Here is a 141,259-nt window from a genome sequence, read left to right on the forward strand (position 1 = left end):
CTTTGTCCCTGCAGTTCCCCAATCCCTGAGTTTCCTGCAATTCCCCAATCCCCGTGTCCCCTGCAGTTCTCCAATCCCTGTGTCCCCTGAGTTCCCCAATCTCCGAGTTTCCTGCAGTTCCCCAATCCCTGTGTCCCTGAAGTTCCCCAATCCCTTCATTTCCTGAAATTCTCCAATCCCTTTCTCCCTTTGTTCCCCAGTCCCTGTGTCCCTGCAGTTCCTGCTCTCTGCTCACTGCTCTCTTGCCTTCACTCAGCTGCCTGAAGCTTGCAAACCAGTCCAGCCTGTTCCAGTCCCCTCCCTCCCTGGTTCCTGGCCTTCAGTGCATCAGAGCTGGGCTCTTTCCTTGTGGGACTGGAGAATGATTCATCCACCAGCACAGGAATGCAGCCCTGGAGGCATCGTTTGGGGCCTCTCCCAAAATCCTCTTCTGGAGCTGGATTTCTGTGCAGAAGGAATGTGGTCTGGAGAAGTCCTCCCCAGGAAATCTTTGAGCAAAGAGGAGTAGAGTTCCACTCTTGTCTGATCCTCAGCTGTGGCATTCACATTCTCTGAAAAATCCCTTCACCCGGGATTTTTCTCCTGGGAAGCTGAGAAGCCTCAGAGAAAAAGGAAAACAATTCTTATCTCATTTGCTTCTCCTGTGTTGTGCTCATGTGGAATGTGTTTGGAGATTGTTTACCCACAGGTGATTGTTTCATTGGATTCTGCTGTGAGTTGTTTTCACTCTTTGCCCAACCAAGGCCAAGCTGTGTCAGGACTCTAGAAAGAATCACGAGTTTTCATTATTATCTTTCTAGCATTCAGTAAGTGTCCTTTCTGTATTCTTTAGTATAGTTTAGTATAGCATCCTTTAATATAATATAGTATTACAAAGTAATAAATGAGCCTTTTAAGAACATAGTGTCAGATTCATCCTTCCTCCCTGCCATGGGTGTTGTCTGCAAATACAATACTCAGCCTCATGCAGATCCTTGCTGAGGAGAGAAAACATCCCAAAGCCAAGCGTGGGTGCAGCAGATCTGCCTCAAGGGCCAGGACTCCTGCTCAGGTGTGAGTGCCCTGCCCTTCCCTCCTCCCCTGGCTCCTCCCTGTCCCTGTCCCTGTCCCTGTTTGCAAAGGGGGTGATGCCTCTGTCTGCCAGGCACAACCCGAGCAGACACAGGGGAGGGCCCGGGTGCCAGTGCACACTGATGCCACCAGGTGCATGGTGATGTCACTGGTGCCACCTCTGCCTGTCCCCAGGCGGTTTTGGTGAGCAGGGAGATTGCCTGGCATGTTGTGCTGTGTGCTGGTGCCCCTCTGCTCCGCTGGGTGATGTGTTTGATCCAAATCGGCCAAGCCCTGGGCGTAAGGAGAGGCAAGTTCTGCAACTCCTCATGCTTTCCCCAGTGCCAAAAATAGGTGAGATAACACTGCCCTTTGCAGGGTGAGCTCTTTGAGTGAGTGCTGCTGTTCAGAAGAGCCTGGAAAAGTCAGAAGGAGATGCAAGAATCCAGCCAGTTCCTGTTGGGGCGTGGCACAGGGATGCCCCTGGAACAACCTCTCACTTGTGTTAGAAGGAATCCCATCCCACAGGGAAGTAAGGTGAGCTTCTTGTTTGGTGTTCAAACACAGTGACCAGAACTTCCTGGGAAAAGGCTCTGGGCTCAGCTGAGCTCTGAGCTGGCTCTGGGTGATGTCAGTGTGACAATTGCAGTTATTCTCATGGAATAACCCCAAAAGGTTCCTGGGAAGCACTGGGTGTATCAGCCTTGTGGCAAAGAGGGTTTCAGGCATCAGCCTGCTCCTCAGCAGCCTGTCCTGCACAGGTTGGGGGTGGCTGGGGGACACCAATCCTTGCTGGCACCCAAGACTGTTGTGGCCTTTGAACTCCACATGCAGCACAGCAGGAGATGTGGCCCAGAAGGGACAGGGGACACAGGAGCTGGGGTGTCAGCTCTGATCTGGACTCTGTGGAGATCATTTCTGATAAGGCAGCTGAAGTCTATAGACTGTGATGTTGCCTAAAGAATGGCTGCTTGAATTCTTCACCCATTGAAAAGCTGTAACAGTAAAATCAGACTTGCACTTTATCTTGGGGGTATGGTTTGTTGGTAAACATGGCAGTCCTGGTTGGACCCAATGACCTGAGGAGTAATTTCCAGCCTTAGCTATTCTATCTTCCATTTTTGAGAAGTTCTGTGGTCCCAGCCCTCCCAGTCTGAGATCCTTGGGCTGATCTGCAAGAAGGAGGTGCAGAAGTGTGGGGGCCACACGGGGAGGTGTGCACAGCACCTGGTGGGTGCCTGCCGTTCATCCAGCAGCTGAACCAGGCTCTGGTGGGATCATCCCCTCGGTGCTGGCAGCAGGGGTGGCAGAGCTGACTGACCCACACCTGACTGGGGGGCAATGGCCCAATGAAGGACGCCAGGCACAGACACTGACTGCGCCCTTGGGGACTGCACAGAGCAGGGAGGGGTGACAGGAGGGTGGCATTTTCCCAGCCTTTAGGGGTGGTGGATTTTTGTTGCTCCTTCCTGGTTGGCACAGGCAGGGCTGCATTCCTGCAGACAATACTCCACCCGGGCAGCCCCAGCCCTGCCACCCGCTGTCCCCTGGCCATGCAGGCACAGCCCTGGCTCTGCCCGCAGCTTCCAGGCTTGCAGGGTTTGTCCTCGCACTCCTGCACCTCCTCAGAGATGGATTCATGAGCTCTGCTAGCACATGTGAACAAGAGCAGTGATGAACTCAACTCAGCTGCCAGACTGCCTCTCCTGGAGAAATCTTTGCTCTGTTTTGGGGAATGAACTCAAAAGTCCCTAAGAAAAATCAGGATTCTCTTGCAGGGTGCAATTCTCACCTGACACAGGAAAAGGACATCCCCTATGCTCCCCAGCCTGGCAGCTGCTGTGCTGCTAACAATTTCCTGGGAGAGGCTGGTGGGCCCTGGCAAAGGCAGGGGTTCAGGATTTCACCCCCCAGCACACGGCGACTCTCTGTACCCACACGTGCAGCCTGGTCACTGAAATGAGACGGCTTAAAAATTAAGTTTGCAGGGAGGATGGGGTTATTTTGTGGGAACTCGGGTCACCAACAGGAGCAACCAGGCTTCCCACAGTTGTGAAAACTTCTGGTCTGCCTGGGGAAAAAGGAAATAAGGAAAAAAGGAAATAAACAGTGAGGGTGAGAATTCCAGCTGCCTTCACCAGTAAAGCAAACATGTTCCACAGCTACCTCAGCATCCAGTGATCCTGACCCACAGTGAAACCATTGGGATTAAAACCCACTTGGATTACTGAGTGCTAAAGGAGCAGCCTTGCACTATGCAGGAGAGAAACCCAGGCTACCTCTCCTGCAGGATGGGCATGAGCTGTGGGGAAACTGAGCCAACTTTCTGGTTCCTGCATGGACATCCCAGGTAATCTTGTCCAAAGGGCATCAATAACCTCTGTTTGCCTCAGCTCCCATGGTAGAACAAGGTATTGTTCTCTCATCTTGCTTGCTCGTGGTGTGATTCCCATGAAAGGACAATTCCAAGGAACCTGGACCTCAAGGGTTGTCCCTGCCACAGCACAAGTGATTTCCTCCTCCACAGGATGCCATGGAATGACCTTTGCCAGGCTCACACACCCATTAACCAGCGCTGGGGCTGAGCCTCCCCTGCCTGTGAAATGTCTCCTTTCTGCTGGACCCAGCTGACACTGGAAATGGCAGAGGCTCTGCTTGATGACCCTGACCAAAGTGTGCTGGAATTTGGGTTTCATAAGGTTTCCATTAGGGCTGTGAGAGAGCCCCTGAGGTTTTGTGGAACTCCTAAACTATCCACGCAGCGATTTGCAAAACTGTTCTCTTTGCAGGGGCGTTGGTTTTTACTGATCCTCTCTGCTTTTTTTCTTCCTCTCCCACTGTCTCCCTCTTCAAGGTGTACACGTTGCTCTAAGGAAACATCTGATCCACACTAGGGCTGAAAGGGTGCTCAGGCATTGGCATAGGCTGCCCAGGGAAGTGGTGCAGTCACCATCCCTGGAAATGTTCAAAACCATGTAGATGTGGCACCTGGAGACAGGGTTTAGTGGAGGACCTGGCAGTGCTGGACTCAATGATCTGAGAGGTCTTTTCCAGCCTCAGTGATTCTGTGGCTGAGGGACAGGGTGGTGACAGGATGATCAGGAGGAGGTTGGGTACCATTACCAAGTTTCCAGGCTCGTGTTTGGGTGATCTGGATTTGGTTTTGCCTTCATTACCCATATCCTGCCAGTGGTCCTGGCTGGAAAACCTCTGTGTGTATCCTGTGCTCCTCCCCTGCTATCATCCCTGTCAGGGCAAGCAATAATCCCTGCTGCCTTCTTAAGGCAGACATGGGACAGGAAAACATCTCAGTGCCAGGCTCCCACAATGCCTTACCTGGGATTAAGTCCTGAACCAGGATTTAAGCTCTCTAGAAGACTGCAGTTTAATATCAAGAGTCAGCAGGTGATAGTCCAAATGGCTCAGCCAGCTGTGGCTTGAGTACAACTGAGAAAAACCCTCAGGAACAGGAACTGCCCAGCTTTGTTTTCCTGCACATTGTTCCCCCAAGGTTCCTCTGTGAAGCTGCCATCAAACTCACCCTGTCAGACTCCATCTCTTTCCCTAAAGGATCAGCTCCTGCTGAGCCTTCACTGCCACCAAGCACTTCCCTAAAGTTTCTTGGCATTCTGGAAAAGCTTCTGGCTCATTTTCTGCAGTAGCAAAACCAAGTTTTTCCTGGCACAAACCTCATCCATCTTTGCAGACAGTGAGATAACCCAAAGAACGTCTTGTGCCCATCAGCTTTAGGAGCAGGCTTTGACAGCAGCAAGGGGGTGACGGCTCTTGGGGGTTTGGGTGCTTCTGGAAGTTTCCCCAGATAAAACAAGGGTCTGAACACATCCAGATCTGGCCTGGGGCCCATTTCCTGCATTCCTGGAAGGCAGCCAGGGCTGCCACGTCAGGGTCCCACCTGGGCTGTCCTGTTCTCTCTGCACCTGCTGATTCCTGGCCGTGGCGGGCGCGGTTGAACGGGGAGAGGTGCAGAGGAGCCCAACCCACAGTGCACACAGGCTGGGCAGCTGCCCCTCCTCTGCCACCTCCCCTGCACCCAGCCAGCTGCAGATTTACCTCCTGCAACGGCAGCGCAGCTCTTTTGCTCCAAGACAGAAATCTGGAATAAACCTCCTCCCCCAAGACTGGGAGAATGTAATTCACCCAAATGTAATTTTGGAAAACGTGCTGCTGTACATCCCTCTGCAAAAACTCCAGCCAGAGCTCACAGGGACAGACCAAGGGATACGATACAGCCATTCCATCAGTCTTGCTGTGGTTATATTCACTGAGGTATTTCTCCTGGCTAGCAGAGACTTAGAGTGGTGCATCCCACCTCCAAGGATGGGTTATAGACATTTCAGGATGCAGAAAAGGGTTCAAGACTGACCAGAAGCACTGGCAGACCTTGCTGGCAATGCTGCAAGAAGTCACCACCTCTGTCTCTCTCTCAGGGGGTACTTTTGCCCATAAGCCTGAGGACACACAAACCCCATCTCTCCAGTCCCCAGCCCAACACAGATGGCTTGAAATGGATTTTGCACTAATATGGCCAAGTAATAAAGTGGAGCAACAGCTACAGGTTTGCTCCATGTCAGAAACTGTTCCTGTCTTAACCTGCTGCAAGCTGCTGGCTCTGGAAGGGTGAACTGCATCTCCAGAGATCTTGCCAAAGCTACTCCTGCCCCAAACCAGCATGCCAAGGCCGTGCCTTTCTCCAGAACGGGGCCCATCCTGCCCCTGCCTCCACGGAGTCTGCAGAGCACAGCAATGCCCCAGAGCTGTGCTGGGAGGGCTCCTGAGGAGCACTGAGGGTTCTCTGTGTGCAGGGAGCCACTGGCTGACAGGAGGTGACCAGGGGAGGATGCAGCCACTCCCTGTGGCTGGAGAGGTGTGTGACAGCACTGCTGTGCACTGCAGCACAGCCACGCTCCTCGCCTGAGTGCCCAGGCACCTTCTCCTGTCCCCAGATATTTCCATCTGCTGCTGTTAACCATTAACCAGCACCCTGATGGTGCCAGGGGCTGCTCTGTGCTGCCCTGTCAGCTGCTGCCCACAGAGCTCCAGAACAGGACCACAGGACCATTTATGCAGGAAAAGACCCACAAGATCAACTGTAAACCCAGCACTGCCAAGGCCACCACTAAACCCTGTCCCCAAGTGCCACATCTGCGTCTTTTAAATCCCTTCAAGGATGGTGACTCCACCACTTCCCTGGTCAGCCTGTTCCAATGCCTGATAACCCTTGTGGTGAAGTAACTTTTTTCCTAATATCCAAGCTAAACCTCCTTTGGCACAACTCGGAACCACTTCCTCTTTTCTTTTGTTACCTATGAGAAGAGACCAACCCCCAGCTCCTGTCAGGGAGCTGCAGAGAGTGATAAGGTCTCATCTGAGAGATGATCTTGCCGTCAGCACACAAGCATTTGTATTGCCTTCTCAACTTTTCCCCCACACCCAGGGGCACAGGGGGTGAGGGAGCAGTAGGTTATAACCCAATCCTCCTCTATCATCTCAGCAGTTACACCTGTAAGAGGCACAATGCAGATTTTCATTTGGACATTACGATTTTTTAGGGCAGGGAAGTGCCTGAGTGAGGCTTGCAGTGAAATGTCACGTGAGGGACTTGCAGTGAAATGTCACTTGCTTGGGTTGTGGGTCAAGGAAAGCTCTCCTGAAAGCTTCTCAGAAATTCATGCAGTGCTTTTGCTACCTACAGGTCAGGGTCTTTAACCTCAGACTGATGGCTGAAGCACCGGTATTTGAGCACCTTCTGAGGGTTTTTTTAACTCCTTCCTTTGCTTTTCCAAGACAGGAGGCCCCTGCTGTGTTATCTCATCTGCAGGGCTTGGCCCTTCCCTCTTCCTCCCAGAGCTCCAACCCAAAAGAGGGCTGGAAATGCCTTTGCAAGGTGTCACTTTGCAAACACATCCTTGGCAGAACCTGTTTCCCCATGCACAATGTCAACCTTGTCCACAGGAGCGTGGGCTGCTCCAGGCTGAGGCAGATGTTGGGCCATGGTGCTGCCAGACCCTGAGCTTGCAGTTCTGCTCTCTTCCTCCCAGCAGCTTCTGATTTAGCCCAGCGTGGACCTGTGACAATGCTTGCAGTGTCTTGGGCTTGCCTCATCTGCCACCTGCAAGCACAAAATAACCCCAAACCACAAGGTCTGTGAGCTCTGGGAATACCAGGGCCAGGCTTAGGACCAGGACACGAGTGCAGCAAGTCGAGCACATGGGAAGCACAGCTGGACAGGGACATCTCAGATCATGTTTCAGTTCTGAAAGTCAGGCCAGGCTGTTTTCCACCACTACTGAGTTAAACTGCTCAGAAATAATGTTTTCTGCTCTATAACCCCTTGGCACGACCAGAATTAGCAGGAAGCAAAAGTGCCTACAGCTCAGCACTAAATGAGCCCACGTTTTATGATGAAGATCTTTTCCCTTGGCATTGACTGTTCTAAACTGCTTTGCACATATTTCTGCATAGCTGGGCTCCTTAAAAGCTCAGCAGGATGATTTAGTGGTTCTTCACTGTGGCACTAATGGAGAGGAGGAGAGGGCAGGCAGCTCAGGCATCACCTGTGTGGGAGCCTGGAGTGCATTAGCAGAGCTGTGGATATAGGATATCCACTTATATAGGATATAGGATATGTGGATACAGGCTCCATCCCAGAGCTCAAACTTGTGTAGCCACAGCCATGGAAGTGCCTTGACTTACAGCAGCACCAAAACCCACCCAACTATTAATTAAATCCTTGGTTCTGGGGATAACGAGTCCATGTGGCAAAAAGGGAGTGGGAAAACACCCCTTGGTGCTGATCCTCCAAGATTCCAGGTGCTGATCCTCCAAGATTCCAGGTGATTTCACCCCACCTCCCAATGCCTCCCACCAGATCTGCTGGTGTGTGACCCTCACTGCTGGACCATCAGTGGGCTTAGGGTGGGCTCCAAAGATAAAAGCAGACCCTGTTGCAGGTCCCCATCCTCTGTGGACTGGAGGAAACACAAAGCATTGTCCCTCTGTCCCTCCAACAGATGAACACTCTCAGAATGGTGAAAATGAAAAGAATGGCATGAAAATAATGAAAAATGAAAGGTGAAGGCTGTTACAGGTTTATGAGCTATAGCCTGCAGACATAAAGGGAGAAATCACTTGTGAGGAGTTGGTTTTGCATCTTAAACTGTGAAACTCCAGTCTCTGCAGTGATCCTCTCAGAAATGGGCACACCCAGGCTGAATAAGCAGCTCCAGCCCACGCCCTGGTTGCAGCTCTCTGTGGTCAGTGGCACACCGGTCTGCAGGCAGCGTCACTGGTATTTTGGGCACTCCTCCCATCCCTGAGGTCTGACAGTGGTCAGTGGATGAGATCTGTGGGAGCTGTGGTTTAAACCTATTCAGCCACCTGGTTTAGCTGGTGAGCTGATTCATATTTATTTTCAGATTGTGGGGGCTAATCTAGAAAATTAAGGAAGTGACAAGGGAAAAATGTATCTGAAGGGAAGGCCTTGGGTAGTTGCCAGTCCTGAGAGGTTGTGTGTAGTTTCCATCCTCAGAGAGGTTCAGAACACAGCTGGACACAGCCCTGGATCCCCCAAAAATCTCCATCCTCAGAGCTGTGCAGAACACAGCTGGACACAGCCCTGGGTCCCCCAGGAGCAGAGCTGGTGGCTGATGACAAGGTACCACCTGGGGCCTCCTCCAGACAGGGATGTTCCCTCCATCAGCAGCACCATGCACATGGCAGGCAGGAGCACCTGGGAATGCCAGGAGATGGTTTTTCCTCAGGTCATCCCCAGCCAGGGACTCAGCCAGCCTTCAGTGGCTGTGATATTATAGTTTTTAGGTATTAGCCATCCTTCACAGGTGATTTTTTCTCAGCAATGAGCTACAAGTGTCCACACACAGAGCTTTGTGTGGCTCAGCAAACACTGCTGGGGCTGTCTGGTTTATCATTACTGCTCTCCTGGGAGGGCAGCCCGGTTAAACACTCCAATGCTCTGTTACATCCCCATTCCGGGCACTAAACCTGAGGGCAATCCTCACCCAGGGCTCCTTGTGAGCGCAGGGACACCCAGCTCGGCCTTGCAGGGAGAAGAAGAGCAGGGATCTTCCCCGAACACTTTTCCCCTTGGAACAGCTTTGCCAAAATTCGGGACAAGTCAGAGCCAGCGACTGGAGCTGGAATTCTTTGGACCCAAGGGTTAACACGGCGCTGAGCAGCACCGCACCTTGCTTTGTCCCGCAGAGACCGAGAAAAGGGAGGGAAAAAAATCCCTCCTGTGCCCTGCTAACCTGGACAAAACAGGTTTTTAATGAAAGCAGCACTTAATCACTATTCAGCGAATTCAGAGCGGGGGATATTTGATGCAAACAGAGTTGGTTGAAACTCTCCCGTACCGGCTCCCTCTTTGTCCCCCCGTGAGCCTGGGAATGGGTGTGATCTCCGGGTAGGAGTGTCTCTGCGGTTAAGTAGAGGATTGAATTACCGAACAGTGCTGTTCCCCGGCTGACAAGGTAGCAGAACAGTGAACAAAAGTGCCTTGGAACTCGGCGGAGAGGAGAAGAAGGAGCTGAGCTTGGTGGAGAAGGGACACCTGCGAGGACAGCGCGCACTTCCAGCAAGGTAAGCCAGGTCCCTGCACCCTGCCAGCGCCAATGAGGCCAGAACTGTTCGATGAATTTGTTTTGTTACAACAAACAAAAAAATTAATATGCTTCATACTTGAAAAAAAAAAAAATAATAAATTTAAAATCCTGCCCTGTTACAAAGCAGGATGTGTCTGCTGGAAGGAGCCCACCCTGATTTACATCGTTTGGGGCTGGAACAAGCAGCTCTGAGCTTGCCAAGAACCCGTCCCAGCTCCCTGTCAGCTCCGAGGACACAACTTTTCCTTTAGCTCTGCACAGCCTGGCTTTGATTTCATGCAGCAGCCAATTAACAGCGTTTTGTCTGGGCCTGGATTGTTTTATGCTTTGCTGCCGTGGGGATTTCCAAAAGCTCGCCTGCCTTTGGGGCGCAGTTATGGGTCCAGGCAGCCACAGAAAGTCTTTGGAAGTTCTCATCGATGGGTTTTATTGGCATCTGATCGACAGATTGCTAATGGCCGAGCTGCTGAGCTCTGCAGATAGAATGTTTTCTCATCCTGCTCGTTGGAGATGCGAGTTGCACCGAGATAAAATTGAGTTGTAATGGAGTGGAGCTGCTGGCTCACTTGCCAGTATTTTTCTTAGGCGTGCCTATTAGGAACATAAATATTTAACACAAAGGAGAGCTGATATGAATTAGCATCTGTGGGAGGTTCACGCTTATTCAAGGCTGCCCTAACGCAGATGTAAACAAGTGTTGCAGCAGCTGAAGCAAACCGGCCCCGCCAGAGCAGCCCTTAGATGGTGAATCATCCAGGTGCTTTTTACACAGCGCAGCTAAATGGGCTGATTAGAGCCTGCAAAGTAGAGATTAGACAATCAGAGGGCACTGGCTTTCCTCTTCCGCGGGGTTTTACCGTTCCCCCGGGATGCCAGGTGGAAGGTAATGCAAGGACAGGCAGATGAGAAAAAACCCTACAACCGTCTTGCCTCACCTTCCTCCTGGGAAAGCCAGGTGAGCCTCCCCTCCTCCTCCTCCTTCTCCTCCCTGCACAAACAGGATGCCTTTTTCCTCCTCCAGCTCCCTTCTCACCAGCATACACAGAGGTCTCATGATGTTTTTTTTCCCAGGCACGACTTTGAGACAAGGTCTCCCAGCTGGGAGCAAAGGTTTTGTGCCATGGCTGTGAGCAGTGTCACCCTGATCTCCTGCCTCCTCCTGTACCTTGGGGCTTCTGCTTAGGCTGAGTCAATAAATCCCTGCTCTTGCATGGCCAGGGATGCTGAAGATGTTGTTCTTAGGAAAAAATTTTTCACTGAAAGAATAATCAAGCACTGGAATGCTCTTCCCAGGGAGGTGGTGGAATCACCATCTCTGGGTGTGTTTAAAAAAAGGCTGGACTTGGCACTTGGTGCTATAGTCTAGATTCTGAGTTGAGGTTTTAGGACATAGGTTGGACTCAATGATCTTAGAGGTCTCTTCCAACCTCATAATTCTGTGATTCTGTATGTTCACAGCATCTCCTGGTCTTTTCCACAGAGCTGTGAAAGTTTTTCTGCACTTTGAGCATGGAAGTTGTTATCTTGTCTGTTATGGAGCACCCATCCTGTGGTGATCCGTCCCCAGCTGAGGAGGAGGCTGGCTTGGACACCTGCCCCTTGCTTGGAAATGGAAATGTGCTGGGGCCCAGCTCTGTGCTGGGGCTCAGCTCTGTGCTGGGCACATCCTGCTGGACCAAAAGCCTTCCCTCAGTTCCCAGAGTTAAATACGTGGTGACCCACTTGGAAGCAGAGCCCTGAAGTGCTCAGTGCAGTGAAGGGAGCTCAGGGCACAGCCAAAACCGTGGTGTTACCTGCCCCAGATGCGTTTTTGTCACGCCTGGGGAACACTTGTGCCACCACTGACCCTCCTCAAGGTCCCTCCTTCATGACATTTTTGTGTCAGCCCTTTGAGGTTCTCACTGGACTGACACAAGCCACAGGTTGGGCTTTCCATGTGTGAAATGTGCATGTGCCAGAGAAAGGACTCCAGGGTAGCCACACCACACCCAAAATATCTCTTTGTTTATTCACATATATTCTTCAGCCTCTGTTGTCCTCTCAGAGGAGCAGATCTTTCAGTCACAAAGGGAAACACTCTCCCACAACTCATTAAAACCTCTCCTCTCATGAGCTCTCTCTCCATATAATACAACCCTGGAAATGGGCCTAATTATGGTTTATCCTGGATGATTATGCATTTCTACTGTATTTTCACCCATTCTGGATGTGAAAGGGATGCAGAAAGGGGTGAATATTATCATTTAAAGTCTTTGGCATCTTTCACTCTGAAAAGTCCAGGCATCAAGTGACGTGCATCCAATTCAAGTTGCCTTGATTTCCAAGGATCTCTGCTTGTAACAGAAACCCTCATTTTGAAACCTGTCTTTACCTGAGCCTCTTCAAGCTTATCTGAGGCAGAGCTGGGTACAGTAACAGTGGAACTTGTTATTGCCTTATATCCATGTCAGGGATGTGACACGTGGGGGACCTTAAATTGCATGGTTGGGCTCCATCCTGGGCAGTTCCTGTGGAAGGAGCTATTCACAGCAGCTGACCTCTTCTACCTAAAAACGTCCTGTTGCCATGCCCTGGGATGAAAGGAGAGGTTTGTGCCTGGCCCTTTATTTAAAGCTGCTCTTACAAAAACAGCTGCACAGGGTAGGAAACAGGCAGTGCTGGAAATCACGTTCTTTTTTGGGTTAGAGAGACTATCTGGGTACCCATCTTTCCTTTGGGAGTGTGCAGAGCCTGAATTACTGTCCTTTGTTGCTGTCCCACCCATCCCAGTCCTTCAGATGCCTGGTTCCCCTCCTGGTGCTCAGACAAAACTCCCCTTGGCAGCTCCAGGTGAAAAAGGTTGTCCAGGATGAGTGACTCTGTCTAAAGCAGTTTTGTGGTGTTTTCAGGGATGTTTTACTCAACTGCCTTTGTGCAGGTGATGTGCTGCTCTCTCTGCTTTCATTCCTGCCCAGAGGAGCTGAGTGGCCTCTCCAAGGTCCCAGGAGAGCCAAGAGCAGCCTCAGAGCCCCCCAGGGTTGGAAGGGCTGGGTGACACAGTGACAAAAACATCTCAGGTGTGGGGTGAACACGAGCCTGGAGGCCAAAAAGGTGTGTGGTGCTGGTGTTCCACTGAGAGCAGATCCTGGGGAGGGCTGGCTCTGCTCCTGAGACCTTAAAGCTCAGAAAAGGAAACTCACAGCCTGATGGTGCCTCAGCACCCATCCCAGTGGAACCTTGGGCTGGGTTAGTTGGTCCCCTTTTGTTTTGACACAGGTCTGTCTTTCATTAGAGTTGTGTCAGCCAACACTCACTGGGATGAGCTTCCCTTTGCTGCTTGAGAAACGAAACTTCCCCCTGAATTTTTACATTTCACTGGGCCAGAGATGGAAGTGCAGAGTCACCCACAGAGCACCTGCTTAGGTCCAGGGCTTGTCATTTGCAATCCAAAATGGAAACTGTTTGGGGTTTTGGTTTTGTTTTCTTTTTTTAATGGAAGTCCTGGGTTTCTCTTCCCAAGCTTGATGTCATGCTTGCAGGTCTGCACTGGGACAAAACTGCAACCTGCTTTTTGGTAGTTAAGGTTTCCACTTTCCGCTGGGAAGCCAGTGCTCTGGAACCAGTTCTCCAGCTGGTCTGAGGGGAGGCAGGGCATCTCCCCTGCTCCATCACCACCAAAAAAGGTCCTGTGGGCAAGGGCTTGTCCAACTGCATTCATTAAACTGTGCACCAGGGAAAAGCTGCTCTTGGTCTTGCACACATACATGTGTGAATTCTTCCAATAAATATAAAACTGTTACATGCAGCAACAAAAGTCCTAACTCTTAGAGTTGTTTTTTGAGAAGGATGGGCCTGGTGGGCAGTGGCAGATGGGTTTAAAGGAGGTTTATTTATGGTATTTGCATCAGCTCATGCTGGCAGAATCTTGGGGCACAGTGGATGGGACTGAGCCCCAGACTCTGGGAGAGCAGGAGGGAAGTGTGGCAAGCTGGGCTCTCCACCCAGGGCTTTTCTCGTTAGGCCAAGGGAACAGCAAGTCCCTTTTGTCCAAGATTCACTGGATCTGCCCTAGAGCAAGCACCAGGATGAGGGGAACCAGCCAGGGGAAGCCCTCCTCAGACTTGTGCAGCTGAAACTGACACCCAAGGGAAGGTGGATAAATCCCAGTCTCTAACCCCCTCTCCTCCCCTTCCTCCAGGCTCTGCATAGGAAGCTGCTGTGGCATTTTCCTCAGTTTCAGCTGGGAAAATGTAATTTTTTTGAGGCTTTCTCCTTCCTTTCAGCTTTGAGGAGCAGGTGCTCCCCAGGATTCTCTTGCAGAGATGAACAAACCCACTTTCTCTCCTCCCTGATGTCTCAGCTCTGGTTTTATTTAACCTGCAGCCATGGGGTTAAATAATGCTCTGTTAAAATGCTGATGTGGGAGAGCGTGTGGTAACTTTTTTTGTGGAGGTGGTGAGTAATTAGGAGTTAGATCCTTAACCCCTTCCCTGGAAACCAGGAAGAGGAGTTAAAATGGCTTTGCTTTCCTTCTGTGTGCATCTCCTGCCCGTGCCTTTGGATGCAGGGCTGGTCCTGAGCCAGGAATCTCTCCCTTTCACCAGAGGAGAAAGAGCTAAAAGAAAGGAGAGATTTGTTCCCGATGAGTTGGCAAGCTGCCTGCTCACCTTTCCCTTGGGATGGCTCCGTGCTGTTGCTGGCTCACAAACCCCAGGAGAGGGGCTGGAGGTGCAGTGGGTACCTCTGAAGTAGGTGTGCACCCAGCTGAAATTTATTACTTGACAAAAATGCACCTGGCACCACACCAGCACAATGCTGCTGCACTAGGTTTGCATGCAGGTTCTTGTGCCTGGTTTTATTTTTTTTTTCCTCATGGATCTTCAGAGAGGTGGGTTTGCACAGCAAGAGTTTGTTGTCAGTCTCAGGGGGAGCTCCCTGCAGCTCAGCCTCTGTTTGGGAAAGCTTTGAATCTTTTCGGGCTGCCTTCAGCCTGCAGAGATCCTGCCTGCCTGGAAGAGCCTCCTGCTTTCAAAGCCATCCTGGGCAAGGAGGACTGGCTGGGAAAGAATTCAGGCAGGAGCTGCGTGGGTGCTCTGACCTTCTGTGCAGGACACCAAGGCCAGCCCCACCTGCAGCCAAGTGGCTCTGCCTTTCCCAGAGCCAGCCACTGCTGAGCTCTGGGCTCCACATCCAGCGTGATGAATGTGGAAACTCAGACCACATGACTCGGGAGCCGGGCTGAAGTCAAAGTTCTGATTTAATTGTCAGCGCATTGTTCCCACATTGTGAGAAGTTTGCTGGGACAATGCAGCTCCATCGTTCCCAGGACAAGCAGTCAGCTGGTAAAATTTTAGAGGGAAGACTCAGAAATAGCAGCAGTTTGGGGAAAAAAACCAATCTGCTCTTACAAATCAGTTTCTCAAGACCATCTGCTTAAAGATCAGGCTGCTGGAAATCCACCAACAATGAGATAAACAGGGGGGACAGGAGGGATCATGAAGAGAGGTGTGGAGAGATGAGAAATATTCCCTGGATGGAGTGAGGTGTTGAGCTGGAATTTGTGGCAGGTGGAAATGCAGCTGCAGGGACAAAATGAGAAGAGATCAATCATGAGATGCCTTCTCTTCTAAATCAGGAGGAATTTGAAGAGGAAGATGAGATACAGATTGAGGGCTGGTGCAGGTGGGAAGGTGGTTATTTCCCAGCAGCCTGGTATTTCCTTGTGATCTTTGCTTTTATGTTAGGAACAATGGAAGCACTGGAGGATTAGTGCAAAGTCCATCCTCACGAGGAGCTAAAAGGTAAAGCTCACAGCCTCAGTGGTTTTCTGGGAATGACCAAGTATCAGCTGCTAAGTCTGAGATGCCAGAAGTGGCCAGGAGGGGAAGGCACAGGTTGTAAGAAATCACACTAAGCCCGAGGTCTGCTTCTTGTAAGGCCTGGGTTGATGGTTGGAGATGGGGTAAATTTCCAGGGTTCAAGGGACAGAGCAACTCAGTCCCAGAAACACTGGTCAGTTTTTTTTTCAGACAGGGCAAAATGGTTATTGCTCTTTCAGAGCCTGAGGAGTTCCTTGGCTAGGTGAATGCAGGTCCCTGCATCCTGTGAATTCACTGGATAGGGAATTCAAACCTCTCCTGGGCTGTAGAGCACTTACAGTTTGAGAGGCCATCATTAACATCAAACCATCTCTTTATCCCATGCTCATATATCCTCACTCACATCAACCTCAGCATCTCAGCCCAGGACTAGAGAACAGAAGACACCAGTCTTCTGTAGTAGCTCGTGGTGTGGTGATCCCTGGCAGCCATTCATGGAAAAAGGGGAAAACCTGCCCCACTTAAAGCAGTGAAGTCCCCTCTTATCTGCGGAGCCACTGACCCTGAGGAGAGGAGCACAATCCCAGTTCATCCCTCCAATGCCACATCTCGGGTTTTGATCCAGCACTACTTAAGTCTGAAAAACCCTCCAAGCCATTTCAAGATCCATGCTGATGATCCTGTAGGGGATCCCTTGACCAGTGGAGGTGTCTGAAGCACGAGGGCCAATCCAGGTGTTTGCCTTTTTGCCGAAGCCATGGGAAGGAGCAGCTTGCTGCAAGTGCAGCTCCTGAGCAGCAGCTCCTGGCCACAGAGCCCGAGGAGCTGTAGGAGAGCTCGGCCCAGCCATTCACCCATCTCATTTCAAAGACATTAAGTAAAGCCAAGCCTGCCAGCTTCCCTAATAAGCTGTTCCAATGTTTAATTGCCCACCGTGATCAGAAATAGCATCTTATTTCAAGGCCTTCTTTACGTAATTTTAGCTGCCAGGCAACAGCTCTTTCCAAGAAGGCTGAAGTGCTCTCTGTGGTCACCCAGGCATGTCTGGGCAGAGCCCTGTCCTTGGCTTGGGGGCCACACTGAGCTCCTGAACCTGGACCTCACAGGATTTGAGCAGGAGGATGAGCTGAGTTGTGTTTGTTCCTCTTTTCCCATCCCCACAGTGCATGTCCTGTTCCTTGCACTCACCACCGGGCTCCAGCACATCCAGCACAGGTTGGAGGAAGGTCTTACAGCTCTGATTGTGTGACAACATGAGAGAGTAGACAGGCCTCATAGCTGGCCCTCCCTAGCCATGATTTTCCCATGGCATAAAAGCTGCTTTTTCTCCTCTTGCAACAGAGAAATAAAAAACAGCTTATCCAGGCTGAGTGCTGAACTTCTGGACTGTCACTGTTCCTCAGCTGTGGCTGATGAGCCACATGAGGGAACTCCAGTGTTGAATTTCACTCCTGTGGGCAAAACAAGAGTTAAGCACTGTCCTCTCTGCAAACAAAAAATGGCACCTACTTGGGCCCAGATGCCCAACTACAGTGGAGACAATGAAAGCAATTCAACAGCCCCTGCTTTACCTCATCTAATGCCAGTCCAAGTATTCCCAATAATTAGGCCTTTCAGCCTGGAAAGGCTGGAGCCACAGCTGCTTCCTATTTTCCCAAAGCTGTACAGAGCATGAGTCATTTCACTGGGGCTTTTTTATTGCCGTGACTGCAGCCCCGTAAGCGCGCGCCAAGACCCAGGCCAGCCAAACCAGCCTGAATTCAGAGTGAGCTTCAGGAGCTGGAAATGCTCCCCTGTCCCCTTTCTGAGTCCTGCTTTTTCCCTCCCCACCCAAACAGCCCAAGACTGCCTGGAGAAATGTCCTGCTAGGCCTGGGTTCCCAGCGCGGACCGAGCTGACCCAGTGATGGTTGGCGCTTCCACCCCAGCCATTAATCATTAACCAGCCTTGGGAGTGACCTTGACACTTAATTAGTCATGTAGTCCTTCCTGAAGGGGAAGCTTTTCCTCATGCTGTGCTGGTTGGAGAGGGGATGAGGGTTGGATTTAGCAAGCAGGGGTGTTGCTGTGGTTTTGGCAGTGCACAAAGGGCAGTGGGTGTAAGGGAGACCCATCTGCCTTCACCCACCAGCTTTGTTGCCTGGATTGTGACAGGAAAAGCTTTGATTTTAGCTCTGAAGGCTCCAGGTGCCCCTGGCTGTAACACCCAGTCAAGGGCCAGCCACCAATGTTTGGTTTCCAGGTTCTCTACCCTCAGTCAAGAGCAGCATTTGATCTTTGCAATTTAATTTATAGCACCTTAACCAAGTGGTGATGACACAGCAGAGCAGCTCCAAGCCAGAAGCTGCCTTTGCTATGCAGTGGCCACCTCTCAGCCCACATTCAAGGGGTGAACGTTTCTCCTCTTCCCACGCAGAAAGGAAGATTTCCCTGGAAATGGTGGCAGTGGGAGAGGCTGGCCCCGGAGGTGGAAGTTGAGTAGTTGCATGTTATTAATGTGGGGGCAGAGAGATGAGCTACAGCTGCTTCTCTCCTCCCTTCACAGGTAAAGCTGTGTCTGCCCAAGCAAGCAAATCCATGCCCATAACCAGTGATTTTCCCTGGTGAATTCCTGCCCCTGAGGTGGTTGACTCACACTTCTTGCCAATTTGCATTTTGCCTAATGCTGAGCAAAACTGGTTTGACTGAGATAAGGGCTGCCCCAGACACTGCTGTTGAAACCCCACAGTGAATGCCCCAAGACTGTTAACATCCCTGTTTTTCTTCTTTTTAAATTCTAAAAGTTTCTGCCCTTCATGATTTCAGCACAGATGGGAAGATTTCACTCCATAAATACCAGATTTCATGTCTGGACAGGAGTTGAATTATGGGATCATCTGATTAAAGCCCCACATTAAATCATTAATGAAATGAGCTGTTTGATTATATAAGTCATATTCCTATTATTTCTAACTTGGCCACTGAAAGAAGCTGGAAAGTCTAAAGAAACAGCCAACCTTGTCTGTGATTCACACTCCCCCAGCTAAAGCACTGAGGAGAAAGGGAGGGACACCATTTCTCAGAAAAGTGGGGAGTCAGCACTAATTGTGAGGGTTCAGATGGAGAGAGGATCCCCAGGAGTGAAGGAGGTCCAAGATCCTCGTTTTCAGTTAAATAGGTTTGATGTGGGATCTGTGGAGCACTGCTGGCTCTCAGAGGGCTCTGTCCTGCACCACTGCCTGTGCTCAGAGGAATCTCAGCATCCTTTGGGTTAATTTTTCCAAGAGAGGTTGGGATGCTAAGAGAAGCAGGGATCCAGCTGTGTCTCACAGCTGGCCAGCTGCTGGTTTCCTGAGCTGTTAGCAGGAAAGCAAGACGCCTGCTGCCTTCCACAAGGAGAAGTGTCAGCGGTGCTAAAAAGCTTCACTGCCCTCAAATATAAATGTCTTTACTGGCTTTCTTTTCAGGTTCTTCCTGTTTTGATGCTGGAAGGAAAAACCCCTAAATAAATTAAAAAGGTAGCTGAGGGAAGGAGGCTTCACTTGGGTTTTTCTTTGATAGGGAATTTTTGAGTGTGATATTAAAATAAAGGAGAGGTCTTTTGGCTAAAGATCTGAACTAAGACTGTGTTTTTGTATTTAGTTCTTGATAGCCCTGTACCCCAGGGCTGTAGCTGAGTCACGACACCATTTAGAACAGTGTCTGTCTCCTCTGTGGACATTGAAATATCTTCCTGGATCTGGCTTTTAATCTGCATGGGTGTCAATCACCTTTCTGGGAATTGAAGTGAAAAATGTCTTTTTTTTTGTCCTTGCTGTTTGTTTTCCTGCCTGGAAGCTCTCTGGAGGACCTAAGAGGGAGCTGAAGGTTGCTGAATGTGTTCCTGAGGCCACATAGACTCAGTCTCCAGCAGTCCTTCTGTGTTCAGGAAGGAATCAGCACTTTCTGACTCCTGCTGCTAAGCACTGCCAGGCTGTGCCTGCTCAGGTAGCAGAGAGGTGCTGGGGCTGTGCTCAAAACACCCCAGGAAACACCTGCACCTCCCTACTGCCTGAGCACGGAGCCAGGGTCTGGGAGGTATGGATGGACCAATGTTCCTGCCTGTGGCAGCATTTTTTATGCTCTTACTTAGCGTTGAACCTCGTCAGAGTGACCACCACTTGCTGCTCCCAACACGAGCAATAAATGCCTTCTGGCAGGGATCACACCTCTGCTCTTCCCCTCCTTCAGAACAGCACTGAGCTGTGTTTTCTCTGGAGGCTGGGCCTGGATTTGTGAGCAGGACTGGCTCACAAAAAGGCTGGTGTGGGTTGTGCCCCTGCACAAACAGCCTGTCCTGTGGCTGCTGCAGCAGAGCCAGCTCCCATAGGATCTAACTGCACGTTTTTATGGACATTGCTTTGGAATTGCATTTGTTTCTGGAAGTTGCCCTGTAAACAAGCTGGGTTCTGAAGTTGTTTCTTGGGTAAAAACCTCAGCAGTAGGAACAGGGAGCACAGCTAAGGATAGTCCTTTATTTTCCCCACATCTGGTAGGTATGATAGAGGATGGATGGGAGACCTCCACCCATCACAGGGGCAGCTGAAGACACAAAAACCATCCCAAATATTCTCAGACACCTTTGTGTGGGCAACCTGAAACCTGCTTCTTCCCCATGGAGGCAGCAGAGCTTTGGAAGGTGCTGGGATTTGTGTAAAACAAATTTTGCATTCTGGTTATTGGTTGGATCCCTCTGTGTGCTGCTGTGCCTGCATGGAGCTGGCAGCCTGGTGCCCTGCCCTGAGACACCTGTCTGAATTTACAGCTGAATGTTGGCCTGAAGTAGAAGGGCTTCATTCCTTGAGCTCCCAGTGCCCCAAGGTCAGGAGACCTGACCTGACCTGACCTGGCCTGGCTGGCCCAGGGGGGCACAGGGCTCCTGGAGGTCCTCTCGTGTCTCCTCCACCCCTCGTGCCATGGTGGGAACAAACCAGTACTGGTGTCAGGTCCAACAGCCCAGTGGGTCCTTTCCACCTGTTCAAATCCAGGGAAAATAATCCCCCACCCAAACAGCTGTGTCCTATCAGTGTTTGCTGGGCTGGGATCCTACACTTTGCTTGGCCCTTCATGAGCATGGATAGCCTGGGAATGGGGGTTCACCCCACCTAACTGTTTATAGCAAAGAGAGACATTTCAAAATGTGGATTTTTTGTATTAGACCTGCTCTGATGGCAAGAGGAACCCAGCACGCTCACTGTTGCATCTAATTATGTCATTATTTTGGGTTTTCTTCTCCCTTTGCCTTCTAGCTCAGCCTGCAGGATGACAGACGGTGACACAAACCTCCCAAGCATCGAGAGGAAGCTGGGACTGCAGATATGGGGCATAGAGGTAGGACAAGAGGGATGGCACACGTTCTCTGTCACAGTCATGTCACATGTCCTCTGTACATCTGTGTGTTTATGTTTCAAGTATGTTTATGTTGCAGTAATCTGTGTGGGAAAAGAGGGTCCTAAAGATAAGATACAGTGGGAAACAGACTGAGTATTTCCCCATGAAATGTTCAACATGTTATTGTTTTGGTTTCCTGCTCTGTAAAACGGAGATGATAATGTTTACAAAGGAAATAGGAATGTGGTGGGACTGAAATAATTCCTCCAGCACTGGAGGCTTTTCTCACCCCTTTTTGGAATCGATGCAAGGCTGTTTTAACACACCAGAAATTCCCTGTTTCACCTAGGTGGGTTTTCCATAGGCAGCCTTAGTCCACACCAGCAGCTGCCACGGGGAAGACACCAATTTTTGTAGCAAAGGCGTTCCATGGAATCTATTTGTACTTCTTCCTTGCCTTTCCTACTCTGTGTCAGCGCAAGGAGAGATCCTGCAGCTTGTGAGGATGCCTTTTTGCTGGTGGTGGTGTCTGATTTTGGATAGGACCCAAGCTGTGCTCAATTCTGCCTTTTCTGGCCCAATTCACCAAGAAAATTCCCCTGCAATGAGAGTGGGTTTAGACTGAGGTGCAGAATCCACTCAGGGGAGCAGTGGGAAGAGGCTCCAACATCTCCAAGTGATATTCAGCAGGTCACAACCATGTTCCAAATATCACAGGGTCTTCACCTTTCCATTTCTCTGCAAAGCACTGTGCTGAGCTGCTCTCCAGAGGATCTGTAATTGGAGCTGTGTGGGTTCACAGGGGTCAAGCTGGTATGCTGGGAGACAAGTCAGGCCAGCAGAAGAATGCCTGGCTCTAATTTCAGGGAGCCTCAGAGGCAGCTCCAGCCCAGGAGCTGCATGTGGACTGGTGGGTGGCACAGCAGGCACCTGTGCTGGGCAGGCGTGGCTGGTTAATTATGCACTTGTGCCAGAGGAAATCTGCAATTAGGGTCTGGAGGGGTGAGGGACCATCAGTGTCCTCTGCTCTGTCTTTTCTGAGCTGAATCCCTAGCAGAGTGATTATCCTCACAAAATGCTGAAAGTTTTCCTGGAACTCACAGGGACTGAGCAAACTGTGCCCAAAACTAAACCTAGGATGAGATGTGCTCACTCTCCTGGGAAATTCCCTACAAATGCAAGCTCTGGAGAATTTCAGCCTGAGCCCCAGGTGTAAATCTACAGGATTGCACAAGGGCAAGGGCACTAAAATGTACTTGACAGTCTGTCCAAGCAAAATCATAACTTTCCATTCCCACTCCTTAGTACTTTGAATATTTCCTCACAAACTCACACTGATTCTTCATTCTCCAAACCCTGATTGTCACCTCAGTGCTTTTTTTTTTTTTTTTTTTTGTGCAGCCCAGCCTGTCCTGTTTGATACACACCACACATTTCTGGCTCTTCACTTTTAGCAATGACCCCAACTCTGATTTCCTTACAGAACATGAAGATGGTTCCCATACCTGAGAAGGCTTATGGGACCTTTTTTGAAGGAGACTGTTACATCATTTTGCACGTAAGTAAGACAGCAAACACTGCTCTCTGTTGGACAACTGGTTCAACCCTTTTTATTTAGATCTGCCTTGGTTCCTAGGTACCTTTGTCCTGTGGAAAAAGCACTGTTGAAGTGGTTGTGCATGTGTGCTCACCATCTAATCATGGATCTGAATTTCACATGGCTGTTGTGACAACATTGCCTGTTTAGTAAATCAGAAGTTCAGAGAAGCCATTAACTTAGTAATTCATTAAAAGTGTTTATCTTCCAATCAGCTGAGTCATGCCCAGGCATGGCAGAATGACCAGTACATTCCTGAAAAACTCAATCAAGGCCCACATTTAAATGATTTATGGGAGTCCTTGGGGGATGTGGGATGTGACCAGCTGGAGGGTCTCATTTTTAGCAGGTGATGTGGGCCATGACAATGCTCCATGTCGTGTGTCACGTAAGCAGCAGAGGCCTTGCAGCTCATCCCATGTCCCCATAAAGACACTTCAGCCCCACCCAAATTTGGTCCAGACCTACCTTCAACCAGCTGAACCTGAGCTGGCTGTGAAGGACTGCTGAGAACCAGCTCTGCTCTGTGCAAACTGCCTCCTAAAATCCCTTCCAAATCTCTTCATCTGCCTAGAGCAGCCCAGGTCCCATTGAGCCCAAACCCATTATGATGGAGGCCAGAAGCATTTCCCACTTTTTGGATCTGAGTGTGCCTCCTGCAAACATCTCTGTCGGTGGAGAGGCAGCAACACCTCCAGTGCCCCACAGTAACCAGCTGCACATCCCCCCTGTGCCAGGATGGGAAAGCAGGCTGGGTTAGCAGCACAGGGTGTGTTTCCTGCTCAAATGCCCCACACACATGCCTCTAGGGTACCTCCTGAGTGCTGAAAGCCTGACTTACAGGCCCACAAACACATGCTTAGAGCAGAGTACTGGAGTCCTTGCAGGGAGCTGGCAGTGTAAATATGGATTTTGATGCTCACAGGCTCAGCTTCTGTTGCAACAACTTCCCCAGGCAGAAGAGCCCTTCATCAGCCCACTATTCTCCTTTTCCCTGGAAGACAGGAGGGTAAAAACACTCATCTGTGCATTCTGCATCTTTACTGGAGCCTTTCCAAATAACAATTGTCCATGGGACAATGGGACTTTGATCATCTTCAGTAGCAATGTATTAAATTGAGTGATTTTTTCCACAAATTAATTGTCTGTGCCTGAGGAACAGAGCCGTATTTTATTCAACTCCTTCTGCTGTGTTTCGCTGTGGTATCACTGCACAAAGCAAATAAACAGAGTTTAGTGTCAAATCCAGCTTATAAAATGAGCTTTTATTACCTTTCCCAGGTGTCCACAATGGGATCTAACACAGTGGGTGCTGAAAAATAACTGGCACAACTCAAATAACACTGAGCACACCTTCTTCTCAGCCTACTTGCTTCCTTTTTCTAGGCTGCTGGGGTTTTCTGTAATAAGATGAATCCCAGCATGCACACACTGGCTCAGCTTCGTTTGGAGTTATGTCTGTTTTGCAAGTCAGCAGGAATTCCGAGGCAGTTTGTGCTGCTCTGTCATGTGCTGTGAGAGCAACAACAGGAAAGAAGGGGTAGCATCTCCAGGCAAATAAATAGCAGCGTGCATTGCATTTCAAAAGGTGATCTATGAGAAGAATCTGCTTTAAGTCTTAATATCAAAATGTACAAGAGTAGGACAAGCTGAACACATTAATTGCTGGGCACTCAGTTTTACTTGATAATGGGAGTTATAAAAGAATATCAAACAGAAACATCCTTCAGTTCCGCTTATAAAACCCATAAATTGCTCTGCTGAATAAGGAGAGCTCCAGGCTGAGCTCCCAGGGAGTACCTGAGGCTCTGTCCTCTCTCCCCTTGCCCAGCAGAAAGGCAGAACTGGGAAAGGGCTCTGTGGTCACTTGGTTCTCCAACACAAAAATGAGCTGTGCCTTCACCTGGACTTGTCCTTCCCACCTCTTCCAGACCAAAAGGACCTCCCGTGGCTCGGCCGTGGATCTGCACTACTGGATAGGCAAGGACTCCTCCCAGGACGAGCAAGGTGCCGCGGCCGTGTACGTGACGCAGCTGGACGCGGCGCTCGGGGGCAGCCCGGTGCAGCACCGCGAGGCGCAGGGACACGAGTCCGAGACCTTCCAGAGCTACTTCCGCAACGGCATCATGTGAGTGGCTCCAAATGACCCACAGCGAGGGGGGTCGTGGCCCCTGGGGGGGCTCTGCTTCTTTCTGTGTCTCAGAGACATCTCAAAGATGTGATAAATGCAGAATTCCCAGAATGCCCAGATTGGAAGAAACTTTTCAAGATCATCGAGTCCAACCCAGCCCCAACAGCTCAACTGAACCCTGGCCCCCAGTGCCACATCCAGGCTTTGTTAAACACACCCAGGGATGGGGACTGTACCACCTCTCCGGGCAGCCATTCCACAACTTTATCACCCTTTCTGGGAAAAACTTTTTCCTGCTATCCAACCTGTATTTCCCTTGGTGCAGCTGGAGGCTGTGTGCTCTGGTTGTGTCAGTGCTGCTGGAGAAAGAGCCCAGCCCCAGCTGAGCACAGGCACCTTTCAGGAGCTGTGCACAGTGAGGAGGGCACCCCTGAGTCTCCTTTTCTCCAGGTGAGCACCCCCAGCTCCCTCAGGGGTTCCTCTCAGGGTTTGTGTTCCAGCCCCTCTCCAGCCTCGCTGTCCCCTCTGGCCGTGCTCAGTGTCCCAAGGTCCTTCCCAAACTGAGGGGCCAGAGCTGGGCACAGCACTCCAGGTGTGACCCCAGAGCTGAGCACAAGGGCAGAGTGACCTCCCTGGGTCAGCACGGATGCTGGTTAAAATTCAGAGCAAAGAATTCCCATTTTGAAGGAATTACTTATTCAGTCTGGAGCTGTGGCATTCTGTTCCATTGGTCATTTTCCCAGATATTTGCAGTAATTGAATCTTAACCTCCCTTTTGTTCACCTCAGAGTCTTCATTCCTCTCCTCCACAGAATTTCAAGTGCTCATTCAGAGCACTTCAGACTAATATCCACCTTACAGTGAAGTGCTGATTTGGCTCATACTGGGTGTAATATTCCTGTAGTAGAAGGAAGAAGTGACTGAACTTCTGTCATCTAAAAGATACTGTTATTATATGATATGTTGATATATTGAATCCAATCCCAGGGTCTTTGCTCACTCTGAGGTTTTTGGAAGGACTCCAGTTGCTGTCCTCCAAGGAAGATCTTCACTGGCAATAAACAGCCTGAGTGCTTTGGTTTCAAACAGCTGAAGGAAATTCAGATGATCCTGGGTCAATATCTTCCATCCCAGTCTGGAATGGTATATCTGTCTTGTTCATCTCAACAACCTCTCATTAATCTCCTCAGAATTCTTCTGAGGAGAAAAGTGCTTTTAGACTCATCTTGAAGTTGAGTAGGGGACAATGAAGGACTGAAAATCAGACCCTCAATGAAGGACTGAAAACCAGTCTGTTTGGAAACCTCTTTGCCTCTGAAATCAGCATGAATTAGAACTCATCTGGGTCTAAACCACATCCCCATGGTCAGTGAGTAAGTCTGAGGCAGAATGAGAAATTAAAGGAGGCTCTTTCCACATCTCGGCAGGTGGACCAATCACCACAACATCCTTCTGTGGGTATCTAAACAAGTCTAGAGTGCTGTGAGTCACATTTCTGACCACATTAGCCAGTACCTTTCCACCTATAATAAAATACATCCGTTACCCACAGGGCAAAAAACGCAATCAACAATTGTCCCTTTTTCCCCCCTAAATGGCATTGTGTCAGTTATTACTGTAGTGTGAACAATGGATCTGTTTTCTAAAATGGTCTAGGATATGTGAGAGTGGATCAGACTTACCCAGAAAACATTAAAAGGGACTTCTGTGGGGGGTTGTGCCCTCTCATGATTGTGCAAAGTTGCCCACAAGAGAGGCATGAGGTGATAACAGTGCTGAGAGTGGCTACTGCAAAGTGTGTGTTCAAGGATGGAAGAAAAAAATTGGGAGGTAAAATCTGAGAGAAAGACAGTGTCCTGTATGTGTTTACAGTTTTGTTCTGCTTCTGGCCACAGTTTCCTGTCTAAGCTGCTTTTAATAAAATAACTATTTTGAAGAAAACAAAATTTTAGCAAGAAGTTTGTTTTCTGCCAAGTCAGATTCATATTTTAATTGAATGCTTATGGAATATTTCAATTTTGGGATGCCACTGCCATGGTCAATAGGATTTTCAGTTTGGTTGTGTTACAGTCCCATTGCCATCCCTGACCTGCCTGTTCATCTTCTCCCAGGATGTTTAATGCTTGAATCGATGATCTTGAAAGTCCAGCCTAAATGATTTTATGATTCTATAATTGTGTGCACAGCAGGAACACAACACCCATAAGAGGCAGACAGACACCTTGATAAGGACCGTGAGCAGCAGTGAGGCAACACAGCATTTGCCACTGCAATTTTAGGACTTTGAGATTATTTTGCCTCCAGATTTTTTAGTTGCCACCAAAATCTTGGGTTGTTCTCAGAGGATAGAGGGGAAGGTATTTTCTAATCAGCTCTAACTCTTTATTCTCTGCTACACACCAGCTACAAGAAGGGAGGAGTGGCTTCAGGATTTAAGCACGTGGAGACCAACATGTACAACATCAAGCGTCTCCTTCATGTCAAGGGCAAGAAGCACGTGTCAGCCACAGAGGTAAGAAGAAGACCCTGGTCTGGGAAGGAGAACTCTTCTTGTGGATCATTTCTCCTTCCCTCTCCTCTTACACTCATTTTTGAGGCAATTTGCCTGGTGGGTATCTCATTTCTGCTCAAGAACTTCTATTTCAGGACAGTTTTCAAGTCCTCACTTGAGGGTTTGGTGTTACCACTGTGCTCAGCTGAGTGCCAGCAGAATGAGCAGTCACTGCAAACCTGTTCTTACATTCCAGGGACGGGTTTGCCATGGCTGTGAATTGTCACCTGCAGCTCTCCTCATCCTCCCCACTTTGCCAAACTCTCTCATTTCCCTGTGACAGGTAGCGCTCTCCTGGGACAGTTTCAATAAGGGAGATGTTTTCTTGCTGGACCTTGGTAAAGTGCTGATCCAGTGGAATGGACCCAGCTGCAGCATTGCTGAGAAATCCAGGGTGAGTACAGGTGGAAGCCACTTGCCTTAAGGTGGCATTTTTTGATGCCTAGTGAAAAAAAAAAAGAAAAAATTTACAGTGTTTTCACAATGAAAATCTTATGACCAACAACATAGATATGACCAAATAATCATAAATTTTCTACTTGCCCATTTGCTGTTTTTAGAGGCCCATGGAATTGCTTTGCCCTAGCTCAGACCTGGCCTCAGGTTGCATTTCACAGGCAGCCAAGGGCTAGTTCCATCCCCAGAAAGTCATCCAGCTCCCTCTGGAGCTCATCTCCATCCCTCTGTGCCCTGTTGTTTGCATGGCATAAGATTAGAAAGTCAGCAGCTCCAGTAGGTTTATCTGCAGTAGCCACCCCAGGGTAGATTCATTTTAATTTTAATTTTAATTTTAATTTTAATTTTAATTTTAATTTTTTGTTGCCAGCATCAACAGGGAATTCTGGCTTGGTCAGTGTGAGACAAGCAGGAATACATAACCCAGGTGCTGATAGGTCAGATCTATAGCTCTTAAGGCACTTTGCAAAGGCATCATTACCCTTATTTTACTGATACAGGAAGCAAGATACAGAGCTCTAATAAAGCAAGATACAGCAACAGGTCATCAGCAAAGCTGGTGGCCAAGCTTGTGGTCATTATAATATTAAAAGGCAGGTGGGTCTGCTCTGTGTGTGGTGTGCCCTGATGAACTGGGAGAGGGGGAATCTCCACAGAGAATGCCATTTTTGGGGCACAGTGGAGATCCTGTAGATGCTGAAGAAGGTACCAAGCAATCCTCAGCAGAGGATGGGGAGCAGGTTGGTGGCTGCTGGGTTCATCTCAGGCCTCAAGGGGGTCATCCCCTATAAAGAGAGGAGTCTTTCAAAGCTATTGCAATAAGAGTCATGGGAACAAAAAAAAATTGAATTGAAGGTGGAGATTTCAACCTAATTAGCTGCTTGACATTTCATGCTGCCTTTTTCACAGAAGACATCCACGTTTTTTGAACACTTGAAACATTTAAATGTAAAACGTCACCGTGGGGCGGCCGGGGTCCTGCAGCTCTGCAGCATCCTGCCTCGTTGGCCGCAGCATGTGTTCATCTCCCCCCCAGACCATCCCACGGGACCACTGGACGTGCTGGTGCACAGTCACACACAGGCAGTGCCTATTGTGGCTCCCACATGCCTGTGCCCTGCGGGAGCAGCATCAGCAGCGACTACAATTAGCAACATTTTCCTCTGAGTTAGTTAATAATCAGGCATTACAGACATGTCTGCTTCTTTAATAGTTAAATTTGGAGGGCACTAGGGGCTTCAGAGAGCTGTGGTAACCTGGCTTGGGCTGTTGGTTCTCAGTCACTGCTTGGGCTCTGGGGCTCGCTGGGTTTGGGGTGTGTGTCAGGCCTTACCCCTGTGGCTCCTTGTGCAGGGTCTTGCTCTGGCTCGGAGCATCAGGGACAGCGAGAGGGGCGGCCGTGCTCAGATTGGCATCATTGACAACGAGAGGGACTCCCCAGACCTGATGCAGATCATGAGGATGGTGCTGGGCGAGCGGCGCGGGGAGCTCCGCGACGCCGTCCCCGACACCAAAGCCGACGAGCTGCAGAAAGCCAACGTCAGGCTCTACCAGTGAGTGCTGGGCTCCAAACCCCATCCCTTCTCTCAGGGGGCTCTGTGGGGTCTAACTCAGCTCGGTGGCTCTGTCTTGCAGTGTCTATGAGAAGGACAATGACCTGGTGGTGCAGGAGATCGCCACCCGGCCCCTGACGCAGGATCTGCTTCAGCACGAGGTGAGACAAAGCCAGAGTGGCCTTTCCAGCGAGAAAAGGAGGCTGTGGCTCACGTTGTTTTCAGCTGAGCACCTGTTTCCTGAAAATTATCAGGCCTTCCATCACTAGGAGAGCTTATCCCCGCTGTTAGGTTAGGACAGCTTAGCCCTGCTACAATCTCAGCAGCCGGAGGTAGGTGGTGTGTTGAAGCTGTTCCAAGAAGAGATGGCAAATTGATGCTCTCAGCCAAGGATTATATTAGCTTGGCAATCACAGTGAGGGAGAGCTGCATACCAGGAATAAATTCCAGATGGAATGAAGGCTTCTTAATACCTGATGTTCAAGGATAGCCTTCCCTCTGCTGACTCCAGAGCAAATAAATACTCTGCTCACGAAACCAGGGAGATTTGTTTTCCTGTCATAGCAAGTGGCTGGTCTCAGTGACCCACCCTGGAAGGAGATTTCCTGACAGACCCTCTGTGCAGAGTTTTTCAAAAAACAAAGGCTTTTCCTCTGACTGAAATTTGGCAGAGAATTGCTCATCCTTAATTCTCTGCAGTGCAGACCAGCCTATTCCAGCAGAGCGCTGTGCCGCAAGGCTCCCACTCCCCTTTTCATCCTGATGTCAGCCTTGTTAAAATCTCAGCCTCCCTTTGCAGACATGTGAAAGCCTTTTTCTTCTTTCATAGTTCAGTTGGAAAAAGGAGCAGCCTCTGGTCCCACAGCGTGTTTGGAGCACCAGCTGTCTGCATGGGGGTGGGCTCAGCCCACCCCTCATCCCCCTTGGGTTTGGGATCCTGCTGCATTCACAGCAATGCAACACTGAGCTCCAGATCAGGGATCTCAATGAGGACAAAATATCCATGCAGAAGATGTCTAATGGACCTTTCCTGCTCCATTTTTAGCAGATTTAGGCATAAATGCAGGCAGCAGCAGGCTAGGGTGGATATTTCAGCATGCACTTCTCCTGACCCCTTTTAGAGCTGGTGGTGTTTTTGGTTTGAGAACACCTCCTCTGAGGGGGTAATAGACAGTTTTGAGCAATGCCTAAGAAAAATACATACTTCAACTAGTTGCAATTATAAATCAGCAGCCTGGGCCAGGTGTGCCCACACCTGTGAACCCCTGCCCTGTGGGGTTGGTGGTAGTTGTGCTCCATTTATAAACCATAAGAAATTCATTCTTTGTCGCCTCTGATAATAGCTGCACCAGGGCAAGAGCTCTGCAAGGCAAATAAATGAGCTGGATATGCATCTGACTTAAATCTTCAACAAGGATCCACCTGATTGGGCAAAAATGATGAGCTTTTCCTGCACAGAGTTTTTTCACGTTTGTTTTTTTCTGTTTCCTGTTTTTCTCGGTTTAACCTCAGGACTGCTACATTTTAGACCAAGGTGGCTTCAAAATTTATGTCTGGAGAGGAAAAGCCTCCAGCCCAGAAGAGAAAAAAGCAGCATTCACTCGAGCTGTGGTGAGTTGTAATAGAGTGCAAACGATGATGTTGTGGGCGGTTGATACGTGCTGATCTAGATCTGACCACTAATTACAATTAAGTGTAGGTCTTGGGGAGCTGGCCTGTGTAATAATAGAGAGAGAAGTTGAACGTCTAGGGGAAGCATGATGACATAAATACAAAATTGTTAGTCATCAAATTGTGCTAGGACTAAGACCCACCACTAAAACTAAGAAAAAAATCGTTAAAGAGAATCAAGTATAAAAGAAAATACTTTTCTACATGGTAGATAGTGAGCTTTGGGAGCTGTTGGTTCAAGGGATGGTGGAGTCAGAGAGGATCAGCAGGGTTAAGAATCTGACCAAAAAAGGTGCATGAGCAGATAATAAAGAGGCTTTGACATCCATGTGTTACTTTCTGTCAGAGCTCTTTTTTTTTCGTCTGCTCTTCCTCTCAGAAAAAATTAGCCTGAAGGGAGCCTGAGCAAGTAAGGTATTCGGTATTTTTTTACAAATTAGCATGTTGAAGTGAAGACTATGAGTGAGCATGGCTTTTAATTAGACATTTACTTACAGGAAGACCATAAATGGCTTTGTCTTCCATGCGATCTAACTAGGAGATCCTGAACTTCAGTGGGTCCACCTTCAGTAAGGTCCTACCTGGAGACCCCCAGCTTCAGTAGGATTGCACCTCTTGTCTCAGAGAAGAAAAGCTTAAAAATGCCTTAAAACTTATCTCACTGTCCTCCCAGCTCCTGTCAAGAGCTTGACTCAGACTCATTTTAGTAGGCAATCATCTCTGCAAATTCTGGCCCTGAGCTACACATGTAGAACAAAAGATCTGTCTATCTTTCAGTGTGGCAGGTGGGAGGGACAGGAGAACCATCTGCTCTGCTTTTCCCTGAGGGCAGTGTGTGGCTGCAGCTTTTACAGCAGAAGTTGGATGCTCAGAAAGCCACAATCAGGCTTCTTCCCACAGCTGCCAGCCCTGCACCTCGGGTCATCCTGGAGCCTTCTGAGATAAACACAGGAGCAATTCCCAAAACTGAACAAGGATTTTGGCATTGTGGCAGAACACAGAACGTTTTCTTCCCACTCGTATCAAGCACCTCTGTTGAACTAGACTTTTAACTCAATGGTAGCACTGTTGCAAATAAATAATATGGGTTTATGGAAAGAAATAGAAAAAAGAAGAAAAAATATTTGTGAGAGTTTAGTCCCTTCAGAACAGGCTTCATGCTCTGGGCGTGCTGGGCTGCCTCCACCCCTTCACTCCCATGCTCTCTACCCGGCTGCAGGCAGAACAGTTTTCCTGGCTTAGAGAGGGACAAAAAGTTTGGAGAAAAGGGGTAGGGGTAGGGTTCAGTCCCCTAAAGACAGAAGTAAAGATGGATACTGCAGCAAGAGTCTTCCGTTACTTCTGATTAGTTTGAATGCAAATCTTGGAGTGAATCCTGCCCTGTGTTCAGTGAGGGACACTCTTCAGGCTGGTTCAGGTCCACATCCCTCTTCTCATGTCTGTAAAAAGGAAAAAGCTCACTAATAACCTTTCTGAACCCCACCAGGGTTTTATCCAAGCCAAAGGCTACCCTTCATCCACCAACGTTGAGGTGATCAATGATGGAGCAGAGTCAGCCATGTTCAAACAGCTGTTCCAGAGGTGGACAGAAAAGAATGAAACACAAGGGCTGGGCAAGGTCCACACTACAGGCAAAATTGGTGAGCATGTTGGTCCTGGGTTTGTCTTTCCTACCTGTGCTAAGCAATAGCTGAAGGAACATAATTCACATCAAATGTCTCCTGCCTTCAGGATCTCGAAAATCTAATGTACACTTTCCTAGTGCCTTCTATTTTCCATCTTCTTCAGTAGATGGAAAAGATTCATGAACTGAGTGACATTCAGCTCTGCTGAATTTTCTTATATGAACCAAATTGCCACTTACTCTGAATGTGAATGTTGGCAGAGAGTCACTCCTCTCTGAAGAATTGTGTGCAAAATTTCCCACTTGCAGATCTCCCAAATTTCCTTTATAAAGGGCTAATGCTGAGCCTGATAAGGAGTTCTGCTTTCATTTACACTGGCATCCATCCAATCCCATCCTGACGTCAGTGGAGTGATGCTGTATTTACACTGAGTGTAAAATGGTGTATTTATCACACTGCTGAAGGGAATATTTCAATGCATTAACCCCAAAGACTGAACAATTCCAAAGAGAGAGAGGTTGTTGATGAATGATGGGAAGGTGACAGAGATGCTGAATGTCTCCATCAATAACAGCTTGAGAGCCACAAATCTCTTTCCCTTGCAAGTTCTCTCTTTTCTCTTTCCTTTGCAAGTTCCCTCTTTTCTCTCCATCTCTGTTTCTCTCTGTGCTGTTCCTACATACTCTCTTTCTTTGTCATGAGCTGGAGAAATGTAGGCATTTTATGTCTGAAATCAGCATTTTAAAAGGAGGGAAATATTTATAGATTTGGAGAAAAATAAAGATTTTTCAGTCAGGAGACCAGTAATATTTTTACCAGCTAGCCATCACTGGAACATGCTGTGTGGCCAGTTCCAGCCTGTCACAGGTCAACACTGGAGTGGCTGAGTTCTTGCATATCCCAAAATCATCGTTGGTTTACTGGGGGGAGGAGTGGCTTTTTGCAAACCCGGACTGGGTTTTACTTGCTGTGCAATGGTTGTGGGTGAGGATGATGGGGAGGGTTTGTGTTGTGCATTCACTGGGTTCTTGTTTTTGTTCTGCTGGTGCACACAGCCAAGGTGGAGCAGGTGAAGTTTGACACCACCCAGCTCCATGCCAGACCTGAGCTGGCAGCTGAGCAGAGGATGGTCGATGATGCCTCTGGGGAGATCGAGGTGAGAGAGCTCCTTTGGCTGACAGAGGGTGCAGTAATCAGCCTGTTTCCAAGCATTACTTGGTTTGTTCAGCCTGGGGGAGGCTGAGGATGGACCTCATGGCTACAGCTTCCTCACAGGGGCAGGCACTGGTCTCTTCCCTCCAGTGATGGGACCTGAGGGAACACCTGGAGCTTCAGTGGTGTGGTAGCCAAAGGGTTGTGCTCTGTCCTCACCTTGACTCCACTGCTGCTCACCAAGATGTTTTTTGTTCCCTAGGTGTGGAGGATTGAGGATTTGGAAATGCAGCCAGTCAATCCTAAGATGTACGGGCAGTTCTACGGGGGTGATTGCTACCTGGTCCTGTACACCTACCTGAGGTCAGGCAGACCCCACTACGTCCTCTACATGTGGCAGGTAGGTCAAAGCAGAGCAGAGGGCACTGTGCTGTGCCTGCTGTACAAACCTAAAGCTGAAGGAAGCAATTGCACACAAAAATCCCAGCCCAAGCACCCAGAACTCAGATACACTTTGCTCACCAGTTTCAAATATCCCAAGCTGTCCTTTGTAGGTAGCATGGACATTGATCCCAAACAGGCATCAGACTGAGCACCAGCAAAATCAGACAGAAAGACTGAAGAATGGTGGGGCTTGCAGTGCTGAGTCAAAGTTTGGAGTCAGGTTGTCCCTTAAAGCCTCAGTTCCTAGAGTTCTGTGGGTATATGGATATCTCTGCTTTCCTTTCTGAACTATATTTTCATGCAGAGAGAAGCTTCAAAAATGAGACTCTGAAGTCTACAAAACCAGAATACAAGTGCAATTTAAATATCTGAACGTTTCAACTCTGATCTCATGACATTACACACTTTGGGATTGGCAGGTGTTGAATTGTGCAGAGGTTTGTACCCTTGCTCTCTTCACACTGTGTGTGTCACCCCCCTGTCCCCCAGGGCCGCCACGCCTCTGTGGATGAGATCACTGCCTGTGCCCTCAATGCCATCGAGCTGGACAGGAAATACGGGGACGAGGCCGTGCAGGTGCGGGTGACAATGGGCAAGGAGCCCAGGCACTTCCTGGCCATCTTCAAGGGCAAGCTGGTCATCTACGAGGTAACCTGGCTTTGGGAGATGGGAGCAGCAGGGATGGCTTGGCAGCTGCCGTGGAAGTAGTCCAATAAAAATGGGCTGATACTCAAGAAAGGAGCCTGCCAGCCCTGCACAGGCTGGCAGAGGGGACATTTCTAGTATTCCTCAAGCAGTCTGAACACTGTTGGTGTAATACAGTCCTGGACTGACCCACCTCAACTGAGCTCCACCCCTGAACTCCAGCAGTGATGTGTGAGGTTCATTCCAGCTCTGTCCCAAAATATTTTGCAGAGTTAGAATAAGGCAATTGTCCTGTGAATTACCAATGCTGCTATCCAGAGAGGGTCCTTCAAAATATTCTAGAAACATGATTTGAATCATCCTTGCCTGAATTACATCACATAACTACCAACCCACTTCACTTGCTGCTGTGACATCTGTGGTGGAGAAATTCCACCTGTGTCTGTGGGAGAGGGGGATTGCCCTCAGCTCTCAGTGTTGGTCCCACTATGTGGTTTCCATGGCAGATGTTGAGTTAAGATGAGCACAACTGGAAATCAGGGTACAGATGCCTTGCCCAGTTTGCATGGCAAATCCTCTACAGACGCTAAGATCTGGTCACATGGATCTTGAGGATCTTGATGGGAGCTGGTCAGGACTCTGTAATCAGGGAGAAATGTGGGAATTGGGCCATGGAGGTTTCATTCTGACCTGGAACCAGTGCAGAACCATGGTCCATCACTGCAACAGTGGGCAGGGCTGCCAGCCCAAAGCCTTCCCCAGAGCAGTCACTCCGTGGATCTGTGTCCTCCTCACCTCCAGTGGCACCCTTCCCTCTCTCTTGCAGGGCGGCACGAGCCGGGCTCAGAAGAGCAGCCCCGAGCCGGCGATCCGCCTCTTCCAGGTGAGGGGCACGGATGAGGTGAACACAAAGGCCACAGAGGTGCCAGCCCGAGCCTCCTCCCTCAACTCCAACGATGTCTTCCTGCTGACCACCAGCCAGGTGTGCTACCTGTGGTGTGGGAAGGTGAGTCTGCAGAGACACGCGGGGAGGCAGCCAAAGGGATCTGGAATGGGTGAGGTGGGGCTTGAGTCTCCTGCCTCTGCTAGGTCATGGAGATGAATCCTTGGGCAGGTGGCACATTAATTCAGTGGAGAAACAGCCTCAGGTTGTGCCAGGCGAGGTTAATACTACATATTAGAAAAAATTTATTCACAGAAAGGGATGTCAAGCACTGGAACAGGCAGCCCATGGCAATGATGGAGTAAAAAGTATTCAAAAATGTGTGGATGTGGCACTTGATGACATGATATAAACCACATATTAGAAAAAATTTATGCACAGAAAGGGATGTCAAGCACTGGAACAGGCAGCCCATGGCAATGATGGAGTAAAAAGTATTCAAAAATGTGTGGATGTGGCACTTGATGACATGATATAATGGTGCTGAGCTGATGGTTGGACTTCATGATCTTAAAGGTCTTTTTCAACCTTAATTATTCAATTATTCTATGAGGCAAGTGCACACAGGAAAGGGCTCTGTCTGTGGAGGGTCAGCATTTAAAGCCTTCTTTACAATAGTAACCCATGTTGGGGTTCACCTCACCTCGTTGTAGGTGTTCATACAGCTTTCATTCAGATAAATAAATCATCCCAGATTTTCCAGCTGTAAGAAATCAGGATGAGAGCAAATTCATCTATCTGGTTTCAGTCGTGTGTCAGGATGAGATGGTAGATCCAACCAAAGCAGAGAAGTTGTCCATGTCCCATCCCTGGAAGTGTTCAAAGCCATGTTGGATATGGCTTGGAGCATCCTGTTTGAGTGGAAGGTGTTCCTAATAATCTTTAAAGTCCCTCCCAACCCAAATAATTCTGTGAGTTTTGCTCTAGATGCCATTGACTGCACTATGATCCCAAACTGGATGAGATGGTAGATCCAACCAAAGCAGAGAAGTTGTCCATGTCCCATCCCTGGAAGTGTTCAAAGCCATGTTGGATATGGCTTGGAGCATCCTGTTTGAGTGGAAGGTGTTCCTAATAATCTTTAAAGTCCCTCCCAACCCAAATCATTCTGTGAGTTTTGCTCTAGGTGCCATTGGCTGCACTAAATGTTCCTTCAAGGACTAGAAATGGACTCTGAGTGATCAGCTCGAGAGCACTCAAGCAGGTCTGAAGCTCTCCAGAGGATCAAGCCAGCTTTTTCCCATGGATAATTTTTGCCAGTCTGCCCCTAACTGCAACTCTATCTTTTATCCTGGACACAGGGATGCAGCGGAGATGAGCGGGAGATGGCAAAAATGGTGGCTGACATCGTTTCCAGACGGGACAAACACACCATTCTGGAAGGACAGGAGCCTGCAGAGTTCTGGGAAGCTCTGGGAGGCAAAGCACCTTATGCCAGTGAAAAGAGGTAATAGTGACCTGCTTGTTCCTCTGGGCCTGACCAGGGGACATTAGGCAAGGGATCAAAACTTTGATACTGTGTCTTCAATAAAGGGAGCTCCAGGCCAGAATATCACCAAGACCTTGGTCAGAAACTGCACCAAGGTGTTTCTTTCCTGGCTTTTGGGCCAGGAGTTCTCCTGAAGTGGGGGCTACAGGTCCAAAGCCTGCGGACAAGGGTGTGCTACATCCTCCTTCCTCCCCAGTAAACCTATCCCATATCTTGTCCTGAGGGCTGCAGGAACCACATGCTCCATTTCCAGCCATCATTAGCAGCAGCCCCAGGAGAATAATGAGACTAGATCTGCTTTTGGACAACATGGATTTCTCCTGCCCTGTGGGCTGGTGATGGTTTCCGCTGCAAAAAGTGATCTGGTGTGGCTTTCACCTGACATCAAGCTCATTGCCACAGTGAGGGAAGGGTTCTGCTTTTGCCTTTTTGGGTGGAGAAAAAAATTACCTTTGAAAGTCATTAAAATGGTCTGAGAATCCCCTGGTATCTGGCATTGCTGGCTTCCAGGCCTTTGGATGAGTGTTGTCATGTTCCACCTCTTCCTTCAAGGCCACAACAAGTAGCTTCAGGGCCCTGCAGTAAGCCAGGAGGGAAAGATTTCCAGCTTTGTTGCTTTTCCCCTCCCCTGCCGTGCATGAGGCAGGTTCCAGGAGCAGGTCACACACTACCAGCCTCGCCTCTTTGAGTGCTCCAACCAGACGGGTCGGTTCATCATGACGGAGGTGGTCGGGTTCTGCCAGGAGGACCTGGATGAAGATGATGTCATGCTGCTGGACACATGGGAAGAGGTCAGAAAAAGCCTCCTCCCCTTCTCCTCAGACATATTTTCAAACAAGTTATGGCTTTAGTTGGTGTTTATTGAGTTGGATCTTGGCCTGTGACTGGGTTGAGCTACCTTGAAACGTACAAGAGCTGTCACCTGGAATATTTATGCTCCATGCCTGTCTCAAAAGCAAAATCTTCCTTGGCTGGGGGTAAATTTGGGCTCAGAATCACAGGGGACTGTTGGGAAAACACATTTCCAGTCTTGTCTCTGCTCGCACTGGCAGGGGAGAACAAACAGCTGTGTCTGCACAGGTTCTGGTGCCTCACTGACCTTCAAACCTTCTCCCCTTGCAGATTTTCCTTTGGGTTGGCAAAGCCTCCAATGCCCAGGAGAGGAACGAAGCCATTGCCTCAGCTAAGGAGTATCTCAAGACCCATCCAGCTGGGAGGGACCTGGCAACTCCCATCATCCTGGTGAAGCAGGGCTACGAACCCCTCAACTTCACAGGATGGTTCAACGCTTGGGACCCCTACAAATGGAGTGTAAGTTGCTGGAAAAGCCCTGTGGTGTTCTCAAGGGTGTTGTTGTCAGTGAATACAGGATGCACGGAGTGAAATCTCCCTAGGAAATGTCCTGAGCTTCACAAAATCACGGAGTGGCTTGGGTTGGAAGGGGCCTTAAAGATCATCCAGTTCCAGCCCCCTGCCATGTGCAGGGACATGAGTTCCTGGTGCTGTCTGAGCAACTTCTGAAACGAAAGCAACAGAAGTTTTTTGTTGAAAGTGCAGTCACAGAGGCAAATTTATGAGCCAGCTTTAAGAGCAAACTGTGGTGAAGTGAAAGATGTGAGCAGACAGGTCTCATGTTCAGGTTTTTGGAAAGCCCATCAGAGCTCAGGAGCTCCTGAGCAAGGCCACCCTTGGTCTCTGCACACCAGCCTGCAAAAGCAGAGTTACAAGTACCAGCTCCTCCTTATGTAGAAATGGAAACCTCCAAGAGATGACTGGGAAGGAAAAATTCCTTTCTCCACTCTTTCCCCAGGAGTCCACACTGCAGGAAAACTCTTACAGAGATATTTTATTTCCTGTATCTGGGTTTGCATTGTCTTTCTTCCCAATCCATGTGGTGGTGGATCCAGTCTTGACAGCTGCATCTGGAGAGATAAGACAGCAACTCACAGTGACCCTTAAAATATGTTGATGCTTAGAACAAAGGTCAAAACTTGTGGGTTTGTTTTATTTTTTTTCTTGAGAACTGCTGAAAAACAAGGATACAGCTCATAAAAAATATGTGCCTCTAAAAATATCCCCTGTAGGCAGCTTCAGCAACTACAGACAAGCCATCCAAACTGTTGACATCCCAGAAACATCTGGTGTGTGTTCTTTGCTCAGTTTTGGGTCTAAATCTGTTTTCTCTGCAGTCCGTGTGTTTATGTTGCTTGTTCTTGTTGGGAAACTTTGTTGGATGATTCTGTTAAGAACTGACATCTCCTGGCTGCTTAGGAAAACACAGTCATGAGCTTTGCCAATTTATCTAGCATATTCCATTTTTTAAATAAAAAATAAAAGGTATCTGGTAATACATGGCACCTAATTACAAGAAGTAAGGACTTGAGGCTTTGAAAAAATATGTTGTTTGAGCTAAATGAATCAGGAAAGTTGGAAAAAAGGAATACTTTCAGGCATTGCAAGATTCATCAAAAATGTAAAAGGTTTAAATCCAACAGTAAATATTATTTCTCTTCATTTGCCTTCTGCTCCAAAGTCTTTAAATTTCCTGGTTGCACCTTTTATTGTACAACTAAAAAGGCTGAAGTCCATTTTTTCTTTCTTTGTTTTCAAGTGAGAGCTCAGATTCTTCTGATTGCAGGGGCTGAGGTTTGCAGGAGCTGCCACATCAGTGGCCATCACTGGGCTTTAAAATTCAGGATCTCCTGACCCAGGAGTGTGGATTTAAGACCCAGGAGTGTAGGTTAGAGACCAGGAGTGTGGGCTGAAGGCAGCCCATGGCTCTCACAACTCTCTCTCTCCCTTTAGGATGGCAAGTCATACGAGGAAATGAAGAACAGCTTGGGAGACGTGTCGGCCATCTCCGAGATCAAAGTGGTGAGTTGTTTCTTGGCCATACAAGTAGGAAACCCCTGGGTTCACACACCACCACATCCCCCAGCCTGTTTGCACCAAGGAGGGGACAGCAGGATCAGGGCAGAGATGGGAGCCTCAGGCTGCCAGCATCAGAGCTGTGGGAAGCAGAGGGAGATGTGATAAATTACCCATAAATACACCCAGACCTGCTGGGCCTTTTCCAGTCCTGCCCAGAGGCATCTGTGAGCAGGACGTTGTCCAGCTGCTCTAATGCAGAACATATTAAGGTGTGTGCAGCTCTTAGAGGATGTAGTTAAGTGTTTTGTGAATAGTTTGCAGTGGTGGAGCCCCTGAGACCTCAAACAAGGGTCCCCTGGTCAAGAAGGGCATGGGCCAGCGGGGGATCCTCCAAAGTAAATGAGGTCCCAGCAGTCCCAAATGCCATTGTCACATGGGTCAGTTCTGCCCTGGGCAGGGTCAGGATGAAGGCTGGAAGGAAGTGGCAGGTTTGGATGAGGAGAGATGGCTCATCAGGGAGGGGTGTGCAGGTAATTTAGATGTTTTAGACATGGTAGACATCTAACCTCACCTTCTGTCGTCCCACATGTGCCTTCCCCTGATGTTATCTTGAGAAGAATGAGACTGCTGTAAGTATCCTCAGTTCTTTGTAAGAGCTCTCACTAGTGTGTGCTTTTAGCAGTCCTAACACCAAGGTGTAGCATTTACAGAGGCACTGCACTAACACTTTAGTTGGGACTTCCCCCTTGCTGCTTTGGAGCTACAGATAGTCTGTGCCAGAAATAGTCCCCCTCAACCCCAGCAGGAAGATCCTGGGCTCATCCCCAATTTGCTCTGCCAGAACATCTCATCATGACGTGTTTTCCTCCGTTTGGCAGGACCTGAACAACCTCAGCTTGAACAAGAGAACCCTCAACGCGACCAGCCTGGCTGGTTCAGCTACAGCAAATGCCTCCTCGGAGTACAAATCTCACTTCAGCCACAGTGACAGCAACAGCAGCAACTACAACAGCAGCAGCAACAACTACAACAGCCACAGCCACAGCAGCCCTGCCACGGTGCCCAACGGGGAAGGGATTTACTCCCGAGAGGTGCTGATGCACAGGACGGTGGATGAGCTTCCCGAAGGCGTGGATCCCACTAAAAAAGAGGTGACAGCATTGCTGCTTTGGTACCTTTCTAACTTAACCTGCAACTGGCTAAGCGTGCTTTAGACCACCAAGTCCTGTTCAGACTCAAGGGGACACTGCCAGGACACACAGGTGTCACCAAAAGCAGGAGATTTGTGTGAGGAAGTTCATAGGACCATAGAATGGGCTGGGTTGGAAGGGACCTTAAAGATGGTCTAGTTCCAAACCCCTGCTGTGGAAAGGGACACCTTGTGGTGGTTTTAGCATAGTTGAAGTAATTATGGGGTTCCTATGGCAGAAAAAAAATAATAATTTTAAGTAGTAATTTTTGCAAAATGTTTTCTTCTGGTAGAGTTGTTTTGCTCTGCCACCCAAATTCTGTCCTCAGAAGGACAGGGGGACAAGGTGACACAGCTGAGAACTAAGCCAGAATTTGCATTTTACTTGAGCTGTAGGGTAGATGCTTTAACTTGAAACTCTTCCCAGAAGGGATGGTTTGTTTTAATTGTCAGAGAGCTTGCATTTCAGCAATTTTCAATTTCAGAAGACATTACACATCCCAGATTTCCAGTCAGCCCAAGGATTTTGGCAGTGTCTGCAGCTGAGTCCAAGCAAGCTGATGGGGGGAACAGAGTATTGATTCCCTCTATTCCCTGTAATCCTTGTTTGACCAATGTCTTGCCCAACAGATCTGGCAAAGGCCAACACCCACCGCCAGAGCCATGATCCACAGCTGGGCTCTACATGGGTTCTTCTACCCAAAATACCAGGAAAATCTCAACCTCCCATTCCCACAGGGCCTTTGTCAGCATCCCTGATGAGCCTGCTTTCTGCAAACCCTGTATTTCCAGCAATGGGAGTGAACATATCCAGTGAATATTTTAGGGGAGGGGACTGAGAGAGGGGGTGATTCTTTCACTGTGAATCACTGCCTAAAACTCTGGCCAGCAGAACTTCCCTGGTGGACCATAAATTGTCCTGGCCACAGTATGATCTGCAGGGGCTAAATTCCAGCCAGAGCATGCTAACTCCTCAAAACTGGAACATCTCTTAGGGCTGGTGGGTTTTTATTCCCCTGGTGCTTTGGGAAGTGGGATGAGGAGCAGTCGGCTGGGATGTTGCATTTCCCAGCACGAGGACAGGGAGCTGAACAGGAGCTCTTGGTCTGGAGTCAGAGGTCAGCACTGGCACAGTGGGGAGGGGATGCAGCCATGGGGGTGTCCAGACTCTGCAAAAGCCAAAGCTGACCTGTCCTTTCTCTCTCCTCACTGCAGTGCTATCTCTCTGATGCTGATTTCCACGATATCTTTGGGAAGTCCAAGGATGAGTTCTACCAGATGCCCAAATGGAAGCAGCAGAACGAGAAGAAACAATTTGGACTCTTCTGAGACTGCAGGGGGCATGTGATGACTCTGGGACCAGCCCCTGCTCCCTTAGGAGCTGCAGGAAAGAAGTGCAGGCATTTCCTCAATGATCCCAACCCAGCACCCCAATCCAACGCAGTTTTTCCAGCAGCCACTGTTCAGGGCATGGCTCCTTTCTTCCTGCAAACCCAGAAACCCAGGAGGAAAAACCTTTTCCAGGAGCAGCTTGACAGGATGTTTTTGCCTCTTCCTGACTCTTTATTGCTGATAGCCATGAAGATAAGTGCGTGCCACACAACTGCATTGTAGCCTCATCTTTCCTCTCCCTTTTGCAAATTGCCACATGCACGAGGCCATGATCTTCCTTCATTTGTAGAAGTTTAAAGTTAGTCAAGACAAAGGCCATTTGCAGCTGCTCTGTGAATTCTGGGTGGGAGAGGAGGGAGAAGCCCTCAGAGGATGGAGGGGGAGCCTTGAGGTCAGGAAAAAGCCAGATGCCTGATGAGGAGCTCTGTGGAGTGACACCAGACAGTTCTGCCCCTTCTCACCTTGTAGAACAACTGCACACCAAAAAAACAGCAAGAATCAGTTCCAGATTAACATGTATAGCCCAGGACAGGTAAAACACATGAGAACCTGGTTTGGGGGAAAAAAGCACTTATTATGAGCATATTTATTGGCACATTATTAGTTTCCAGAGGATGACACTGAAGGCTAGACACAAATACTGATTTTTGACTGCCAGACAAGATTCTGTCTACTTTTTTTCTCATTCAGACAGCATCTGCAATGTCACCTGGCCTCCCTGACTGTGGCCAGGTGAATGTCAGAGTCCACCTGGCCAGAGACCAGAGGCTTGAGGAAGCCAGGAGGGTTTTGGGTATGACCTGAGGCAGAGGGTGTCCTACTGAAGCTTTTATCAGGGCTCCATCCCTGTGATGTCCGGGGGGCTGAGTGCTGGTTCCACACTGTGGGATCAGTCTGACTGGGGAGGGCAGTGGGAAATGTGAGCAATCAGTGATTGCAGGATAAAACTGTAAGCTAAGGGAAGAAACACCACCTTAAAAGCTCAGACAATGTGGGTTTGCAGCTTTACTCCATTTCCAACCTGATCAGTGATTCCAAATAAACATCCAGCAGCAGCACTGTAAGTGTCCTTGATCAGCCTGGGGGGTGGGATGGCAGCAGATAAAAGCTCTGCAGGGCCACAGATCCTTCAAACACCTGGTCATCAATGGAATTTTGGATTTTTTTGAAAAAAAAAGAACAAATTGTGGAGGTGGGGCTCCTTCTGTTCCCAAAGTCCAGGTAGCTCGGGCCATTTGTCCCCCCATGCCCACGTACCCTGCTCCTGAAGCCCTCGTTGGCAGTGGGCAGCAGTACCTGGCAGTTCAGCAGCTGGCCTGTCTGCCCAGCCCTGCTGCAGGGATGTGGGCATGGAGCTGGGGAGCTCCAGGCTGTTAATTGAGGGGCAAAGAGCTCTCACTCAACATCCAGGACCACATCATTGTGCAGAAGTGTCACAGTTTGGTTGGGCTGGAGAACATTGTGTTTAAGAATTGGTAGTTAACTCAAATAAACCCCAACCCCATTGTTTTGTCCCTGTTCCTACCACCACTTCATCCCATTTCTGCTTGAGAGTCCAGCCCAAAACCCACTGGAACACCCTGTGCAGAGTAAGTTGAGCATCAAGCAGAGACACAAATCAGCTGAATTACCTGTGATTGCTCCCGTTGTGTTCACAAGAGATGCAATCAGCGCACGTTACCCATGTTTCAACCTCTGTTGCCCCCGCTGGAATCAGCAATATTTGCCTTGCCTTGTTGAGGAGTGCTGCTGCCAGCTCCCAAATTAATGAGTTGCATGTGCTCCTCAGTAAGATGCAGGAATGCCACCTACCTGTGGGCCTAACGAGCTCCACACAATCAAATGAAGACCAGCCAAAATACAGTCAGATTATAGAGATTAGGCCGTTTTGCTGCAAATTCCCTTAATTCCTGCAGCCACCACACTCACCAACACACTGGAGTGCTCCTGCCAGCACTCAGGAACCAGCCTGGGATTTCACAGACCACAGAGCCTTCTGATACCTGGGCCTGATGGAAACTGCTGAGTTGCTTTTACTCCCCACCTCTGATTTTTGAAAGATCCTCTCCCACCTCTTCCCTTTGGTGCCTTTTGCTGGGATGTTGGTGGCCATGTCCTGTTTCTGCTGCTCTTTTCCTTAGAGCTCTTCCCTCCAGTGGGGCTCCAGCACTTCTTGATCTGATCAGAGATGAGCTCAGTGATAACATGGACATGTCCCTTCCTTTGGGGAGAGAGACCCTGCAGCATTGTCACCATGCCCTGCCCACCCCATTTCCATCTCAGCTCGTTTCCCACCTGGCTATAGTAGCTTTCCCCAACTGTTCCTATTTGATAAGGGATGTGTTTTCATCCTATGGATCTTGCCTGCCTTTAAGTGCAAAACAAGCAGAGGAAGACCCAGCCTCTCTGTGCAATCCATCCAAGCCCACCCTGACCCTGGCCACCTGGTCCTCCACTTCTCTAGTGCCAGCCACAGCAGGCTTTAGCTCAGTAATCCAACTGAAATCTAATCCTGCCACCCAAAAAAGGCAAGTAATAAATTCACAGCCAACCCAGCAGGCTGATCTGACCTCACAGAGGAACAGAATCACACAGTGGTTTGCATTGGGAGGGACCTTGAAGATCATTCAGTTCCAACCTCCTGGCATGGACAGGAACACCTTCCACTATCCCAGGTTGCTCAGAGCCCCTGCCAAAGTGGCCTTGAACATTCCCAGTGATGGGGCATCCACAGCTTCTCAGGGAAACCCCTTCCAGTGCCTCACTGCTCCCACAGGGAAGAAATTCTTTCTAATTTTCCCCACAAAAGCTGGTGTTGATACAAGTGAGGGGCCAGGAGCATTTCTTACCACCTTCACCTCTGCTTTTCATCCCATGGCTCTCTAAAACAAAGTGCTGAGAGCACACTGGCAGCAGGGACCAAACTAATGCTGTCCCTGGGGGGATGTTCCATCCTTGGCCTTCAAATGTGTCCCCAAAATGTGCCTCATCCCAGAGGTGACCTGGGAGAGCTCGTGTCACTGCAGGGGCCCCTGCTCTGCCTCACTGGCCACTCTTGAGCTCTTCCAGCTGGCTGGTTGTTAATGCAATATCAGCCCTTGAGGTGTGGGTTTAATTCACATTTAATCTGGCAGTGGTTTACATCACACAGTATTGTAGTCAAGAGGAAAAATCAATGTGTCCAGCAATGTTTACTGCAGCATAACAAACTCCAGGGAGGGCTAAAAGAAACCCAGCTTTGCAGAGGGCCTAAGAATCACTAAATCCAGGGTATTTTGGACTAAAAAAAATAAGATGACCAGAGTATGCTTAAAAGGACATTAACATCTTTGGTATCAGCCCCTTGTCTTCACCACCAGGGATCAAAACCCCCAGAAATCCTGATAATTTAAGAAATCAAGCAAGTCTATCATCTCCACATTCATGCATGCTGCATTCAAGTAGGACAGGGAGGCAAATAGTGACAAGTAATTGAACGCTTCCAGAATTTGTTTTAAACTTTTAATAGTCTAACATACTGTTAGCAACACGGTTGGCACTTCAAAATATATATTATTTTATTTCAACAATATTCCCTTAACTCTGTAGTTCTACTTGAAGACAAATCACTCGTTGCCATAAATACTGTGTTGTTCTCAAAACATTCTTGTGCTGGGTTACCTCTGCAGTGCAACTGGGACCTCCTAGCACTTACAACATCTACTTCCTCTCTGTTAAAAAATGACTTTTTTTTCTGTAAAAACACAAACAAAGTTTTACTGTATTAAAAAAAAAAAAAAAAAAAAAAGAAAAAAAAAAAGCCCTGCTGGCAGTTGAGCATGTTCCCACTGTCTCTGGCAAAAGACCTTCTCTGAGGTCCCTTTGAGTGGGTTTCATTTTGGGTCAGAGGGAAATCTCCTCGGCAGCTTCTTTCTCCTTCACAGGATGAGAGCTAGGCTTTGAATGCAAAGTGGCCTGGCTGAGAGCCAGGCACACAGGCAGAGTAGTGCTCATGTATTTTTTATTACAACACAAAAGGAAACTGGGGTTACATAACACGGGGCTTTGTAGTGCAGCTTTCTTTTTTAATCTGTAACAGAAAGGAGGGGAATGGTGTCCCCGTTTAGGGCTTCATATGGTGAAAGATGGCTGACACCTGCAGTTGCAAGCAGCCACCTGGCACCTGGCCACTGATTGCAGTGCTGAGGGAGACTTTTCCTTGCACAGATGTTGAGTGCTTTGCCCAGATGCCTGACCGAGCCCAACCAAGAGCTGTACTTCACTAAAAAAGGAGTCCCTATCCTCTCGCTAAAAGCAACATTTAAAAAATCGAAATAAAGTGAACTAAAACCACAGCTGGATTGGTTGAACAGGTACAAAAGGATTAATCTCATCAGCAGCATTAGGATGTTTCCAGCAGCAGGGAGAAGGTTGTTTCACATCAGGGATCCTATGGAGCACCGAGTGCTGCTCCAGGGAAGGTGCTGGGGACTGACCCTGCCACTGGCAGGGCTCGCACACTGAATTCCTTCCAGGTCTGTAAGGAGGCTGTCTGTGGCCTGGAGGAGCCAGGCTGCTAATCACAGTCCTGGATGTTGACGTAGACAAAGAGGGTGGAGGAGGAGTACGGGTCTCCGTTCTTGGTCAGGAGATGGATGTGGCGGTAACCTGGAAGCAGAGACACAGATGGAAAATGGCCTTTAGTTCATTTGGAACAGTATTTGCTCATGTTTGTCAAGACCCTGCGCAAACATCTCCCTGTCTCAGAGCATTTTGTCCCCATTTCCCACAGGGTCCTGAACAGGCAGGTCCCAGAGGCACAGCTCTGAGCATGGATAACACAAAGTGCCCAAGCCTCTGGTGACAAGAGACAACAGGTGCCCAAAAAATCCACTCTGACCCCAGCTCTGATGGATCTGGACCACTCATCCAGGACACTGGAGCTTCCCAAAGGGCTCAGTGGCCGTGAGGAGCAGGCAGCAGGGCCTTACCTTGCTTCAGACTCGTGAAGGGAAGCGTGTACTGCCCGATGAAGTCATTCTTGGTGGACATGTCAAAGTCCTCCACCACAAACCGGACCAGGGCAAGTGCAGGGATCTCTATGTCAAATGTAAACTCTTCATTCCAGTTTGGGTTAAAGCCTGGGCAACACAGACAAGGATGGAGGTCAGAGATGTCAGCAGTAATGGTGGTCTGAGGTGTTTGCAAATGGATGGAGACTTTTCCTGACTGTCAACCTAATCTGACCTAGACCAAGGCTCTTAGAAGGTGCCAAGAGCCTTGTTCCCAGCTTTGATACTGTGATTTAATGCCTGGAATTAATAAATCCTTCATCTTGGGCTGTTCACTGCAGACCTTGGTCCTACTAAGGAGTGAGAAGCAGGACAGGGGAGGAACTCAGCTCTGCTCCACAGGCTCTTGCTGGGTGGTACATGGATGTCTTTGGTTGCCATTGGACCAGATGCAAACTTTTATAGCCCTAAATCAGAGGAGGGAAGAGAGGAAAGCTGTGCTTTTATATTGAGACAGCCTTCTGGGGCCTTAAGCCTCTCCAACTGCTTGAGATAATCCATCTAAGCACCACTCTGTGCCCCAATTTCCCTGTCTGCAAGAAAAGTTAATGAGGAATGTCTGATTACAAAAAAGCATAATCAAGTCTGGATAAGGATCACGTGGTCCAGAATCACAAAGCAAACAAAGCTGAGACCGACACACATGAAATGTAGAGCAAGCTCAGTGCCCTCTCTCCAGGCCATGGCAGGTGCAGTGTCAATAAACCACTCCCCAGAAGCAAACAGGAGAGGATATCCTGCTGGAAACCCTACTGCCTGTGCAGAGCAGAGACCAAGGACAGCAACATGTCACCTGGAGCCTGCTGGTCCTGCAGGGTTTGTGAGTGATTCAGCAGGAGACAGGGATCTTTCATCTGGCCCTGAAGGTGCTGAGATGGGCCTGGGGTGTCTTTATTGTTTGATCTGCTTTCCACAAGGCAGCACTTATCATTCCAGCATCATTCCAGTATTGTTCCAGCTAGGGAAGGGCTGGCCATGAGGCTGGGAGTGCTCAGCAGCCCTGAGGAACAGGCCTGGCAGGTCTGAAATGTTCCCTACACAACTTTCACTTGACAGGCTGTAAAAATTATTGTAGGTGACGGAAATGGCCATGAGCTTTAGGAGCCAGGCCAGACTTATTCAAACAGGAAAGAGGAAAAGGGAAACATTGTTAGCAGGCAGGAAAATATGCACCAGCTTTCCAGTGCTTGGCTCTTACTCCACATAGAAAAGAAGAATGTGTGTGTTTGTGCAGAAGGCCATAATATTCCAACCCTCAGTGCACAGAGGGAAGTCACAGCCGTGTCTGACTGGTAAGAAATGGTCCCTCAGGTTCTGAGATATTCAGAATTATCTGGGCAATACCATGAGGAGCTTGAGTAAACTTTGTATGGCCCTACTTTAGGCAGAGGCTGGAACAGACACCTCTGAAGTTCCTTGCAACATCAATCTTTTGTGAGTTTGTGACACTTCTGGGGTGCAATCAGCCCCACAAGAAAGCTTCCTCTGGCAAGATCCTGGTGAGAACCCCTGCACACCAGGTCAAATCCAACTGCATGGAGGTAAAAGAGCACTTCCAAAGCTCTAGCTCTGCAAATCTGGCAGCCAGTCACGTGGCTGATGTTGTTTTACAGGGAATTTCTGTCTCCAAACTGGAGAAGGACAACACCTCAAGTATCTGCTTAGTGTGGGTAGGATTGGGTGCCCCGGGCATGTGTGCCCACAGGGCAGCAGTCTTGCCAAGGAACACAAAAGGTTCCTGCTCATGGGAGCAGAGCTGGGAGGAAACCCTCTCACCATTGTTCTCGATGACTTTGGTCTGCTTCTTGTTGTTGTCCTGCTGGACACCGTGGATCTCTATCGTCACCTTGGGATCCACAATGGAGTTTTTGCTTTTGTTCACCTTTGGCAGCTGCTGACCAGAGATTATCTGTGGAGGAAACAGGGGAAGGGGTCAGGACATCATTAGGAGAGGGGGCTCCCTGGAGGATTCCCTCTCCTTCCCCAGGAGTGCAGGATCTGCTGTGAGAGGCTGGTGCTGCCCTTTCAGAGCTGGTGCTGTGACATCCTTCAGAGGAAGCTGTCATGAGCTAAAGCACCTAAGGAACCCTGCTCCAGCCCAGCCAGCTGGCTTTGGGACAGGCAACTTTCCTGAGTGTCCCCACAGTGCTCAGCTGGTACTTGGGAACACCAGAGGCGATTGCTGATTGCATCTCTGCCTGCAGAGTCTAAGTGTCCCCACAGTGCTCAGGTGTACTTGGGAACACCAGAGGCGATTGCTGATTGCATCTCTGCCTGCAGAGTTCTGGAAGGACAGCAAATGTTGTCATTAACCTATTGCCCAACATTAAACATGTGAGTAGATCCCTGGAGGATCCAAGTCCATGAGAGCCCCCAGATGTGGGAAATCAGAAGGGCTAGACAACATTGAAGGTAGGACCAGAAGAAGGAGAAGGTACAACCTACACCCCCCCCCCCCCCAAAAGTGGATGTTACTGAGATGTTTTCCAATTTCTATTCTTACTTTAAGCAGCAGCTTCTTCTTTGTCCCCCATGTTCCTTCTGTGATGGATTTTGGATTGAATTTGGTTTGTTCATCCCGGAGGAATTCCGGCTTTAAGACATACCCAGAAAAGCCATTGTCCTGGAACCGGCCCTGGTACACATCCATTTCTGTGCCTGCTGTCTGGAAATTTAGAGCGACTGCAACATAAACAAATAACTTCAGTCACTCAGATAAATCAATAGGAATCTTTTCATGTTAATTCTGTCCACATGAAACTGCACTTCATGGACACAAACATTGGCTTTTCCACGCTTCAAAGAGCAGTGGTAAACTCTGACCCTCACAGCCTGCTAGCCCTGAGCCTTTCTTGCATTTAGAGATGACAGAGATGCGAGGAGCCATTACAGCCATCCTGCTTTCCCCAGGATCAAAAATTGTCCTGCAAGGAATTTATGCTACCTGGAACAAGCACTTCTTTTAGATAAACCTCTTCATTTCTATGCTGAAGGAGTTCTCTCATGCAGTGAAGCCAGCAAATCCATCTCAGATAATTTCTCTGGCTACTTAGCCTCATTATAAAATCTCCTTTCCAGCCCAGAGCTGCCTGTTTTCATTTGCCATCCTGAGGGGCACTGATGCCTCTGTTGTTTGGACTGGAGAGCTCCTCATTGTCTGAACTCCTCAGGTGGCAGCACAGAAGCTGTGATCAAATCACCTCTTCACTGTCTACTGCCCAAAAATAGATTAAGCCTCACTGCTGTCCTAACACCAGGCGCATTCCTTGTATTCTTTCCAATTTGTCGATACCTTTGTTAAAGGCACTGATGTAAAACCTGGAACAGTCTCTGTGAACAGCCTCACTGATACCACACAGGGAGGGCACATGGACCCCAGCAGCTCCTCAGTGCTCCCTTGATTTCCTCAAGGATGATTTTAAACTCTTTAGCAACATCTAAAACATCCCTTAAGACACAGAAATTTATCCTGATTACATTTCCTTCATACATGATCATACTTGAAGGCTGAGAACAATTTAAGGCCCTCCCCTATTTTTCCACCTGCAGCAAGGTTTTGATAACTGCAGCACACTGATCTTCTTGGGAGCTGAAAGTACTCAGGGCTTCTAGAAAATCTTATTTTGCATGCCCAAATAGTGGATTCGGGTCTGGCCTTCCTGAATCCCATGGGAAATGATGGTGCCTCCCAAGGACTGTCCTGAGGCCAGACAGGGCAAGGGGTGCTACCTGTGCCCCATGGGGGCTGCAGGACCCACAGAGTTCATGTTCCCTCCTCCTCTGTTAAATGGCAACAACTCTGTTGACAGTGAAACTGCAGGGATTTGCACATTAATGTGCAGAAAAGCCTCTCCTGATTGATTTGTGAGACAGAAGATGGGCCACGGAAAGTCACTGGGCATTGTTTGGAAAGCTGGTCTCTCCCAGTGACTGCTGAGCCTGGCTGCAAAGGGCTTGAGATTCTGCCTCAGCTGGACCCCTCCCCAGCCAGATCACAGGTGACCCCTTCCAGCCTCCCAGGACACCCACCAATCTGGCAGCCAACATTCCACAGGTCCACGGGGCTGTAGTTGGAAGAATCCGTCCTCCAGCCTGCAGGGTAGATACGGCTCAGGTGCCTGATGTTGTGATGAATAAAACTGGTTCCTACAGAGAAAAGAAAAACCAGAACAAAATCATTCCTTTCAGTGGTGGAGCTACTTTTATCTCTTCTTGCTGCTGCTGTGTGCTCCCCTCTGCCTGGCAAGTCTGGCTGAATGGGAACCACCTGCAAAAATGCCCTTCTTGGTAACAGCCTCGAGGATATTAAGTTCTTCCCACTTTTCTCAGTGACATGCTTGACCAAAGAGATCATCAGCCATGTCTTTGGGCTGCCTTTTCCACCAGCAGCTGTCCCTTTCTGGGGAGCAGGGACAGAGGAGGGCAGAGCACACGTACCAGACTCCTGGGCCAGTTTCAGAGCTTTGCTCTCCGAGAACGATGACATCTCGTAGAAAGCCCGAGGATGGTTGGGGTCATCAAATCCTTCAAAGTGGACACTCTTGCAGTAGACAACTGTGTCTGACAGCTCCTTGGCCAGCTTCAAGGTGTCACTCTAAAAACAGGAGAGCGAGAGGTTTGTGGGGAGGTTTTGCTGTCGTGCTCCAAAGTGGTAATTAGGTTTTCTCTATAGGACCCCTGGGGCTTCTCTTCTCCAGCACTTCCAGCAGGAAAAGATGCACACTCTCAGTGGCTGCTGGTGTGCCCTCTGTGTCACCCTGTGCAGGAAAAGCTGGAAAAGGATTCCCCCTTTTTTGGTGGAATACCCTTCCTTGCTGCTCCCTGCAGGATCATTTCTATTTCAGCACCCTCGTCTGTCTCCAGGTGCTAAACTTTACAGCAGAGCCTTAGCAATGACTTTTCCATACTGTCCTGGTCCCAGGCATGCAAACCTGGAAATAAAAGGAATAAAATGGTGTTTTGGCCTCTACAGAGCTTGGGCTTTTCTTCCCCTTAAACTAAGAAGTTGTCACAATGCTTTGATGACTCCACAGCCACATTTATTGGTGCAAGTGAGAGTCCCCAGCTCCCATCAGGGGCAAGAAAGGAAAGTGACAATGTCAAAATAATGTACAGGTGACTGACTAGAGATCAGAGAAATAAATGAGACCTACAAAGAGTTAGCAACTCATCAAAGGGAAATGTAGATCAGACCAGATCCAGAGGTAACAACAACAGCTTTGCCATCAGTGGGGCTGAATGTGTCTGTGTCACCTTTGAAGCCACCCTGTGAGGGATATGGGCTTTACAAGGACCTGCACACTGGAAAAATCCATTTCCTCACAAGGTGGGGCAGAACACTTGTGTAAAGGCCAGCCTTTTCCTTCCAGAAATCATCATACAAATTGCTTTAGTAACTGGCCACCCCTTCCCCATAGATCTTCCCTCCCTCTCTCCCTCCTCCAGCTCAGAAACAAGCAGCCAGTGAGGCTGCAGGCATATCCCAAAATGTGACTGGAAAAGCCAAAGTCATGACTGCCTAAAGGATTTCTGGAGATAAGACAGAGATTGAACATGTGCCCTTCCACTGCTTCCACAACTGCTACGTGGTCTGTCCTTGCTGCAAGGTCCTCCAGTCTCATTTTAGAGAAAAAAAGCCAAACTTTGTGCTTGGCTGGCTCTGCAAGATCTCTGTTTGTGCTTGGGACAGAGATAATAAGCTGGGCAAGCACCAGGATCCTCAGCCCCAGCAATTTCAACAATTCATCCTTACATATCCTGAGCTGAGTAGCTGAAACCACACTGAGACTGTCTTGGCTGAGAACAAATGAAAAATTGTATTTCAACTGCTTTTCTTTCTTTATTTTTTAGGTGTGGTACAAAACCCACCTAAAAAGTGATTTCTCAGTGATTTCTTCTTTCACTCACCTTTCCCTTCTGCTCTACCTTGGTCTTCACAGATTCATCTTCAATTTCAGCTGCTTCATCTTCATCAGAGACATCCTCAGCCTCCATGTTGTTGTTCCCATTGATGGGGTCCTCCTGCCTGCTCAGCTTCTTGCCTTTCACCAGGATCTTCCCTTTCAATTGCTGCACAAGGAAAAGTGGACAAAATACCTGGTGGTTAGAGAAGGTTCTGGCCCACCCTGAAAAAGCCCCTCAGCTGTAACCAGTGCTTTTACAGTTGCATCAATAGCTGGTTATTACCCAGAGACACAGAGATAAAAATGTCTGTTTTCACACCAGGGCCCTGCCCAGCCTCTGAGACCACAAGCCATGAGTCTGAAAACCCCAGAGAGCTCAGTGATTCCCCTCTGCCACAGAGCTGACCATCCCCTTAACCAGACATCTCAGACAGTTGTGCTGTTAAAGACAATTAAAATATACTTTTTTTTCCCCCCCATGACTGAAATGTTGCTCAGCAAACAAGGCTGAGCCTAGAGGTCTGAGCAGCTGGAAGAAATTTGTGGCACCATTTTTGCCCCTCTGTGTGGCCTGTCATTTAATAAAATTATTAATAAACTTATTAATTTATTAATAAATTTATTCATTAATGCATTGATGTGTTAATTTGTTAATAAATTTATTAATAAGTTTATTAACCACTCCTGGCTCTGCAGTGTGTGGTTATAAACTGTGCACAACTCTGGAAACTGTTTGAGACCCAAGCAGGGACTGAGGCAGGGCAGCCTCTGCTCCACAGACATTTTAATGGGGAGGGAGCTCCAGTAAGTTCTGGAGAAGTGCCTCATGCACAGCACACATGGAATTTTAACACATTTGGCATTTTGCAGTGAAGCCTTAGGGTGCTGAAAGCCTCAGGAGGATTTCCCAGACCCTCTCCAAAGGTACCTCCTCTTCAGGGAGCAGCTTCTCCTGCCACTGCTCCGATGGTACAACACTGAGCACAACCAGCAGCATGTGCCAGTGCACCACAGCTGGGTGCAGAGGGAGGGCAGGGAGCAAATTCCCTGTGCTGAATCAATTCTCTCCAGCCTCTTTCAAAGTTCACATGAAAGCCCTTGTTGGAACCCTGGCTGCTGAGAAACCCCTCAGCATGAATGTATCCTTTGCACAAGCCCTGGCTGTGGGAGGAAGGCTGGAGCCTGGACAGGGATGACTTAGAGCCCAAACAAGGCAGCAGCAATGCTTGGGACAGGGAGAAGTATTGGGAAAGGTGATTGGGGGTGATCTCCAGCTGGGTGGGTTGTGCCTTAAAATCAAGAGCACCACTAGGCCTGGCAGCTTTTAGGAACAGGAGATTTGCTGCCACCTGGATGTGTTTGGTACTCCTGGCTTTGGAGGGTACAAGTTATTCCAGAAAAATGCTGTCTTGGAATTAACCAGTACAACCCCTCAGTCTGTGTAGCACGTTCTCCTTTCCTCAGCAACACCCTGTATTTACCTTTTCTGCAACATCAAAAGCAACAAAACCCCACCACATTCAAATGACAGGACTGTGAAAAACCAGGAATCTTTTATAAAACAACCATTCCCCCCTTTGCACCCTTTGTGGGTTCAAGCAAATTGCATCACATGGTTACAGAGACCAGCCCCACTCCTCACCACCTGGCAAAGCTGTGGATGAAGCTGGGCTTGAGCAAAAATCCAACAATGGCAGCTGAGGCAGCAGCTGAGAGCATTTTTATTCAGCTACCACAAATGAGGTGTTTACAGTGGGGCACTTTCCCTGCCTCTCAAAAGCTGCACTCCAAGGAGCACCCAGAGCACAGCAATATCCTCCTCCCCATCCCCACCCCATCCTCCCAGGCAGGGCTGTGCTCTGCTTCTTCACATCCATGGCTGGGAGATGAGTTGGTTCATCTTCAGAGCCTGACTTCAGCCTGCTGCTCCCGTGTCCCTTCCCACCCTCTTGCCTCAACACCAGCTCTACTCTGTTACACCACAAAATCCAGTTCTGTGTGAGCTTTTAGGCTCTGCTCAGCACCTGGGATGGACAAGCCTGGAAGGATTGCACAGGGGACAGTAAGGAGTGATGCCTTAAATTTTAGCTTTTCTATTGGCTGAGAGCAGCCCTTCTTGTCCCTTGCAGGCTGCAGATACCATCCTGGTATTTTGTATATTGTCTGCCTCTGCTTTCTAATGTCCCACAAGAAATGTTACTGCCTCCCCACACAGCTCAGCAGTGGAGAACTAAGGATAAGGTATTTGGGTCAGCCTGCTTGATTCTTAATTACCAGTAGGTAATTAAGCTTTTTAAGACTTGTCAAGCCTCTAAAGGGGGGAAATGATGCCTTAAGTTTTAGCTTTCATATTTTTCAGATTCTGTGCTGCCTAGATGTGTAGTTCTGAGCTTCATATTAAGTGTTGGTTAGCTCTCTTCACAGAGTAGGCAGACAAAACAATTCCTTTTCTAGCTTGGGACCAAGGACAACCAATACAAGTTTCAGGCCCAAAAGTAGAAACAACGTGGACTGAAGAGAGAAAAACAAGAAGAATGGGACTTCATAATCTGGAGCTGGAATTGGACAATGAACTCCAATATGTAAACAGACCAGAACTTATAAAAGCAAGAGACCCCGTGAGCAGTCGTGCATTTTGTGACATTTTTGGTTCACTTTGGGCTGGGCTTTTGTACTTGGCCCTTAAGGCCATTTAATAAATGCCTAATTTATCCTTTAGCTCTGTCTAGCCTCTGTTCTAGGTCAGCCTTCCCAAGGCATCGCTCCCATTCAGCCTGCACAGCAAGCAGGAGGTGCAATTCCTGGCACAGAACAATCCTACATGGCTGAAGAACATCACGAGGGAAGGCACAGCAACACAGCCTCCACTGTGTCTCCTCACCTCAACCCATTCCAGGGCCGCCAGCAGCAGGTCCTCAGTGCTGCTGTTATCCTATCCAGCCTGTGGTTCCTCTGGGAAACCTTGGATATGGTGCAGATGCTCCCCATGGGCACAGGACACTGCTCCTATGCCTACAAGGGAGAGCAGGCCATGTGCCACCTAACTCAGAGGAGATCCATCTGCTTATTTGTCAGAAGAAAGGGTGAGACTCACCCCAAAGAGAGGCATTTTCACCCCCATTTCCTGCAAAAGGTGCTATCCTGTACTAGCATTGCAGTGAATCCCCCCTGCAGAGGAAGCAAAGTTCTACATCTGAGAGTTTATCTTCTTTACTGAGGTTTTAAATAAGCTGATATAGACACTCACAAACACACACGTGCCCTTGCTCCATCTCTCCTGGTTCCCCTTCATGTGATATTAAGTATTTCTAGCCTAAGGCAAAAGACACTCAGCTCATCAGTTCAGCTCTGTTGAAGATCCCTTGTCTTAGGAGGAAGCAATAGCTGAAACACTCAGTAAATGTTCTCCAAGTAGACCATGAAGCCATTCCAGCTGTCTGTGGGAAGCCCAAGGTGGAGTACAACCTCAGGAAAGGCTACAAGGACATTGGACTCCACTGAGAACACACAGTGGAGTGGCTGCTGGAACAGATGCAACTCTTGCCCTTCTTCACGTGCCCTATAAATGGCATTCCTCAGTCCCCTGAAGTGGAGCTCATCTGCTCTCCCACCTTTTCCACTGCACACTGAACAAGCTCAGCTCTGCAGGTGAAATGGTTCTGACAGCACTGGGATCTGGAAACCATCTTAAAGGAAAGCACTGATTTTATCAGAAGTAGCAGAGCTGTAACTGCATACACAGGTTTATCCTACCTGAAAGCTTCCTGCCCCTAGGAGCAACCTGAGAGCCACAGCAAGGTCTGAGCTCCAGTTTTCACCTCAGTGGGAACAGAAGATTTTGTAAAGTGATCCATCTCAACAAACTTTCTGTGGCTTCAACACCTCCTTTAGAGTCAACACAGAAAACCAAACACTCCCAGGGTGTGATTCCTCCAATGTTTGGACAAACACTGAGGAGGAGGTGGACCACACCTCCAATTCCTCTGACTGTTTCTCCAAGGGAGCCCTAAGTGAAGTGCTCAGGTACACAGATACAAGGGTCTGAGCACTGCCTCCTGACATCCCACTCTCAGGATGAGGATATCCACCTCTGCAGACTTCTGGAAGCTGTGAGGAATAACAGGTTCACATTGCTGAGGAGATGTGCAGATCAGATGCACTAACTGGTATCACATCTCCATCTGGCCATGTCCTTCAGCTGCAAACTGAAGTGTGGCACCAGCAGTGAGTGGCACCAGAGGATGAAGAGAATCTCCAGGAAAGGGGAAGAAACACATTACTGAAGGAGGTTTTGGAGGATTGAAGGAAACTCAGCTCAAGAACTTCAGGCAAGAAGATGCACTGCAGACAAGGCTGACACAAGCTGGGCTAAGGTTGGAGAAACAGAGATGTGCAGATGGACCTGAAGCCACAATGACACAAAATGTGTGGGTAATGCCCAAAGCCACTGTCCTCATAAACAAGGAATTCCAGGAACAAAGAACTGTAGGGGTTTCAGACACCTGGATACACTGAATAGTTCCAACACTGGGAGCAGTTTTAGTCTCATTCTAAGACTGACTTTGCAGCATTTCTAGCTGGGATGCAGGGACATGGCCAAGGGGCCCTGGCAGACCCCTGAGAAGATCAGGGATGGGACAGAAGGGCAAGAACCCACCAGCAGCAGAGACTGGATCAGCTCCTCCCTACAACCCTGGTACTGCCTGGAGCCTTTATGTGGTTTTTCACATAATTCACTACTGGGACCTAAAGATAGCAGCTTGTGGGAGATATTTAGATAATCTGTGTAGCCCAACACTGCTCCTGAATGGAGCTAAATAAATCAGATTCCTGCCCCGGGCCGTGGTGCGGATCGTTAGCACCAATCCAAACCGTGTCAATCTTCTTTTAATTACTAACCTTGCCCTGCTGACACAATCGGCAGCAATCCTTCCACTGTTTGTGTTTACAGCCTCCAGCCCTCTGCCCAGTGGCAGTTCCCAACCTTTTCCTGATATAAAAAATACCTTGTTGTCCCTGGTTTCCTCATGTCAACAATGGAGGGAAAAGCCAAGAGGTTCCTGGTTTGTTTGTTTGTTTGTTTTTCCCTCATGTTTCAGTTTCAATGTATTTTATACCCAAAATAATCAGCATTTCAGCCCTTTGCACGGTCCTACTTCACACAGCAGGAAGGCAAAGGAAAAGTACCAGAAGGAAAAGGATAGGTGTTGCAACACTGGCAATTTTTCTGTGTTTAAACTAAATGGATCAATCCCTGCAATGGAGCAGATCAGCCCAAATCCATTCCCTATGATAGATCTGGGCATTGTGTTCAGCTGGGGCCAAGTGTCTTTTTGGCAATCAAAATCAGGCTAGATGAGCACAAGCATGGAAAAAACATCTTTGGGAAGTTGGGGTCATCCCCTTCCACTCACAAATCACACATTGCTCTGCTTGGTGTCTCTCCTTTCTTTCATCCTATCATTGCCATCAGCTGAAAAGCCATCAGCAGTTTTCCTGATCCTGCACCAGGATAAATAACAAGTCAGGAGGGGACACTGAAGACGTATTTTTCCAACTCAGTAAGAGCCTGCAAAGATTGATCTCTGTGCTGGGAGTGTCCTCACCCTGGGAGAGTCACTTCTCCCATGGAAGCACCTTGTCTGTGCCAGAGCCAAGGTCCTGCTGAAGCAGCAGCAGTAAAAATTACAATTCATCCTAATTTATTGCCCTGGTGCTTAGGGACCAGCCCAGAGCAGCTTCCCTCTGTGCCAGGCATTGTATCAAACGAAGCATGACACTCCTGAACAAAAGGGGAAAGTCAGAAAGAGAAAGGAGATAAAGGAAGAGGGAGAACAAACATAGAAGATATTCTGGGTGAATTGTTTTCCTCTCCTTTCTCCCCTGCTGACTGCCAGCTTTATCTCACCCACAAACTCCTTCCTTCTGACTAGGCATGTTCATCCAAGTTTTGGAGAATAAGTAAAGAAATGCAATTTAAAGGGAACTGCAGCTAACTGTACAGGACTGTTTCTGCAAAGTGCTAAAAAAGAAAGAAAAATAGAAAGAAAAACAGAAAGAAAGACAAAGACAGAAAGAAAGACAGAAAGAGACAGAAAGACAGAAAGACAGAACCACCTGGGTGGAAACAGATTAGTGTTTCCTTTTGGCTCCTGTTTTGGAGACATATTTTTCATATCAAGATTCCATTTCCAGTTTTTCCTGTCAGCTAATGATTTCTAATGATTTATAGTGGTGAACCACTGTTGAGTGCTGTGTATCTCTTTCCTCTTGCAAGGCCAGGGCTCAGCTCCCAGCCTGTCAGCTGCTCTGATTCCTGGGAATAAAAGGGGCATCTCTAGGCAGTCTCCTGCTTCCCTTTTTCCTCCATGGACATTTCCATCCCCACCCACCCAGGCCATTCCCAGTGGCTCCCCCAGGACACTCTCAATGGCAGGACACCTTGTGTTTAATACACCTTCAGGCTCCTTGCAGTGGTCTTCCCCTTGAGTTTTGAGCTTTGCACTCAGCAAGAAGAAAAACTTTCCCTCTTGTCCAACCCCAGAAGGCAGAAAGTGCTGGAGTGGCCTTGCTTACCTCTGGGGAGGGGAACTGGGATTTGTTTCCATCGACTGGGGCAACCAAGAGCATGTCCTGCAGGATGGTGGTCATGTGCTGGGCCATGACCTTCTGCTGGTCCACGCTGCAGTGGTTCTCCAGGGAGATGATGACGGGGTACGGTGAGGTCTGGAACAAGACAGCAACACACACCATCAGTGACCTCTGTGCTTTCACCAGTCTACAGCAATTGGCATGAACCCCAGTGATGCTCCCTCTGGGAATGAGTGTGTCAACAGGAGGGTCTGATATTCTCCTAAAGCAAGGATTTGTTAAAAATGGAATTTGTTAAAAATTTAACCGTGCGGTAGTTACTCAGATCTGTGCTGATGCCTTCCAGGGATGATGATCCAATGGAGAAGGCACCAGGATGGGTCAGGATTGCCTCTCACAGATGTTCTGGGGCACTCCCTGTGCCTCCATTCTCCACTTGCACTGTGGGTCAGAGCACCTTCCCACCCACCTTCAGAGGAAGGAGTGGAAAGGGGGCTTTGAAATCACAGGGTTTGCTCAAAGCCTTAAGTGATACCAATCCTTCCTCCATTCCTGCATAGGCCTGGTCTGGTTCCCTGTGCCCCCCAGGTCATTTTGTGTGCTGAAGGCATTGTCATTATTGTCACTGTCACTCCTCTATGGCCCCAAACAAAACTTGGCACCAGCTCCCAAGTGCACTGAAGGAAAACAGCAGAGATAAGTGAGTCTGGACAGACCTAAGATTTTCTGAAGCCTGCTGCCGTACAAGAATCCAGCCCTGTTCATCTCTTTTAAAGCAGAATAAAAGCAGTCCTTCACATCCAAAACATGCACAAGGGTACCTCTAAACAAGAAACAGACCCTGAGACATCAAAGCCACACAAATCACGGGCTTGCTGGTGTTTCCCACCAGGTATGCTCAAGATTATGAGCATCATTTTCATTGTAGTGGGGTCCAGGATGCAGCTGTGCTGGCACAGGTTCAAACTCATCCTCAGATGGTGCTCTCCCTGTGCAGCAACCCCCGGGGATGGATCTCTGCAGGAAGCAGAGCATGGATGCTGAGACAGAAGGAGCAGGAATTTCTCTTGTCCCCACGAGGAGAAGCTGTCATTGCTTCTGCTCTCTGCTGGGAGGGAAGAACTCTACTGCCAGTCCTGGGCTGTGCAACATGAGAAAAAGTTCCTCATGCTTACTTGGAATGCATAGTTCTTGATGGCCTTAATGACATCGCTGAAGAGGATCTTGGAGGTGAGAGTGTAGCCATGATAAATGACGGGCTCTGAGTTGGGGCCATCCCAGCAATCCAGCTCCACACAGCGACAGCCTTTGGTGAGGGCTCTGCGAACAAAGAAGGGACTGGTTGGGTTCTACACCTCCTGCTCCATCTCCAAGTGAGGGTACATCAGGCACAGGCGCTGCCTGGGAAGAATGGAAGGAAGTTCAGGAGCAAGGAAGAAGAAAGGAGCTTGGAAAAACAGGAAAGCAGATAAAGGATGGGATCAGGTGGAATCAGTGTCAACAAAGAGAGCTCAAGGTTGGGCAAGGAAAGCACAGAAGGATCTGAGAAATAAGGTACTGAAAGTCCAAGGTAGAATTATCCAAAGAGTAAGACATAGTAAGTGTCAGATGAGAAAGGACACTGATGACTGTGCCCAAGTCTTTCCCAGAAGAGAAGAGAAAAAAGAGAAGAGAAGAGAAGAGAAGAGAAGAGAGAACAAGAGAGGCTGCAGTGGGAGAACGACAGTCAGCCTTAGAAGCCAGGTCACAAAGTTTAGATTATGTGATTTCTTCATCTAGATCTAATACGACATGAGGGATGAATCCTCAGAGCTGGGAGGGAGAGAGGGAGCTATGGGAACTCCACCACAGCTGAGGAGCCAGTTTCCTAAACCGAGTTTACAGACCGAATTTCCATGTGAAATTCCTACCTCTACATATCCATGCTTCCATTTCAATTTATTTTCAAATGTAGATTCCCCCCGATCTGTCTAGGAGGTGATCTTGCCTCTTTTACAGTAATTCCCTAAATATTTCAGATCACACAATTCTGTTAACTCATTGCAATAAAATCACAGAATGGTTTGGATTGGAAGGGACCTTAAAGATCATCCAGTTCCAACCCCCTGCCATGGGAAGGGACAGACTCCACTAGACCAGGTACCTCAGACCCCTGTACAACCTGGCCTTGAACACCTCCAGGGATGGAGCATCCACAGCATCTCTGGGAAACCTGAATCATGGGATTTTTTTTTCTTTTTTTTTTTTGGTAGAACCCAAACATACATCTATAATTTTAAGGCTCTGTAAGATGAGTTCAAAGAGCTACTGAGGAGTAACCTGTGCCAGATTTCACTCTCAACACTTTTGACCTTGTGACTCCAGTGAGCCATTGCTCCTGAGAATGAGAAAAGTCATAAACAAAGGCAGAACTGCAGCCATTGACTGGCTCATAAGGAAACACTGTCTCACCTGATAAAAACAAGCAATAATGTATTGTGGGTGTGCAAATTACTAAAGGTCACGGCACCCATCTGGCCATGAGACATCAGTCACTGTTAAAGGCAGACACAGGCAACACCTAAAGCTCAGTGCAGGGGTGCTGTGGGAATATGTGACATGACAAAAAGGCACCAGGTGTAAGTTCTGCTCATCACTTACTCTGCTTATATCCCACCTCTTATTTTTTTGATTGCTCCAACTAGGACTCTCCAAAATAAACCCCAGCATGTTGTGGGGACACTCCCTGCCATGGGCCTCTCCCAAAAGGCAGTACAGAGCATAAGCACCATGACACTATGCATCATTTTGGCTTCTCCCAGACCTGCAGCTCTATCCCAGGAAGCTTTCCGTCTTGTAAGCTCCTTGCACTCTCTTGTGCCATACTTTGGGGAATGCAACACCCCCTCAGCATCATGCTTTGAAAACACCAGGCCACAGGGCTGTAACCCAGCCTCCAGTGACTGCAGATATTTTATACTGCTTCCAAATGTAGTAATTATACATCCTACACTCAGGTGGACACCAGATGAGACTCAGGTCAAAGAGCTGTGACAAGGAGGGCACAGCCAACCTGGTTTGGAAACAGCTCACCCTGGAAACTGGGCCAGCCCATATTACCTGGTCTGGTGGGAGATTGCTTCTTGATCCCTTGCATCCATCAGCATAGACACTCATGTCTTCTGAAAGAAAGAGGTTAACCTCCCAAACACACACACTCTTTACCTGATATAGGCCTCTGTGCTGCTTGGCCCTGTGATCTGGTCTTCCATGAGATAGGTGTTGTGTGAGGATGACACCAAGTAGTGACTGAGAGGTTGGGTCATGTCCTGGTAAACTTTCCGGTGGGAGGGGTTGAATATGTTCCCCTCCTCTGACAGCAGGTACATCAGGAAACCATCCTTGGTCATGGCATTGCCCCTCTTGGCTGTCAGGTAAACAGACAGAAAACCCCACACTGAAAATGAGATGCCACCAGGTCGTGCCACCACCTTCACCGCGGTGCCTCTGCTCTCCAGGAGAGCCCAGAGGCAAAACGTGCTCCCCAGGCATTCAGTAAAAGCAAAGAGATGGATGTTCTCCAGACAAGGATGACACCTTCAGCTGCCTGAAAATGCTTTTAAAGCCCTTCCCAAGCACAGATTTTTATGACACTTATGTGGCTTTTTATTACACTTTACTTGTCCTTGATAACATCTTAAAAGTGTCAAAGACAGACCTTACCTCATCTGTCTCCAGAGATTTACAGCATGAACATCTCTGTTTGAGCATTTCAAGGTTTCTTTGTGCCAACCCAGAGAAGCTGTCAGATGTCTAAACACAGCCAGATAAATCCTGTCTAGATTATCCAATGAAATACATGATTTGCAAAGAGGAAATTTGCAAATTTCTCCCAATCTTTTGCAAAATTACTCCCCATTTTGAGGGATTGAACTAGACCTCAGCCTAATCCTAATGCCTGACAGTTTCAAAGCCCTGTCCCTCTCCTGAAGGAATAGCAGGAGAGTGGAAAACCAGCCCATAATTCTGAGCTGGCTCTTGGAACACACCCTCCAAGGTGCTCCAGACTGATGATTCACCCACAATCTGAGCAGACAGACAGTTCAGTGTCTGCCTCCTGAGCAGCTGTCACCTCCTTGGCCTCCACTCAGAGATCTCATCTGCAGATGGCTTTGCAGGTGCCCAGCATCAAGGATATCTGCATCCACTCCAGCTCCTGGAGAGCACAAATATTGCTACATTCTCAGCCTTGAAAAGCCACACGAGGTCTTGGCATCTGAATAACCCATATGAGTCTTTCCCTCAGAATTTTCATCATCCTCTAATCAAACCTGTATCAATCCCTCTCCTGCTGTTCAGTGCACCCAGAATAAAATTGAAGAGAGAGATTTCCCAGCCTGTCCTCTGCCCTCCTCTCCTAGAGCTGTTAATGTTCCCCTAGGAGTGGTGTTTTAGAAGCAGCTGTGGGGAGAAAATATTGCACACCACTGCAGAAAAAAAGCACCAGCAATGCGATTCATAGTTCATCAAAAAAGCAAGACTTTGAATGAAACCAGCCAGGGTTTTCAACCTACCTCTTTCGTTGGGCTCGTATCTCTGAATTAAGGCAGGGGCAGCAACAACAGCATCTTCTTCCTGCTGCACCTCATAGAGAAACCTCACCAGGTTCTGGCAGGACATGAACCCTTCTGGGTCCGAGTATATTTGGAAGATGCTGTCTATTTCCTTCCTCTCTGTCAGTATCTTGTAAAATTCCTCTATCTCATCATCCTCCAGAGCCTCTGTTTTGGACTTGTCACAGTGCTGTAAACGTAGAGGGGAGAAGGAGTGAAAACCTTCTTTCCTTCTGGCATAGGCCAGCCGTAATCTGCACCAGGGCTACACAACGCAGAACACAAAATAATTGCAAAGAGTTACTGGCCAGCCAGTGAGGAGCACGTGGTCAATGACAATGGTTCTCACTGACAAGGCCAAAAGTCATAAAAATTACACTTATTAGTATTTATTCGTTGTCAGTGTGCTCAAAAGCACCAGCCTCGAGTTCCAACACTTGGTGTGCTTCAGTCACAACAGCTCAAAATAATCCAAGCACAAATCAAGGATCAAAAGAAATGTAATTCTTAATCTCAGGGGGAATAAAGGGAAACAATTAACACTATTAAATAATGATAGAGAGTATAGCCAAAAATCCAGGAAGTTAAGTGAAAAGAACCCTTCCTTTAACCTTAGTGGCTCAGCCCTCAAGAGGCTGTCAAGACTCACAGTAGGGTTGTTTGCAAAGATGGCATCAAAAACAACTTAAAACCCCCATAACTGCCAACATGTGCATGTTTAGATATTAAAAAATCCACCTTTCCATGGAAATTTTCCATTCTCATCTAAAACCTGCCACATAACAAAATCCCCACAGATTTCAAATCAGATGTGATCTTTTCACAAGGAACTGTAATTCAGATTCTCCATCTTTCTCTGGGATTTGAACTTTTCCAGTAGATACCATCTGTGATAGAGCACCACAGCCAAGGACTTGATTGACCAAGAAAGATGGAGAGTTTGAGATATACATGTTAATATCTCCATCAAGGACACAGCTTTTCCAATAACAAGTTTTTCTAGTTTATTTTAAATACTCCCAGGTTCAATTTGTCATCAGAAACAACTTTTTTTTTTTTTTTCCTGTTGCAAATCCTGATATTAATTTTGTTGTTTGTTCCTAGCAGAATTCTTCAACTTGTCAAACCAGAGGAATTAAATTGCTTTCCATCTTTGATCCCCTGTGACTGAGCTATTTTCCTGGCTTTTATGATGAAAATGCTGTCTTAGTTTAACCAGTAATCACACTAATCTCAACCTAGCCCTGCCAGTGATCTCAGCAATGGCCACAGTGGCTTTGGCAGTGTCCCAAGATGATAAGGAGGGACTTTTATCCCCTGCAAATCTTTCCCTATCTGTTTAAGGAGCACATATAAACCCAAAGAATATCATTATCGTGATGCCTAGCATTTCACAAACTGAAGAGACAAAAAAAGAGTTCAACTTGTCCTGACTTCAGAACCTGCTGGGTAGAAGCTACATGGTCCTCTCAGGGATGGGACAAGCTGTGACATGCTCAGTACTACAAACACCTCCAAAATAGGTGTGAGAGTTCCAAGAACTGCCTTTTCCTTGCTGCCTTCCATGTCCATGATCCTGTTCTGTGGCTCTGGCAGATCCTTCAAGCTAAGCTGAGCATGATGCTTAGCAACTGCAAAAGGAATATAAAGAGGGAAAGCAGCTGGTGGAGACAGCAGGGATGTTGTGAATTACAAATGTTCTTTTCTTTAAGACATGACAGGGAAAATGACAAGATATGCCTCCGAGCAAACTGGCATTTTAAGTGGTGTGCCTGGGGAAGTTTATTCATTAGTTGCCATTAAAGGCTGTGATGAAAACAGGACAATAGCACTGGCACCAAAGTCAAACTGCAGGACAGATCAGATACATGGTATAAAAGTGGGTTCCTTCTGCTTTGGCTACAAGAGGTCCAAATTAGAAAGAGAATCTCAACCCAAAATATTGTGTTTTACCTCCCATGTATGCATCACAAGCCATGAGTCCTGGATGACCCTTGGCCTGGCAGCACAAACACCTTTCTGATGCATCAGAATGAATATTCAGGTTGAAATGAAATGAGCAATGACAGGAGCTTTGCATCATTTCTGGTTGCATTGCAATATGTTTTACTCCAGTGTCTCAAACCTAGATGTGGACACAGAGTGACGTGAGGAAAGGCAAAAATAATGTGAGAATATGCCCTGCAGCCCCCACTTGAGCCCCTGATCACCCTTCCTTCCTGTGACTAAATGAAGAAAAACTCTCTGAGACAGAAAAGATCACCCTTTAATAGGCTGTAATGCCCTAGTCCATCTAGGCTGAGGCAGGATGCAAACTGAAAATGTAATTGCTTTAAGAGCAAGACAGACCCCTCCTGGAGGCAAATCAGCCCTCAGGAGATCTGAATTAACCTCCAAAGAGCCTCTCTTTCCAGTGGCTATACAGGAAACTTTAAAATTACTTGCTAATGATGGTACTTCAACTAACTCCCTGCATTTCCAGGGGTTGAATCAAAGTTTAGCAATTACTCGGAGTCTTTAAGCAAAAAGGATTAATTTCATCAAGTTTCCTCTCCTGGAGCTCCCTTGTAACTATTGTGACAGCAGAAGAGGTTCATTAAACAAGAGGAGACTGTGCCTCTAAAATAAAAATAAAAATAAAAATAAAAATAAAAAATAAAAAATAAAAACCCAACAACTAACCAAGGGTGATTTTTTTCAGGTTGATGTGTGAAGATGTGGAAGTGATTCATCTCCCATACATGAGATGTATCCTTTAGGATGAGGAGATTCACACCCTGCTCCCTACTGGCTTCACCTGCACAGACTGCAAAGGAAGTGTTGGCAACTACCTCCAATGGAGACATGCAGCTCAATCAGTGGATTCCCAGCCTGATTTCCACTCTTCCAGGACTTTCCTGGGGATAAAGGGATGGGATCGACCAGCCAGAGCAGGCAGTACAACTGGAATATTTTGTGAGCTGAAATTTTTTAAGATGTGCTGATGACCTTCCCCCTGATTCCTGAGGAGTTGCAGAGAGATGTCTATAAAGCAAAGGCAAGGAAACTTGGACCTCCTTTGGGGGAAGGCTGCCTGCTCACACAGAGGAGCAGAACTCCTGCCTGGTGCCCAAAACCACCCACGTGTTTACCACTGATCAGAAAAAAACACTTCTGAAACAGCACACACATTAATTCAAATCCTGCTTCAGACAGGATGGAAGTTTGGAAATTATCCAGATGTTTTATCTCACCTCAGCAGGATGGATTCTCTAGAGAGAAACCCAAAGCTTACCAACTGAGAAATTTTCATCCCTTTCTTATCTTCTGATAGGCTCAGCCAGCAAGCTGAATCTTGAGAATTTAGAAGTGTACATCCCTGACCAGATTAAATGTGCCTTGGGAGTATTAAATCAATCAGACTAGTCCAGGCTTGGGTGCAATATTGTGTATCTATCATGAATCTGGGAAGGTTTTTTTCTTAATTTGTACTTTTTGTTTGTTTGTTTGTTTGTTTATGCCTGTCACTTTGCACCCCTCTTCTCTGGTGAGGGGTGAGCAGTACCCACCCCTCACCAGACATGGTGAGGATCTGGGTTCACAATTGTAACCAAACAAAATTCAGCCAGACTTAGGCATTGACATGCAGCTGTGGCACACAAAACCCCTGAAACCCCTGGGACTTCAACTTTGTTTCCCTTTTTCTTGCATTATCCATGTCTGCATCTCATTTTCTGCTTCGTGGCAAAATTAAGCATCGATTATGAATAAAGATCTTAACAGACCCTCATCAAAAGCATTGTGCTGCCTAACTCAGTGGGAACTGATTATTCTGAGCAATAAATTACTGAGCACCAAAACCTGTGAGTCCTTCCTTAGTACAAGAAAAGAAGCCAGGAGTTCACTTTAGGTGAGATCTCCAACCCAATCTGAAAGCTGTGGGACACCCTGACCTCAGCCAACAGCAAACCCTTCTTCTGCTTGCTCCCATTACCTGGAAAATCTTCTTGGCATGGTAGTCATCCACTTCAATGTTCACTTCTTTCAGGAAGTCTTTGAGCTCTTTCAGGCTCATCTTGTTGTCTTTGTTTTTGTCAGCTTTCCGCAGGCAGGTGTGAATCCAGCTGCAGGGGGATGTAAGGAAATCTTTCCAGGTCGGTGCCTAGCCTGAACACCTAAATACCTTCTGCTGCACATGGCAGGGGGGAAATCCTCTCCTAAAGGCTCTGAGCCACCTCTCCAGCTGCTGTAAATCAGCGTGGGCCCCCGAGCAGTTGACACCACCTCACCTTCTGCTCCCACAGAGCACAATGGTGCCTTGGCAGAAGGAAAATGTGCTGTGATACAACTGATCCTGACCAGGGAGAAGCTTTTCACCATCTGGCCAAGGCTGGAGCAGCTCACTTTACCCTGTAGGAGTTTCTGGCTGCAGCCAGAAACAGTTTGATTTCTCTTTTATGACAGAAAGTACATTCTGCTCCAGACGGTTGAAAGGGGATAAAGGAAAGAATGAAAAGAGCTCCCAAGAGAAGCTTGGTAAACTCATTGTCATGGATTTGTTCAATATTCAGTGTGTCATGGTGAACACTGAACTCCAGAAGAAGTATCAATAATAATTTCTGAACTCACCTTCAGCATAGTTTTAGGGATTTCTACCTATATCTCCTAAGAACTTTGTTGTGAGTGGAATCAAACCAAACTTTGTGGGTCTTGCCTTCTTCCCCTAATGAAATGCACAGGGTCTGTCACTTTGCTGTACTGTGATAATATTTCATTAGAGCTTGGGTTTTAATCACTTTAATGTATCTATAGATCAGGAGTAACTGCTATAAGAATAATCTTCCTAATGTGATGTCAGATAATTTGAACTGAGACTTCCATTTTCTTTCAGTCTCTAAAATCATGTTAGACAGTTGAGACACCCTGCAGTTTTAAACACCAAAAAAAAACCCTGCTTTTTGCATCATGGAACTGACTGTCTAATTTGCTTTACTGTCAAATAAGAAAGGTCATCCAGAAAAATATCTACTTTTCAACAGGAAAAAAATTATCAAAGTAAAAATTTGATCTCCAATAATAACATTCCATGTCTCACATAGGAAACAATGCTTCAAACTCATTCCAGAAAAACTTCCAAAAAAACATGCCCAATCTGAATGCTAATCAGAGTAAAGCTCAGGATCAGCAAAACCAGCTGAGGCATATAGTGCTGTAACATATAAATTGGGCCTTTCAAAATGACCCCAGAAAAGGGCATTAACAGCCTTAGGGGCTGTAAACATAACCCTGAAACAGTGTTTGCCACAGCTACCCCTGCACTGAAGTAATTCCTAGTGATGGAGATATGTGTAAACTGTTAGTGAGTATTGTTTGTCTCATGGAAAGTTGAACTTTCTGACTTTAAAAATCTTGGCAGGTGCTAAGCAATGACCTCACCCCACATCCGTCTCAGCCTGGTCATATTAATATTCCCCTTCTTTAGACATGGAAACCAAAATAAAGAGATGCTGCATTTCCCAAGGACGCTCCAGAGCCCTGAACCAGGGTCTGGCTTGGACTGATTCTTCCCAGAAAACCCAGTTTGAGGCATGAAGCTCCCATGAGCAGAGGATGCTGTGCTGGGAGCACACCACACCCACCCCGGGGGGCAGAACACCCCCTCCACCAGCTCTGCTCCAGAGAGGGTCTGTCAGACTGTCACCCTGGTGCCACTCACTCACACCTGACCCTGCACCTTGTGTCCCCTTCCCAGCCTTCCCTAAAAACAACAGGCAGGAGGAACACCCAACTCTGGTGAGTCAGGAGGAAATCCAGCCTGCCACAGCCAGGGGTGAGAGTAGGGGTGGATAGAAACTACTCTTTTGTGCATAAAAACTACTGGTTTTGTGCTGACCACTGCAAAAAAATCACATTTCTTTAACAGTCTGCATAATTTCCTCTGATAATGGGCACCCAGAGGTCATGCACATATCCAAAGTCCTCTCTGGAAGGCAAAATGTGGGCAGTAAATGCATCTGCAAGAGAGTATGCCCAGGTCCTACCTTTTAATGGAGGATGCTTTTCTCTTAGATCCCTTCCCAGGAGACAGAGAAATGCAGGAGGGAAATCAGAGAGCCCAGGAAAAGCCCAGGCACACACAGTGGGTCCTCTTGCTGCAAGGGCAAGCAGCAAAGAGAGAAAAAGGACAGTACAGACAACTGAGATCTCAGTAAATAGCAGCATTCTGGCCCCAAAATACCCAAAGTCCTTGTCCATCTGCATCCCCTCAGCTTTGGGAGAGCTTGGAGGAGCTGGATGAACAAAGCACTTCAACTGGAAGTCCTCTCAGCTGGTACAAACACCATTTTTCAGTCCTGGCTGTGGGTTTTCCTTTCACCTTCTGCCCCTCTATGGGCCTGAGTGCAGGAGGAGCAGCTGCTCCCATTTCTGTGTGCATCCAGGGACAGCCTGCCTCTGCTTTTCAAAGGCTATGCCAGCTCCAGGGCTACCAGCTCTCTCTCAGTCACCCCTCTTTGGTTTCTATCTGGCAGATATCCCGTGAATGTGCTCAGAACAGAAATGCTGCAGAACTTCTGGTAAGTGCTTTCAAACCAGGAGAAAAGCTCACACATAAAACCCAGAGCCGAAGCAGACGGTGCCACCCTGCTCAAATGAAAAGTCCTCTGTGTTTTCTGGTCTAAAGTCTTCCCTGCACACATACCTGCAATATTTGCTAAACTACCCATGCCAGCCTGCTGCAAGGTTGAATCTGAGGCTTATTAAAACAGAACTCTGTGCATAAGAGCATCAGACACGCTCATCAAGCATGTGGGAGTTTTATCTGTGTAGGAATATAGGACTGGAAAAATACATAAGACACTGACTCCAGTCCCTTTTTACCACAGGCAACTCCACTGAATTCCAAACTGAACGAGCCCCATCTGAAACTAGGAGAGTTTTTGCTCTCAGTCCTTGTTCTCAAAAACTTGCAGATTCCTTACTTGTTTTGCAAGGCTTTGAGAGGCTGAAAAAGATACCCTGCAAGGCAGCTCTCCAGTCATGGGGGACAGGCAGGGGACACAACACATCTCATGTCCTGACTCTTCCCCTTCTGTGCTCACAGATGCTGAGAACACTCCTGAGGTTTAAGGAAGATCTGAGCAAGCCCACGCTGCCAAGCAAACCCAGTGAAGGCAGACTAAATTTAAAATCCCAGGCTTTAATTAAACATCATCAAATTTCAAATGAGAAATCATGCTGTTCTGTAATTCCAGGTTACGTTAAATGGCCTGAGACAAGCCCAGATTGGAAGCCAGCACTGCACAGTAATTACTCTTCCAGAAATATGGTTTGCCTACCCACCCTATTTAGCTTCAATCCTGCTTTCCAAAGACAGAAAGGCACTTTTCCATGCTGGAAATTTACAGCCTTCTTCCTTTGCAAATGTCATTGTTATTTTTCCCCCCTTAAAAATCTTGTCTCTTCTTACAGGCAAGTTTTTCAGCAATATATTTAACTTGATATGCTCCAGGGACAACTTTCTATAGCCTAGATTTTCCCCCACATACTGTGGGGTGGCTGAGGAGTGACCTTACAGCGCAGAGCTTGAAAAACAATCCAAAAAAAGACACTCCTAATGCAGGAGATAAGCAGGACATCCCAGGCACATCAGAACTAATGGAGTCTGATTCCTTTAAGTGAACAGCACTGTGGCTGTGAAAATGCTTCTCAGACTTCAGAGAATCCTCAGAAAAGTAAAGCCTGATGAAAGCTCAGCATTTATGCACCATCCCCTTCTCCATCAGTACATTATTAGCCAGCAGAGAACCCACATGGAGTGAAGACTTAACTGAGGGCAAGACCTCCTGGAGCTCCAGCTTTGTGATTTTTCCCAGCGGAGGATTTTGCATCTCCCCTCCTCTCTGATGTTTGGTGTCAAATCATGAAGCCCACTCAACCTTCTCTCTCCAAGAGTGGTATCTCTTTTCCTCTCTGATAGCTGAATATCTACCTTTGGGAAGCTTAAAGGAACCCAATATTTTACCATTACTGTGGCTCTGTCAAATCAGGATGAAATCAGCCAACAGCTTCAGATGTCACGGTCAGAGTCTCAGACACACAGGGACTGAAGAAAATCCATCCAAAACTGCACCCACAGATATCCTCTCTTTTTATACATGAGACCTCTGTTTGCAAAGCAACTTATTGAGTGAAATGCAGCCTCAGGGAGAATTCCCTGTGAATTCAGCAGAGCCAGGATTTCACCCAATAAACAACCCCTCTCCATCTCATAATGAATTCACTCTCCTTTCTTGCTCTGTGCCTTTTCCTTTCTGCTCTCTGCATTGCCACTAGAGCAACTGCAGATTTTTTCAGGGCAAAACTTCCTCCCATGCTGAGGCTAATAAGGAGTAATTTCACTCAAGTCAGTGGAGCTACCCTGCAGTAAATTTGGCAGTGAGAAGAGGAGAATCAGTTCCCTCTCCTTGTATTACCGAGAAACATGGTAAACAGTGAGGGCTTTTCATGCCCTGCCAAGAAGTGCCTGTCCTGGAGCTTACTGCAATGCAAGTGAAACAGACCCCTGAAGAACACAAAAAAAATAATGATTGTTTTATCTGGAGCTCCATGAAAGAGGGAATTCTTTGCTTAAGGAGCCACATTAAGCCTGACTCCACTCTTGCTGGTATCATTGTAAAACAGGGGGGAAAAGCATTGGAAACCAGGGTGCTTGCCTGGGTGCAAAATCAATGCAAGAGAAAACCCAGAATAGGGAAAAAAGGAGGTTAGTCTACTATCCCCACCCACGTGGAAAGACAAGTGCATCTTTGTCCACGATTAATCACTTTATAAGGCAAAGGATACTGTTGGAGTTTCTGTTTCTGGTTCATGGAGTTGCTGTGGGCTATGATTTTCCCAAGGCCAGCAATCCAGTGGTTGGCATCATCCTCTGAACTCGCAATGAGGTCCAGGTTTTTCCGCTGGTCTTTGAAGATGATGGAAAAGCAGCGATACTCTGGGACATCCTTGGCGTATTTTTCCATACCTTCTGTTTTATGGCCTGACCTCACATCCCGGATATCTTCAATGGAGACTGTGGAAAGAAAGCAGAGCCTGCTGTCAGCAGGGGTTCAGTCAGCCTTATCTCTACTTGGTGAGGGATATTAAAAATTACTCTTTCTCCTTTTCCTGAAGCCTCTGGAGGGTTCCCTTCCCTTTCCTCCCTTCCCCAAGCTTTGGTACTAAAGAAAGCTCAACTCAAAAGGGCTAGAAAGAGCAAGAAATATTAAAAAGAAAACCTCTTTCTCCATGTTCTTTATTTAATAAAGAAACAGAATATGCCATAGGTGCCATCCTGTGATGTCCTCTTTATGAGACACAAATCATAGCCAAGAGTTTGGTTCCAAGTCCTTGGAGCATCCCTGACTTGAGCATCCCTTGACTCATTCCCCCTGAGAATGGGGAGAGTGGAGCTGTTCTTCCCTCTGAACACCACCCCACAGGAAAATCCTAAAAGCACTGAATGGTTTGGGTTGGAAGGGACCTTAAAGACCACCCAGTTCCAAACCCCTGAAATAGACAGGGGTGCCTTCCAAGAGATCAAGTTGCTCCAAGCTCCATCCAGCTGGCCCTGAACAATTCCAGAGAAGAGAAGTCCACAGTCTCTATGGGCAAAATAAGAGGTGACTTCAATAAGAGGAGGGTGAGGGGAAAAAACCATCCTTCTTTAGGTTTCAAAAATAGTGAGAAGTTAAAATTTAACATCCCATCTGTTCCTCACAGTCATGGTAGTGAAAATTAAAGGGGCAAAGACCAAAGCTTCAGAGCAGTCTGGTGTCACCCATACTCCATCCTGACCCCTGTCAATGGTAGAATTTATCCTCCTTGCCGTAAGAAATCAAAATACTGTTTTCAAATCATCCTTTCCCACTTTCATTCTCTGCTCTTCAGCTGGTGGAAATGAACCCTGAAGTTGCTCCAAGTTTGCAAAATGCACACACAAGGTAATCCAGAAGGAGCAGTGCATGAAAAGACTTTTATTAAACAAACACAAGTAACAGAGACAACCCCAAAATGCTCTTGAGACCAATCAGTGCCCTCAAAATGGGCTGAAATCAGGCGAGCTCCCAGCAGCACCCACAGCCTCTTTTTGTCTTTCATGGGTCACTTCATACATCTACAAGACACTGGCACAGGTTGCCCTGAGTTGTGGATGCCCCATCCCTGGAAGTGTTCAAGGCCCTGTTAGATGGGGCCTGTAGCAACCTGGTCTGGAGCTTTGTTAAAAAGCAGTGCAGGAGTATGAAATACCCTCAGTGTTTAGCTGAATAGGAGAAACTTGCCTTTAAACATCCATTTCACCATTAAAATGCCCAGTTCATTCAAGTAAACACTGTAGAAAGACCCAACGCAGCATCCACCTGCATGGCATGGCTGCCTTGGGATTATCCAAAATGCATCAGATGCTCATTAGAGGTTTGAAAACTTTTCTTGTTTTCCCAGAGCAGTCATGACAATGCTCAGCTGCTGGGTGAAAAAAACTGCAACAAACCATCCAAAATTTCAGTCTTCAAAAATCAGTGACTTTCCAAAAGCAACACTTAACATTTGCTTCAAGTTCTCACCAGATGCTGGGGTGGTCAAACACCTTCCACAGCACTTTGCTGGTTTGGTTCCTGTACAAGAACACACCATGAGGAGCTCCCTGGAGCTGGCAAAGCTCTTCCCTGACAATTATGAGCTGTTATCTCTGTGTGGTCTTTGATTATCACTTTGTAAAGGCCAACAGTTGATCAGCTGAGGGGAGGGGAGGAAAAGGTTGGGTTGGGATGGGCTGCTGTGGAATTATATTATCTGGCCAATTTACCTCCAAGTGAAAGTTTATGTGTTTGAGTACTAAAACCAGCTTAAAAAGAAAAAGGGCTGCAATTCCCCCACAGCTGGGCCTTCCTGGTGATCTTGCCCTTTAACCAGGCATTAATCAAATTATAGTGGTTGTGCCTAAGGTGGAACTTCACCTTTAATGTAAAGCATCTAATTATGTTTGGCCAGATTCAGTTCCATCAAAAAGTCTAAAGTTTAGTTAGGTTAGCCAGTGGGAAATAAAGCAGCTTTTGGAACACAGCTGTTCTGTCCTATTCAAACAAAAATTTCAGGGTAAGATAAGTTATACCCTGAATCCATGGCTATAGTGGACCCTTGACCAGAAAGGGAGTGCAAGTTGGGCATCTCATATGCAGACTGTCCTTAAGCATGGGGTTCTCCTCCTCTCCAGATCTCTCCTGCTTATGGCAGTGAAGTGGAAGGATCATCCTGTTATTCCTCTTCACCTGCCAGCTGCTCACCACTGCTTGGCTCACAAGAGCTATTGTCCTGCAGAATAGCAAGGACAAGTCCTTAGTCTGCTTGTGCAATCAATCCCTAAACTTCGGGTTGGCAGCGGCCTCCTGTTTCCAAGACCAGAAAATCTGATGTTGAATATTGGAAATTTAGAATAGATTCTTTGGAAACCATTACGTGGCTGCATGAATCCACTGGAAAAGAGAGCTGTGTGGGAGGAAAAAAAGACTGAAACCTGTGTCTGGAAGGGCTGCCTTGATCTTTTCAGGGTGTGCTGAGAAGAGGATGATGGAGATAAAAGAGCTCCTCAGTACAGAAAGGGTCCAAGGAAGGCTGAAGAGCACGACTGGTGTCTACTGTAGTCATACAAGAGAGAAGGAGAGAAACTATCACCACAGGAACTGTTAAAAAGCAGGGTAAGGAAGGACACTTTTTATAGCTTTCCATAGCTTGGTTGTGTGTACTGTTTTCATCTATCAATAAAAAAGCTGAAGCCAAAGGACTCAGCCCAAGCCATCTGCTAAAGTTATCTCTTTTCTGGAAAATCTTAACCCAGCATGAGTACTTTATCAGCTGCTCCCAGGCAGTGACTGTACTCTATTAGGAGTCCCAAACTGTGTGTTCAGCTGAGCTATCTGCAAGGAGAAATCAAAAATAACTGGGGCACAGAGATGTTTCACAGCAGAGGAACACTGGCAGCAAACAGCCATCAATCACAGCTCCCTGCAGCCTCCCTGTTCCTTCCCCATCACGCCACAGTGGGGAGATAACCACAAGCAGAAGAGAATCTGGAAAGTTTGCATCTACTTCTGAGTGTTTGCGTCTGCTGAAGAGGTGGTTTGTAGAGAGCCCAAAACATGACGCACAGCACAAGGAAGCCTGTGTTCCTGCTGACCTCCAGACACCAACTCACACAGGTTACATCCTGGTCAGCCTTCCTGGCTGCTCTGGATGCTGCTCAGACAGCCAAAGGCTCCCCACTGACACGGACATACAGCAACCTTCCCAGGAGCCAGTGGAATTCCTCCTGTCTGAACTACTCTCAGGGAGATGTTGAGAATTTTCTTTCTAGCCCTCTTTTCAGTTTTCATCACTGGCTCCTGCTCTTGTGCTTCTCCCTTGCTGATTTTCAGCCCAGCACCCTTCTCCTCTTTTACTCCTGGCATCAGCAGGCTAGGATAACTCAGGCCCTCAGGATTCTTTTGACAGCCCATGGTATCTTCAAGCAACCAACATGTAAATTTTGGGTATCTCTGTTGATTTGGATTTCTCTCTTCATGGCTTTCAAGGAGCTGGGCGTTACATTTGCAAACTCATCTCTTCATGCAGAAGGAACACGTCTTAAAGGAAATCAGCTGGATGATCTTTAAGGTCCCTTCCAACCCAAGCAACTCTATGATTCTGGTGTAGAAGAGCCAGAAGGATGAGCCTGACAACATTCCTAATGATGAAAGCACTTGTCAGAGAGGAGCCCTGGCCTCTCCATCTCTTCTCTCATCACTGCTCCACAATTGAAATGCCCAGACCATGCTGGGAGTATGAGCAGTAAACTCTTTGCTAATCCTAAGGAATAGAGGGAAAGGAGGAACAAAGGCAGACAACAATCCCTTTGTTTTCCTCCTGCTTGACAGGCAGCCCTTTGAGATATTTTGTCAAGAGTATTTGTCAAGAGACAAGGTAAGAAACTGAACCTGCACCTCCTGCAAACTGCCAAGCATGTGAAGGACAAGGGCTGGCAGGTGTTTCTCCTTTCTTGTGCCTTTGCTGATGGAGTGGGAGAGGAGGGTCACTGTATGGGCACTGCCAAAACAGCCTTCCTTGAGTTAGTCCAAGAACAATTCCTCAGATCCCTTCCTTATCCCACCCCCTGTCAGTAACAGGTGATCTGTGCAATGTGGCACTCAGTCACACTGAATTACTTCATCCCACTCTAATTGGCTCAGTAAGTCACTTCTGTTTACTGTCAAGAAATGTAGATGAGGAATGTGCTCAGCCATACAGAGCCCCCACAACACCCTGCACGTCTCCAGACCCTCACCAGCTTCTTTGAGGAGCAGATGAAAGCTGCTACCTGACCCCAGGACCATCCTGCAGAGACACTACATGGATTTCACAACATGCTGAGTGTGCCCCGTGTGCTGCTCCTCGCTCTGGTTTCACCCCGGGAAGAGCCATTCAGCTGATTTTGGTTTCACCAGGGGTGGTTGATGCTAATGGCCAAACACAGCTGGGATCAGGACCTGCAGCTGGGATCAGGACCTGCAACTGGGATCAGAACCTTTGTAAGCAGCGGGAGCTGGAGCACTGTCAGCCCCCCCGGGCTAGGAATACCAAAGGCTATCCATCACCCTCATCCCTGAGGGATACTTTAACACAATGGCTCACGGGTGGGTTCAGCATGAGCCCTGCTGTGTGCCCTCCCAGCCCTGCCTGCCTTGCTCTTTCATCTTCCTGTGTGTGCATTATGGCAGGTCCCAGCTGCTGATTCCTCATCCATTCCCTTCTCCCCCTCCACAGACATGCTCAGCAGGTTGCTCTGACTCGAGATCTGAGCACAGCAGTCTGCCCTCACTGCTGCTGTGTGTTTACCAGCTGACAACCGGTGATGCAATGCACATGCAATTTTACGGGTTGTTTGGAAACACCCTTTCATATAAGGTCTTTACTCAGTGTTTCAGCCTACCCATCATGGCTTGGGGCACTGAAGCAAAGAGTGATCTCTGTTTACATCCCTTCCACACAACCAGGGCCCCAGGAACTATTTTGGCGACCAGTTCCTACTTGCCCTGCCATCACAACACCGCTAAATTTGGATCTGAGGCTCTCAACACTTCTGCCTTTGCATTTAACATATGCTACAGAGAATAAGGTCAATATTTGTCAGCGCACTGCCTGTGATGAAAACTGTCCCAGCGACGCCTGCGGTGGCCTGATTGAAAACTCAATCGAAGAAACAGGCAGCTCTGCATCTGAGATGACGTGTTTGATGGCTTGAGTGATTGTGATAAAAACTGATGAGACCCACAGACAGACGGTTTTGTTTCCACAGCTGACAGTGCCTTGCATAACGCATTGGCATCAGCAAATATTTTTCCAGGGATAACTACATGTCTGACCACGAAAGCAGTGATTCCTCAAGAAACTGCAGAAAGAAGCTGTTGGTGCAGCCAGCTACCTGCTGTGTGCACACAGGTTGCTGAGGGTTTCTGTTGACTTTAGACACTTATCAGGAACAATTTCAAGCTTTTCCTTCGTGACTCCAGCAAACACAAAGCAGTATTACATCCTTCCTGTTCTTCTGCAAGTTCAGGACATTAATTCAATGGAGACAATAATTTATTCTTCTACAAAAGTGGTATGATATGTTCACTGCATGGTATTTTAAGGATATTCATAAATTTCCCAGCAAGCCAAAAGCAAAGGAAGAAGTTTTCTGCTGAACACTGGTACTAGGTTATAAACATAAACCTTTTGTACTATGTTTAAACCAAGCAAAAAATATCCTATAACTGTGCCAGAAACTAGAGGAACAGAAACAAATTCTGTGCATTTTCAATAGGGAGAATAACTAGTCATCAGATCAAACGATCTGTTTCATGACTTTAAGTAATAATACAGTCATCACTTGCAACACTCAGTAGTCCAACCGAGTTTAGCTCACCCCCCAAATCTGATTATTTTAATCAAAAAACAGAAAAAGAAAAAAATCTAACAATAGGAGTTCTTACGTAAAGCTTCTGGCCAGAAATGGATACATTTCAGCTACAACTCCTGACGTTCTCTCTTGACTTCACTGCTCGTGACTCAACAACACAGCCCAGTGAATCATCCCTGCTTCAGTGTGTGAAGCTTTTCATGGCTGTCATGGAAAACATCAGCTCCCTGAGCTTCCAGGAGAAGCACAGAGCAGGAGGCACCATAGCACCATCTCCGGGGCCCCACTGTAGCACCCCTAAACTTGATAGAATCGTTCAGCCTTTTCCTTCTGCCTTTGAACACTCTGTTTCTCCACCAACTGCTCAAAAGGATGATTCACTGGAAAGTTTTCAACCATTCCCACAAATCCCCAGGTTGAGAGAGTTTCTAAAGGGATTGAGTCTGGCTTAAGTGAGCTCACACTAGGGATTACAGCTGGTTTAAGAAAATACTTTCAAAAATCAATTTCACTGAAAGCAGCAAATGCCTTTTTGCTCTTTTTTTTTTTTTTTCACCTAGATGAGATCTGGTATTTGATCACAGCTGAACGAGACAGTGCTAGTGACAGGCTGCAGCTCTGCCCCCGCTGCTGGCTCTCCTCCCTCACACCACAGTGATGCTCAGCAGTGAACTGCCTCAGAATTAACTGTTTTCCAGCTCCCTCACATAATTTATTTTTTTTTTTTGTCCCAAAACTGTTAATCCAGCCACTTTAACTCTGTTTCTGGAGGCCAGGGAGAGATCTGGTATTTGACCACAGCTGAACGAGACAGTGCTAGTGACAGGCTGCAGCTCTGCCCCCGCTGCTGGCTCTCCTCCCTCACACCACAGTGATGCTCAGCAGTGAACTGCCTCAGAATTAACTGTTTTCCAGCTCCCTCACATAATTTATTTTTTTTTTTTGTCCCAAAACTGTTAATCCAGCCACTTTAACTCTGTTTCTGGAGGCCAGGGAGAAAGCACTGTGAAAACCTCCTGGGCCAAAGAAGCATCCACCCTCCCATGGCCCTACACAGCAGTTGGGATAATGAGAGCAGCAGTGTGTTTGTGGATCTGGTTGTAGCTCAGCCACAGGAAGGAGCAACCTGTGGTGAAAAATGGATTTTTAAAGGTGATTTTGAGCAGCACTTGGTGCCCAGCACTCCTATGCTTCTGCTGGAGGCAACCAGAGAGTACACACAGGGCAGAACAAGCTTGCTGTAAAACTGGCTTAAGATGCTTCAAGGGCTTTTGGGGGGGGAAAAAATTGCCCTGGGGTTAAATGGAACATACTGAAAAATAAGGAAGTATTGACAATAAGGAAAAAATGGATTATTCTACCAGATCAGAAACTATTTTGGAAGGACAGCTTATCCCCAAAGCCCTGTTTGGGGGATGCAGCTATGAAGACAGCATCTAATTTAAATTCCCAGTTGTTTAAAATAAAGACAACAGAGGAAGGTACTGCGTATACCCCATGTATCTGATCCAGGCAACATCTGTTCCTGTCACAACCCTGATAAGTGGGGTTTTTTGAACTTCAAACATTTGACATTCTCCTGTCTAACCCTGGCAGTCCCCAGCTTTATCTACTGGCCTCCATCATACCATGGTTTACAAATAGCTTTTCCACATGGTCACAAGAATAACAACAGGAATAACAAGAAACTATCCAAACAAAAACATAACCCTTAGACTTCCCTTCTCTGAGGTTCATCCATTGCTGTCAGCAATGCTGCAGATAAGATTGGACCTGCTGCTAAACCTCCCAGTTTCCATTCTGCTCATCCTTTTTTCCATCCTGAAAAGGGAGTTTATCTGCAGCTTTGGGAAGGCTTTGTCCTGGAGAGCAAAGTCAGTGTTTGTTAGCAAGGAAGGGTGACCCTCTGCAGAGACTCACCCTGACCTTGGGTCTCAAATCATGACCCCGCACTCCTCCTCTGCTGTGACAGCCTTCACACTGACCAAGGGAGAAGGCAGATGGGGTGACAGAGCCTGCCAGAGGCCACAACAGGAGCCAGGGGTAATCCACTCTGTACCTGCACCCAGAGCAGCCTGGTGAAGTTAAAAGCTCCAGAATGAAACTCAAACACAGCAGTCACTCTGAAAACTCACAAATGGAAGGTGTCAGAGGATCAATAAAAGAGAAAGGCAAGGAGAAACATGACCAGAAGGTAGAGGAAAGTGATTTTGTCCCTCTCCTCTGCTCTCATGATACAACACCTGCTGTACTGCAGCTCTGGGGCCTCCAAGGATGTGAATCTGCTGGAGCAAGCCCAGAGGACACCACAAAGCTGCTCCAAGGGCTGGAGCCCTCTGCTTTGGGGACAGGCTGGGAGAGCTGGGGGGGTTCAACCTGAAGAGAAACTCCAGGGAGACATCAGAGCTCCTTCCAGGGGCTTCAAGAGTCCTTCCTGGGGAAGGACTTTTGTCAAAGGCCTGGAGTGATGGGACAAAGGGGAATGGCTTCACACTGCCAGAAGGCAGGTTTAGATTAGCCACAAGGCAGTGATTCCTTACAGTGAGGGTGGTGAGGCCCTGGCACAGGCTGCCCACAGAAGCCGTGGCTGCCCCATCCCTGGAAATGTTCAAGTCCCTTCCAACACAAACCCCTGATCCATGATCTTTAATGTCCCTTTCAGCCCAAACCTTTGTGATTCTATGATTTAAAGCCTTTTACAGTTAGTTAGAGGGAAGAGAGGCAGATAGTGATGGACAAGGGGGAATAGATTTAAACTAAAAAAGGAAAGATTTAGATGAGATGTTAGAATGAAATTCTTTACTCAGAGTGTGACAAGACACCAGTACAGGTTGCTCAAGGAAGCTGTGGATGCCCCATTCCTGGAAATCTCCACGGCAAAACACCTGGATGGAGCTTGGAGCAACCTGGTCCAGGTGTGCTTGCCCATGGCAGGGAACTGGAACTCCCTGATCCATGATCTTTAATGTCCCTTTCAGCCCAAACCTTTGTGATTCTATGATTTAAAGCCTTTTACAGTTAAGGAACAGATTTAAACTAAAAAAAGGAGAGATTTAGATGAGATGTTAGAACTAAATTCTTTACTCAGAGTGTGACAAGACACCAGCACAGGTTGCTCAAGGAAGATGTGGATGCCCCATTCCTGGAAGTCTCCACGGCAAAACACCTGGATGGGGCTTGGAGCAACCTGGTCCAGGTGTCCTTGCCCATGGCAGGGAACTGGAACTCCCTGATCCATGATCTTTAATGTCCCTTTCAGCCCAAACCTTTGTGATTCTATGATTTAAAGCCTTTTACAGTTAGTTAGAGGGAAGAGAAAGAAAACGTGTGGAGAAGGATGTACAAAGAGATTAAATGAGGTGCCCAAAGTCATGTGAGAAAATTTTGGTCATCGGGGTTACAAAGCAAACATATTTTACCCTGCTACTTTACTCCTCCTACTGGAAATCTTATCACTGCTTGTGGGAGGAAGGGAGGTAATTTGAAAGACCCACCCTTCATTTAGTTAATTGTGTTCATTACCAAAAGAACCTGTGTAATTAACACATTTCAACATGCCATAAAACATCTTCCATGTTACTAATTTATCTCCTGGATTTACAAGACCAAAATGATTAGTGAAATAAAAGAGAAAAAAAAGTCAGAAAATATGGAGAAATGTGTCAGAAAAATATGGAATGAGAAGAAAAAAAAAAGATATAAACAGACACACCCTGTCTGATTCCATTTTGTCTGCACAATTGGGTTCAATTGGGGTCCCAATTATGGAGCCAAGCTGGGTGCTGCTGGAACAGAATGGGTTTTCCTGTGCCATATAATGGTGATTGTAGTATCAGGACTTTTTACAGCAGGGCAGATCCTGGGTTTCCAAGATAAGGATGAGAATAGGCTGTCCTTCCCAGGGACATCTCCTGTCAGCCCTAGCATTTCCATATCTCTGCAGTTCTCTTGTGAGGCTGAAATGGCAGTTTTCCCTGGGGCTGCAGGCAGGAAAGGAGCAGCAGCCACACACCACACCACAAGTGCTCACACCATGTCTCACACCGAGCATTAGGGCTCGGACACCTGAGTGACCTGAACAATTTTGGGGAGGAAACAAACCAGACAGGGCTGCTGAGACCAGCACAGCCCACCCCACAACCATCTGAGGCAGCAGCTCATGAGCTTGGGCAATGTGACCATTCCTGACACGGCAGATTCCTCGTGGCTGTCCCAGAGGTGACAGCATCACTCAGCGTGTGTGTCACAGCAGGAATGAAGGACCTGCTCTCATTGCTCCACACCACATAATGGTCCTGGTTCACCCCAGGCACCTCTGACAAAGCAAACTTTACTCACAGATCTGCGACTCTGGGGATCTCAGCACCTTCTTTGACTCCTGCCAGATGGTTTTGCAGTCCTCCTGGAGCTTATAGAACCGCTCCTTTCTCCAGGAGCTTGACTTCACTTTTAGCAGCTGGCTGCCTTTCAGGAGGAACTTCAGGTCCTTGTCATCTTTGAGGCCTGTGGAGAAACAGAAGTGGTAATGTTTTAAGAGACACCTCAAGAAATGATGCTCAAAGAGTTTTCCCTTCCACAGGGGCAGCCAGGTTTGAGGAGCACAGCAGAGCAGAGAGACTCAGAAATCCTGCACACCACTTCATGATCACAAAGGAGGCTGAAGCCTTTGTGCTTCCCAGATTGAGTCTGAACACTTTGTGTTGTAATTCTCAGGTGTTTTACAAAGGTAAAATACCTCCTTCTCAGCAAATAGTTAGGATGCAAAAAACTACAACAAAACCAACAGCAGAGAAGTAAAAGCGGAGAAAGGAAAATTGCATAACTTGTAACTGGAATGCTGTCAGGAACTTTCAAGTGATTTCAAATCTGCAACAAAATTTCCTTTGTGGAAACAGGAATACACAAACATATCTCTCATCCTCCTCTGGCAAACAGTGCCTTCCTATCCACGTGGGAATTTTGCAGATCAGATGAAGCTTAGGAGAAAGAAGTTTGGTGACAGGCAGCAACAGATCGCTAGGACAGCAGTAAGGAGCAGCCAGGATCTCCTCATTGCTCAACCATCCGAAGGGTCTTTGTCTTTCTTACACTACAAAGCCAATGCTATGTCAAGTAATAACAACCAAACCTTCTGGTTGTGGGAACTTCAAATTTCACAACTTAACCTAGATTCAGGAAGGCATTTAAGACATCTAGAGAGGAAACAGGCACCTACTGAGACTCTGAAAACAAATTTGGCATTCTACATGGTTTTGAGTGTCTCAGCAGTGCCTGATTTCTGCATACCTAAATACCTTGGAGAATCTGTCCTCAAACCAACCATTAATTACAGATCTGAAGCATGCAGACTGAAAAGGGAGAGAGCATGAAACACAAGAAACACATCCTGGGCTTTCTGTAATAGGCACCTTGCAGCTCTGTGACACTGCATGAAAGGCTGGCTCAGAGCTGGTGAAGCAGCATTTATCTCTGCAGAGCTGACCATGCACATCCCAACTCACAGGAAACTTTTCTTCCCTTACCTTGGCAGTGCAGGGAGCCACTTGGCCACCTGCAGCCACCTGACGCTCATCTCCAGGGACATTCCTCAAATACATACAAACATAATGTGGAGTCTCACAAATAACATTTTTCCACTGCAGTGTCCCCTGTGACATTGGACTGGTTCTTCTCTGGGAGACACAGCTGCTTTGAATCACTGGCTTTTAAACAAGGCAAGGCAATAAACGACCAGGCATCACTTCAGGCCTGCTTGAAAAACAAAACCCTGAGATCCAAGTGGCCAAATTCCCAGTCTCCTGACTTCCATACAGGAAACTGAAGCGCCAGGTGCTGCAAAGCACCAGTGTGGGTCATGGTGGCAGCAGCAAAAACCAGCACTGAGAGTTTGTAACTGGGATACACTGGCCTAAAGAGAGCACTTTAGACTGCCAAAGCCTGAGATTTACATCAGAGATAAATATTAGGGGTGTCCAGTGTCCACTTTGTGAGCAGCTCACACCATTTATTGGTTTTACAGAGCTCAAGGAGCATGTCCAGAGCTGAGCCAGGCTGAAACATCCAGACTTGAAAGCATCAGAGTAGAAGCTGGAGATTCTGCAAAGGTGCCTTTGGCCTCTTTCTTTCCTCAAAGTAAAAATAGGTATTTCATTAATTGTCTTCCCTGCTACAGCACTGCTTGGCTCCCCAGCTCATGAGTGGTCTGGACGTTCCTAAGAGGGGAATTTGAATGCTTCCCCCACAGAAAACTTTGGGAAAAAATTAATGGAGAGAAGAAAAAAATCTGTCTCCTGGAAAGCACAGAAGGGTGACAAGGTGAGGACAGCTATGGGACCCGGGACAGCATCACCAGGGGTTGATGAGAGGCCAGATCATCTGGAGGAAGGACACACACCACAACAGCTCCACAGGTTCTTGGTCTCCTGAGCTGGCTTAGAGCTCTGCTTTAAGGCACAGGTCCTCCAAGTGCACAGACTGAAGTCTCACTAACATCCCTGGGGCTCCCCTCAAGGTTCCTGGAGAGGAAACCAACTTCTCCCTTCTCCCTGTTCACCCACATTTCTATCCTGGCTCCCAGCTCGATTCTTTCTTTTTCTTCGGACCCCAACCACTCTCAATCACTACAGGACTTGGAGGAGGACAAGTCATCCTGGGGTGACATGACAAGGAGAGCAGGAAACCCAACAAATCCTTTGGATGCCAATGTCTGTAAGTGTGGAATGAGAAATCCATTTAACCAGAACATGTTTTGTTCCACAGACCCTGAGTGCAGCATCTGTAACGTGTCCTGCTACCAGGACATCCCAAAGAGCTGCACCAATGTAATAAGGACAAATCTGGTTGGGCACAGGTGGTGGCCAAGGGCAGATTCCTCTCCTCCAGACTTGAACCACAGAGTTCAGACACAAGCTGGAGCTCAGAGCCCTTCATCCTGTTCAGCAGCACAGCCCAGTCAGTGTAATGGCGTGGTCAAAACTCCCCTTCTTCTTCCCCAGAGCTTCAGGCTCTGCCTCCTCTGCCCAAGCAAGCACTGGCACAGACTCTTTCCTTGAGTGAGTCACTTAACTTCTGTGTTCCTACCTGCTTTTTGTTAGGCCATAGTGCAGCATAAGACACTCTGATCTGCTGATACAGGAACCACAAACACACCCCTGATGTGTCAGTGGGACATTACTCTCAGCTGGTTACTGCTTTCCAGTAAAAAAAAAAAAAAAAAAAACAACCCAAAACACCTTTTCCCAGCAGAAACCTGAAGATTTCTTCCTAACAACGCCATGGAGAATCATGGAATGGTTTAGGTTGGACGGAGCCTTACAGGTCATCCCATTCCACCCTGCTGCCATGGACAGGAACACTTCCACTAGACCAGATTGTTCAAAGACTGAAGCTGAGGAGGTTTGTGGTCCAGAGCTCCATCTCACAGCAATGAAAACCAGAGTCATACATATTGTACACATACACCATAAAAGTTAAAAAACCCTGTGCAGCAGGACAAGGACATTGATTCCCAACTATACAACAACATTAAGCATGAGAAGCACAATCACTGCACTGAAAAAGATGTGTAAATCCTGCCTGAAGCATATGCAAGACTGTGTCTTGCTTAGCATCCTCTGTAAAATACCAAATACACACTTAGCATGCAAAATTCCAGAGTGCCTTTCAAGGGTCAGACCCTGAAGATTTCTTCCTAACAACGCCATGGAGAATCATGGAATGGTTTAGGTTGGACGGAGCCTTACAGGTCATCCCATTCCACCCTGCTGCCATGGACAGGAACACTTCCACTAGACCAGATTGTTCAAAGACTGAAGCTGAGGAGGTTTGTGGTCCAGAGCTCCATCTCACAGCAATGAAAACCAGAGTCATACATATTGTACACATACACCATAAAAGTTAAAAAACCCTGTGCAGCAGGACAAGGACATTGATTCCCAACTATACAACAACATTAAGCATGAGAAGCACAATCACTGCACTGAAAAAGATGTGTAAATCCTGCCTGAAGCATATGCAAGACTGTGTCTTGCTTAGCATCCTCTGTAAAATACCAAATACACACTTAGCATGCAAAATTCCAGAGTGCCTTTCAAGGGTCAGGACCCCCCTGCTTGCAAAACATCAATCACACACTTTCTGAAGATAATATATTCAGCACACAGTGATGTTCAGAGCGAAAATCATATTTGGCTAAGGTAGGAGTGCCTTGAGCACACACAGCACTGCAATAACCATTGTGTTAATACACTGCACTAGGAAGCTTCGGACCCTGAGCCATCAGAAATGTTAACCTTTGCCTTATCTAGCAGGTTTACAGCAAGCAGGAAGCCCAATAAAATGATAGCTGTCACGGTAGGAGCCGGGCTTTGAGTTCACTGAGGAGCTCCTTAGGATGGCAGTGATAATCTGTATTGTTGTAGCATTCTCACAAATCTGCTGATCTGATAGAACTTAATTACACTCGCTATAAAACAAGTCTCCTCCCGCCCACTTTCCCCCTTCCAGCTGCTTACAGACCAGGTTTAACTCAGGTTTGCTGGTTTAAAAGGGCAGAAAGCCCTTCTTGTAAAATCTAAGGAATTTAAACTCAGGTGAGTAAATGGCTATTTCCCACTTCCATCCATCCTGCGTGTCCACAGGAATCAAAGAACTTGCATCCACTGGGGCTGTGCCTCCAGAGAGCAGGAACCAGCCATGAGTTCACAGCCAGGCACACAAGTTATGAAACTCCCCGGGTTTCCTCTTTCATGGGCAGCCTCTGCGTGGTTCCCTGGGCTCTTACAGCAACAGGCAGCACACCACCGAGCAGGGCTGAAACTGGCCAGGAGAACGGCACCCCAAACACCCTCAATCAGAGGCAGTACAGAAAGCCCAGCAAGAGCTTTGGGAACCGAGCCTTTGGCCACACTCTGATGCCTCCAACGAGGCTGTTCACACATCTGGCGTGCGGTTACAAGCAAAGGAAACCTTGGGAATTTAAAAATAACGCCGGAGTTTAGGGCGGAGCGCTGCCTCCGCTCAGGGAAAAGAGAAGGGAAGCGGCTGCCGGGTGTGCCCAAGCTGTCCCTTACCCAGCCTGATGCCATTCAACGCGGCCACTCTGCGGCTCTGCTCCAGCAGGATGTTTTCCTGGGACACGGTGCGCTTGGGCTGCCTTCGGATGCACTGCATGATCCAGCGCGGGGCTCGGGGAGAGGCGGCGGCCGTCGGGAGGGCTGGGGGGCCGTGCCACCCCTGCAGGGATCCCTGCTCATCCAGGAGCTCCGGCGGTGTCACACGGGGCTCCAAGGAGCGGGCAGCGGGACGGCGGCAGCACGGCAAGGCAGGGGAGGGCAGAGTCCGGCTGGGGGTGGGACCGTGGCAAGTCTCTCCTCCTGCTTCACACGCTGGATGCAAAATTAAGCCGAGGAGCCTGCCCAGGTAGAAGGAACAAGTTTTCCACCAGTGGGATTTTACGCATCGTTTCCAGAGGCTGGAGGAGTCGCAGATATTGTTCGTGGGTCTTAATCACTGCCTTGGGCTTGTCAGCCTTGTCCTGCCCACGAGCGAGCCGGGCTCCACCCTTTCTCTTCTGAGCAGAGCCGCTCCGTGCTGCTCCCGCTGACCGGCGCTGAGCACGGTGCCTAAAACACCTCCTGCCAGGGCAGATGTGACCCAAAAGATGCTCGGAAACTGAGTTTTAATCCTCTTCCTTTTCCACCAACGGAAGAGTATTTTCCTAAGAGTGCGGAGAGTGCCTTCTCTGCCACCGATTTCCTGTGTGACTTGGGTGAGTCACTGACCCCGCATTTCTGCATAGCTTTGGGTTTATTCTTGTAATTCAGATTTACCCTGCACTCTGGTATAGGAAAAAGCCTCCTCGGGGATTTAACAAGTCACTGATTACACAGAATCACGGAATAATTCATGTTGGAATGAACCTCTGGGGCTCTCTTGTTCAATTACCCATTCAAAGTGAAGAGTCACCTTCAAAGGTAGATCTGGTTGCTTGCAGCCTCGTCCAGGTGAGTTTGGATATCTCTAGGGACAGAGACTCCAAAACCAATTTGGATACCCATACAAGAGCTCAGATGTTCTCAAAAGCATTTGTATGTTATGACCAGTATAAATTTCCTTTGCTGTAACTCACAGCCATTCCCCATTGTCCTGGCAATGGCTGGGACTAAAATCCATCACTTCCCTGGCCAGGACCTTTTCTGAAGGGAAAATCAGCAGCTATACACATATACACTTTGTCACAGACTATTTTTTCTTCTTTTTTTTTCCTTTTTTTTCTTTTTTATTTTTTTGTTTGTTTGTTTGTTTCCTCATTGCCTTTGCAAGCTGCTGCTGTAAGGGTGAAGGTAGTGCAAGGACATGGGTCAAACAGGGGTGAATATTCCTTACTGCAGAATCAGCATATACCCAAGAAATGTGATATCAAACCACACTGTTTTAGCCACTGTTTTCAACTTAAATGAAGGCTTTCCCTTCACCAGCCCCTCATCATAGTCAATACAGGTTTTATAAACATTATCTCTGATTCTGGTGCCTGTCAATCAAGACATCTTCCCCTTTTTTCTCAGCAGTTTGAAGGAAGCCCTACCAGCCCTCACAGGGAAGCACAGAGCACTGGGTTGTTTGACCAGCACAAGGACAGGGTCAGAGTCATTAATCACTGCCATACACCACAGGTGAGAAACTCTCTGGGGACAAGACAGAGCCATTGCATGGCCTTGAACAGCAGTACACCTAATAACTCTTTATTTACACACAGCCATTGCAGATCACAGACAGCAAAGGAGAATAAAGGCAATTTCTGGATGGGGCATTGATGAACATGTTAGCCAGATTATCAGTGTGTTTGGGAAACACCTCCAGCCTTTCTGGGCCTCCTGCACAGACAGGGGCTGGATGTCAGAGCTTTAATCTCCATAGCACTCCCCTGGGAGCTGGGAGCTTTGTTTTTGCCTGGCAAGGAGGTGAGCACCATGATGTAATGGCTAGATGTTATTTATTAGCTATCAGTTTCTGAGCACTTCCCATATTTCACGTTGTGCACATTGGAGAGGACTGATCCAATTAAAGGAGTGGGGAAATCTCCTGTAATTGCCTTAGCAAAACAATTTGCTTCTATGCACCAGCTCTCCTGTCCAGCAGCAACCAGCATCCCATAGGGATTGATCTGGGAACACACAGAGGCCCTGTGCTTCACTTTCTCATTAATTCCTAATTGCAGTGCCAGTGACAGCCCTGCTCAAAGCTTTCCATGCCCTTGGAGAGCATTTTACTGTACTTAGCCCTGAAGTTTGCTCACACACTAAGCACAGGGTCAGCACGCTATGAGTTTGGCTACCTCTCCAGAACAGCAACGTGCAAGTTCTGCTGTTGTGAAGGCTTCAGAGATGTAAAGCAGTTCAAATCAGTTTGTTTTTAAAATGAACATGAGACAAATTGAGACAGAAATTCCCTCCTATGGGAAATGAATGAGCTGGATTTATTGTGGTCTTGAGATAATTTAAAGACTATGTCACAAGTCACAGAAGAAGCCTGATGGGGAAGGGTGACATGGATATTGATGTTACACGATGCTGCTGTCACACTCCAGCAAGGGAGGAAGTGATTCCTGCAAATGGCTCGTGGAAAAATTCTTCAAGCCTTATTCACTGCAGGTAACTGCACCTCAGTGGGTCGTGCAATTTTACCCATGTGACCAATCCCAATTAAATAAATGGCCCTGGTCACATGAGTGAAGTTATCCACGTCCCCATGCCCAGGATTTGCTGTGCTCATCACCCTATCGATTCCAGCTGGATTACTCACAGAGCAAATGGAAATCAATGGGAAAGAGGATGCCAGAACATGGTCCCAAAGTTAGCAAAGTGCTTGAATATCCAGGAAACAGGCACTTGCAGATGGAGTGGCTGCAGTGTCTGGTAGGAAATGGGCTATGTGAGAATGCTACAGTCCACAGGCTGCTCTTCAGATGATTTTCCAAAATTAATTAATCTCCATCACATCCTTTCACATGGGAGCTAAGGAAAGGAATTACCACTTTACACTGGGAGAAGCCAGTTGGCTTTTGAGTTCTTTATTAGGGCTGTACTTGTTCTCCCACCACCATCATATTTAGGTAACAGCAGAAGTGGTGCAACCCAATTCTGGTCACAGTCTCTTTAGAGCACATTGACAAAAATAACATGACAAAACTCAGCTGCTGATTTCCCCAGATTTGTAATAATTTAGGAGCAGAATAAAAATACCTGTGCTGGTGATGACCTCATCACTTCCCCATCACATCATGCACATGATGCACATTAGAACTACTAATGCCTATGAGAACTACATATCAAATAATAAATGTCATGTTCAGGGCAGATTTTCTCCCTTCCCCCTAAAGAGGCCAAAGGTTGTGTCTTGCCCTGTATTTGTTACCAAGAAGAAAAAAACCAGGTCTATTTAACATCATGCCATTCTTCTTACTAAAGAATATGACAGAAAGGTGTCTTCCACCTCTGCAGGGTCCCACCTGCCCTGTCCTTTCTTCTGGAGTCTGTTCCTCACTTCATCCATGTCCTGCCATATTCCACCTGCAGAAACCCTTTTTCCTCCTTCTCTGCTACCTGCAGGACACCACTCACTGCTCTCAGTTTATTCTCCCCAGTGACATCTCACATTCTTTGAGAACCCAGCCTTGCTTTTGGCACACCTTCTCACCTCCAGCAAAAAATGCCTGTGGATCCTCTACACCAGCATTTCATTCTTGCTTCCTGTGGGGAAGTGGGGATCAGGGAGTGGGTGCTGAGTCCAGATGCATGGGTGCATCCCTGGCCAAGGATGCTGCTGCTTGATCCCAGTGGGTGCCTCTTCAGAGCATGTGGTATGCACCAAGTTCCACCTTGTGGTCACACTGAGAACGGGCTTCTCCAGCAGCAAACCTTTGGCTTTTCTAGCCCTCTCCCTTCTCAGAGTGTTTGAGAGGTGCAGCTGAGCTGGGGCAGAAATCATATACATTAAACCTTAAAGATTCACACAGGAGGAGTTTTCCCAAGTCTCGTTGTCCTCCAGATCACTGCCTAAAGCCTCCCTCTGCCTGCACACTGGAGGAGTTGTGTGATGGGATCAGCACTGCCCAGCATTTCTCAGCTCCACTTTCTCTCTGTCTCCTTTGGCTGTCTCACCTTGTCTGAATGGTCTCTGGGAATGGTCTCATGTCCCTCCTCCAGCTCTGACAAGTCCATGCAGCCCATCTTTCCCCAGACAGGCTGTTTATATCCAGTGCCCACTGGGAAGGGCTGCAGGTCCATCACCCAGGCCATGCCATCTGCCAGCTTGCTGTGGATCAAAACCAGGCTGGGGAATGTGCGGGCAATTAAACAGTGCAGAGCCCTGGCCCTGCTTGGTGTAAACGAAGCCAGGCTGCCTGCTCAGACATTTCACAGACAGACAAATCATGACCTTTATTTGTGAAAACCTTCATACATCTTCCTGCCAGTCCAGGTCCCTCCCAGGGAGCTTGGATCGGTACAGGGAACAGGCTGTGACCCATCAAAAGCTACTGCCCTGAGCTCTTGATGAAATCCAGGTAAAACAAAACACCCAGCTAAAGTTCATCATGCTTGGAAACCAAAACCAGACTGAAGGTTTGGTTTGCTGCTTCCACTGGTCCCTTCACCACAGTGCACAGAGGGATCTGGCTGCAAAGAAAGTGTAAAAAAAAATACTGGCTTGTAATAAATTACAGATTTTCCAGTAGCTGGTGTGGAAAGAAAGTAATTGAAAAGAAGGATATCAACTTGATGGATAGGACCAGGATCAGCAGCCAGGAGCACTCGAGCAGCTCAACTGCCCAACTCCTAAGTCACGTTTCTGGAAACATGCAGATGAAGATGTTCTCTTCATAAACCCAAAGTCAGTTGTAGGTGGGTCCCAGCCTCATTTTTTAAAGGCCACTTAAAAGCTTTTCTCCACATTTTCTTCAGGAGCTGAAATTTCTTTCATAGACAAAACACAGGTCATTCTCAACATTCTGCAGCAGGGCAAAATTTGTGCAATAATTAAATTACACAACTGAATTATGCAAAACTAGGGAATTTAATTTTTTTTTTCCTAAGGGATTTATCTGGAATTTCTGTAACTCTAGCCAAAACCAGCCATTGAGACTTGTTGTGTGGGCTTTAAAAGGTACCATGGTACAGGGCTTTAAAAGGTACCATGTGAGGCAAAGCCTGAGGTGTGAGAATTTCCCCACACACAGTGTTTAGGCTGGCTCATTTAAGGTGTGGAAGTATTTCAGTTTAGAAGAAACTGTGTCAAAATCTTCTCTGCCTGCACAAAGGAAAAAAGAAACCTCTGTGTCTGACCAAGGTCTGCAGCCTTCTGGTCTGGTGGCTTGGCTGAGTGAGGACTGAGCCTTTCCACCCACGGGAAGGGCCTCAGAGACACATGGCTGAGGGTCAGTCTGCAGGATTTAATTATCTACAGTGCCAACAGGGGCCAGGAGAAGACAGGATACATTGCTCCTGCCTAGATCCCTACAAGCCTGAAATTCCTTAGAGATACTGGTGCTGACCCAGGTGAATCCCACCCTGTGTGATCACCAAGTGTTTATCTGCAGCTTTCCTTCCAAAATACCTTTTTTAATTGATGTCCCTGTACAGGAAACTCTACTTTGCTCCCAAATTATTGATAACTTTGGCTCCCAGTGCCTATCCAGGCAGCTGAGTTTCCATTCCTACACAAACCATCTCTTCCTCACACACCTCTCCCTCTTGCTTTTCCCTGTAGTTGGCTGAATCCTTTCATCTCTGCTACCTGCAGCACTTTTCCAGGTAACTGCATTTCCCTCTTCTTTCTCTCTCATTTCCCCATTAAAATCTGTTTTTCCTCAAGCATCCTCTGGCCCTGTCTTAGCTACTTTGGGCCTGATGGGGTTTTACACACTGGCAACAATCTCAAAACCAACTGTGGGCTTTAGTTTCACTAAAATACATTGCTCAGATGGAAAATATAGCAGCTTTTGTGTCAAAATAAAAGTGACCCAAAGTGAATTTTACTTTTCCTGTCTGAAAAAGGGACATGTTAACTGTTCAATGTAGTGGGATGTGTCAGTATCCCAAATTCCCCTGGACTATGGGGAACTATGGCTCACAAAACTCCCACGTGGTGGATCAAGCACAACCTGCATCAAAGGTGTGTGCTGGGAGCATTTTGTTGCTAGGAAAGGAGATGAAAGTCACCAGCTGCTCCAGAGCAGATCCCAGCTGATCCAAGCTGCATTACCACCTAGCTCGAGGTGCAGAAGGAGCCTCCTCAGTGCTCCCAGCTCACAAGGGCAGGTGGAGATGATTCATTTGGAAATTTCAATATAGATGTTAATCCTGAGGACTTTCTGGCAGAGCAAACAAGGAAATGGCCTGTCTTGTAGGATTTTACAAGCTGATTCTCCCCTTGGACTGTGGCAGAGGGCATTCCCTTTACAATGTACACAGTGTCTTGGGTGAAAAGTCAGTGTTTAAGAATAAGGCAGAGTACAAATTAGCTTTTCTACAATCTGTGAGCACAAGGGCTCCCAGTTCTGAAACAAACCAACTTCATGAGGCAAGAGAAAGAGTATTAATAGCCCATATTAATTCTGACATAGTAAATACAGCTGTTGTTGTATGTATTTTGGGAAGAAAAAAAAGAAAAAAAAGAGAGAACCTGAAAGAAAGAAAGAAGCTGAGTTTCAACACAGAGCCAGGGACAAAGCATATCCATAACTCACAGTATCAGAAATTTCTGACAAACTACATAGCAAAGTCTGATCCTGGTAAGAAGTCCACATGTGAACAACTCCTCTTATCTAAGTAGTCTGGCATTTGGAGTGACCCTGGCATTTGTGTGTGTGTGTGTGTGTTATGTGTCAAGGAATTTCAGTAAATACTTTTTAAAATTCTTGGCTCATTCAACATTTGTGTAATTTTCTGCTTCAGACAAAATAATAGATTACCAGCCACTGAATTTTTCTTGGTTCCTAAACCCAGAGGACTAAATAATATTCACTGAGAAAAAAAGAGAGAACCTGAAGGAAAGAAGCTGAGTTTCAACACAGAGCCAGGGACAAAGCATATCCATAACTCACAGTATCAGAAATTTCTGACAAACTACATAGCAAAGTCTGATCCTGGTAAGAAGTCCACATGTGAACAACTCCTCTTATCTAAGTAGTCTGGCATTTGGAGTGACCCTGGCATTTGTGTGTGTGTGTGTGTGTTATGTGTCAAGGAATTTCAGTAAATACTTTTTAAAATTCTTGGCTCATTCAACATTTGTGTAATTTTCTGCTTCAGACAAAATAATAGATTACCAGCCACTGAATTTTTCTTGGTTCCTAAACCCAGAGGACTAAATAATATTCACTGAAAAATAACCCACAGGCCAAAATGGGAAATGTTTTAACAGTTCCAGATGTGTTTCTTAGCTTTCTTTCCCCAGTGGCTGTATAATGAATGAAATACCTAAAAAAAAGTATAACATTAACCTCTGGTTCACCCTCCTGTGAGACTTCTACCATCTGGGAAAATCAGAGTGAAGATTTCATCAGCCTGGGGAAATCTTTTCACATTTCTGCTGGTAACACTAAAGTGATTATGTTCATTGGTAATCACTTATTGCTCTATCAGTTTATTTTTGTTTATAGCTTATCTGTAGTAAGAAAGCACCCATCTCATAAAATAAAAGACATATTGGAGGCTTCTCCCATTTCTTAGGGATTAAAATATTCCATTTCAACCTGTAGCTGTCACAGCCCTGAGTTGTTTCTGCTCCTCAGAGTAAGTAAAATACAATAAAGTGGTAACAAAGCAATACATAAAGTCAGGTGAGGAAATAAGGGGGGATATTTTATTACCCTGTCTATCGGACAAGCCTCCCAGACTTGGCACCAACAGAACCTTCCTAAATCTCACTCGCTGCAAGGGCAGAAAGAACTTCTTTTTTTAGAAACATTACTTATTTTGTACTTAATCTTTGCAGTGTCTCGGGACAGCCCCTGAGCCCAGATGTTTATCCAGGCTCTGCTGGCTCCACCAGAGCCCACAGAGTTTATCCAGCAGAGCACCCATCCCGCTCTCAGTTTCCCATAAAGGGGAGGAGATCTGGATCCACTTTTCTGAACTTGCAGATGCTTCCCCAGCCAAGGCACCCTTCCTGCCAACACAGATTGCCAGAGAAAAAATCCGCCACCTCTCTCTGCAACAGCGCTGAAATGCCCCATTACATCCGAATGAGAGAATGTGGAAGCGGAGAAGAGAGGAGGAAAAATAAAGCTCTTGGACAAGATAAGAGAGCCGAAACACAAGAACACTTCTCCAGACTTACTGTTGCAGGCGAGGAATGTGCCATTGGATGCCATGGCTGCAGCAGGAGCCGCCAGCAGCAGCAGCAGCAGCAGCGGGGCTCCGGCGAGCAGCCGTGCCCAGAAGTTAGCGCTGCCGCGGGGCCAGAGCCGCCAGGCTCCCCCTGCTCCTCGCTCCAGCGATCCCCGACAGGGGAGGCAGCTCCCTCCGCAGGGGCTGCTCCGTGCCCTTGGCTGGAATTGCGTCCTGGCTGTGACTCCTCATTTATCTCTCCCGCATCCGCACGCCGCTGCCTGCCCGGCGCAGCCACCGCGGCCAAGCGCCGCTCCGGCTCTGGCTCCTCCCTGCTCGCATTTGGCGTCTTCGCCGCTGGCCCGGCCTCCTCCTGCTCCTGGAGCTTCCCAGCGATGCTTCTTTTCTGTGGTTGCCACATATTCCTGCTCTGAATCCATCCTCGGCGGTCCGCAAATCAAGGAAAGGGTCTTAAGCAGATGCCACAGGTCAGAGTTTAGGGCTAATGAGCTTTTAGGTGCCGGCGGAGGCATAGTTCTTTCCACAAGTTAAAAAAAAACAAAACAACCCAGTCAGAACTTGCCAGTGTAGAAATAGAAACTGTAACCACAAACGCTCACGAAGGCATGAGCTTAGGGCAGAAAAAAAGTCGAGCTTTGCATTTGAGACAGCGAGACAGAAAAAACTGTGCTGTCCTGAGGCTTTTAGTGAGTGGAACTGATTTCTTCCACTCTGTTCCCTCCTCCTGAATTAGGTATCTTTGAAGGGTAGAAAGATGGTGAAGGCAAACAGGGAGAGGGAAAGGAAGCCAGTGTGGGAAAATAAAGTTTCCCTCTACTTGAATGTTTTTAGTAATTGGTTTGTTATTGTTTATGTATGTTTCTGGTTATTTAGGTTATCCTGATGCAAACACTTGATGGAGTTATTGGCAGATTCAAAGCCCTCTCTCTTCAGCAGCTCCACTGACAGAAGAGAGAAGTCTCTTCCTGATGGTGACAGAGCTAGAAAACATGTGTTGAAAAATACTTTGGGACAGTTTGTCCCTCCCTGCCAGGAGCTGGGCTGCTCCTCTGAGAGCCCAGACCTTGCTCTCAGAGAGTTTTACAGTCCACAAATACAAGGCTGCTGCCACCACCCAAGGAAAACAGCCCTAATATAGCAAAACTCTTCATGCTGGGACAAAACTAATAAAGCCAAACAAGTGAGCAATAAAAGAGCAGAGATTTCACCCCATGACTCCTCCCAAGTCCACTCTTCTACCTCACAGTCACCAGCTTGGCATGGGGAGGGCTCATCTCCTGCTGGACACTTTCCAAAGGACCTAGGAAGGAACATTCCTTTTTAAAACCCACAGACATTGATTCAGATGGGCTGGCAGCTGCTGGAAGGCAGGACCAGAAGATTCCTGGGACAGCCCTAAAAGCCTCAAGCTAGAGGGATTTTGGGAGGACCCTTCACACCCTGTCACCTTTTCAGCTGATGGGGAAGAGTACTGGAGGGAGTGTACAGGAAAGCTGCTGGAGGAGCCAGCCAGACTGGAAACTCCAGTAAGGCTGAGGTGGTGAGGACATGATGGTTTTCACAAGAGAGGAAAAGGAGAGAAGGGCAGTTTGAAAGTGGTGACACAAAATGGCATTGTACTAACTCCTTCCCTGTTTTCTTTGTCACACCCCATTGTGCCCTCACACTGCCTGGCACAAGTCCTCACTTAGAGGTGGACTGGTCAGTGTCCCTGTGCCCTCTGTGGCAAAGGGGACAGTGTAAGAGAGCTCCATCACTCCCAGAAATGACATGGACCATCCTGTGGTTAGAACCTCTTCCCAGCAGCATGGGGTACACAATGGCATCATCACTCTGCTCCGAACACAGCCATCATTACCTCAGGCTGGAGAGGGCTTCACCAGGAAAACACAACTGAGCTTCTCTGCCATCATCCCTTGAGTCTTGACGATCATCCCCTGCATTTACCCCTCCAAGAGAGCCCACTGTATCTCCTTGTGCTACCTTCTTGCCACACTGCCTTTTCCACCCTCATAGCTGGAGTAGAAGCTGGAGCCATAGACTCACTAAGGGTGGAAAAGACCTCCCAAGGACATAAAGTCCAACGTTAACCCAGAACCAGCATGCTCACACTAAACCATATCCCCAGGTGCCACGTCCAAATGGTGCCTGTCAGGAGGTCTCACAAAACCTTCCTGTACTTTTCACTTTTTGCAATCCCATTTGCTCTTCCTGCTTCTGTGCACATCCAGAAGCATCACCACTTAGGCTGCTGGGAGCACCTGGGGATCTTTCTGCCCCCCTAAGCTAAGTCATCACCATTTCTAAATTCTGAATGGGCTTGACATATGTGTGTGCTCAGAGCAAGCCAGGCAGTAACAGACAGTCTTGCACTTCTTGCATTCATCAGAAAGTCCAGCAGTCCCATCAGAGCACTGATATGCTGCAGCAGACACCCAGAACTGGAGATCCCCCAGCACAGGTCTCATCACAGCTTTGTTTCAGAAGGCTGCAGTCCTTTGAGTTGTATTTCTGCCTGTGCTTGAATTCCCTTTCCTTTGCATTGCTAAAAACAGTATACATCCAGAATAACAACGAAACCAAAGGGATGTGAGCTTCTGTGGGCTGCAGAAATCCTACTAATAAAAAATATTCTAAGAATAATATAGCAATTTAAGAATGTAATGTGAATATGCTTTTTTTTCTTGTCCACACCATCACTACTGTGCTCATAGTGAAGCAAAGTCAAGGCATTTCTAAGCCTGGAGATGGCCTGGCACTGCCTTCCCAAAGCAAAGCTGCTACCTTTGCAGCTTTGCTTTTGGGGAAAGTACAAGGTCAGAGCTGTGATATTTTACTGAGGGACAAGGCCTAAAGCCAGGACACATCTTGACTATCCCCTTTGCTATCCAACCACAGAGGTGAGGCTGGAAGGAGTTAAATGTCAGGCAGGCTGGGTGAGGAGCCTCTGTAACACACCCTCCAACACAGATGTCTGTATGCAAAGGTGCCAAGATCATCAGCTGAACTGGAGCCCTGCGAAGTCAAGGAGCTCTCCCATTTCTCTCACTCCTACACCCTTTGCATTCTCTGTTTTGTACACACAGCCCAGCCCAGGCACCAAAGAGCAGTCACAGAGCTCAGAGGCAAAAATGTTTGCAGGGTTCAATTCCACAGTGAACCACAAATCACAGCAAAACTAAAGCAAGCAGTTTACCTGTCTCCACTCTGAAAGCATGACTCAAGTGTTGACTTAATTGCACACAGTGGAAGGAGCAGCTTTTCATCTCAGAGGAATGCTACACCGCCCCAAAACCGAGTGTTTCCAATGGAGAAGATGCCTCCTGGCTCCCTCTGCCCTTCAGAATCTCACACACACCCTCCTCACCCCACTGAAATGCTCCCAACCACCTCTCCAAAGGATAACAGCAAAGGTCTTTGTTTGCTTTGCAGAAAGGACTCAGGATTCCTGCCATGCTTACACAGTGTAAGAAGCATTTGGGGGTTACACGGCCAGCAGGGAGCTCTGGCAGCCACGTGGGGCTGTTTTTGTCAGCAGGAGAATTTCAAAAGCCAACACAAAAGAAAATGTCATATTAAATAGAGTTCATGTCAATGCAGAAGTGGGACAGGAATTCTCAAACACTTTACTTATGGTCTGGCTGTTCACTGAAATGGGTTTTTAAATGTTTTTTCCCAGTCTGTTTACTGGTTTAGATGGGGTGTGCTGCTATCCTCAGGTTGTCAGGTCTCTCTAAATCCTACTCTCATAAAAATAGATTAACAGAGTCACAGAGTAGTTTGGGTTGGAAGAGACCTTAAAACTCATCTCATTCCAGACCCCGGGCACAGACACCTTCCACTAGGCTGAATAAATAAGTCTATATTTGACAGACAGCAAAATATCAAATTGTCAGTTGCCTTTTACATTTTGGGAACTGCCAGAACTCTCACCAAGGAGCCTGAACACCCCTGTGGGAGGCAGCGCCAGTGCCCTGGTGACTCACCTGCCATAGAGGCTATCATTACTCTTTGGTTATCAGTGCTGTCTTTCGTTAGGTGGACACGGCTCTTGTTGCTAACACTTCCCTGCCCATGCAAGACCTGGGATTCCTAGGACTGGTCCTGCCCCTGATTCAGCTCCACCCAATATTTACCTATCAGCAAATTTTCCCAGCACCCCAGGTTTGCAGCAGCTGCAGGTCCCTCACTTGCAAGGAACACATAGAACTGTGGGGAAGGGCAGCCTCATGGATCTGCAGGAGCTGGTGGAGATCAGCACCTTTGGAAATCAGCTTCCCTTAGGAGACAAATTGAAAAAAGCTCATGAATGGGATTTATGACTGTAAGAACAGTGAGATTATTGGGTTTATGGACAAGTCACTGGACAGATTAATTCACTGTAGTTAATAAACTAAGATGGAATGGAATTATTATGGGATTATTTGGTTTATGGACAAGTCACTGACCAGATTAATTCACTGTAGTTTATAAACTAAGCTGGAATGGAATTAACACCAGTATCATGCAGCTCAGGGAATGGGAAGGGCAGCCAGATGCCTTGTTTATCACCATGGACTGCTGTGCCAAAGTACCTTCAGAGTAAATGATATTGATGTATACATCTGCATTTAAACCATTTATTGCAGCAGTTACTCCCATTTAGGAGAGCTGTACATGGCCACAGGAAAAGGAAGCAACAGATGCTGGGATGTGCAAAGCTAAACCTGCTGCTGGCAGAATCCTCTATGAGTCCCATTAAAATTAATGAGGTATTTCTGCTCGAGCAGAAGATAAATTTGACTTGCTAAGCCAGAAATACACCTACCTGACTTACTGTATCTCAAGTATCTCAAAAGGTTTTCCCTCCACTTAGACTAAGTAATCAAGAGCAGTTCTAACCGCCAAATAAAGCAATAAAACAATCAAAGGAGTCATTTATTACTGTATGGTCACAATTAAAGTCTTAGAGAGTTGTCAGTTCAACAAGTCTCACGTTGATTTCAGGCTGAATAATTACAGGAAAATAGAACCAAAAGTAAGATTATGCATAAGATTTACAAATTAAAGTCCTAGGTTCCTTTGCTTATTCCAAGGAGTTTGTTATAACTCTTGGAATTTCAGTAGAAAGGAGACAGTTAAATAATTTTACATCAGTTTGACAGTGCTTGGTATTTGGACATCTCACCAATTTTGTCTTCAGACTAATTCTGTGCTAAAAGTTTTATTTCACATTTGTTTACCTCTTTTCTCCCACTACAGGACAGATTTTATGAGTCTCTGAGAGCAATTGTTATGCATTTCCATGCTTTAACAAATGTAGGTTTAAGTAGACCCTCTTATGTTAAATTCCCTGACTTTAAATATTTTGATTCTGGGAGAACGACAATGTCTTTACCAGAGAGTTGTACAGAAAAGTACATTTAGTCTAAAACACTTATAGGAAGACTTTCTGGGGGAAGGGGACCCTAGAGACTCCTTTTAAAGCTCTGAAAAGCTCATCTACTAACAGAGAATGAGAAGCTCAAAGCAAATATGGTGCATTCACTTCATCAGCCTCTCAGTTCAGTGCATCAGTAAACACCACGGATCAGCCCCACAATGCTATCATTTATAACTGTGAGAATGAGTTTGTGAATCTGACCATTAACACGGAGTTATTGTTGCATGAATGAGAAACAATAACCTAATTGGGGAAACTAATGATGTACTAGACTTGCTGCAATGAAAACATGACATGGAGTGATTATCTCTTGTTTGGAAAGAACAGCAGGAGATTGGTCCCAGGGTCCTGCCACTTTTATCCATTAATGGCTGATTCTGATATTTGACAGGATGAGAGGAAATGGCCTTAAGTTCCACCAGGGGATGTTCAGATTAGATATTAGGAAAAAAATCCTTCACTTAAAGGTTGGTCAGGCAGTGGAGCAGACTCCCAAGGGAAGTGGTGGAATCAGCATTCCTGGAAGTGTTCAAAAGCCATGTGGATGTGGCAGCAGGGGCAGGGACAGGGTTTAGTGGTGGACACAGTGTTGGGCTCAACGATCTTGGAGGCTTTTCCACCCTTAGTGATTCTTTGATTATCTGATCCCAGATTACAGCTGAGCACAGACCCCAAGCTTCACAATCACTGATATCCAGGTCAGCAAACTGATTTCTAACCTTAAAAGATCACAGTCCTTAGGCCAAACATCTGCTGTCAGGAATGCTTGACATGTGTCTCTTCTTTCTTGTACCATGGCCTCTTTCCAGCCCACAGCACTGGGGTATACAGGTTAAGTATAGGGGAGGGTTGATGATTAATGTCATAATGGCTCCTTTTAATATACTTCATCTGTCAGCTTAATTCCCTGCAACTGGGATAATCACAATAATTAGATGCAATTGTTCAGATCATTACCTAATTGCAGCTTTTTTCCCTGTAACCGGTTCATGTGACTTTTAAATGTGCAGAAAAGATGGAAAGTCTGAATTACACCTATATTATAGAAAATTCTACAAGATATAAGAATGCCCCACAAGTTTATACTGCACATGAGGATCTTGTGATTCCAGAGTGTGCAACATGGGTAATCAGGGATGTTACAAGTAATGCATTTTTATTTCTGATTCCAAAGAGTTAAAACTATGCTTCACATAAACACAGTGACATCAGACTTCCCTCCACCTCCATCTGAACAAGTCATGCAGAATCAGAAAATGTTCTTGAACTCCTAACATCTCCAGAGCAGATGCTTATGCAGAAGGTATGCAAGGAATTCCTGTGTCTCCCTGGTCCTAATTGACAGCCAGCATTTTTGGTGTTAATTTATAATCAGCCATGCTCTTTGAACAGACAAACATGAGATGAAGAGAACAACACAAACTGAAACTTTGGCCAAAAAAACCCAACAACCCAGACTAGATGGCAATTTATTACTAGAATATTTTTTAGATCAAGATATTTCCTAAATGAATAAAAGGATGAACTTGTAAAATCTCATCAAGTGTATTCAAAAAGAGTATTCATCACCTCTGATTTAGCTTCTTACTGGATCCAGTTTCATTTCATAAGATGAAGGTTAGGAGCACAGTTCAATAAACTCACTGAAGAGAGAGGAGCCTTTGAAAAGGATGAAGCAGACCAAATTAAGATGCTGAAGTATTGCAAAATAGAGTAAATATCCTTCAGAGAGGTGGTGATTTAAGTCTGAGATCACACTCTATATCTTTCTTACAAAGGGAATAATGAACCTTTGCTTTAAGTGCAAAGAAGAACTCAAGTTTATATATAAAGGTGCAACTGCCACTTCCAAAATCACACATTTATACACCTGCTAGAGTCAAATGCAGTCTCATTCCTCTGGCCAGTGGTGTTATTTGGGTTTTGGAAAAGAAAACACCGAGGGGATATCAGGATATAGAAAGAACCACACAAGTCGCCCACTGAGGAAGTATTTTATTGAGTTTTGGTGCCTCCTCATCAGTTTTGCAAGCCCGGTGCAGTCAAAGCAGAAAGGTTGAATGACTCATTTCCTTCCTGCTCCTGTTGTCAGGCACCTCAACCATTGAAGCCTTCCCACAGACACGTCCCCCCTCTGGCTGGAGGAGCCCTGGTTTGTGCAACTTCACGCGGACATGCCTTGGGAACAATTCCCGGAAAGTCACACACAGAGCTGCCCCAGTGCTGTGAGCATTGCTGGTGGGATCCCAGCTCTGAGCCCGTGGGCTGCACAAGAACCAGAGAATACAACTCTGGAACTGCTGTCTGGGCTTTGCCTTTGAGTTTGTGGCACCTCCCTAAACTCCTCAGGGCTTCCCTCATCCACCTATTATGAATTATGCTGTCACCTATCCTTGTGCCCACCATGTCATACTTGAATTGGGAAAACTTCACCCTCCTTGCTGTCTCTGGCCACTTGCTTGGTGGAGCAGAAGGGGAGAATCCCCATCAGACATCTACTTTTCTACAGAAATAGCGGACAGACTCCTGCTTTTTATCAGTGTTGGATCTCCTTTGGATGAAAGATAAAAAGGGCTGCCCTGCCAAAACTTAAGACAACCCAACAAACCAGCTTTGGCTGCTTAATGAACAGTTTCACTTTAAAGTGTTGAAAGCCTGTGGAGTTTCAGCACACAACCATGCCAGGAGGACGTGATGGGACATGCTGTCACTGGTTTCTGCCTTGTATTCTTCAACTGCAATCAGGATGAAGACCTGATGCATTTCATTCCAAGGTGCCAGCTGCAGGTCAGGTTAAAATGAGCTTTGAAGGGTTTTTCACACTTTCTAATGCATTGAGGATAATTCTGTGCTTCTGGGGAGATGCAGGAGTGTGTATTTTTAAGGCCAAGTGCTATCAAAAAAGAATTTGCCTATTCTACTGAATACCAAAAAAATGAAGGAACCCCCAAATGCAAAAAGTTTCTTGTATTAGGTAACTGGCTCTTTCCAGGTCAAAATCAACACTATAGTGAATTTCATGTGAAAGTATAGAACCTTAGGTCATACTTTGATTTTAATTGGTTGCTGACAGTTTCTGGGTGCTTCTGTTTTACAACTGTAAAAACAGTACTTGGCTGTGTAAACACAGAAGTCTCCGTGTCATCTCAAGTGCTGCAGGTTGTCCCAGCTGGCCACCTGGTTTTATTCTTCAAGGCTGCCAGTCCCTACAGCCCTTGGATCAATGTATGGATCCTGCCAGACCCTAGTACATGTATCATGTATCCTTGGGCATCTTACATGACATGGGGGCAACTGTAAGCAGCACTGTCTTAAGAGCAAAATCTTCCTTTGGGAGACTTTTCCCTACTCAGACCCCTAAGGGAACTCCTGTGTTAGAAATAAGCCCCAAAATGTTAAAATATAATGTAAGTAGCTCCTAGAGTAGCCTGCCCAGAGATATGTTATGATACAAACACAATCAGCTCAATAGATGGGTTGTTAGGTGTGGGTAGGGCATAATGGGGAGAAAACCAGTCATTTTGGGACCTCCACACTGGGGCTGCTCCTTGTCCCAGTGCCTGCAGTGAAGGCCAGTTAGATGGCAATAAATGAAGGAAAATTACATATACATATACCTTGTTTCATGATTTCCTGGGCATGGTAAAAGGGTACCACTGCTTTTGTCCTGCTATCCTGGGCAGGAAAGAAGATGCTGATTTTCTAGGCAGGACCCAGTTCCTCTGGCTGGTGAACTCACTGCCTTTGATCCACTGCAGGGCTTGCATGGAAAAGCACATACAAGCCTGATGGTTTGGCTGAGCCAGCCTTATCTTCCCCTACCAGCAAAAATGAAATAATACACTGGGAAAGTGAGGTGATAACACAGCTGTGCATTTTGCTGATGACAGACTCTGCCTGCCCTCAGGACATCACCACCTCTCACTCTCTCCCATCCCAGTGGGATGGATTTTCTTTCTCTCATACCAAGTTATCTTGACTGCTACAAACACTATTTCCAGTGAGATTCCTCCCAGTCCACAGGAGCTAAGGCACAGTTTGGAGAAATTACAAATGAGACCAGACCTCTTTAGTAAACTAAAATCTCTTCATTTTCATTCCTGTCACCAATTCCAGGTTGCTATAGCTTCACTCCCTCTCCTTGTCCTCTCCTTGCACTCCAACACTTTGCAGCAGATGACATTCTGTTTCCTGGGATGAATTTACTTATTTACTTATGTCTCAAACTACCTTTGCAAGGTTTTTAGAAATAGCTCTAGCAAGCCATACTCATGTTGTCCCAAAGTGAATAAATAGCCTCCTTGAGATGATGTTTTGAAATAGAGCAAGATGTTCTTGGTCAGTTGTGCAGCCCTAATTCAACTGGCCTTCTGGGTCATTCATCTGTGCCCAAGTTCCTGGGGATAAAGTGATAAAAATCCATTTAAACCTACCCTATTCATCACCCTGAAACAACATCACCAGGAAAGATATTGTTTGGAGCTTGGCCTAAATTAGCAGTTTTCTGGGAACTGAAAATAACTCAAGGTACAATGTAAAAAGCTTTTCTCTGGATGTTCTTCTTAGAGGGGTTGGGATTTCTTTTTCTTCTGAGTTAGGTGGCAGTTCCTCATTGTTCTGCACTTTACAGGAGGCAGATTTTGAGTCTTCTCCATCTTCTACTCCAAATATTCAGACCTCACCCCATTGTTTACCAGCCAAGGGCCTTGTTCACCACATCCTCACATTACAGACACCTGGAGCACAGACAGGCATGCAAGAATGATTTGCATTTTCCCCTCTAACTAATTCACCCGATTCACTCACCCAAACCAGGAGAGCAGGGGAATGTCTGCAAATCAGTTGTGTCTGACAGTTTGCTGAGAAAACACTTGCCAGATAAAGGTAGGAAAAAGAAGCTTAATTCCTTGTGCACAAGATGACAAGACAAGAGGGGTAACCTGGTAAAGTACTGAGGCACTGAGACAGCACAAGACAGGCCCAAACCATGGTTTTCTGACAGCCATAGCCTGCATGAATGAGCCCAGACAGGTAAATCACAAGAGGATAAAAAGTAAGTAGGAGGGTGATTTCAGACAGGAGCTCCCAAGGCTGACAAGAAAAGCAGAAGGAACAGACTGCAAGTTTCTCCTCTTCCAAGGTTTTTTTTTTGCATTTATAGAAATCCTAGCTGCTGTGTAGAAAGAACTTCCAAAAGAAGTGAAACCCAGAAGGCAAGAAAGAACCATATTTCCTACTAAAAAGTGTCAATCATTGGGTTATTCCCAGCAGCATAAATTAGCTGCTGTGGAGTTCTGCCATGGCATGCCAGATTGCTTAGAGGACAGAAGAGGTTCATACAAACCTAATTCATGTATGTGTGTGTGTGTGAATGTGTGTGTGTGTGTGAATATACATATATATGTATCTATATCTATGCAAACCTGGAATCTGGGTGCAGACATCTCCCCAGTGATGCCCCTGAAGGGTGGATGAACACTATTAAGCATCAGTTAAACATTTTTCTACAGCAAAATCTTTAAGATCTGGAGAGATGAAGGCTGTGATCCACCACCAGGTACCAAGAAATGGATTTCTTCCAAAAGTAGCACTCAGTAGAGCCTTTATGATCACAGGTGAAAATATTATGAAGTGTGAAAATGCTAACCTTATTCTTTAATTTGGGGACAAAAGGTATATCTGTCTCTATAAGAAGAAGCCAAACACTGGCTTTTAAATCTATTTCCTTGTTAGTTTTCATTGACTCCTTATAAATAATTGTTGGAACTCCATATACTCATAGGAACGAAAAATGAAAATCTCTAATTTTAACAAAAGATGTCACTGGGTTAAATTGTTTTGGGTTAGAGGTAATAACTTTTGAGAAAAGGAAGTTAGACTCTGTAATCCAATAACCCTCTCTGACTCAGGGATCTGGGAACACGTCAGTGGAGTGGGAACCCCTTGTTCTGCTCTGCCTGAGTGTAATTGTGTCACACCTGCACTGTACCCTCCAGCTGGACCCCTGTGTGGAGGGAAGTGTGAAGGATCCCAGGATCTCAGCGTGGAGGGGAGCATGAAGGATCCCAGAATCTCTGTGGAGTGGTTTCAGGGAGGATCCCAGGATCTCTGTGTGGAGGGGAGTGTGAAGGATCCCAGGGTTTCTGCGTGGAGAGGTTTCATGGAGGATCCAAGGATCTCTGCCAGGAGAGGTTTCATAAGGATCCCAGGATCTCTGCAGGGAGAGGTTTCATGGAGGATCCCAGGATCTCTGCGTGGAGGCGTAGCCCATTTCCAGTTTAATTAGAGTGATGTATCTGCCCAGACACTGCCAAAAAGGGATGACTGGTCCCTTTGTGTATGCATTTTCCACATGCTTCTCCTACTTGTTGGGTGTGTCTGGTTTGCAAATCCCATGTGGCCTGAGTGAAATTACAGCATAAGTATTTCAGCAGAAGCACAGCAATACCTCACTGATATGTTTTAGAGAGGGACAGACTTCTAGGTACAAGAAAGAAGTGCAGGAAACACAGAAATGCTTAAAATCAGGAAATGTATACTGGAAGCAAGTGACATGATTGGCTCATGTCAGGAAAGGGTGACAAAATAATGAAAAACATCCAGGAGAACTGGAAATGACCACAGCACATCCAGCAATGTCACATCTGTAAGACACAGACTGTCTCCAAACCAGGACATTTGAAGAAAAAAAAAATTGGCAGGACAGGAAAGCAGTGCATTGGGAGAAACCAGCTTTTAGAAACAGAGTTCTTTGGCACTTTCCACCTGAAAGTGAAAGGTTATTTCTCCATTTTCCTCATCTGCAAATTTTACTTGGGTTTTAAAGTCATTCTGTGGAGGTTGGCTTTAGCTCTTCTTCAAGAAGAAGGAAGAAGGAGTGACTTCCAGGGTAACATGCAAAGGAGAACTGCATTCCAGTCATACCTGTTTGGCTGCATCTGCAGCAATTACAAGTTAATACATAGTTTTGCCAGCGAAAAGCATTTTACCCAATACACCGGTAAGAGAATATGCCAGATTGCATAGATGGAAATATTAATGCCTGCTCAGTTGCCTGATCAAAACAAAGATTTAATGCAATGTCTGCTTTGAAAGGCTTTCCTGAAAATATGGAAACCTTAACAGGACCACTGGAGGGCAGCAATGTCAAAGTGAATCATTCATCACTGCGCTTCTGGGAATTACTTCGTGAATCCCCCCCCAAAAAAAACCTTAGCAAAAAATTATAAATAATTAGAAATAATTTTCTACTGCCCAGATGCAGGCATACAAATCAGGGCAATGCCTCCAGAGCAAAAGGCAGCACTGCAGTGTCAGTTCCCTTGATCTTCCACATCTAAAGAATGCCACCTGAAACCTGCAGGACTTGTTGCCAGAAAATGCTAAAAATATTTTTAAAAATGTGGAGTCTTGATGCATTCTGAACCCCAAGAATTTGTGTTTTTTTTTAAAAAAAAAATCAATATACAAGCGAAGGCTATTTTGTATATCTTTGTATATATATGTGTGTGTATATATATATATATTTGAATTATGTTTACATTTGAAATAGGTACATATTTCTAAATTAATCCATACTGTTGTATGGGGGGGAAACCTTTGATTTTTATTTTTAAGAGTGTCCTAAATTTCATAATTTCAAAGAAACCTTTTAAACATCAAGTGAGTGGAATCAGTATAATGAGTGCTCCCTCTCTAAAGAAGTCCACTGACATTAGTGAGGATTTTGGGATCACTAGGAAGATAAATGTATGAACTTTTCCCCAAGCATTGAAAGAATGCTATCATTAGTCCAGTGTTTGCACATTTAAGGAATACATGTTCACAATAATTTAAGATTTTAGTTAGTCAGACACAGTAGTCCATTGGGTATAAATACAGAAATAATAAGAAATGTACTGGCTGACTAACAGACCCAGGACATTACACCTATCTATATTTTTTATAAAAGAGGAGTAAGGTAAATAAAACTGGTATAGAGCTTGATATTTTTGTAAAAAATGTAAGATACAGTTCCACTCTGCAATTCTGCTATATCCACATTACCTCTTGCTCAATTACTGAGCTCCCTGTTTGTATTTAAATCACATCCAGCTATTTTATATGCAAAGATGTTATTTTCAGTCTTAGAACAAGGAGAAAGAAGGAGCTGGCTTGTCCTATCATAGTGTCATTTGGTACCTACATGCCTGAACAAATCACCTCCAGGACTCTGATTTTGTTAGATTACAACAGGAAGGACTTCTGATCATGTGGCTGCCAGAAGAAAGAAGGGGTTTGGACAACAGAGGAACTTTGAACAGTCCCCATAGGATAACAAAGAATGTGTAGGGACCACCTGGGGAGTGTGAAAATAAATACAGAAAAGCAATATGATCCTGAAAAGACATGGAGACTGCTTTAAAAAGTGGACTAATCTGTATTTTAGCAGAATTTATGATTCCTCTAAGGTCTGTGGCAGGCATTTGGGCATATTTTATTTCAAATTAGCTTGTTCCTGGTCCTGTAGACTGAGAGCCCATTAGCTGATGGAGCAAATCAGGTGTTCCTGAAGAGTTCAGTTTCAGATTAGTTTCCTCCAAGAAAAATCCCCCTGTGCTGCACCCTGCAACAAGGTGGGGCTCTTGGGAGTCTGTTCAGATCCACACATCCAATCCAAACCTAAAACCCACCATAAAATCCAGCCTTACATGGTACACAGGGGAAATCCAAGGTGAAACACCTGGTAGAAGTCATACATAGCAATTAGAGAAGGTGTACATCTACACATATAAATATTTATACCTGTATATTTATACCTATAAATGTAGGATAAAATTGCTAAAGTTGCTGTTTGGGTTTTAGGTTTTTTTTTCATTCCCTACACGCATGAGTCTCTCTTCAGCCTTTGGAACTTAAATATCTTGTAACGATGATAAAGAGGATGATATAGATGCAAATTGTTCTTAATGTTCATCATATTTTTATGAAAATGTGTGTTTGTGACATATTGATATGTGAATTAAACAGTTCTACAATAGGAACTGTGGCATGTATTTTTTAAGTTTATCTGAGTAAATGATGATGGCATAAATATGGGACTCTAAGGAAAAATATCCTATTGTCATATGGGAAACAACTGTGCACTGGTCTGGAACAGTGGTTTACAACCCTCCTCCTGATCCTGCAGTTGGCTTCTGGGCAGATGGATCTCACCTTCATTTCCAGATTTTGAAAAACAAAATCCAGCTTCTAAGCTGAGATGATGTGCTTGGCAAGTTACTGAAAGACAGTAAAGATGAAAGTACAGAAAGTTTTTTCCACAGTCAGTTTTCATGTGCTTCTATATACTGTTTTAAACAAAAACATCTGCTTTACTGTCACCATTTTAAAGGCTGGGAAAGAATTCTTTTTTAAAATGCTGGATCTTACTAATGTTCCAGTTAGCAAACAGATGTTAAAATCAACTGTAATAGCACATGATGAGAAAAGTTGGACTTCTAATACGGAAACGTGTTAAAATGTGCACGCAGTGAATTTTAAAGGCGAGAACCTACAAGCCTGCACAGAAACAAAATTGTTTGAGAACACAAGCTGGAAAAAGGAGCAGCTGAGGGAGCTGGGGGGGTTCAGCCTGGAGAAAAGGAGGCTCAAGGGGGACCTTCTGGTTCTGCACAGCTCCTGACAGGAGGGGACAGCGGGGGGGGGGGTTAGGCTCTGCTCCCAGGAATAAGGGCAGGACCAGAGGAAACGGTCTTGAGTTGTACCAGGAAAGGTTTAGGTTGAATATTAGGGAAAATATCTCTGCCAAAGGGTTTATCAAGCATTGGAATAGGCTGCTCAAGCCAGTGGGGGAGTCACCACCCCTCGGAAGCCTTCAAAAAGTGCGTGGATGTGGCACTTGGTGACAGGCTTCAGTGGTGTTCTCAGCAGTGGAGTAATGGCAGGACTCAATGATCTTAGAGATCTTTTCCACCCTTAGTGATTCTGTGATTCTATGAAAGCTGTGAACCTTTTCTATTAGAAAGCACAGGTACCCGGTCCTATCCTTGTCAGACATCTGTGATTTCTCTGCCTTAGTCTTTGGAACAGGATATTGCAGATTTGCCAAGCTTTCTCTTGGGCAAGCTTCCCTTTTGCACGGGGAAATTAAAACCACAGCAGTGCCTCTGGCTTTAATTTCGTGTTTTATTCCAGACTTTGGTGAGCTGAGGACCTGAAGCTTGTGACACCCTGCAGTCTCAAGCACATGTGCCATATACCTAAAAAAAAATCCAAGTTGAATTTCAACCACCCCCATGGTTGCCGTGGGGTTTACACCCACTGCCTTTGGCTTATCTGCTGGTGGAAAAACACCTGTTGGTAAATTCCAATTATTTTTGCCATAGTTATTTTCCGTTCAGAGTGTAACATTGCCCAACTCCACCAATAGAGCCAAATTACCCTGTTAGTGATGGAGAAGCCCGGGGACCACAGTCAGGTTCCTTCACTCTGAGCAAAAAGAGTGGAGGAAGGGGAGGAAAAAGAAAGAAAGAATAAAAAGGCAGCAGGACAAGGAGAAAAATCTACACCGGGATGGTTTCTATGGAAAATATCACCGGATTCAGCGGAGCCTGTTGTTAGCAACCAGTGTATACAGCCAGGGCGCCGCAGGCAGAGCGGGACCATGGATGGGTTGGGGCTGCTGATGAATATTCCCATCTCCCAGGCCGGTTCCAGCGGCAGGGATGAGCCCAACCTCCTCGTCCCACGTGTGGGCCGTCAGGAGAGGACTCAGCCTCTTCCCTCAGCTCCCACCCGCGACCTGCACAGCGGCGCAGGGCCGAGAAATCCCCGCGATGTCCAAATCCCCTTCGCAGGTTTCAAGTCAATATTTTATTTCTTATTAAGTCACGAGGCTGCTGATCCTCAGAAGATCGCAAGTACATAGCAGGGAAGAGAGGGACTACGAGCCCCTCAGAGCCTCGGGGTGCCGCCCTCAGCCCCCCCGAGGGTCGGCGGGGCTGTGAGGGGCGATGGCGCCGGGGAAAGGGAGGCAGGGCACCGCCATTGCCCCGCCAGGCCGTGCCCTGCCCGCACGGTCACTCGGCAACGGCGGTGCCGGGAGGATGAGGAGGGGCCGGGCCGGCCATGGCTGAGGAGAGCCCGAATATCGGCACAGCGGATCACAGCGCCGGGCTGGGCATGGCTGAGGGGAGCCGCAAATGTAACACGCAGGATTCCGGCGCCGGGATGGGCACGACTGAGGGGAGCCGCAGCGGCGACCCCCAGGTAACGCAGCGGGGCTGGGCAGCACGGGCAGAAATAGTGTAGCCTCCAGCAGCACCACAGCCCTGTACACAGCCCCCGAAAACAGCCACACACAGAGACCTGTCCCCTTGGGACACACAGATACACGCATTCACAGAAACTCTGCTCCCAGAGGCCACCGTGCAATCAGCTTCACACACGGAGATCCCTACTGCAAACAGCCTCACGCACACACCCACACACACCCCTGCACACAGACTCCCCTGTAAACAGCATCACACACAGAGCACCCTGCAATCAGCTTTACACACAGACCCCGCCATGAACAGCCTGACAAACACACACCCACAGCCTCACACAGACCCCGCTGCAGACAGCCTCTCACATCTCTGCACACACAAACCCCCATACAAACAGCCTCACACACACCCCCCTGCACACACAAACCCCCATACAAACAGCCTCACACACACAAACCCTCGTACAAAAAGCCTCACACACCCTGGGGCACAAGTACAGGCCCTGCACAAGGACTGACACGCACACATATCACCTGTACAACACTCATATCTTCCTCCCACACACTCTCCCCACTCACACTGCCCCATCCCTGCACACACACTCACACACAGAGAACTGTGTCCATCATCATCACCTACATGTCCAGCCAGCACAGATACACAGTCCCACACACACACAGACATCCACATCTCAGTGTTCATGTGCACACACATCCCCTTTCCAGGTACCTTTTCCATCCTGTCTCTTGCTTTAAGCTCTAAACATGCTCATTTTCTTTCCCCAGGATATCTCCCATGTGCTGGCTAGAGCCTTTAAGGACCTGTACACTGGAGATGTTTTTGAGGTGGACATGGCAACAAACTGGATTAAGTCCCAAGGAGGAGACAGTGTTTATCAAGACAGTTACACAGATGAGCTAGAGAAGGTAAAAGTCCAAACCAAGTCAGAGTTTGGAGCTCTTTAGTCACTACTTAGATCTTCTGTAAAATAAAATTTAAAGGGAAGTGTTGATTCTACAACTGACTTTTTAATGGAAATTTACTTGAGCACAGTTTCCCACAGAACCTTTCAAGTAAGTTAATAGTCACATGATCCTTCATGATACTGTTATCTCAAGGTGGCTTTTCAGACACAGAGTACAACCAGTAAAAGCAGTAGCCTTTTAAATGCCTGTTGTACTGGCTGAAAACTTTTCCCTGTACCTGCTGATCAGTGGCCCAGGTTTCTTATCTTGTCATCACTCTAATAGCTGTTGTCAGTGCATAAAAGTAGAGGCTGATGCTGGATGGTTTGAGCCACAGGTGGTTTTTTTCTGTTTTGTGAATGACAGTGTTTTAGCAGGCCAGTTGATGCTTGTAAAGTGGTGATGTTTTACTAATATGTCTATGTTTACCTCTCAAAGACAAAAAGAAAACCTCTGCCTGTAACAGCTCAAATTTCTCTTGATTCACCCATGCCTGTGGCAGCTTCTGGCTGAGTGTAAGAGCCGACTGACAGAAGCTGACAAAGCAGAAGAGGAGATCATTCAGGCCCAGGCCCGAGCAAAAGATGAAGAGGAAAGGGTTCTAAAGCAGATGAAGATTCGTGCAGGGAAATATTTCCATAAACTGGGGCTGCCTCCAGGTGAGGATTCTGGAATGTTGCTCCCCAGTACATGCTTATGGTACCTGGACACCCAACTTGGGGTTGGCTTTACATCAACAGAGCAACTTTGAAAGATTTTGTGCAGAGGTTCAAGTTGAGTAACATCTGTTTAACACTGAGAAACTGAACAACTAGGTCATGTTCAAGGTGTTAAATTTGGATTGAGGGGTTACCACCTAAATATTACAAGCATACCTACCTTGATATGTAGCAGCAACAGATTAAGTATTTCTCCAATGGCTGCTTAGCTGGGTTTGAACTGAATTTAGAATTGTGGAGATGCATGTCCAAGTTTTGGGATTAAAATACCAGATTTTTTTTTCTATAATATTATTTCCTATAAAAAATACATCTATTATTCTATATAATATTCTTTTCTATAAAAATAATATTGCCTGACAGGGATGAGGCGTAAAAGCAACATTACTTTGGATTGATCAAGATAGTATCTTTGAAGGGGCTAATATTTTGCTTTTTTTGTTTGTTGGCTTTACTGTTGCAGTGGCATCCTCTTTTCGGTGGATTGTGGACAATGAACTTCTCAGAAAAAATAATTTAATCTGTCCTGAGGATTACATCACTGAGAAATTACCTGTTGCTAAAGCACCAAAAGGTAACTTTTGAAGCAGAAAGTAATTTAGACTTCTTAGAATACTCTGTATTTGAAGCACTGGAGGATGTAGCAGATCTGAGTATATTTTTATAGTTTTCTGCCAAAGCAGAAGTGATTCAAGTATTTTAAGCATAAGATTCCATGAAGAACACATTTTCAAAGTATAATTGATAAATTCAAAACTACTGAGTTTAGATGTTCTTAAATATGATATTTGATCATTATTGCACTTTATTTTACAGTTCTTCCCATCTCACACAAACACTGCATTAGTGTTCTGTCTCCATCCAATTTCATTAGCACAAAAGCTGCAACTACATCTTGTATCTAGAGAAGGGAAGTAGTTACATTAAAGTAAAAACTATTTTCAGTGAAATAAAATTGTATTCTTTATTTAGGGTTTAAAGTTTTCCAGTTCTGGAAATATATTGGTTTTATTTGCACATGAAGATCAGTAAGGAAAATATTTCGGACAATGTCAAGATGACTGCTTTTATTTATGTGTGAGCCAAGATGAAAGGTTTTAGGATCATTGAAATGAAGTTTTTCAGTCAAGCCAAAACAAACATTTCAGAGTAATCAACTTAGTCACAGATTTCAAGATCTGTGTTTTGGTTTTTTCCATTGTAATTCCAAACAAAGTGAAAAATGTCACTTTCCTTATAAGGTTAACATATCTTTCTGGGAGTAATATAAGTGTATACAGCCTGTTTAATTAGTGCTTCTAAAACTTTATTATTAAAACTTATAAGCTTCATTTGTAGAAAATAAATTCTAAAGGTACATTAAATTTTTGAGGATTTTTGCCAGCAACAAGCCTTAAAATAAATTCACACACCTATGCTTAGACTAAATATTTGTTGTTCATGTTCTCCTCTTACAGAAGTTTTGTTTTTCTTTGAATTGCAGGAGAATCAGAACCTGGATACCTGAAAGGGGCACGTAAACAACGTGCTTTTTCACTGGATGAGAGTGTCTACTTAACTGACAGTGTGACAAGTGCATCTTCAGCTCTGTCCTCTGTCCAAGACTCCAGCCTTGAGGCTAAAACCATCAGTAAGGTACATTTTACAAGTTACTTTTAGTCTACTTGATCTGTAGGGCCTGTTGCTCTTCCTGCAGCAAAGGGTGAATATCCACCCATTGTTTATTTGACACCAGTACTTAGATTTACTCTGTTAAAAAAGGGAGAAATACTTTATTTCTATGTCAGTTATCATTGCTGTGTAGCTTTAATTACACATGTGCAGCTCCCTTTTTCCTCATCCTCAAAATCACTGTGTTTCATGTTGCACTGTGCACTCTTGTTTTTCAAAGAAAACTAAAGACTCACAGAAACAAGCCAGGAAAGAGAGTAAGTCCTGGAAAGCAGAGGAATTAAATGAGTACCTCTCCAGACTTGAGAAAAGACAGAATTACTTGAAGAATCCACGCTTTTTCCCACCAAATACTCTGGATGGAGGCAAATCTCTTGTAATTTCTCAAGAAAAAGTGGAAGAAATCATAGCCAGAAGAAAAGCAGAAGATACCAAAGGGTATGCAGTGTGTGCAGTTTCTGGATTCTGGGCTGGAATGCACAGAGCTCCACTATAGAATTGCTGTGGATTTACCCAGAGATATTTTGAGCTAAATTTCTTATATAGTCTCTTAATAGCACAGTATGTCTGTATGACATTTTAGTTTTGCCAAAGGAGACATTTTGCAATTTCTTACTTTATCAGTATTTATATAAACAGGAAGTAAGATAATCTCTCTTTTTTTTTAATCTTTCAGTGATACCTCATTTGTTCCTGTGTTTCTTGCCAGTCCACCTTCTGTCCTGTTTTTGTATGATAAAGCTGGGCAGGTTTATGAGGTGAGAAGGTTCTTTGTAGAGAGTTAATTCTGCCTCCCTGAAGAATTATATCCTATCATGATCTACATATTTCACCCAATGTTTAGCCTTTCTGAATTTTAATAAAAGTCTGAGTTTCTTCTGTATATTGAATTTATGACCCTCTAACTTCCTTGAAGATACTCCATCACACCTGCCACTGACACACAAACCAGTGAAGACAAAATGGGCTCCTCTCAGTCTCTGCTTTGTTTTGGTACTGATTCAGCCTCTATTGAATAAACTGGATTTTGGGGTTGGTTGTGATGATGACGTAGTTAGTCCTAGCAGTAGTACCAGGGAATTGCAAATATTTTAATGAGTGATTGTAATTACCATGTAGCATTTTTTTTTTTTAATGAAGATGACTGTAGAGCTACGGAACATCACTTCAACAGGTCAACATGTAAGACTTATCCCACCCTCTACTTCAGTATTTTTCATTTGGCCAGGTAAGGGTTCTTTTTCTGCCTTTAAAATCTTAACACATACAAAATCTAATTTACCTGCTCTAACAAAGATTTTTCAGAGATATTCTGTTTTCCATAGTGCTCAGTTCTTTAGAAACTGACAGCTGACTTAGGGCCATTCACATGCAACTCAGAAGCAGATTGAGATGGTCTAGTGAGGAATTCAAGAAGACTAAATGAAAGTGTTTGATGTTAGATTAAAATGTGTCAGTGGAATACCTAGTTTGAATCTTACCCAAAATTCATCTAGGAACAGATGGAGTTTCCACTGAAAAAATTACAAGGAGAGGGCAAGAAATAACACGCTGCAATAAAGAGGGATGGGTTAGAGGAAAGTTATGAAAATTCTTTCCTACAGTAGGGTAGGCACTGGGATAGATTGCCTAGGGAGATTGTGATACCCCAAGAACTGGAGGAATATTTAGAAGTTAGGTGTCTCCATGGAAGCCCTTTAGTCTTGTGGTAAAGCAAAACTGGGTAATGTCTCTTAAGTTTCTCTTCGCTGTTTTCTGTGTTTATGAGGAGTATATTTCAGACAAAGCAATCTTTGAGCTCCCTGGAACATGTGCACATTTCCAGATTGCACTGCCAGGCCTCTTGTGCTCATCCCTTTTTATCAGCTTGAATTAGGCAATAATTGGGGGGAATTTACAGGCATCTTTCCAGAGGAAGATGTGATCATAAATACTGCAGCCAATTTTGGGAGGTTTAATTTTTTTTTTTAATTTTCTGACTTTTTTTTTGTTTTTATTTTTCTCCCCAAGGAAAATATCCAGGAAAGGGAGGAATGATTGCTCCTGGGATGGCATGCCAGTATACAGTCCAGTTTATTCCTGAATATCTGGGAGAGTATGAAGATCATATATTAGTGGAGAGTCAAGTATCAGAATCTTTTGTCATCCCAATCCAAGCTAAAGTATCACTTCCAGTATTAACATGTCAGTAGTGTCCAAATACTAAATTTCTCTAAAGTTAAGCAGACTTGGTTTTTTTTTTATTTGACTGTCTTCAATTTTGTGTCACAAAACAAATGTGGAAAAAATTGGCAGTGCAGTTTCTACATTTTGATATCTATCTCATTTTCACTTATCCAGATTTATTAGTTATTGAAGTGTAATCCTGTTGGATTTTTCCTCAATTATTTGTTCTTGCCCTCTTAGGCTCTTCTTGCTCACTATATTAGACAAGTGAGTAGGGGCCTCATTTCTAGGTTTGTGTTTTGTTGATTCCTGAACTCCCAATTGTAATTACTAATTATAAATATTATGGAATTATGATTTTTTTATAACTACTTGATGCTATTAATTAATGTTCATGAAATGTGAAATTAATTTTATATGGATATGGTATACCTGCACCTCTCAGACATCTAAGTTCTACTATAATAAACAGGATTACTTTTGCAAAAATTTGCTTTGATTTTTTGTAAATTCACCTTACCTGTTATACTGAGCTTTTCTTAAAAAAAAAAAAATCATCTTACTTTTTATCCTCCTTTTTTTTAAGGAGGAAAGATCATTTTACATCATTAAAATATAAGATGAATGTAGAAATATGCATCTCACACTGTCCAACTTTGAAATGGAAAGAATTTGAGGAGGTTTAAGATTTCAAAACCTGGCATGGTCTCATGCTGTAATGTCTGTAAAGAGTTGTTTAATCATCAGCCTTTGCTCTCTCTGGAGTCTGATTTTCTGTGTTACTCCTTGCAGTGCCTGACTTTATAGACTGTGGTTCCTGCCTTGTTGGAGGAATAAAAACAACAGCAATTTTGTGCAGAAATCAGGGAGTTAGGACTGGGAAGTTCTCTATAATGCCAGGGAAAGCCTGGCCAGCTCCTGATTCTGGGGTGAGTGATCAGAAGGGAAATACTGGACCCAGCATGGTGTGGGTGCCCTGGTGTGAAGGCCTCTTGAGCCAGTCATGTTGTATTAGCACAGAAGTCAGAAGGCCTTGCTGGAGACATCTGCATTGTGCCATTCCTTCAGGAATTCACCTTTATCCTGAAGACCAATCTCCCTGGATGGCTGTACCTCCTCCTCTCCTCCTTGTGCTCTGGTTTTCCTGTGGTAGTGCTTGTCTTGATCAGGGGAGAGGTAAACTGAGGCATAGATGAGGGAAAGGAAAACTGGCCCAAACTTTAACCTTGCCCTTGAAGCAAATAGAAATCCTATCAGTTCTAGAATTGCTTGAGGTAATTTCCTCTCCCTCCTCAACAAAAACATCCCTTACTGACCTTGCTGCACCTGTAGACACAGCGATCCAATCCAGTCCTGCTCTGTCTGTAGCTCCCCATCACAAACAGGGCCTCAGTGGGAGGGACAAAGGAGATAAAATGGGACAGGTAGACTGGCATTTTTGGTGCTGGAGAAAGAGCAGATGGGCCAGGTTGTCCCTCCAGAAACTTTACAGTTCCAACTCAAAGTGAGTTTTAAGCATGGAGAAACAGACAGAGCCCCTCTCTCAGGCAGAGCTGTTCTGCTGTGAACATGAATATTAGGGCTTCTGACACTGTCATTTATTTGTCTTCAGAGACTGCACTTTCCCTTCTGCTTTCAACAAGGTCATTATAAAGCAGAGAGCTTTTTTTTTTTTTTCACTTAAGCCATTTTTATGAGCCCCACTCTTTTGAGATGTGTGAAAAAATGTATGGTAAGAGGTAAAACACTGATGTTGTAGAAAACTGCCTGTTTCAGGTAAATCTGTGTTGTAAACACAGCGATCTGATCAATTTAATTTATTAACTTGTTTGTTTGTTTGTTTGTTTTAATGCCTTAGGTGGCTGCCACTGCTGATTTTGTGATACAGGATCCTTTTCGGATCCAGCCTGCTGTTTTGGAGCTAGCTCCAGGGCAGAATGCAACAGTACAGGTTAGTGCCAACTGCTGTAGAAAGGTTTTTTACTTCACCAAATAAATTAACAAGCAAGATCGTTTTAGAAGACCTGGCTGGACCTTGCAAGTTTGGGTTTATGTGAGCAAAAAATTACTCTGTTTCTTGCAAGTGTTACTTTTAATTACTAATTACTAAAACTGTTCTTCAGGGAATATTTGCAAATTGAAGTGTCTTGCTTAGGGGAGAGAAAACAGTTACAGACCTTGTTATTTCTCTTCTCTCTTTCAGGTAGTGTTTTTTCCTTCTTTGCCAGAAGCCTCACAACAAACATTCACCATTTTGTGTGACAATTATCCAATCAATCATGTTACAGTCACAGGTTTGTTTCTAGCACCTTTCTAATACCATATATATTCAGATAATGTGAATGGTGATTGCTGGCATGAAGTGATGGTAACATTTTATGTCATTGGATTAAGCAAATACTGTGTCCCCTGCATGATACACTGGATTCAGAAAACATTGAGCTCTTAACCTTCAGTAGGCAAGCTCCTTCCCAGTGCATGGATACACTGGATTCAGAAAACATTGAGCTCTTAACCTTCAGTAGGCAAAAATCCAAATGTAAAATGTCACCAAGTCACAGAAAAGAAAACCAGTTTCCAGGTGCAACTCATCTCTTTTCAAGTTAATAAGATAACTTGACAAGCTATGAAACATGAGGTGTAACAGGGCAGAAATGAACCACATTTGGTCCTTTTGAGGTAGGCAGTCTTTGGATTAACTAATGAAACCAGTTCAAATTCTTGCAAGTGTTGGTGCTTGTACTGTAATATAACTGTGAGTGCTATAACATGAGGCTTGCTTTGTCATCTACTGAATCACTTTATCACATGTATTTACTTTGGATTTTTTTTAATACTTCATTTGCTCCTTATTTTGATTTTAATGTACTGCTCAAAACATCTGGGAGCCACATTGTCAACCACTGCAAACACCCTGCTCAGTTCAGTGAAACCATGCTGATGTAAGCGAGCTGAGGCTGTGGCCCTGAAATTCCTGGCTATAAAATTCATGAACAGAAGGTCTCTGTAAATACATGTTGATAAACACAACATCAGGATTGTACAATTAACACATTGCAGTTCTGAAACTTGAGGAAACACCAGATATAATCAATAATGAACATGAATGACATTTGCTATTGATTATGTGAACTATATTAATAGTCAGATGGTAAACAGCAATACCAAATTATTTCTTCCAGGGCTTGGAGAGGTGATTGCTCTGGAGCTTTTGTTTGTCACAGGTGGAGAAAGCAAAGCTCAGCTGGGTGAAGTCACTGATGCAACAGCACAGCACCTCATACGGTTCGAGCCCCAAAACCCACAGAGCTCTAAGGAGAAGATCCTGGTTATAAGGAACTCCACGTAGGTAGCTGCTATCAGAGTAGTGCTCTGCAATGAGGCCATACTGCTAGGGATCTCAATTGTCATACTGTACTCTCTCAAGCTGGAGAAACCTTTGTGCCCTTGATAAACTTTTTGCAGAATCTTTACTTCTTTTTGCTCCTTATTTGGTAATTAAAGTTCAAGGAATGTTGTACATTGTTCAAGTGTTATGGCAGCCATTAGCCAAGGTCAATATATTTGCTTTAATAGAGGTAAATCTACAAAAAATTCATAAATATACATGGTTGCAGAAAATACTTACAGGGTGATTTATCTAATTTTAAATGTCTGCTACATATACTTGTGCAACTGAGATAAGCACTCTTTTCCTTTCATAGTGCAGGGAATAGAAGCATACAATTCCAAGCATACAATTCTGACTGGAGACACCTCCTGTAGAAAAGTCACAATACATGCTGGACTCCACTGGATCAAAATGGGAGCCCAATGCAATTAACTCACATTAAAACTCTCACATGTTTCCTGCTATTGAGTCCTTACAGATTTAAATATAAATTCAATTTGAAGTCAACTAATGTGTCTTTATGGACAGTTACACCATACTGAACATAGTGACATCCTGATTTTGCTCAGAATCAGACTTAAACAGAAATACACTTGTGCATGATTGCAGCAGATAGAGGCTGTAGACCATCAAAGCAGTGAGCAGGTCAGTGCTGGGTTTAGGACCATTAATCTAAATTGCTATTTGCAAGCAGTGAATATCTGGCAGTTTATTTTGTGGCCTGGAAATCACACATGCATAATGCCAGAACAGGCTGATGTTTGAGTAAAGAAAGTGTGATTGGTGAACTGGATATTGTAAACTGACAAAGGATGTGACTGTGCCAATTTCCACATTTTCTCTGTGCTATAATCACCACAGCACTCCCTGCACATCTGGTGTCAGCATTTGTATAAAACAAAGCTGGCCAGGCTGAGAGTAAACTCCATAGAAGCAGGAAGAAGAAATGTTCCTTCTGCTACAGAAAGTGATACAAGAAATTGTAAATATCCAGTTTTATCAGCAATGCTTTCAAATTCCAGTGTCCTTTCTCCCCCTCACTAAGGCAGAATTTTTGAGGTCAGCATGAGCAAGATTCTCAAACCCATGAAGACATTCCATGGAATACACTTCTGCTGAAACAACCTAGTTAAGCAACCTTTTCTGGATTGCAGAGAGTGGGGCAGAGCCATGGCTATAATTTTAGATGGAGCCATTGTGTTTGCTGACATGCTAAAGACCACATCTTGCATTTGGATTAAATTCAGAATGTGATGTAGGTCATCAGAAGTGATCCAAGGCAGATGTACTGGTGTCAGCAGGAATGGTCCTGTTCATCCCAGATCTTTGAAAAAAGAATTGCAGAGTTTTCTAAAACCTGGATTACATGACAAGTTCAAATAAGGCAAGAAAGTGTTACAATATCTTAGACATTTATAGAATTTACTTTCACATATTAGCATGTTCTTTGTATGATTTATATACTCTGACTCTATGATGCCTCAGCAGCTTTGTGACTCACAAAAACAGGGAAGTCAAGCCCCTGTAATCTGTAAAGAGAGGAATTTCCTACCTGGAAAAAGAATCTGAACATTTTCTTATAATATATTTTACTCAAAAATACCTGATTTTTTAATCATAGCTTTTCTGTTGTTTATTGACTTCTTTGCAGCCATCTAGAACTTCCCTTCTTCTGGCAGATAACAAAGCCTAACCTGAAACCATTAATACCAGAAGAAACTGTAGACTTTACAGAGGTCAAAAACAATCAAGACCCAGAGTCAGCCTTCTCCCTAAATCCTAAGCAGGGAATTTTGCTTCCTGATGCAGATCATGAGTTTATTCTCACTTATGCTCCACAGGAGGTATGGCTTATGATTCCTTCCTATCTGCAAACTCCAGCTGTGTATTTTTATTCAAGTCATAAAATCCTTGCTGTGCAACTTTTCTAAATTAAATTTAATTAGCTGGTACTATGCTCTGATAAACAGTGTTCAAAATGTAGAAAGTTACTGAAAGAAAACATGTTTTGACTGCAAAATGTGAGACAGTTTCTGATCTCATGTAATTTTGGGGACTGACTGGACACAGTTAATTTTACACTGAAATTGTGGACACATCCTCACACTGCAGCTGTGCTGGCTGGTGAAGTTACCACCCTCACCCCTCAATCAGCTCCTCCACCAGCTCCTGACCCTTCCCCCTCTTCCTGGGGGATGTGCCTTGTGCCTACTCCAGTCTAAATAAATTGGTTAACAAACACTGATTATTTAAACTGTTTCCAGCTGTAGTTTTTTTTGGCCTGAAATGGGTCTTATGAACAGCTGAGTGGTGAATTAAGGGGATAGTAGGAGCCTTTGGCAGAGAAATGCTGTATGCAGCTGTGGGTAAGAGGGCTGCAAGGATGTTGGAATGCAGTTATCCCAAAGAATGCTGTTCTCTCAGTTTCTGCTCCCCTGTCCCTGTAAATAAGGAGTATGAGCTCACTGTATTTAGAGAAACCTGATCCAAAGCCCAAGAGTGGGGATGTCCCGTGCAGTGTTGATTGACAGACATAAGAAATACCTCAAATTTGTGTGGAAGAGAAACTACTTGGCTTTTTAGAAATAATTAGTTAATAGAAAATATATTGAATTAAAATATGCATCAAAATTAGTATCTGTCTACAAACAAATTAAGCTTTTGCATAGCCCTTCAAATTTAAGGTCTATCTGCTTCTGTGTTTCTTTCCCCCCCACCTCCCTCCATTAGAATACAGAAGGCATTCTCTTCCCATGATGGAAAAGTCATGTTTCTTACTCAAGATCAGATTGATGATCAATTAGCTGAATACTCTGGAGCAGTTAGAAGAAACTTCTCAATTGGTACAGCAGTACTGAGCTTAATTTGGGGAGCCTTTGCAGATGCTTGTGTGTAGTATGCAATATACAGGGGAAATAACAACAGACATGTCAAAAATGAGTGTTTTTGTTGGAAACATGCACCATGAGATCACAATCTGGCTTAATGTTTTGCAGTCAAACATGTTTTCTTTTAGTAACTCCAGAGTCTGAATATTGTTTATCAGAGCTTAGTACTCAGATGATGATCATTTATCCTTTACATGTAAACCACTTTTCCATCTTTTTTTGATGTTCAACATAAATGATTACTTGACACTAAAATCCTTTTCTCCTTCATCTGTGCAGCTGAAGAGTTACCACAGTGTGATGCAGATGGTAGTCAGGGACAACCCAGAATCACCTTGGTAAGCTGAGAAACATTTCCCAGTAAGATATGTAGCCACAATTTATCTGTGCTATTACATAAAGTTATTGGGATTTTTCTTCTTTCTGGTGATGATGGATTGACAAGCATAAAGAATATTATCTGCACAAGTAGTTGTGGTACAAAGAGCATCCCTGATATCCTCCCCCATGCCTGGACACATGCCTGGCCCTAGCTTTTCCCCTCTTGGAAAAAGATAATATTGTCATTTTGTCTGCTTATTTTCCAGGGTTTCCTGCTATTACTCTTTATCACAGCAGTATGTGACTTATATACTTGTTCATGGACAGACTGGGACAACTAGGATACCTTAAAGTACAATGAAGTTTTTAATTGGCTGAGCTAATTGCCCGCAGGCAATCTGTACTTGAGAAACTTGTGATGGTTATCAGTTTTGATCTGGTGATTAAAAGACAGGATCCAATTTAACACAGGTTAAACATATTTAATGACTCTACCACATTTCCTCCCAAAGTTTAGTAGAAGAGAGGATGCTTCAAAACATCCCAGGATGCAGAGCAGAGGATGTAATAGCACTGGAAATAGAAGTTAAAGGCTTAACAGAACCATTTCATCTTCTTCTGGAACCATATGCCATTATTATCCCTGGAGAAAATTTCATTGGTGTAAATGTCAAGAAAACATTTAAGGTTGGTGTGCTTTTAACTTCACTGTTGTTGTGGTTTGTGTCACTGGATGTCATAGGTGTTATTAGAAGATATCAGACAGTCATTGTTATTTTAGTTTTCCTGAAATGTTTTTAAAGGAGGCCATGAATGCAGAAGGGTCTGCACTGAAATGCGCTACCCAGCCTGCTCAGCCCTTCACTCCAGGCACCAGCCTTAGTTCCTTTTTCATCTCTCCAGTTTGATACCACAGAGTTTGACCCCTCTCAATGTTTTTCTGGGTCACTAACCTATTGCTTATCACTCTGTCATTCCTGTAGCGTAAAATTATTCCAGCTGGGAGGAATAGTCAATGGATGATTAAATTACTTCATAACTGAGCATTGTTCATGCAAAGAACTACAGGAAGCACAGAATTACAAAAATCACACATGCTGCAGTTTACTAGATGTTATTCTTTCCTGCAGGTTCTGGTAATTTCTCTTTGGCCATTCTGGGACAGAGTGCTGCTGCAATTGGCCCCTCATACAGCATCCCCTTCACTACAGATCAGGATCCTTTTGATCTTAGACTCACTTGGGAAAAACAGGCCTGTTAGCAAGAGCCAGGAAGGAAGACATTTCCCAGTTATTGATTTTCCCATTTTTTTCTTAGAGATCCTGATAATCAGCCTTTGGTTTTAAGATTTCTCTCCCTAGAACTTTTTTTTTTTTTCAATTTAAGGCAGCTATTTCATACTTCCCAGTAACCCAGTATAACTACACATGTGATAGAGGTAATTAAGCCACTTACTGATGATATAACAACATCCTTTGCAGTTTCCAGTTGGGTTTTTTTAGTCTTTAAAAAGATAAGAATTTGAACTGTGCTTAGAGATAATTGTACTTCAAAGAACAAAGTTATTTGCTGTAGTTAAGAAATAATGTTTTAACTAGATCTGAAGAGCAGGCCAAACATTTCAAGAGCTTGCATCTCCCTCACAAACAGAGCCTTTGGCAAAAAAAAAAAAAAAAAAAAAAAAAAAAAAAAAAAAAAAAACAGCCAAGCTGCACTCAAAAGATTTTCAGTTTATGTTTAGAAATTCTGTTACATTTTTGAAAAATGGGGGCATGTTTAAGTGTCTCAAATATTATAATGTTTTTGGAATGAATTGTTAATGGATTCTCTTCAGGTTTGAGGGAACACCTTCACCCATGTGAAGGAGATACTGTTAAATAAATGATGACTCACAAAACCTAGTTTGCAGTGTATCAGTGCTCTCAACAAATTGACTTCTTGTTCTGAAAGCTTAAAGTGCCTTAATTGTCTCATTTATTTTAATTGTTTCAGCTGTGGAACAACAGCAAAACATTGATCAAGTACACATGGGAGAAAATCACAGACTCTGAGATCATCGAAGTTGAACCTCGTACTGGTGTCATAGGTAAAGTTTCTGTGACTTGCAAGCAGTAATTAATGAAAGAGACAGTAATTGATTATATCAATTTATGATAGTCACAGAGCACTATAATGCAAACTGAAAAATTACCTGATCTCCAGCCCACTGGAGCCAGCAGGGGACTTAATTTCATTCCAGTAGCTTCATGCTTGAAGCAGGTGGTTTCTTACAAAAAGGTGAGATAGGAGCCTGGTGTTTTCTCTTCTAGATGTGAATAAATGCTGTGAATTTGTACTGGCAATTTCTGGAAGCAAACCTGGGGTCATCAGCCATAACCTGCCCTGTCACATTGAGCTGTGTCCAGAGCCAGTTATGCTGCATGTTGAGGCTGCTTTTAAGGTAAGGAGCAGTTCAGTCTTGCAGGAGGATGAGCTGTGTGGCCTGGCCATTGTCCAAATAAAGCTTTTTTTGCTTCTCAATGGCTTGAGAAATCTTAAGTGGTTACAAGCAGGAGTTATTTTTGCTGTAGTGACTATTGAGTCAATGTTGATATTCCCATGACACACAGAATTTTTCTGCATTACACAGTGCATTTGCTTTCTGATATTCTCTGTGAAATGAAATATTAATCCTAGATAATAACATGTTTCTTAATGAGGCAGTTTTGGCAGTGGTGTCCATTCTGATGTCTGTTTCCTGCTGTCCTAGGGTCCATTACTTCGTATTGATGTTCCATCACTCCGGTTTGGTTTGACTAAGCAGGGTGAGACTGTGTCAAGAACCTTTGAGATTAATAATCTCTCTCAGGTGCCAGCACAGTGGAGGATGCAAGAAAGCCAGGTTTTTCTAGCTCAAAGAAATGAAGAGGTAAGTCACTGCTACAGCTGGCTGTAGTCCCTCCTTAGCTATTTTATTTCTTCCGTTTAGGAGTTGTATTATTCATTCCAGCTATCAGAAGTTCTAATTTTTGTGACTTCTTATGAAACTAGTCCTGCACAGTTTCATAAGTGCATGAGTTCTTTTGAGATTGAATACTTCTTTACAATTTTTCTCTATTTCCCTTTATTTCAAATCCCCTGCCAGCCTGATCCAAAGAGACATAGAGTATTTCCTGAATGACAGTTATTTCAGCTGCTGCTGCTAGAACTAAGAGTTCAAGGCTTTAGTAGAGCTGAGACTGCTGAACACTCCTCCCCACACGCCCACACCAGCATCTTGGACAAGAATCTGAGCCCCATTCCTTGCTGATGCTCTTCCTGTGTCCAGTCCCCAACCATCTTTCTTCACCCTTCTGTCCAAGAACCTTTCCCACTTGTGGCACCTTGCTGCTGCCTGGGAGCCGGTGCTGCTGCTGAGGCTGATTGCTTCTCCTTCACATTCCCTGTCAGTCCATGTGCAGCTGACCCTGCTGTGCCCTTGGCTCTGACTGAAGCAAAGTCCTGTCTCCTTGTGTAGCCAGGATTTCACAAAGCTGGCACTGTGCTTCCTGACACCAGCCCAGGTGGGACTTAAGGGGCAGAGAGAGAGGTCTCATCTGAGGAAAAATTAGACACTTGGAAGCCCTAATTAGATTGTGTGGCTTCAACATCTTACCCTTGCTTTGCACATGTCAAAAAAATTTCTGTTCACTCTTTCCTCTCCCAGGTATCCACCTTCACCATCCAGCCATCAGCTGGGGAAATTCCTCCTTTGGGTCTATGCACAGTTTCAGTTCACTTCACAGCACTGCAGTGCCAGCGTCTCCAGACAGTGCTGGAACTGGAGGTGGAAAATGGAGAAGGAAGGTAAGGAGGAAGAGCAGCATTTGTTTTGTTTTTCCTGAGGTTCACATCTGGTTTTCACTTCAGGTAGTTTTCTCTCCTACAACAAAAATATGAACTCACAGTGGGGTTGTGTAACCTATCAATGAACTATCAAATTTCTAATATTGCTAAATAAACATAAGCATCATTCTTCCCAGCATGCTGTTTTATGTCTAGCATGTTTCATTAACAATAACAATAGACCATCTGTGTGTTTATTTCCAGTCATCTTCCTGTTTTTGTTGAAGTTCAGACCCCCCAAGCATGCCTGATATCTAGTCATCTAGTATTCACTGAAATTTATGCTGGAGTTCCTGTCAAAGCAACCAGTAAACTTTTTAACCAGACACTGCTGCCAGCAAAATACTTATGGGGAAAGGTAAATGCTCATCTAATGGGTGAAGAATACAGCAGGGATGGAAGTTGCAATTTCTGTAGGAATACAAATAATGACTATTCTTAAAAGCTTTTCTGATGCATCTTTTGAGTGTTCATTATTGTTTTACTGGCTTGGGAGCAGAACTTCAGCTTTAGACCAACCTTTATTAAAAGATTAATTACCAGTTGATGTCATGATGTTCTTACTGTCTGTGGATCCCTGGGAAAATGGATGAGCAGATGTGAGGGGTCATAGGATGTAAAGCCACCAGAGTGTTAAATAAAGTACTGTGGCAGTTTAGGGTTTGCACTTAATTTAGTAAAACAAAGAAATTATGGTGCTTTTGGATTGTGTCTGAATTCTGTTTAAATTTCACATTCTGGCTGGGATTCAGCTTACAGAGTAGGAACCCAAACTTAATATCAGTATTTAAGCTGTGGTCTGAACTCTCTTTTCAGTCAATGGAAATTTGTCAGTGCCTTGGTCATTCAGATCTACTCTGACATCCAGGGTTCAGCTCAATTGCCTACATAAAAGCACTCGGTGCCACTCCAGATGTCCTCAGGTGCCCAAGGGATCCTAACAGAGCATGTGCATGGTATAGGACCTACAAGAAACACTTTGGAGCATCTGGAGCCTGGGAGGAATATGTAGAGCATTTTTCCTGATGTGTGATGTTGATGTGTGAACAAGTGAGTGGAAGCCCTGGGTACATTCCATGCTGGTCTCTTAGGGAAGGTGCCAACACCAGGACTGTGTCTCCCCCACCTCTGTAGTGGAGAGAGATGGGGCACATCTGGATCCTGCTCTGATATCAGATAGATTGGCTTCACCCTGAAAAGGCTTGAGACTGTGAGAAGGATGACAGTGGCTCTGCTCCCAGCCCAGCAGCCTCAGCTGGGCACCTGAAGTTACTTGGAGTGAATGTAGGCATGAGGATCTTGTCACCCATGGGGAATTGTAAAGCCAGTCTAGACAAACTGTAGGTGTTGCTGCCTGAAAGTGTCCTAATCCTGAGAACAGCTTGGTGTTTTTAGAAGAGACAGTGTGAGGGAATCAGCATGAGCTGAGTGTCCTTTCTGTTTGGCAGCCCATTGGAAGCCAGGCAGCTTCCTGCTCCATCGTGGTGTCCCCTGCCAGTGGCACCTTAGGCCCAAATGAAGAGAAGGAATTCTGCATAGAGCTGTCATCTAACACTGTGGTAAGTTTACAAACTGATGCACAGTTGCACAGCAACACTTTTTTCATCTTTTTTCAAAGATGGAGGTGAGATGAAAAAGCCTTTCATCTGGCAAAAGGAAGGAATTCTGTGTACAAAACCATGTGCTCTTTTTCCTATACAATATCTCTGAAATGGCTTTGCTTTAGAGGTACCACTGTTGAAGGCAAGAATTAAAGAAGTGCACATGATGTGCAGTTTCTACCCTGCCTCTTTATATATCAGCTTTTCCTGTTTTCTTCCTTTCTCGAAGTCCTGTACAATTGCTCTTAATGCTTATCACTCTTCTTGGAGCATACAGATCCTCACTTTAGATTATCTGGAATGATATGGAGCAGAGTGGCATATACAGTGTATATTTGGTTTTCTGAATGCAGTTAGGCTCATAACATTTTGATATTTGAAAACTTAAAAGGGGCTGATGGGACTGAGAGTATGCAAAATACAGGAGCAGAAATTCAGAAAAAAGACTTTACAAGGGCCTTCAAACAGCTGAGCTAAAGCAGCTAAATACAGGATCTTCCTACAGATATAGTGTCTTAGTTCCCATTACAGTCACTGGAGACTTGGGTTTCATTTATTTGCTTAAAAGTAGGTATTCAGCACTATCAGAGTTAGTATTTAAAATTATGTATCTGTGGCACATGGGAACGTGGTTTAGTGGTGGCCTTGGCAGTGCTGGATTAATGTTTGGACTCAATCATCTCAGAAGTCTTTTCCAACCTAAAAGATTCTATGATTCAATATTTGGAGCATAGGAATTGTGTCAGAAATCAGTAATGGAGTAGTTTTAGGCTCACAGACAACTGCAGGTACAAAGCTGAGAAACAGCCACAAATTTTTACCTCAGTACTCCCTACTAAGTAGCTCTGAGGCTGTAGAAAATGCATGAAAAACAATTCAGTAAAACTTCTCACAATTCTATTGTTCTGGGTTTCATGCAGGGAAGTTTACACACTTTTTGAAAATAAATATCCTAAAGAGTCTGCCTTTCCTCTGTGATACATGCTTCATTCACAAGAAAACTTGATTCTTTGCTTTTCAGGGTGAGCTGAAAGACCTGACACTTTCCTGTAGCATAGAAGACATGGCTGAGCCCCTCTTCCTGAGCATTTCTGGAGAAGTGAAGGGACTACATGTCACCTACTCAGTACCTTCTGGCAGTGGAGTTGACAGGTAATATCTGAATGATTTTTATTTCATTTTTCTGATGCATAGAATGATGGCTATATTTTGGAACATGCTCATCTTTATATCTTTTCATATAAGTAAATATGTATTTAATTTGGTAGACTGGCATGTTATACAGGATAAAAATTTGATCCCAAATAAATCCTTGTATGGGTTGAAATGAAAAAATGAAAAGCAGGAAATGCTGATGGCAAAAATCATAGACTGCATGGTCCTTTTACACTGTGCAACCACACTGCATGTTGCACGTTTTTAAATCTCCTGAAATCATCTGTGGCATAAGAAAATAAGACCCATGTCTAAATACTACTGTTATTTTTTCTGGCAGTGATGAAGGACAAATGCCACAAAGCCCACGTGAGCTTCTTTTGGACTTTGGGTCTGAAGTTGCACTCAAAGATGTTGTGAAGCATCAGCTGATTCTAACAAATCTCACTGCAATCAGTGTTCCATTCACACTGGAAGCTGAGTATTTTAGTGCCTGTTTGGTGCCTCCAGAACAAGGAGCCTGCCCGTGAGTCTTGCTGTTCTGCATAATGACTCAAATACTAATTTAGGTCTGGTTTAAACCTGAAATCAGACTTTTTTTTTTTTTTTCATGCTCTCCAAGCTACCTGGTGAAAAGAATGGGGCCTGTCACAGAGCATGCAGCCAGAAAAGTAAAGTCAGGTATGAAAATTATCTCTTCAGTGGAGAGAAAGTGAAAGCCAGCCAAATGCCATATTCAGCACTAAATGTGTCAGTCAGGCACATCTTCTCAGTGTTGGAGTATCTGGTGAAGTCTAAACTGTTAAATTACATAATTCATCTGTTCATTCCTAGGTTTGAGAGCCCACCTTGTATAAGCATTAGGTCAATCTCTCTCTTCCCCTTCTGCTTTTTTCTCCTTTCTCCTCCCTTTCTTTCTCTCGCTTCTTCATCTTTCTCTTGCAAACAACAGTATGAAGCAAAGTTGATGGCACCAGTTGATTCTGGTGCCAGTTCACTCCCAGAACACTCCCAGAACACGGGATGGATGACATGCAGGACGTTTGGCTCTTTCTCTCCTCCACAGTTTTCCAGTACCAGTGCAGCAAGCTTTTTTCCCTCAAACCCTTTACCATACCCTCCTCACTCTGGAAAGCTACAGCACAGCCCATCTGTCATTTCTGATGTGTTGTACTGAAAAATGCTAATATTTACAGCCACATGAGACTGAGGGAGGGAGGAAATGGGAGCAAAAAGCTGTGAAGTGTGGATGTGTTTTCTGTATCCAAAATAAAACTTGCACATATTGGTACCTTGCCATAGAGTTTGGTATCTGTTCCACAGACAGAGCTTTTCAGCTGTTGAATTAGTGCTTAAGATTAGAAAAATGCTGTTCTGACAGATTCCATGCAGGCCTAGGTGACTCAGAATGTGGAAAGGCTTTGCTCTTTGTAATTAATTCTTTGCATGGAAGAGCGCACAGAGGTAAACAGGCAGCTGCTAGTGGAACAAGAAACAGTCAACACAAATCCCAGCCTATTTTTCTCAATTTTTTTCAGGTAACCAGTTAGTGCCTTGCATATCCAAAAGAGTCCTGGATCAGGTTGTTGGAAGGGTTGTCCTGTTGTAAAATATTCTGGGCAAGCACTAACTCTAAAAAACAGAGTAAGACCCACTGCAGAAGGAGCTTTGCTGAAGTGATATAAATGTGAGCTGAGTAAATGATCCCAGGGCTTCTAAGTGAGTGAGGTTAAGCAGATTAAAGGCAACTAAAATCGTGGTCCTATGTATTCTTTGAAAGACTAACTTTGTTCCATTTCCTCAAAACTGATGAAATGCTTCTTTGCTCTGCTTCTTCAGAGTTTGCAGCAGCGTTGCTGTCTCAGGGGAAGGGAGCAGCTTTCCACATCCAACCTTCCACAGGAACTCTGGAAGCTTTCCAGCAGCTCACCATAGAAATAGCAGCTTACAACAACATGTGGGGAGAGTACCAGGATAACCTGGTCTGTAAGGTAGGTGGGGTTTTGGTTTTACCATGGCAGATTTTACACCAATTGTATTTCCTGGATGCCTTTCTGTTAGAAATACTTCTTCAGTTTTTTAAGCCTTCTGTAAAAATTCACAATGAATCTTGCTATATACCACTACTTCCAATGACATGTAAGGAACAATTGTTTGGTTTGAGGGGGACATGTTTATTCTCTTGGTGGTTTTCATGTGCCTTGAAAATGACTGGAGTAGTTTTGATTCATAACATCTGTTTGGGAGCTGGCCAGTGCACTGCTCTGCTCTACCAATACCATAGATCGTGTTTTGTAGAAAAGCTGCAGGAAAGCTGATAAATGAATAAGGTATTGCATTCTCCTGCTGAGAAGAGTTGTTGTTAGCATATGAATTAGAGGCTGTCAAAGGAAACTAGTCAAAAATATTTGAAAATCCAATCAGTTTGCAAAACATAATCTTATAACACAGAGAACTAAGGTGTTACCTTGATTCTAATAGCAAAAATTCATTTTAATAGGTGGGAGACTTACAACCTAAATTAATTCCTATGCAAATGACTGTGAAAGGCTGTCCAATCTTCCTGCAGGTGACAGGACCAAAACCAGAGCCACCCATTATCAGGTATAGTGCAAAATACTGTCAGGCAAATCAGAGAATGAAATACCAATGGACTGCAGCCAACCTACACACCTGTTCCACCTTGTGATATAATGAGAAGGTCAGCAAAGTGACAGTCAAAGCACAGTATCTGCTTCTAGAACATCAATACATTTTTCTCTGCCAACACAATTAGAAAATAATCTGCACTACAAGACTGCTGGCAGACTTCAGCCTCTGAAGCCTCTGTTCTGGGCTTGCAGTTGTAGAATTTCACCCAGCGCAGCCTCATCTGGCTCTGTGGAGATGGCAACTGGCACATGGTAGCAGTTCTCATCACCCTCAGCTCATTTCTCCCTGGCCCTTTACCTGGACCAGGAGAAATGCAGCCCTGAGGTCAATAGTGGCAGGGGAAGGTTTAAACCCTCTCATACAGCAAATGGCATCTGCACCTTGGGGTGAGGGGTAAGGGTTGGTTTTGGGGGAACCCTAGCACTGCACATGGTTACTGTGAAATGTCTGAGACAGCTGAAAAAACTGGGGAAAAAAGAAAAGAGACAGATAAAATAAACCAATATTGTACTTCACAATGTAGGCCATGCTTTACCTGAGAGCCACTCCAGTGCAGCCAGCTTGGTTTCCACTTTTAAACAACTCTTCAGTGATTTCAGACACTTCTGTTCTCTGCACGTACTGACAGCAAAGTTCCCTGTCCAGGTTTGGCACTCAAGTCTCAGGAGGGTCCCCTGTGCTTCGGAGGGTCCAGCTCAACAATCCCAGTCCCTTTGGTAAGGATGGCTTTTGTACAGCAAACATTGATGCTTTCATTGTGTTTCTTATAAAAGTAGAAGGGCCCATTAACCTGTTAATTGACAGGCATACTTGTTTCCTAATGAAGATGGTTTTAGTAAGAAAAACAGAGAGTGACTCATTGGGTTGCCACTATGCATTGCACATCCCGTCTTGATGTAGCTGGGTTTTCCCTCTTTGAAATGGTGGGAATTCAGGATTTTCCATCCTGTTTTTATGAATTTCTTACAACACTAAGCCTGGTCAATCAGATGTGCTACCTGCTTTTTACTGGCATCATCTGGCTCTTCTGTTTAGTCTTTTTAGCTCCTGAGTGAAACCTTTTCAGAGCAAAGTCAATCACCTTTTTCTTTTAAAAAATTCGGCTAAATCCATTTGCTTAACCAAAATAAATGAGAGTATTTTGTTTATAGTTTAGGACATAGAAAGTGGCCAAACTATAGCAAGCTCTTAAATAATTTTCATTTACAGCAAATATGGGAAACCTAAGAGATACATTTAATACAAATCCAGTTGCCAGACACGAATTTGTTACTTGATGTTCTTGTACCAACTACGCCATGAGCCCTCACTGGCTAGAAATAATTGTCCTTTTTCCTTTCCCGTTCAGACATCCGCCTGGACTTGGAAGTTTACAACCAAGAGCCAGATGATGAAAAGCTGGTGGACCTCTTGGTGCTCTTTGGAGACCCTTTTCCTCCTGTGGACATGGCTGGAGACGAGGCTGCATCAAGTGGTAGCACCTCAGAGTCAGAGGTCGTGTTAAAGCTGGATCCAGCTGCCATTCCCTGTGGGAGCATTTATCCAGCTTTGGAAACCACAGATGAGGTCAGCTCTTAGGATGTTTCTTATACTGCTGCTGAGATACATGATGGTTTTTTTGGCATGAAGGGTTGAAAACAATAACAGGAGATATAACTTGTAACTAAGAGCTGGATTGTTAAAAGAAATGTCAGCTCCTCTCCCAGTCAAACACACAATATGTGGGTAGGTGGAGATCAGCAATCTGTTTCCAGAGTGAGCTATAAGCAATTAGCTCTCCTTAAAAGTGTTAAAAAACTAAAAAAATACTATTTAAAATACTGTCACTGACAAACTATTGCCATTATTACATGAAAGAATTCAAATAACTAAGACTCCTTAATTTGGCTCTGCTTTTCTCGTGGGTGCTTTCTGGTGTCAACATGTGTTGTAGTCAAGGAGCAGAACCTACCCTGCAAATTTCAAATTGAAGCTAATGATATGGAGGTATTTATCCCAGTGCTAAAATTAGATTGGTTCTGTTAGAATATGGTAACATCTATTACATATGAGGTTTGATTATAATGTGGCAATTTAGTGTCTTGAGGGGCTGGGAGTGACAGAGAGAAGGTATCTCCCAGGATATTGTATATTGCTCTGACAAAAGCTTCACACAAAAGATACTAAAATCACATTTTCTCTGCTTCAGCTCAGCATGCACAGTTCTGAACACAGCTCTAACCTTTCTTCTGCACAAAGGGAAGAGTACTGCCCCAGAGTGCTGGTTTGTATAATGGGCCAGAGGTGTCATGACTGGGTGCTTCTCTAGGTAGAACTGGCCCCAAGCATGTACATTTTCCAAGGAATTCAGGAGCAATTTCAGCAGAGCTACTCTGTGGATGAGAAAATTGATGTACAGGACACATCCACGTGTCTAGCCCTTGTGCCAGAAAGAAACTGGAGCTGGCCATGCTTCCTGACCAGTTCCCTGTGCACATCACTCACATTCCTGCCTTGCAGTGTAACAGTTTTAACCATTCCCCACCCCTGTGTCTCTGCAGCCTCCAGGTTCTGACAGCAAAGAGATGGAAATCAGCAGTCAGGAGTCTGCAGGAGGGAAAAAAATCTCTGTACTTCTCCGACCTCACGAAGGGGTGCCTGCAGACAACCCCTACTCCGTTGCTCCAAGGCAGATTGTAAGCTTTTACATTTTCTTTGGGCTTAGATTTAGCATATTTTCTGTAGGGCAGAGGAGACAGAGGAAGGAGAAGAGGTAGCTTTGAGTTTGGTTTAAGGTAGACTCTATTAAACAGTGAAACACCAGGCTGGAAGGCTTTGGAGATGATCATGAGAGGAGCTTGCAAGGTCAACAAAAAGTGTCCTATCTACATCTGAGCAGTGACCTGATGACTGGACTTAAGTGTTAGTTGTACTCCAGAGTGGCATCTCTGGTCTTTTGGGCTGGCATGGTGAAATGTGGGAGCCATCCAGGCTGAAGCTGTGGTAACATGCAGAGCTGGAAATCAGGCTGCTGGAATGTGGTCCTCTGGAGATAACTCGTGGATAAACCATTGTAACCCACAGTGCTTCACAAGTGAGTTGTGCAAATACAGGCCACAGTGTCACAATCCCTTAAGAATATCATAAAGACAGCCCTGGAAAGATCTAGCTATGAGTGACAGGGTTGCCCAAAACATCAGTGTGCCAATTTTATTTTTAAATATTTTTTTGCCAAAGTGTTTCAGTTACAAGTTAAAATGAGCTAAAGATTACATAAAAGAAATGATGACAGAAATGAAGCTGCAGTCAGCTCTGAGGTGGCTGAGGCTGAGAAAGGTCAGACAAACAAGTGCCTCACTGTGGAGGCAGCTTTTGTGGGGTGTAGCCAGCAGCAATATCAAGATTTAACCATAACCTGCACAATTCACCTAAAGAAAGCAGAATCTAGTCAACCTGGAAATCCCAGAAAATCCACTGCAGCTGGCTAGTGCATGTGATTACATTCCCTGCTGTCATGTAAAATTAAAAAATAGCCAAGACTAAACTGAACTGTAAAATACTCTTAGTTCACACTTGTAACTCTTCGAAAAATGTTTCATATATGTGTAAGTTGTAGAGTAATCACCTGAGGTAGCCAGGGAGTAAGAGTGGGCAGAACTGGGTATTTTTAAAAACAAACAGATGTGTTTGTGTACTTAGACAGTTGGTCTGTGACTGTGCTTAAGCTCTGTTGATGCTAAAAAGTGGCCACAGTGATATTTGCAGTTGAAGTAATTGTCAGTTTTGCTGTCACATGTTGGCATTTTCGTGCAAGCCCGAGCCCGTGCCCGAGGGATTGCATGCTGCTTGTGCAGCTCAGTTTTGGCAGCTGAGTCCCGAGCTTCTTGTGCAATCCCCGGCGGGTCCGTGCACTGAACGCTCTCTCCCGGCCGCAGGTGGTTCCAGGAGGTGGCAGCAGCGACGTTTACATCTCCTTCACCCCGCTCGTCCTCCCGGACACCGAGGCTGAGCTGTGTTGTGACGGGCTGTTGCTGGGCTTCATGAGCCTGGACGACAAGGTAAACTGACTGTCACAGCAAGGCCAAAGGGGAATATAATTTCCCTTCCTGTGATTTATGTACAGGCTGCTGTTACCTGGCCAGTCTGTGTAAACAGTCCTGTTCCTGCTATCCTGTACATCCTTCCTTAACCAGGGTTATTAATCTGTTGCATTTCTCTTTTGCACTTGGAAGCATTCTGGGCTGGGAATGTCACCATCTTCTTGCATTGTCTGGGGCAGCAGACCCCAGACAAAAGCCCAGGGGTGTGAAATGCTATCACAACATCAGGTTTTATTGATAACAGTAGTTAACAATGGAAGTGAGACTCAAGAGTGCTGAATCCTGTTCCTGGCTCTGCGTCCACCTTCCTGTGTGAATTTGGACAGCATATCTCTCCTCTGGGAAACTTCCTCTTCAACAACTGCTGATGTGAGGCTTGAACAGGGTTTTGTGAATGGCTCAGCAATTCCCTGACATTAATTGTTGCAAAGGTGCAAGGTAACCTGAATGAATGCTAATAGAATGTTCAGTAAAAACATCCCTAATAATCCTTATTCCTGAAGAAAGGACTGTAGAATAACAGTGTCCTGGAATGGTATGAGTTGGAAAGGACCAAATAGCTCCACCCCCCTGCCATGGGCAGCAAATCTTTAACCACAAAAAGTCGTTCCACACTCCATCCAGCTTGGTCTTGAATGTTTCCAGAGATGAGGTATCCACAGATTCTCTGGAGAACCTGTTCCAGGGCCTCACCACCCTCAGAGTGAAGAATTTCTTCCCAACATTTGATCTAAACCTGCCCTGCATCTGTAACACCCAGAGCCATTCAGAGTCCAGCTTGGCCTGTGCTGTTCCACCATGTCTTACAAACGGGCACTACCTTGCCAAACAGAATCCTGTTTTGGCTGACAGCCTCTGGGGCTCAAAGCAGCATTTCAGGTTTAGTGCTACCATTTGCCACATGATTTCTGTTCCCTTGCTGTTGTCAGCTTGCCAGGAGGGTGCCCAGCAAGGTGCGGCGCAGTCACGGCTATGGAGCTCCACCCTTACGAGTGCACATGGAGGCTGTTCTGAGGCATCCCCTGTAAGTCCCACAGCTCACAGCTGCCACCCTCGTGGAATGGGTCAGCCTGGCACAGGGCTGTGACCAGCCCTGGTTCTTTACACTCAGGTTAGAAGTGGAGATGGATCACGATAGAGGAATGGTGTTTTATTCGGTGGCGAGTGATCTCCTACCTGCTAAGCCTTTTTTTGGAGTGAGTATTTCCCACACTGATGTATTTGTATTGCTGTGTTGCTGGGAGAATTCAGAGCTGTGTGCACATGGCTGTGAAAATGCATCCTAATCACCAATAGCCTCATTTTCTGCATTGCACATAACAAGATAGGGAACAAAAAAAAAAAAGCACTATAATTACTTATTAGCCAGGAATAAGAAAAGCTGAGCTCACACAATGTCTGTTTTATTCAAATTTTTCTTTCATTGTAGGGGAGTTTTTAAGTAGAAAAATAATTTCTGATTTTCAGGACATAAAGGTCCAAAAGCAAAATGAGTCACTTCAGTTGTGTGACCCTTGGCATTTGAAAACTTAGACTTTATTATGTTACTTTTATTTTGATTTTTCACTTAAGAAATGTTGAGTAACACAGGTAGAAAATACTGGGTTGCTTTGGGGTAAAATCCTTCAGATCCCTGCTGGTGCTCCATGACCAGACAGAGCAACACAGACCTCTCCAGGGAGTTAAAACTGACCAGTTCTGAATCATTTCTCCCCCAGGTTTTGACAGATGCAGTAATTACTCAGAGTTTGAAACTCATGAATTGTACCAAGGTTCGGCTGTACTTCAGGCTTTTTCTGTCTACACCCTCTATGCCCTTCAGCCTCTCCAGCACAGATCCCAAAAAGAACACTGAAACATCCCACAGCAAGAAGGAGGAAAGGGAACAGCAACTGCAACATGTACTTTATCCACAGCAAAACATGCTGGTAGGCTCAAAAAGAATGATCCTGTGCCAGATTAGAGAGTTTTGTAATTGGTGTGTTAGTGTGGCCCAGAAGAACCACAGGAAAACACAACTGGCATAGAAATCTCCCAGTTTCAGGGGAGTGGTGCTGTATTAGCAAATGCTAATTACTGCCATTTTGCCTGTTACATTGCAGATACGGATTATTTATTTTCTGCAGAT

The 141,259-nt window shown here is 45.8% G+C and overlaps 3 protein-coding genes across 4 annotated transcripts in view; 2 read left to right on the top strand and 1 right to left on the bottom strand.

Moving 5' to 3' along the window:
* Nucleotides 1-9,582: 9,582 nt before the first annotated feature.
* VILL (villin like) lies at nt 9,583-43,575 on the top strand. The gene is made up of 21 exons (XM_041487893.1): nt 9,583-9,669; nt 20,757-20,838; nt 22,322-22,396; nt 24,367-24,563; nt 26,970-27,078; nt 27,401-27,511; nt 28,927-29,126; nt 29,209-29,287; nt 30,639-30,737; nt 32,284-32,437; nt 33,478-33,578; nt 33,837-33,974; nt 34,508-34,666; nt 35,490-35,669; nt 36,908-37,053; nt 37,742-37,886; nt 38,218-38,406; nt 39,901-39,969; nt 40,584-40,595; nt 40,845-41,117; nt 42,371-43,575. The coding sequence occupies exons 2-21, from the start codon at nt 20,770-20,772 to the stop codon at nt 42,482-42,484; spliced, it is 2,619 nt and encodes an 872-aa protein (XP_041343827.1). The 5' UTR covers nt 9,583-9,669; nt 20,757-20,769; the 3' UTR covers nt 42,485-43,575.
* Nucleotides 43,576-46,040: 2,465 nt separating this feature from the next.
* PLCD1 (phospholipase C delta 1) lies at nt 46,041-97,263 on the bottom strand. 2 transcript variants are annotated; one of them, XM_041489874.1, is made up of 15 exons: nt 96,978-97,263; nt 83,976-84,140; nt 73,508-73,736; nt 68,658-68,787; nt 64,646-64,874; nt 63,297-63,498; nt 61,268-61,412; nt 60,078-60,227; nt 53,506-53,667; nt 52,036-52,192; nt 51,628-51,744; nt 50,102-50,280; nt 49,375-49,507; nt 47,518-47,667; nt 46,041-47,194 (listed from the first exon to the last, which is right to left on the bottom strand). In XM_041489874.1, exons 1-15 carry the CDS (start codon nt 97,009-97,011, stop codon nt 47,103-47,105), a joined length of 2,274 nt encoding a protein of 757 aa, XP_041345808.1. In that variant the 5' UTR covers nt 97,012-97,263; the 3' UTR covers nt 46,041-47,102. The 2 variants fall into 2 exon arrangements, with proteins under 2 accessions (XP_041345808.1, XP_041345799.1); XM_041489865.1 differs by lacking the exon at nt 96,978-97,263 and adding an exon at nt 88,709-89,093.
* A 16,256-nt stretch (nt 97,264-113,519) lies between these two features.
* Nucleotides 113,520-141,259, top strand: part of DLEC1 (DLEC1 cilia and flagella associated protein) — a 32,956-nt gene continuing 5,216 nt past the window's right edge. The window contains exons 1-34 of the mRNA XM_041488840.1: nt 113,520-113,660; nt 114,445-114,585; nt 115,127-115,283; nt 115,807-115,917; nt 116,827-116,978; nt 117,235-117,452; nt 117,691-117,772; nt 118,155-118,242; nt 119,025-119,198; nt 119,973-120,109; nt 121,039-121,131; nt 121,384-121,474; nt 122,363-122,525; nt 124,223-124,415; nt 125,739-125,797; nt 126,293-126,467; nt 127,773-127,866; nt 128,090-128,220; nt 128,530-128,688; nt 129,466-129,605; nt 129,849-130,002; nt 131,093-131,203; nt 132,267-132,397; nt 132,741-132,926; nt 133,023-133,081; nt 134,240-134,391; nt 134,901-135,004; nt 135,698-135,768; nt 136,401-136,549; nt 137,593-137,727; nt 138,967-139,089; nt 140,061-140,155; nt 140,243-140,327; nt 140,850-141,059. Of these exons, the coding sequence (XP_041344774.1) occupies nt 113,520-113,660; nt 114,445-114,585; nt 115,127-115,283; nt 115,807-115,917; nt 116,827-116,978; nt 117,235-117,452; nt 117,691-117,772; nt 118,155-118,242; nt 119,025-119,198; nt 119,973-120,109; nt 121,039-121,131; nt 121,384-121,474; nt 122,363-122,525; nt 124,223-124,415; nt 125,739-125,797; nt 126,293-126,467; nt 127,773-127,866; nt 128,090-128,220; nt 128,530-128,688; nt 129,466-129,605; nt 129,849-130,002; nt 131,093-131,203; nt 132,267-132,397; nt 132,741-132,926; nt 133,023-133,081; nt 134,240-134,391; nt 134,901-135,004; nt 135,698-135,768; nt 136,401-136,549; nt 137,593-137,727; nt 138,967-139,089; nt 140,061-140,155; nt 140,243-140,327; nt 140,850-141,059 (4,464 nt within the window). The remainder of the gene's footprint in view (nt 113,661-114,444; nt 114,586-115,126; nt 115,284-115,806; nt 115,918-116,826; nt 116,979-117,234; nt 117,453-117,690; nt 117,773-118,154; nt 118,243-119,024; nt 119,199-119,972; nt 120,110-121,038; nt 121,132-121,383; nt 121,475-122,362; nt 122,526-124,222; nt 124,416-125,738; nt 125,798-126,292; nt 126,468-127,772; nt 127,867-128,089; nt 128,221-128,529; nt 128,689-129,465; nt 129,606-129,848; nt 130,003-131,092; nt 131,204-132,266; nt 132,398-132,740; nt 132,927-133,022; nt 133,082-134,239; nt 134,392-134,900; nt 135,005-135,697; nt 135,769-136,400; nt 136,550-137,592; nt 137,728-138,966; nt 139,090-140,060; nt 140,156-140,242; nt 140,328-140,849; nt 141,060-141,259) is intronic.

Source organism: Pyrgilauda ruficollis, unplaced genomic scaffold, assembly GCF_017590135.1.
Source record: "Pyrgilauda ruficollis isolate IOZ18807 unplaced genomic scaffold, ASM1759013v1 scaffold12, whole genome shotgun sequence".
NCBI lineage: Eukaryota > Metazoa > Chordata > Aves > Passeriformes > Passeridae > Pyrgilauda > Pyrgilauda ruficollis.

What these genes read in the sequence shown, in the direction of transcription:
- VILL (XM_041487893.1), top strand. Translation starts at nt 20,770, where the DNA reads ATGACAGACGGTGACACAAACCTCCCAAGCATCGAGAGGAAGCTGGGA. An exon ending in ATGCCTCTGGGGAGATCGAG is followed by an intron (nt 33,579 to 33,836) that starts GTGAGAGAGCTC and finishes TTTGTTCCCTAG; the next exon opens with GTGTGGAGGATTGAGGATTT. An exon ending in GCAAGCTGGTCATCTACGAG is followed by an intron (nt 34,667 to 35,489) that starts GTAACCTGGCTT and finishes TCTCTCTTGCAG; the next exon opens with GGCGGCACGAGCCGGGCTCA.
- PLCD1 (XM_041489865.1), bottom strand. Translation starts at nt 88,808, where the DNA reads ATGCAGTGCATCCGAAGGCAGCCCAAGCGCACCGTGTCCCAGGAAAAC. An exon ending in ATCCCCAGAGTCGCAGATCT is followed by an intron (nt 73,737 to 83,975) that starts GTGAGTAAAGTT and finishes TTCTTTCCACAG; the next exon opens with TCTCCATTGAAGATATCCGG. An exon ending in TCAAGAACTATGCATTCCAA is followed by an intron (nt 60,228 to 61,267) that starts GTAAGCATGAGG and finishes GTCTTGTTCCAG; the next exon opens with ACCTCACCGTACCCCGTCAT.